This window comes from the organism of the source record quoted next, unplaced genomic scaffold (assembly GCF_019419815.1).
Source record: "Pyrus x bretschneideri cultivar Hongxiangsu unplaced genomic scaffold, Pyrus_bretschneideri_v1 Contig36, whole genome shotgun sequence".
Classification (NCBI taxonomy): Eukaryota; Viridiplantae; Streptophyta; class Magnoliopsida; order Rosales; family Rosaceae; genus Pyrus; species Pyrus x bretschneideri.
The window spans coordinates 508,475-651,986 of NW_025999679.1; the positions used below are offsets into that span (position 1 = coordinate 508,475).

Consider the following 143,512-nt stretch of genomic DNA (forward strand, 5'->3'; position numbering starts at 1 on the left):
ATGAGAAGGACAACACTTTTAATGTCATAATTCTTCAAATACAAATTGTTGTATGAAGAAATAAGAGTTGCTTTGAACAACCCTTAATCAACACAAACTTTAGTGCTTGCCTCTTTGTTACACGAATAAGGAACTTGAGAAGTAAGCACAAGGGCATGGACACTTTATGTGCCATGATTCTTCACTTACAAATTGTTGTATGAAGAAATGAGAGTTGCCTTGAACAACTCTTGAAAGTTTGTTATTATGTTTAGAACATAATGGTTGGTTGACAAAAATAGTCCATTTATATGGACTTATGATGATTTTGAATCATTGAGTGTTGAAGTGTTAAACCACTTAACGAGATGGAAACTAGGCAAGGACTTCACCTTTGTGTCCCTATCCTAATGGTTCACTAAGTTTATTGTAAACTATAGTGAACAATAACTGCACGCTCTCCAAATCGTTTGATGTGTATAACACATTTGAAATAAGTTTCAAGAGAGATAGTGGGAGTTTAGGGACCATGACTATTGTAATCAAAAGGGAAGTCAAATGAAGAAGGCAAAATAACTCCAAGGGAACAAACTTTCTTTATGAAAGGATGGACATTGGAAGGGGTATTTGCAAGAAATGTCTTGCAAGTGTCAAGAACACACCTTTCGAAGGTGTTGTAATATGTTCTTGAAATAGTTCAAAACAGTTGGTTCTTCTACTTGAATGCTTGATTCCGTATTAGTAACTATGTTTTACAATTGTTGTAAAAGTGTGCTAATAAGAAGTAGAAGATTAAATGAGAGAAGAGAAAGTACTTCACATTCGGAAAGTGAATAAAATATAGATCTCTGCGAAAGCGGATTGTACTTACTTTCTCATATGAACTACCAAAGAAATTGGAAAATACTAAAGATTGTCTTTACATTCCAATTTTAAGGAACTTAAATCCGTCACTATAGTAGAGATGGATAAATGTTTTGTTTGACAAAAACATTGTTCTTTATTAATCAATAAATTAGATTATTGTAATTTAATTGGTTGTCTTTATAGTAGAGATGATGTGGTAGTTTAACTGTTTAGAATACGATGATGCTTAAAACCCAAAAGGTTGCAAGGTAGTGACTAATCCCAACTGAGTTGTGATACCTCTAAAACATAAGTTACGAGTTGGTCATAGATGGATGCTTTGGATCGTTAGATCCGGATCCAAGACCTTCTTGTTAAAAATTGCATAGAGGCGAAATGTTCGAATCTTTATTCTTTTGGAAAGAAGAAAGAATCACAAAGTTGTTGAGGTTAATTCACTTAGATGTTAGTGGCACTTGTCCACAACATAATACTACTCATGTTGTATGACATTCACCAAAGATCACTCTCGGTTGGATTATAATTTATTTTGAATAAACACAAGTCCGAATACTTTGCAAAAGGTTTCAAAGAATTCAAGAAATGTAAGTAGATGAGTAAGACGTCTAAAGTATTTACCTCCTTAGATTTGATCCAAGGAAAAAGTAACACTTTAGATTAATTTCCTTGAAAAATATCAAGGAAAGTAGCATCGTAAGATAATGTATTTCTCCATTAGGAGAAGAATGAACATAAATAAGATTTAGTTCGTTGGACATTATCAATTACCCATATATATATATGATATATACTTCTAAGACATGTTAGTTGTAAGAAGATCCATCCATCATGGATCTTAGCAAGCTAGTGGGAGCTATAAGCGTCTTATGAGAAAAGATCAATTGTTTGATTTCTCATAAAGATGTAAATAAATCTTTTGTTTACTAGGTTTACAAAAGATTAGTGGGAGTTGATCATATTCCTAAATTTGAATATATATATATACATGATATATATTAATTTTGAAAATGAAAGGAATTCTTCATCGTTAAAGTTATGACTTTAAACATTCTATAATGATAGAATGTATATGGGAGACATAGTCTATATACATGGGATGGAAATCGATAATGATAGATTTCAAGATATAATTGGATTATATCAATCCCTAAAATAGACAAGAGATGCTAGGAAGTTTCTCATATGATGATAAACTTCAATAAGAATGACAATTCTAGTGAGACTAGGAAGTTGTTCTTCTCAAAGGGAATGTACCCTTTGACTCCCAAAGAAATAATGCGTAAATAGAATCCTTTATGCATACGCAGAAAGGTGATTTATGTATTTCATATTGTATGAAAACATTGATATAAGTCGTACCTAGAACGGTACAAGATGATATCAGTGCAAGCCCAGGATCAGAACCATGGCAACTGTCAAGTGAATCCTTAGGTATTTAAGAAATACTAAGGATGAATTCCTCAAGAATGAGGAAGAATTAGAGTAACGTAATGGAAGCGTAAATGTATTAGATTATGAATCTAATCCATCATAGAATATCTCTTCATTATGAATGAAGTGATAAAGAGATATCTCTTTATTATGACTAAAGAGATATTTGGGTGGAAACGTTAAAAGTAAATGACTTTAATGTGTTCCATCATGTATGCAAAATATATTGCCATATAGAAGCTTACAACATTGTTGTTTGGATGGGAAAGTTCATTCATGAACTCTTCATTCGGTTCCAACCAGAAAGTGTATGACACTAATGGGGCGATAGCTCAAGCCAGGGAATCAAGGTCTCATCAAGGTCCGAACTCAAATGAGAGACTGAACCACATGATTGAGAATCATGTATAATGGTGACGTCGTTATTCTCAAGGTTGCTTCTATGGATAACATATAGATATCCATTGTTTAGGCCTACTACTCAGCCATTTATGAAATGAATTACAGAAGAGGTATCATCAATGATGACTAAGCTGATTGGCTCTAGTGCAAGTGGGAGATTGTTGGAAATGTGCCCTAAAACCAATCATATGATGATACTTTACGGACATTTCAAACTAATGTAGTTCATTTCAAACTCATGTAGTTTAAATGTAAAGGGCAAAGATTATTGTTTGAGCCGTCTAATATAAATGTTATATGCTTAAACGATAAGTCCAAGGAATATGTGATTGGAAGAATGCGATCTAAAGAAGTTAGATTCATGAGACCATTCTTTCGTTGACACATCCTAAACGTTCCTGATCATAGGATTGTCAATTGGGCATTGACAGTCCGTTAAGATCAGTACGTGCTATGTCTTCTCTCAGGGAGAGTGACTAGTCTCGAGTCATTGGTGTGTGTGACATCAAGACAAGTACGTAGGTGCTCAATAGAGAATGAGTTCACTGAACACGATCAACGAAGAGTTCTCATATTCATGTCACATGAGAACTCATGGTTGGGATAATGCAAATTAGTCTTTTGACCTGAGGCATCACAGTTGTCTTGTGGTTAGGTCCTTAATCTTTGATTATGTCAAAGTCACTCTATCAGGGTGTCCACGGCATCGTCGGGGTTAAGCCACTTAGCCATGGAGGCAAGTGAATGCGCAACAAGGGATCTCTAACCTTCAAACTGTTTGAGGGAGAATACTCTATGATATGATTTGGAATCTCTGGCCAGAGTATGAATGAAATGTTGGAATGCGTTCCAGATCACATTCAAGGTAATCATATAAGCACAAGATTCACATTGGATAGTAGACATGAATAAACTATCAAACCAAACAATGTGGTCAAGAGTATTGTATTAGAGAAAGACCGTATTGCATTTGTAATCCTAAACTGAATAGGTTCTCCACCTCTTCTTATTAGCTTGGGTAACCATGATATGCTGCTAGGTGTCACTCATGGTTTGTGGAAGCCCTAAAAGTGTATTATCACTAACGGGAGAATTGAAAGTAAGTTTCAATTCACAATCGATTTGAAAGAGTTTGAATCGCCCACTGCCTCGCTAAAAGGAACCTAATGGATCGTACACCGTGTAAGGTAGAGTTTGAAGATTCAACGGAGATGAGTAAGAATAATTAAATGGTTTAATTATTTATCTAAGGCTAGGATTAATTAATATGTTAATTAATCAAACGAATAAGTTCGTTAAAGACCTTGGGTTAGTTTTGGGCCGCAAGGCCCAATGGGATTTGAATGTCAAGCCCATTAACTCAAGTTGTATGACAACTTGAATAAAACAAAGGGCTTGAAAGCCCAATAAACCTATAGGCTAGCCATGTGTAAAAGAATAGGGCTTTTGGTCCATTAGGTCACTTATTTGAAGGGACTATATAAAGGACTTTATAGCCTAAAATTTACTAAGGGTTATTTTTGGGGAAAGGATGAGAACACAAGCTCTCCTTTCTCTCAAAAATTTTGGCCAATCTAGAGGGGAATAGCTAGCAATCTTACTTCCTCTAGGTCACTCATTTCTTCTACAATATACCTTGGTGTGGAGACTTAGAGGTTCTCAATTTTGGGAACTTGGAGAAACCTTTTCATCCATCCAAATCCATGGATCCAAGATGCAAGGAATGAAGGCCCTCTCTTTGGGTGATTAGCCTTTGCTTATGCAAAGAGGAATCTACAAAGGTATTGATTTCTCAACTCACTTTGTTTTGAGTTGAGTCTTGGTTCACCTATCTACTAGGCTTTGAATTTCATGGGTAAATGTTTTGTTTTAAGTGCATACAAGCATGATTCCGCCTTTAATTGTTAATTGCATGCTATTGATGTTGCTTAAATGAACATGTTTTTCACAAATTTTCCTTCAGATCCGCCTTTGACCTTGGAAAATCATGGTTCCATAATTGCCCCTAACTATGATTTAAGAGGAAACCTATTCCCCTTGATGTGTTTAGTCTTCATTTTCTTGTGCGCTGGTCTGACTCTTGACATTAAAGTTGGGCAGTTGAGTCGTTTCGATTTCCATCACGTATCCTTTAAAATTGTGCAAAAAATCAAACATAATGATGGTAAACACCTCCGTTTTTTAGTGCATGCTCGCATGGTTTTGATCCTCGAACGTGTAGATCTCTAGGTCAATGACTCTTCATTTTCAATTGTGAGATCTTTTAGTGATTTGTCTTTTAATAGGTACTTCTTCTTTGAGATCCTCATAACTGTTTTCATCTCTGCATCATGGAACTTTTGTGCTATAACCAAAGCTTTCTTTCTATACCCCATTTTCTCTCTGATCTTTCAATGCTCAAAATCTTCAAACCAAAAAACTCCTTTGTTTTTGCCAATTTCTGTCAAATAAAGCTAAGTAACACCCAATGTAGCCATAATATGATCCTAATACCTCTAACTTCTTGTGATTTGTTCCATAATATTCATCCCCTTGTAGCACTCTCGATGTAGTGTTTGCATATGAGTCCAATCTCATTGAGGGTTTGAGGTTTTCTCAAAGGTCTTTCGTCACCGCTTTCTTCCTCTTCCTTTATTTGTGAGCGACGACGATGGTGGATGTCCATTAGAATACTCGCCCTCGATGTAGTATGATGTACATCCTTAAAAATCTTTCTTTTGCCAAGGGCGAGGGCTTGTCTCATCCAAACCGTTGTACTCATTTGGTCTTTTTTACTAGGAATTGATAATGAGCATGTGCTTGTGTGACTACTTTACTTGTCTTCATATTTGTGAAAGATTCTTAATTTGATAATTTTTCAAAATAAATGAACTTCAAGAAATATATAAGCAACAGAGCAAAATACGAATAAGTTTGTGGGCCAGACAGAGCTTAAAGACCCCCTCGGTAACGTTGATTCGGAAAAACATTACCTACCATTAGCATCCATAAGGAATTCTCATCACAATTATCGGAGCATCACTTTTCTCCGATACCAGGAATTAAACATTAAACATATAAAGAATCCTCCACTCCATGCTTACACATTTATCGTATTGAAAAAGTCCCAGCTTATACTCGAAATAACTTGCAAGGAGTGAATTAATAACAACTTTATAACCTGCCCTAGCTCTTAGGGCAAGGATTTTAAAACTTGTGATGTAGTCTAGAAAAGGATTCTTCTTCCCAGACTGGATCGCGTGTGTATTTCCAATGAAGTTTAAATGAAAGTTCGTTGAGAACTTGGTCGCCTGCATGTGGATCGGAAACACTTTTTGAATTCTTTTGTCGGATCCTATGCATCAGACATGACGATTTCTGATTGGACCGTTTTGGTTGGCTTGGACAAAGCTTTTTCGCATATTGGAGCTCCATTGAAATAAAATTCTTCTTAAGGAGTGCCTAGTTTGGATGCCCTATTTGGACCTTCTAACATACGATGTTGTAGAACATACTTAACTTAGTATGTTGGTCTGGATTATAAGTAATTGTACTCAGGATCAGAGTTCAAAGCCACATTTGGATGATTTTCATATCGCCATTATGACAATTCCCTTGAATGGCATAGAGCTCGGGTTTGAATGTTATAACCTATAACTTTGCTAGTTGTATAAACTTTTCGGAAACCAGATGGTGCATATGACTTCCGGGACAGGGCACCATTGCCTTTGCCCGTAGCCCTCCAACCATAATCGCGCTTATTGTGGCTCGAATCTCCCAAGCTGCTAACCATTCAAGACTGACTGAGCTAAGAAAGACTCCTTTGACAATGTTGCTTTGAATTTTTAAACCTCCATTTGTGCGAAGTTTTCAAAGTTTATGTGTTTGTGTGAGATGAATAAGGTATTCCCTGCTCACCAAAAAAAAAAAAAAAAGGAACAATTGTTGAAGCTAAGACAAATAAAGCATATTTATTCATGACCAAAATAAGATTGATTGATAGGGGTGTGATCCATGTTTAAAGCTATCCCAGCTAGTGCATTAGTGTGGTTATTTTCTCCTCTTATGATCTGCGTAATTTCGTAGTTTTCGAATCTTTCGCGGAATGTTTTGACCTTGTTTAGGTTGAGCCCCATCATAGGATGATGCGCGGCGTTATCCCCCATGACCTGATTAACTATGAGCATCGAGCCATAATGAATAAGCAATTCTCTTACTTGGAGCAATCCAAGAATAGAGGGCTTTGTATTTGGGTCTATTGATGGGTTATTCCGTGGTACTGATGCTCTCATCAACTTCTTATGTGGATGTGTCGCCTTGTAGCCAATTGACGCTTCCATATTTATTTAGAATTGTTTAATAAAATGTTAACCTATGGTTTCTTGTCAATAAAAAGAGTAGGGATCAACGGCCGTGTCATTTTTACTATGAGCTAGCATGAAAAATATAAGAAAATTATTATTTTCTACTGTAATGCATAATGCATGAATGGATTTATGATTAACAGATACATGTAAATATAATTTGAAAGAACTGTCGTTAAGAGCACTTGATGATTTCGTTGATTGTAAATTCCAAAAATGATTTCAACATGTCCAACCCAGATAAAATAATACAATATTGATGACAGCTTGAATACAATTACATATCTATACAAGACTTATCCTCTTGGGGAAAACAATAAAAAAAAATACAGAAAAATTAAGAGATATAGATGACGCTTGATGTTGCATTAACGAGTAAAATTATGGTGACGCATGATGGCAATGTGTGCCTACCCAAGCGTGCGTGGGGGAAGTGTACATGTTTGAATACACTAAAGACAAAACAAAGGAATGATTGATTGACCAAAATTAGAGCATAATTGTTGTTTTGATTCGTAGAAGGTCAAAAAGTTTTGGTTAGAAAGGTTGATGGGGTCAATGTATAGTAGTTAGCTCGAACTTGAACCCAGCAGCACTCAAATTGTTTTAGTGCTTAATGAAAGATTTGGATAAAGAGAATTAATTAATCTAATATTTTAGGGTTTTGGTGTTACTACTTTTATTGATATCATCTAGGGTTTGAAGTAAAGCCCGACAAGTGCTGGATTAGTCGGCAATGAAGTTGACAGTCTTTTGATTGATCTACGACTAGAAGTTTGGTTAAATAAGCCTTTTTCTTCAAAAGCTTTTGATGTCGATGCATTAAGATAAGAGCTGGCTCCAAATGTGTGTGTGTGTGAGAGAGAGAGAGAGAGAGAGAGAGAGAGAGAGAGTGTGTGTGTGTGTGTGTGGGGAAAACATATGTATTTCGTTTCAGAACTAGCTAGTAGTTTAATTACCCAAGAAAACAGTAAACTTATTTGGGATTTACTATAAGATAAAAGAACACAGTTTGGGATTCAAGTTTCAACAACAGTATAGTATATGAATTATTGTACAATGACAAGCTTTTCATATGTTATGTTTTCCAGGTAGACATATTGTGTGCCTGCGTCGAATTTGAAGTTAAAATCATTAGGGTTAGCCTAGTGATAAGGGTGGGTAGGGTGATAAGTAGAAGTAGCCAAGTAGGCTAGGCGAAGGATTCAAACTTGCTCCAAAGTCAAGGCTAGGATAAAGGTAAAATTGAAAAAACGAAACCGCTCAACAACACGGGAGATTTAAGACATCTTTTGCAGTTTTACTATTGCCACCATTACAAGAAGACCTAGTTCGTCAAGTGCGTAATTAGTTGGTATTTATATTGTTCGTTTATGTTCCTTGAATTGACTCCACTATAACAGCACATCGCTTTCAAAGCTACACTTTAACAGCAAAGTAGAAGTCCCAAACTCTTGCCTTGCCTATTATTGACCTATATATTGTCCACTACGCTATTTATGATGACCACTTTCCTAATGTTAATGGTAAGGTTGTTGATCCAAGTTAAATGTTGGATGTTTCATAAGTGGCCTTATGGGTTTGTTGCCTACCTTGTATAAACGTCAAAGGATTACCCTGTGAATTTGAAGAGTAGTAGAGCAAAAATGAAAAGTCACAATAGTGCGTATATAAGTTTATTAGAACAAAAAACAGAAAGAATTTTTATACCTATAAATTTTTTCAAGGTTGCTTTAAATCAGGGGTGCAAGTTGGATTCAAACGCCGATTCTGACTTGATTGAGAATTTATGTTCTGAATCCAAAAGTTCTGAAATCTGATCATTTTCAACGAAAAAAAAAAAAAAACAAACAAACAAACAATCGAAATTGGAAATTTATCTAGAAGTATAAACTCTATGTGTGTATTTGATGGTAACTGTATATTTTTGAACAAAACAATTCTATTTTCTCTCATATATGTATCTATGGTGAAATGTTTTGAATTTGGAATGAAATTTTGATTCCGAATTTTTGGTTTTTTTTGGTCAAGGAGGAATTTTATAACAAAATTCAAACGGACACAATACAAAGACAACAACCTCATAACTAAGGTAGGTACAAATAAGATGCCACTTATGCATTCATCGCATGAGTAAAGGTTCTCAATTATACCTAAAGCATGAAAAAATTACAAAAGATGTGGCTTGGCCCAAAAGCCAGAGTCCACCCGAAGAGGCTCAAAAGTGACCCCTCTGAAAAATCTAATAACCCTAAAACGAGAATCACTCGCTGGCTCAATTGCCGCATAAAAGATGGATACAACCGGCGAACAGAAAAACTGAGAGATTCCACCTCATAGTGCAATACAAAAACCCATCAATGCTTCAAAGTTGGTGAAAATAAGCCCAACCTGCAGATCAGGAAGAACCAAACCCATTATGAACGCCACAAATCCGGTCCTCAGACGAACACAAACGCAAGCGAATGCCCAGAACCAAGCTGTAACAAAAAGGTCAGGTGGTGTAAACACCATTGTAAAGAGATACCAAACCTTTGTAGGGGTGACAACATATAGTTGTCTCTGACCAGAAGCAGCATACAAGAGATGAGATGAAATCTCCCAAAATTGGAGTGGAAGGCGCAGTATGAGGAACTAGGGAGCAGATTCGAAGTATTGGAGGTGTTTGAGCGTAGAGCCCCAAAATCGACCCCAAGAACCCCAAATCTGATCCCAAAAACCCCAAATCAAAGGATTAGGACCTTGAAACATGGGCACAAAACTCGGAAATAGAGTTCCGTCCATACCACCTGTAGGTTATTCCGAATTTTTGGTTGGAAATTGTGAACCTTGTTTCCAATCTGATCCGTCCGGAATTTACCCCTACTTCAAATCATTTGCACAAGTGAGAAGGCAATTTTCCATGGCTAGTTCATGGGGCTCTCTTAATGTGGCAGGGATAGAGATAGAATTCCCCACCCATGTACGGTTTAAATTTAGAAAGAAAAAAAAGGAGCTGTATTGGCAGTCCAAAAAGATTATTTTGCACTCCCATGTGTATATTTTTGTTCATTGTGTTTTTGCAAAAGAAGAGATTATTTTGCAGTCACACGTGTGTATTTTTATTCATTGTGTTCTTACAAAAGAAGAGTTTGTGGTAACATGTTTGGAATGCCAATAAATCTCCTGTAAAATAGTTGTATTTTGGCATCGGCCTCAATTTGAATGGGAAAAAAAAAAACCTCAGAATTTCTACTTTTCCAACCTTTTTTCCTAGCCTTCACTAACAATTATAAACTGTAAAGAAAAATTTAACAAAATAAAGGGTGTTTTTTTTTTTTTTTTGGAAAAGAATTGGTGATTGTTGAATGATTAAACTGCAGTGGGGAGTTGATCTAAGCATTAATAGAAGTATCATGTTCGGGAGAACTTGCGAGACGGAGCTTGAAAAGAAAATTCACGTAGTCAATAGCTTATATATGAACTCAAATATATCTGGTATAGTATTATATATCTTGTAATTCAAAAGCTTTTTCTTTTTTCTTAGGAAGAAAAACAGTAAGGATTAGGGTTAGGGTTAGGTTAGGGTAAAGGTTGAACTCAAAGTAAATTAGGTCTACTGCTATAGTAACTGCATTATTGCATGAAACACCGAAAGCCATGGTTTGGGGTCGAAATACGAGCTGGATGGCAAATTGAGAATCAGTTTGATCCATGTTGCAGTTGGTGTATAATATCTAAACCTGATTTTTTATTTTTTTATTTTTTATTTTTTTGTCAACAATATCTAAAACTGATTATAATTTCTTTAAGTGCAACTAATTATTTTATTCCGGTTGCTTTTTACCGGCCAAGATAGCTATGGTCAACCCCCGGCCCGTAGACTTGAAGTCAAATATGCAAATCCAGATAGGTTAATGTTTCTGTGGTACAACTAAAAGCTAAATAAACTCAGGATTATATCATCATGCACTAACCTTAACCAAGTTTACCTACCTTCATCAATCTATATCTCAAGTTTCAATGATCAAGTGGCTACTGACCAAAAATAAAAGAAGAAAAATGGCTCTCTAATGATCAACTGCGCCTGCCATGCATACAATATTTGGTATAATACTAAGAGATATGTTATCAAGCTTCTCACTTTTCTCTTTATTTCAACTCTCATTTGTCCTCATGCCACATGTACTTTACGAGCACTCAAGACTAAAATTTTAACTATATTAAAATGGGTAATACTAGGGAGACTAAATTTAGTTTAAAATTTTGGTATCCCTAGCATTATCCTATTAAAATCCCACTACTTTTATTCTTTTGTTAAAAAGATAATGCTAAGGAGATCAACTTTTTAAACTAGACTTTGTAAATCATATGGCGTGACGGTTGATGATTAGATTATTACTTAAGTGTTAATTAACATGTTTATTTCCTATTGGTGACACATCATATGATTTACAAATTTGACTTAAAAAGTTGGTCTCCCTAACATTACACGTGGCATGAGTAGAAGTGAGAATATTGAAATAAAGAGGTAAGTGAGAAGCTAATTGTATTATGAAATTGTTCACCCTAAATATTACTACGTGGCCCACATGCCGATTAACTTATGAGCTAATTACTTCATTCTTGTGATGTGGGAGTCCCAACTAGCAACTGAGCTTGGTCGAGCGTGTAGAATAGAAGTGATGGTGGTGGTGTCGAATGCGCTGTTGACTTCTGCACTTGAGCAATTCTGACTGAGGTGGAACACTTCTCGACGTAGGGTTTTGCCAACTCGAAGACAAGGTTGCTTTTCATTGTGAAGTTCAATAAACATTTGGCTTTCAATGTGCCTAACACAAAGTAAACTGAGTAACACTCCACTTCGTCGAGAAAACTAATGAAGTGACCTCTTTAGGCAAAAAAAAAAAAAATAGAAACTCTTTGCCAGTTGACAGTTGGATAGATAACCAACCGACTAGAAGCAATGTTGTTTACTTGTCCAATCTGAAGGTGCTTCTGAATTGTCTACTTTTACGACTCCAGTGCTGTTTACTTATCCAAACTGAAGATGTTGCCATTACCCATTGATATTTACTTATCCAAATTGAAGGAGTGTTGTCGGGAGGGTAAGGATAGTTAGTGTTTTTCACATAGGTGTGAGAAGGGTTTTGTAACGACCCAAAAATTCTTATTTGGAAGCTAAAATCCAGTGATAAGCCAAAATAAATTCATGACCAATTTCCACGCTATTAACCATAATAATTTCTTTCCTTTAAAGAAATCCAGCACAATAATAAATTTGGATTATTATATGACTGCATCTAACCATCTCGTTAGACTACCTACGTACCCTATAAAGGGATCAAGCCATTTGTAGTTCACAAATTCAATTTTTAACTCATTTCCAAAATCATTTAAGTGACTAACAATCACTAACTAAGCTCAAACAAGCAATTCACACCAATTGCATATCAAATATAGATTCAGAATATTGAAATTAGTTTAGAAAGGCAGCGTTGGCTCACTGTCCACATGCTGATGCACGCGCCGTCGAGCGTGGCAATTTTCGGAGAACGAAAACTCCAAATTCTGACGAACTCTAAAAATTACCAAATTTTACAGGGTTGTAGAGTTCAATGAGAGGAACAACTTTCATACCTAGGCCGTCAGGAAGCGGTCGGAAAATCAGCTGAACCGTCGAAACCCTCAATTTGGGTAGTTGTCGATTTGCCACCAAAATGAACTCCGACGCCTCATCCAAGGCTTGGGCCTTGTCCTTGGGGTTGAGTGGAGTCTTTTAGAGGTGGTCATCAACGACAATCATTGTCAAATTCACCGGAAAAAAAAAAGGATAAAACCACTGAGACACCCGTGAGTTTTGTGGCTTCAATTTGTGAATTTGGGTTAGAAATCTAGAAATCTAACACCACAGAGATGTTGGGATCGACGAGAGCTTTCCATAGACACTTAAACCACCTCAAACAGAGGTTGGATGGAGAAGACAAGATCGGGTTAAGGAACCGAGTCAGGTCGATTACATGGATCCAAAAGGATCCGGTGCCCCCTCACCTCCCTCATTTCTCCTTCTTCCTCTACCAATTGATCTTCTTCCCTCCTCCTTTCTCTTCTGCATCCCCTCTCTCTTGCTGCCACCTGGCAGCTTCCAACCCCATTTCTTTTATTTTTTTAATATATTTTTTTTCAATAACGAAAACATCTTTAATTTCTTCATTATAACTCTGTTTCATGAACGGTTTTTGCCTACACCCTCGTAGGATCGAACTCCATCCATATATGTCAAGAAATATGATAAAATATACGAGGATAAAATACGTCCTCGTAAAATTACGTTTAATCAACGAAGGGCATTTTCGACTTATAGATAAATTTTCTACATTTTCATATATTTTAAAATTTCTAGGGTGTTGAGTTGAGGTCATTTCCACGTTGTAGAACTTCTTGTATTATAAGGATTGGCGTTATGATAAGGCATGCCGAGGTAGAGTCCTGATAGGACTATGCCTACTGGCATTTACCTGAATATTTCCCCATTATCCCTTCCTTAGCTGAACTCAATCAACCCTCGGCTTCTTTGATTTGAACCATGTTGAATTTTGGTTTCAAATATTTTTTGTACATTTCATTGTAAAGATTACAAGAAAATGAAGGCAACTCTTAGAGAGAGCCAAAAAGAAATCTACAAGAAATTGTAGGCTAACTACCCCAACACAATCCCTAAAATATGCCTTAACAAGTGGAAAATCCAAAACCTAATTACAAGGAAAGAAGTTTCCACAAGCAACTAAGAAAGGTTGACAAAAAGAGGTAAGATGAATGACAAGTTATGGGAAGTCATGAAAGTAGGGTTAAGACCATCACTTTAGCTTAAGACTTAGCTAAAGTGAGGATGACAACCCATACATACAACCTATCCCTTGAGATCTTATACAAACCGGTTTCAATACACCCCCTCAAGCTGGATCAATGGGATTGATTTATCCAAGCTTGCACAACAAACGGTGAAACTGAGTAGAGTCTAGTGTTTTTGTGAATAAATCAGCAAGTTAATCGTGGCTGCGTGTGAACACGATGTCTAGCACCTTGGATTGAACTTAAGCACGAATATAATGACAATCAACTTCAATATGTTTGGTTCTTTTATGGAACACTGGATTAGAGGCAATATGCATGGCAGCTTGGTTATCACAATACAAGGACATAGGTATCATGCTTATGAATCCGAGCATGGAAAGAAGACCTTTCAACCATATCAGTTCATAAGTTGTTGCCGTCATGGCCTTATACTCAGCTTCTACAGCAGATTGAGCAATAATATTTTGTTTCTTGCTCTTCCAAGTGACAAGATTCCCTCAAACAAATGTGCAAAACCCTGTTGTGAATTTTCGATCAAAGGCATTTCCAGCCCAGTCAACATCTTTGTAGGCCAAAATGTGATTTGAACCATTGTTCTTCATAATTATCCCCCTACTTACTGAGCCATTGAGATATCGAAGTATTCTCTTGACGATTTCCCAGTGAACTAAAGTAGGAGAGTGCATGAACTGACTAGCTAGGCTAACTAAATATGAGATATCAGGCTTAGTGATGGTGAGAGAAATAAGTTTCCCAACCATTCGCTGATAAACACTAGGGTCCGAAAGAGGTTCACCTATTTCATGCTACTGAAGCTTGTTAGTTAGGGGTGTCCGAGCTGGTTTACACTCCATCATGTTAGCTTCATCTAGAAGATCGAGAACATACTTTCTTTGATTCAAGAACAATCCATTTGAAGAGGTAGCCACCTCAATTCCAAGAAAGTATTTTAAAGGGGCCCAAGTCTTTATGGCAAATTTTTGGTGAAATAACTGCTTAAGCACTTTGATTTCACTCATATTGTCAACTGTACTAATTAGGTCATCAACATATATAAACACAACTAATTTTCCAACAATACCACTTCGAACAAACAAAGAAGAGTCAGCATGACTCATGTTGAATCATGCAGCTTCAACGGCTGAACTAAACTTTGAATACCAAGCTCAAGGGGACTGTTTGAGACCATATATGGCTTTGTGAAGTCTACAGACCTTGTTGGATTCCTTTTCTCTTGGATGACCCGAGATCAACTTCATGTACACTTCTTCTTCAAGATCCCCATGAAGAAATGCATTCTTCACATCCATTTGGAATAAGGGCCATGCATTATTAACTGCCACAAACAATAATACCCTCACAGTGTTCATTTTGGCAACTGGAGCAAAGGTCTCCTTGTAGTCAATGTCATAGGTTTGTGTAAAGCCTTAAGCTACTAACCGTGCCTTGTGTCTCTCAATGCTTTCATTGGAGTTGAATTTGGTCTTATATATCCACCTACTTCCCACTGCCTTTTTGCCATTTGGAAAATCCACCACACTCCATGTTTTGTTGTCATTCAGAGCTTGAAGCTCTTTAGTCATAGCATCTTGCCACTCAAGCATGCAGGTGGTTTCAAGAAAATTCCTTGGTTTGAAAGTGTGAGATAATTTGTTAAGGAAAGAAGCATGAGAAGATGAGAATCTGTGATAAAAAATGGCTGCAAAGATAGGATGCCTTGCAGTGTAAGTAACGTACTCTTGTAACCTTATTGGTGGATGTTTATCTCGCGTAGGATTTCTTCTTGGTGCACTTATAGCTTACTAATTTGGTTGAGCTTCTGATGGTTTAGAGGAGCTCGAGATTGCATCACTTACATTCTTAGTGGGTTGAGAATTCTCAGTGCTGATATGAGCAGGAGTGACTTCATGAACTTCTACTAGAATAGGCAGTGGAAATAGGTCCATAAGATCTTCCCTATTGGAACTAGTCTGCAAACCTTTGTGGAAATAAAGTGAATATTCATTAAATCGCACATCTCTAGAGAATACCAGCTTCTTAGTGTTAGGGTTGTACACTTTGTAACCCTTTTGAGAACTGGAGTATCCCATGAACACACATTTGACAGCTCGAGGGTATAATTTATCACGATGGAGAGCTTGAATGTGCACATAACAAGTACAACCAAAGGTCCTGAGGTGAGACAAGTATATAGATCTACCCTTCATGACTTCAAAAGGAGATTCAGTATTCAACACCCGAGTTGGCAGTCTGTTAATGATGTAAGTGGCAGTGAGTAGGGCTTGAGACCAAAATTTCTTAGGAATATTCATTTGGATCATAAGTGATCGAGTCTTCTCCAATAAGTTTCAATTCTTTCTCTTTGCCACACCATTTTGTTATGGCATACCAACCAACACAGCTAGTTTGATGCAAAATGCCATGATTGCTCAAGTAATTACTCATGTTATTGGAAGTGTACTTGGTGCCATTATCTGATCTTAACATATATAACTTAAATGAAAATTAATTGGTGTTTAGATTGTGAAAGTCTTTAAAAGCATCAAACAAATCACTTTTAAGTTTTAAAAGATATAACCAGGTCACTCTAGAATAGTCATCAACAAATGTTACATAATATCTATACCCATCAAAGGATTGTACACGAGAAGGACCCCAAATATCTGAGTGAACAAGCTCAAAAAGTCTACTGGTTCTAGAATTAGAGGAAACAAAAGGGAGCCTAGTGGCTTTTGACTTTTGACAAGTTTCACACTCAAGTGTGTTTTTACAAAAAAAATGGGAAACAACTTGGTCATCACATGTTTTGCAGGATGGGCAAGGCGTTGGTGCCAAAGTTGGTGTTTCTGAACTTGAATTAAGTTGACACTGAGCCTTTTGACAAAATTGGACTCCTTTGAGAGATAGTAGAGTCCATTTAAGAAGAACCCTTCACCAATCTTCTTCTAAGTAACTCAGTCCTGAAACACAACATTGTGAGTTGAAAATATGGTAAGACAATCTAAAGTTTTTATAATTTTCCCTATTAACAAAAGCTGAAAAGGAAAAAAAGGTAGATAGAGAGCAGTGGAATCAGTATGCTCACTCAGCAATCTAATATTTCATATCCCTATAATAAGCTCCCTTTTCCCATTTGCAACAGACACATGAATTGGATCAGTAGGTTATTGAAATTCATAGAGACTAGAAGGTTTATTAGTTATATGATCAGTGGCACTAGAGTCAATAATCCAAAAATCATGTGTAATATTTGCAGTAAGAGCAATGGAAATGGCCTTGATAATACCTGGAATATTGCCTTTCGATGTGTTCTCCGAGTTAGCCAAGAATCCAACAAATTTCCCTAGCATTGCAGTAGGGTTTTCGGTCATCACTTCATCAGGCTCAATGCTTCCTCACTTCTTTTGAAGAAAAGCAGCAAACTCATTGATCAAGGACATATGATACGTTGAGAAATTGGCCATCCTTTCAACCGAGGAAAAAGCTGAGTGAAGTGCTTTTGGATTGACTCCTCCCTTCCCATGTTTGATCATCCTGCCTTCCCTATCAAACTTAGGCTTTAACTCCGAATGAAGAATCCAACATTTTTCTCTCAAATGTCTCTTCATGTTGCAATAAGAACATTTCCAGTCTGCTTTCTTCCCAAGCACCCTATCACCAGTTACTTTGTGATTTGTCGTGAAAACCCCAGCCTCAGAGGTGGATTTAGGCTCAACTTTCATCACTATTCGTTGAGTTTCCTCTCTCTGGACTGCATGACGCACATTGGTAAAAGTGGGCAGCTCTGCAGTCATTAACAAATGACTACGTAGGTCTTCATACTTAGCTTCCAAGCTTGCCAAGAGTTGAAACACCTTGTCTTCGTCAGCTCTTTTCAGCAGCACAGCAGAATCAGTTATGTGTGAATGGTACATATCGAGTTCATTCCACATAGATTTCATACTTCCAAGGTGTTAAACAAAGGAGTGGTCACCCTACTTTAAACTCGCAACACTCTTCTTTAGTTGAAAGATACGAACTGAGTTGTTTTGGCTGCCATACATGTCTTTGACAGACTCCCATAGGAGAAGGGAAGACTCTGAGTAGCTAAAAAGATCAGACAATTTTGACTTTATGGAGTTAAGTATCTAGGACATGACCAGCTGATCAGTTGCATACCATCCATCATAGGTTGGTGAAGTGGATTATGGGGGCTTAGAGCTTCCATTGATAAACCCTAACTTCAATCTTCCTTCTAGAGCAAGTGACACAGCTCTTGGCCAAGGAAGGTAGTTGAACTCGTTCAGTAGCACCGAACAAAATCGTTGATTTAGGTTGTTCTCACCCCCTTGAGTTAAGATGGGGGATGAGGTTGAGGCATTATTAGCAGTAGATGCATTTTCTTCTGCCATCTTTATTGATGATGAGCAAATGAAGAAGTAAAAAAAAAAAAAAATGGACAGAGTCAGGACCTTATGGTTCCTGCTTTGATACCATGTTGAATTTTGGTTTCAAATATTTGTTGTATATTTCATTGTAAAGATTACAAGAAAATGAAGGCAACTCTTATGGAGAGCCAAAAAGAAAGCTACAAGAAATTGTAGGCTAACTACCCCAACACAATCCCTAAAATCTGCCTTAATAAGTGGAAAAGCCAAAACCTAATTACAAGGAAAGAAGTTTCTACAAGCAACTAAGAAAGGTTGACTAAAAAAGGTAAGGTGAATGACAAGTTATAGGAAATCATGAAAGTAGGGTTACGACAGTCACTTTAGCCTATGACTTAGCTAAAGTGAGGATGACAACCCATACATACAACCCATCCCTTGAGATCTTATACAAACTGGTTTCAATAAACCAGGACTTTGAACCTAGTCCTTTTATGTACTTGATGCATCCTTATCTGATCAAGTACGAATTATAATCCCTATAATGAATGGTATCTTATCAAAATTCATCTTGATCTTTGGTAATTTTAACCCCCTCAGGACTCGACCAAGCCACACTTGAGCTTAATCCTTTAATAGTCCTACTCATAAAAAGAATTGGTCGAATCAGTGCTTTCTTTCGAACCAAAAGCCCACTGAATTGAGGAATCATCACTAGGCTGAGAATTATGGCCTTTCAACTTAGGTTATCATTTCTCTGCCCATATTTTAGGCCTAAATATTGCCCCCTCACTTCTAAAATCCTCAGTCATGTGCACATGACTTGAGGGTTTTGAAGAAGCGAATATTCTTTAAATCCTCTCACTAGCTATCACTTTAATGCTTTGATTTCAGTTTATGTGCCAATTTTGCCTCGACTAACATAATCCGCCTTATTTCTTTCATGTGTCAGATTCTTATAATGACTCTTCAAGTTCGGTTGTCCACGTGCCATACTCTTCAAGACAAATCAACCATCAAGAGGTCTCATCTTAATAACTGCCAATTCTCAAATTGGATTAGGTAAAGTGAAAAATCAGTTCATGTCATTTCGATTCTCCCATATGTGATCATTGAGACACATGCCTCAACATTTTATGTTTTCTTTTAAAATTGAAAAACCTTGAATCTATTTTAATCCCGCCAACATAAAACCAAGATTTGTCTTCTCCTTCTTCAAGCCCTAGAAACTACAAAACTTTAAACTTAAAGAAATCCCTAGTTTCCTTAATCTGCAACTTTTCCTCTTTTTTGAATCATAATAGACCGTGACCAACCTGATTTCAATTTTTGTGAGAAGCTTTCTACCAAACTCAAAATAGCGAAGGACTCCACTGATTGTGTTATCACCAAGCTTCTTAACAATGCATAAATTTTCACTCAAGTTCTAGGTCCATGATTTACATATATGGTTCCTAATGTGATCATCATGTTGATGAAGAAAAATCTTCTCTAGCCACTACTTAAAGGTAATGAATGGTAGAAATGAGAATTTGTCAAACTCCAAGTTGATTGCCCTTTAGTCTCAGCGACATGGACTCCATAGGTTGAAAGAATGGAAGGATTCTTTGGCATTCTCAGAAACATCTAAGTATCTATGACCCTATCAAAATTTCAATATCAAGATTTTTATAGATTGAAAACTCTTGCTAACTGTCCTAAATTTCCGATGTTTGGCTACCAGTATGATGATCTTGCCTCTTGGTCCTATGGCGCCTACAATACTGGGCATTACTGCCCTTCTTGGCACTTCTTCGATTGGTATGCAAATCGATTTACCATTCCCAACGTATAAACATGGAACCACCATAAAAACCATCTTCGATGAGAGAATGTAGGAGATTTTACGACTCAAGGACAAGAACATGAATTGGCTGTAGAAATAGATCACCAAATTTGCCAATAATTTCCTCAACTACAAAACCATACTTACGAGTTTTGCTGGAAAAGACGACGAACCATTAAGGAAAGGCGAACATAAAGCCTTCCTTTTTTGCCGGTTTAACAAGTTCATAGGATTGTGCTTACTCGGCATTTACCTGGATATTCCCCCGTTATCCTTTCCTAAAGCCGAAACCCGAACTTTATCAAGCCTCAACTTCTTTGATTTGAATCAAGACTCTGAACTTAGACCTTTTGTGAACTTGATTCATCCACATCTGATCAATATAATCCCTTGAATGATTGGCCACTTATCAGAACCCATCTTGATCTTTGGCAATTTTACTCCCTTAGAACTTAACCATGCCAAGCCTGAACCTGATCCTTTAATAGTCTTACTCCTATAAGGACTTGGTCAAATCAGTGCTCCCTTTTGGGCTGAAAGCCTACTAGCTTGAGGAGTCATGACTGGGGCGAGAATTATGGCTTTTCAACTCAAAATATGTATTCTTGGCCCAAGCCTGTATTTCAGACCCAAACATAAATGCATGAAATATTGCCTTTTGTTTTATTGTGAGTGATTCACCAAATGTCATGGTATTAAGGGGGCTTCTTATGTTCTACATTCATTTAGAAATATGAAAGGTGTACCCAATCCTAGAAAACAATAATAATTATAAAAATAAAAAAATCATCCTACAACCCCTTAGTGAGTAATTTTAAATGACAGAATATTTCTTTAGGGAGTCTTTTAAAATTGATAATTTGAAAGTGGGAATGACAGTTGCTTTGAAAATAAAAATCTTAAATCCAGTGTAAAAATCTTAAGTTCAAGTTGAGTCATCGATCATGGCTGGCTGATAACTGATCGTGGATTTTCTTTCCTTAAGCTTTGTTTGGAAAATTAAATTAAGTGAAAGTTGAAGCTTTATAATTTTTTACTGCTGGGCCACAGAATAATTTCTTGGTGCATATAATAGAATGCCTCTTGTATAATTTTATACATTATGCATCTAGCCACGTCCATAATTACCAGCTCGTTATAAAGGGAAAATTAAACTACTAGTTGCATAGTAGATTAACTCACGCACCTAAAGCAGGCTTTCTTTCAACAAAAAAGCTTCTGAGTTGTGGCAGCAGCTTCAACAGCCTATACAAAGAGGGTAGTACTATTCACATTCACTTTTATCTTTCATACATCCTTTTTATATTTTTTTCATTGATCTTCTTTAATTTATTCAACCGACGGCCAGAAATTGAGTGAGTGTGTGTGAGAAGTAAAAATAGGTGTGTAAATAGCACCAGCCCGAAAATATTATAAGCTGAGTGGCCGGGTATCATTCATTTGTTCTAAAGGTCATTAACAATGCTTACTTTTACGTAAAGTGTTTTTTTCAACAGCTTATACCAATATTAGGAAAGTTACTTTTATTGATAAGTTCATCCAAATTAGCATCATTCACGCATAATTACCTTTCGTCATGGTGCACTAATACAATACTTTTGACAGGCCACTAGTGATTTTGATTGTAATTTTGGTTTTAAATCGCAGGCTATTAGTGATTAGATTTATGGTTTTCAGTGCTTATTTATTGTTAGGTGAAGAAGCTGTATCGATGCTAAATGTAGAGACTTAAAGATTCATACTTATCAAGTAAAAAATCATCATTGCATTGCGAAAGGTTACAGTTGCAAATTAAGCCGCCTGAAACGTGATTGCTTTCCAAGAGCAAATGACTTCATACAATCAAACAATATTAAGGCTTCATGTCCAGAAGAAGCATGTGTGGAGTTCTTTGTTTATTTTTTATTTATGAATAACATAATAGTTCGTTCGATTTAATAGATGGCATATGTCAAAAAAAAACATATGTCCAGTGTTAAATTTTTTACGTATATATGATCTTTTAAGGAAAATTAACAAAAAGTAGTAAAAAAAAAACTTTAGTTTTAATGAAAAATGACAAATAAAGGTGTAGTGAATAATATCAGAAAAAGGTAAAAATTTAGTTTTTCGTTAAAAATGAACAGTATCAGGAGTATTTCGTTAAAACTCTCTATCTTTTATTAATTGTTTTTCGACTTCAACGTTTGTTAAATGGTAGGTAGGAGAAAGCATTATTTATTTATAGACATTAGTGAGCAACTATCGAAATCAATAAAGCCATTAAACCACGCTCTAGTAAAAACGTCTAATCAGAGTAAACCCTTATTAATATGAGTTCGTACCTGCAAAAGAACTTATCATGAATAAGTTCGTGCTTCAATCTTCTCTTATTTTCTCAATTTCTTATAGTTCTTGCTCTCAATAGTACGAGCGTATATTGAACAACATTAACTTGAGAAAAGAAACCGAAGACATTTGCATATATTAGATGGTAACTGCTCCTCCCGTCATGGAGTCAGTTACCATCAGTTTCCTAGAGGTTTTAACCACCTCTTAATTCAAAACGAGTTCAATTGATTTGTCTCCATAACGTTTAATTGTAGTTAAATATATAAACTCTAATCCTAGTATATTTCCAACTACTTAACATATCAAAACACATATACACCAAATACAGTTTGATCTCACTAACTTTAGGAATAAAACTCTTACAGTAAGAACAACTCAACACAAGTTTTTCTTCATGTACACTCATCTAAAATGTTGATTTTACAGAATTCTATAAGTGGTTGTCAATATATATATGCAACACTAATTTAAGATCAAAGTAGGTTGGCAATGTTTTCAACAAAACCAATCGTAGTTCAAGTCCTTATTAGTTTTAATAAGATTCTTAATTTTTTAATATCTAAATTAGTTTTTGCTTCTTCACATGCCGAGCTCTCCACGTATGGAGAAATTTCAAGCACATGGATAATTTAACTTGGCAACATGAAGCATCATTAAAAAGAAAATTAATGAAAATGACTTCAAAATTTTGAATTTTAACCAAAAGTTATCCTATAACTATATTTTATGATTGGGACAAAATAATGAAAAAAAAAAAAAAACCTAAGTAAAGCGCATGCAATACTTCATCATCGCCTCATTGTTTTTCATCTCCTTCTCCTCCAATTCTGGCCAAATTCTCTGTCAAAATCATTGATTATATGTATCAGGAAGTCCATCTATACGACTCAGATAATTGGTTGCTGGTAAAAGTTTCAGAGATCCTCAACATTTCAATCTCTCCTTTCCACTTCTCAAAAGAGTTTCAAGAGAACCTTACCTTATTCAAATGTTCTTTAGATCTAGAAAGACGACAGTACGTTTACGTTTTAAATGGCCCCTTCCTTACCAGCCCTGGCATCACGTTTATGCCGTTTATCCCGACTACGAAATTGATAACCTGTAGTCGTGTACAAAGATACGTAATGTTTTATCAGTTCCATCTTTGGGTGTCCTGAAATGGTCTAAACCAAACTGCTCAAAATGTGAAGCAGGGGGAAATGGGTGTATACTGAATAACAACGGGAACTAAAGCGACATTCAATGCGTTTAATTGACAAAAGCAAGTAAGATTAACCTTACTTATTTTGCTTGACATGTATTCTGCTAAAAGCAAAAGCATTTTCAAAATAATAATTAATATTCTCTGCTGGGGAACAGGATGAACTGAACCACTACTATTAAATGGGATTTGGATCCCAACCGGATCCAAATTGTGGAGATCCTAGTAAAGGATTCCACATAATATCTCTATATCTTAACTATTCATCTTGCATCGTGTGGTAAAAAATTATTTAACTTTTTTATTTAAAATTAAACATAAATAATACCTGACGAAAACTAATTACATAATGTACGATAAACTAAGAGTGGATCTGGAGAGAATTCTCTTCCTTAAAAATGTGCCAATTTTTTCACAACTTCATATGAACGTGTGCAATGTCTAAGTCTCAGAAAATATTTTAAGGATGCTGTTCAGGCAATATGTCATGACTAACAATATAATTTTTCAAATTATCTTGACAACGCCTCTCCTCTTTCACTCTAACAATTTTATATTTTCCAATATTTTCTTCACATCTATATTAGACTACTGCTTGTGCACGAATTTCAAATTCGTCCCTTGTAGATTATATACACAAAAGTAGGATTATAAAATTTTTATTGTTTTTACACATATATATTATTATATAACTACATATATTATTAATCTTTATATATTATTAAGTTTCATACACAGTATAGTTGACACACCCCGACCGAGATCAGGGCGTGCTGGCCGTCACGTGGAAGTGACGTAGCCATGTGCACAGTGCGGAAGCTAATAAAGTAGTAATGTAAAAGTACGAATAATTAAAAACTAGCATACATAAGGTAGAAGTAGTAAGTGCTAGCGTAAGTGAGACGCTAAGTTCAGAGCTAAACTCCTAGAGCAGTCCAACTAAAATAGCGTTACAACAGTGCACTCGAAGGTGAACATACGCTGGTGATCGTCTGTCAGAAATGCATGAAAAGCCCTCTGGGAAACCACCAAACCAACTGAACAGCTAGAACCTGGAGGGGCGCAAAACAAAAGCGTGAGTGGGCAAAAACAAAGCTTTTCAAAAACCATTTCAAAATAAGTTCTAACCCCTCGCCGTAAAACCTGTATACTTCCCAGAAAATAAACATATGCTCGTATATATAGATATGCCAATCATGCTCCAGAATATGCCATGCCAAATCTCACGATGAAATGCAAGTGCTCAGGTGTAAATCACATCAATAATATATAACTGGCAGCCGGAGTCACCTAACGTGACCTGTACGGCTGCATATATAAATATAGAGCTCAAATCTCAAACTCAATAGCTGAACTTGCCCACGAGTCGGAACCACCTAGAGTGGTCTGTACGACAGGCCTAGGTGTAACATATATATACGCTTTAGTGCTACGATCACGTGAAGGCTGTGCGAATAATCGCGGGTCACCTACGAGTCGGAACCACCTAATGTGGTCTATACGACAGGACTATGCACCTAACTTGGATCCAAGCTGAGCATGTGGTGCGGGAGGTGAACATCACGTGAAGGACTGTGCCCTACTCTGGGCGGGAGCACTAACACCGGGGGTACAGGTTATGAGCTCTCTAAGCATCTCAAACCACTACTGAATATAAACACGAATAACACTTACCTGGCACTTACCTGTGCGTCCATAACACCCAAATATGCATATGTACATGTATGCAACTAATAATGCACGTGATGATGCATAAACAATAATAATATGGTGCATGGCATAAAACAATTAACCCTTTTTAAACAATTTCTGGGAAAATATAAGTATATAGGTATATACGGAAAACCAAAAGCCCACTCACTGATATGTGGAAGGGTCGTAGCCCCCTACCTCGAGTGACCACACTCATCCTCGAGATACGTCTCACCCATATGCAAAAATACTATAAAAACGTTAATTTTAAAGCACATAACCTTCCTTTCGTAATAACTTCTCATACATTGCTCAAAATGGACAATTGAATATATCAACGTGCTCTACACAACCTCAGGATCACACCCATATTTTTAGAAAAATTTTCCACCGCCGCACGCGCCCCCACGCTCCGGCCACGCGCAAGCACGTGCCTGGCACGCTGACGGCGTCAACTGACGCCGTTAGGAATATTCCGTCACCTTCTCCGGCGAGACTCCGGCGCCGTCGCCGGCGCCGAAAAACTGGAAAAACTTCAAACGTTCATATCTCACTCATTTTTCGTCCAATTTTCATGAAATTACTACCAAAATGAAGCTTAGACCTAGGAGAATCACGATATACCACTTTTAAGGGCTAAAATTTACGAAATCTTACCTGTCACCAAACTCCAAATCCGGCCAACTTCGAACATGGTGATCCCGACGTCCAAACTCTTCAAACGAGCTACTCCGAGACTCCTTGGGACCTCACCAAGCTATCTATAAGCTTCATTTCCCCTAAAATGTAAGAATTTACGATTGCATGAATAGTACCCCAAAGCTGCCATTGTGAAATCGACGTGAAAACGTTGTAGTTCTTACCTGAAAATGGTATGGTTGGACTCGTACGAGCCTCATGAGCATGGATATGTATTTTGTTCCTTCGATCTGTGACGATTTGGGTAGTTTGTGTGTGTGTCCGTACGTTATAGGGAAAACGGGAAGGGAAAGGGAGCTCGGGAAATCACAGGGAAAGGGATAGGGAGTGGTGCAGGTGTGGGAGTGTGTGTGTGGCCCCAAGACATGCCAACACAATACAAAAACAACCAACAATGTAACGAAAACAAGCTAGGGGTAAAAATGTCTTTTCACACGTACGTTTTCGATAATTTCGGGACGGGATGTCACAATAGTACCATTAAGTTTCATACATAGTGTAGTACCGTTAAGTTTCATAAACAGTGGAGTACTGTTAAATTTTATAAACAATGTAGTACTGTTAAGTTTCCTAAACAGTATAGTACTATTAAGTTTCATAAACAGTATAGCATCATTAAGTTTCCTAAACGGTATAGCATCATTAAGTTTCATAATGTAGTACCATTAATTTTTATAAACAATGTAATAAGTTTCATAAGCAGTTTGTGTGAGAACGTGCGTATAGTTTTTTTTTTAAGAAACTTTCATAAAAAGGACTTGGGCTAAGTTTATTTTAACCAAAAATCATAGTATAAAGTGGAGTGTGGAATGGAAGGTGGGTACGCACCCAAGCGCAAGTTGGGTTTTTTAGAGGTTTTTTTTATTATTATTTTGTTCTTAGCATTAAATAAAGTTAGTGGGTGATTTTTTATTAAAATGTAAAGATTTGAAACCATTTTCATTAATATTAAAATTATGTCTTTTTCATTAAAATTTAAATTTTTTGATCTTTTTTTATTAAAATTTAAATTTTTTAATTAAAATTTAAATCTTTTTCTTAAAAAAAGTTATAGCTTGATTTTTTATTAAAATAAATTTAGCTTAAACTCTTTTCATAAAAAAGAGCTTCACAAGCGAGCTTACATTCTCTGATACTACAAAGTAAGTTGACATCCCAAAACCAATTAATTGACAACGAGAAAGGACTAATACTCCAATTCCTTAATTATAGGCCCATCCAAGGTTTTCTTTTTTTTTTTCTTCTTTTTTTTGTTTTTTTTGTTTGACGTTGGACAATTCTTATACTCTCACATACTCCAACACACTCTATTTTTAAATAATAAAAAAATAATCTCTATTTTTAAATAATAATAAAAAATTAATCTCTCTCTTTCTTCTTATATTTCAAGGTTCAGCACATCTCACCTTTTTATTTTTAAATTTGTGCCTGTCAATATATATATATATATATATATATATATATATATATATATATATTTAAGGTTAAAATAGTGGAGTCATGTTTTTTTGGTCACTCATGATCAATAACTTATGATCACCTTCGTTAAGATTGACATCAAAAGTTGAGATCAACATATTCAAAATATATTTATTTATCCTACATTTTTGAAATCAAATCTAATAATAATTGACTATATATTTAGTTACGGTGACCAAGAGAACATTTTTGTAAGTACTCTACGTACTAATGAAGATATGGACTGCGCATGTACAAAATATGATTGTCACTAAATATGCATCGTTCATATACCGATCGACTACAGCTTCTTGATCACTTCAACATATTCTTACAATGTGCTGACAAGAAAATTAGATTAACTTATCTTATGTCTTTCATGGATTCCACATCTATGAATATTGCTTTATTGCTGTTGAGCAATTCTTGTATACGCAGATGCTTACATATTTTATAACCTAGGATCTTAATGAAGATTTGTGTAATCATACTAATTTTGGCATATTTTATTGTTTCCCCCATTGGAAAATTAAAAGTAAATCTCATGAGTAATATAGAGCTCGTTTGGATGTACTTTTAAAATGACTGAAACTGAAAGTCCTTTTGAAGGAAATGTTTTTGGGTTCTAAAAGCACTTGAAGTGCTTTCTACAAAAAGCACCAGTTATGTGTTTCTTCCATGAAGCGTTTTAAGTGCTTTTTCAAAATTTACTTGCATTTTTACAAAGAATTATTTTAAAAATTATTTTCACCAAAAACACTTTCAGTTATTTTAAAAGCACATCCAAATAGGTTCATAATTGACTTAACCTTTTCTAGTGAAATTCCAACTCAACAAAAATATCAAGGACCAAAATTAATTTTATAATAAGCAAGGGCAAATAGACTCCATCACGAACTCATTAATCTTGGAAATGTGATTAGATAGTAAATAATGTTTCTAGAAACTAGTGTATGCCATTCCCTTTCCAACAAAGAAAAAGACAAAGCACAATTTGTTAAATAATTAGGGAGTGAAACCCCACATCATGCCCTAAATTTTATCCTAATCTGCTTAGAATTGACACCCGGCCTTAAATAAAAATAAAAGACAAAGCAAAGGTTAGTAGAATGATAATTAAGGAACCCACATGATCAGATCTTTCTAGCTTTAAGCACGTACATTCTTAGCTGTTAAACAAGTGCGAGATGTTTCACATACTTTCTTTGATTATCCGTACTAAACACGGATTAGTGTTGTCTAGAAATGATTAATCATAGAAATCTGATGTGATATACTGACGAAGAAACATATGAATATTTCGTGCACTTGAGGTTGGTGGCTGTGTTATGAATAGTAACAAATAAAAGCAAAGGAGATTCTGTGGTGCCATATTTGATGAATGACATAGATTGGCCTCTTTTGATTGATGTTCGTCTTTGTTTCAAGGAATTAAAAGTCAAGCACGGCCTGCTCAAAGCCACTCCAATTTCCAAACATTACTTGGCAAAAGGGTTTGTAGTGTTTGTATGGTGCTCGAGATCATGTTGTTCTCACTCTTTTTATCAAAGGGGAGGGGAGATTCGAAACAAATTGCTTTGTGTCAAATCATGTTTACTTATTCTCTTTTTATAAAAATAAATAAATAAATAAATAGAGAGAAATCGAATTTGAGAACGTTTCCAACATTAGAGAAAGATGTCAATTAAAGACTAAGAGCTAGTTCTTATTTAAATTTCAAGTTTTGGATGCAATTGAGGATGCAATCAAAACAAGTTGCAATTGGTGAATTTGCCTATAAGGCTCGTGACCGGGAATGCATCTAAGCGAAATTCATACTTTCCTTCGAATAAGAGAATTATATATTTATGAATAAAAATACATAAACAGATGCCTTATGCAGGGTACAATCTATTTGAGAATGCTTTTATAAACATTATAAACACTAAGATAATAATAAAGTATTTTAAATGCTTTCCGGAACAACTCGTATTATATATTTCTTGAGGAAGTAGTTTTTAGTTTTTTTTTTTTTTTTTGAAAGTGCATCATGCAAACGTACTCAAAGGAAGGTTTCAAAGATTTCTTATCTTATGTTATATTTTTTAATGTTCACTAAGATTTTAAAGAAACTAACAAGCAACGAGTAAAGTTGTAAAGAAATTAACAAGAAACAAATCATTGTTACTCTTGGTGTTCCAGTTATATAAAACATTTACCTAGACTTATGTATTCATCGAATATGAGTTATAATTTGAGCATCACTAATCCAAATGGTGAACCAAGCTTACCAACGTCTAGTAGCCTATGAGTTACAATTTGATACTAGATTAATACTATCACATTATATAATAGTACATATGAGTGAATTTGGAACACCATTATTATGGTCAACACAAAACATTTATGCCTGCATGTGTGTCAGTAACGAATTTATTTTACCTACTAAATTTTTTCAAAATACAAAAAACTTGTAGTTTGTTGGCTTAAAAGCCTTAAATCATTCACGTTATGCCGGTAGTTTGGTTTCAATTCTTCCCTCCCACTATCACTTCAGATTGAAGAATAAACAAATAATAATTAAAACTTCCCCAAAATAGTGTTTATTTGTCTCATAATCGATCATCTTTCTTGTGTACAGATCACCTATTTTCACAACATCAGCCTCACCCACAAAGCAATGTTACAAGTTTACAACATAAGAACTCCATGCTGCGTATGGTCTATAAAGCACGAGAAATTTTTTATTGTGATCGGAATACGAGTGGTCTATCACGTGTTTTTATATAAATAGTGAAATATTTTATTTTTTAAGTTATTAACTTTTTAATATACATATCCCACCATTTGTATAGTGACATATGATGTACAATTTCATATTCTGTTTACATTAAAATATCTTTTCATAAAGCACTATCATTCCAAAAATATAATAGAAAATAATAAAAAGTACCACGTGTCCCCTTGGTGACGTTCCAAAGTCATCAATACCTTGAGAATTATAATGCCCACAAAATCCAAAATGGCATCAACAAATTAATATTTAATTCCTGATTTAGAGTGATTACTTGGAACATTCTCCTTAAGAAGTAAGCAATTCCAACACCTGGTCAAACCACATTGGTCCTCTAGTAATTTTCAAGTTTAAAAATTCCACCACCCACTTAATTGTGATTTAATATTTATCAGGCATGTTTTAGTATGCTAATGAGTTACTAATTCTTCTTGTCCAAGTGCATAATCTCTGTGTACGTGGCCTCAATCCATGGAATTCCTATTTCTCTTCTGTCGCACTTTAGCATCCAATAATTTATTAAACTTATCGTTTTAGATCCTTACTAGAATATGTCACCAAATCCGATAGCATAAGAATAGTAGTATTCACATTCATGTTTACTTTGTACACATTTTTGTTATATTTGATTATTGATCTTCTTTAAATCAAAAGATCCTGATAATCAAAAACTGAGAAAGTATTTAAAAAGTAAAATTGAGTATGGATAACACTACACTAACATAGTTCTAGCTTTCTAAAATGCCCTTGTATAAGCTAAATAATTTTGACCTTCTTGATTGAAGCATTTCAACCACTTGATTGGTATATATTTGGGGTTGATCATGATGTTAAATCATACATCAATGGCGAAGACACTTAAATGTAATCCATCCCTCCTCCCTATACGAAATTTCCTATGTAATTTATAAAATTATAGTGCATAATAATCGTATTAGAGTGCCAAATGAAAACTCTTTTATTGTTAGCTTCCTTTATTTTTATTTTTTTTATTTTTTTTTTTTTTTTATCAAGTATTAGATGTCTAAAGTTCAAATCTCTTCTTTTAGTATCCAAGAAAAATAAATGAATAATAAAGATGATATTTCTGTGAGATCAGATGACTCGTACCTCAAATAGTGCAAAGCATAGGGAAGATTTCGAAAACGACAGCAAATTGACTGATGGAATTACAAAGTGAGGGCTTATGTTGCAGACATATAAATACGCAAACAAGCACTACAAAAAATACCACAGCATCTGGAAGACAAAGTCTTTAGATAAAAGCATATCTATTACCTAAGCATAACACAAAAGTTGTGCTAATTAAACTATCACACATGTATTTGGGGATGATGGCAGGTCAACATATGGGTTGGGGTTTAATAGAAGAGGAGGGTTGGAGAAAGGGTCCTTGGACTGCTGAGGAAGATAGGTTGCTTATTGAGTATGTGAGGGTTCATGGTGAAGGCAGATGGAACTCTGTGGCCAGACTTGCAGGTATGTGACTCCACTCTAGTTATAATTAGTGTTTGAGCGCTCATGTGTTTATGTACATATATCCATCGAATAACTGAGAATAATAATAATATAATTTTTTTGGGTTGTATAATTATATAGGACTGAAAAGGAATGGAAAGAGCTGCAGGCTGAGGTGGGTAAATTATTTGAGGCCAGACCTTAAGAGGGGGCAAATTACTCCACATGAAGAGAGAATAATAGTAGACCTACATGCAAGATGGGGGAATAGGTAAATATTTGTTGTACTTTGTTTGCTTTGTTTTTAATATTTTAGCTAGTTTTTTTTTCTTGTGCTACATATATGAAGGCTTAATTTGTTTTTTGAAACAAACTCAGATGGTCAACTATTGCAAGGAGTTTGCCTGGAAGGACTGATAATGAGATCAAGAACTATTGGAGGACCCATTTTAAGAAAAAAGCGGTTAAAGGGGTTTCTGATGCCTCCGAGAAGGTGAAAACTCGCCTTTTAAGGAGGCAACAGTTTTACCAGCAGCAGCAACTCAATCAAGCAGATCTGAAGAAAATCATGGCCTTACTGGATGAAAATGACAACAATAAAATACCATCCTGCTGGCCTCAAGTGAAGCCGGATTCGGAGACTTCTACTACTACTGTATGCCCTCACACAGCTGATCAGGAGCAAGGATTCTTCAGCTCCATGCTGCACGGGAATGTGTATGTGCCTGAACCTGCCTCCACTAATGAGGAAAATTTTCTGTGGGATGGTTTGTGGAACTTGGATGATATCCATGGTAATTTTAACACAACTTCAGCTTGTGCAACAGGAAAAACTAGTTTGCACAGCAACTTGGTGGTTCCTTTTTGTTGAATTTGAGCAGACTTTGATTTTTCAAGTGTAACAAGTGGTGTGAATTTTGGGTTGTAAAATAATCATGCAATCCAAGGCTACCTACTTATTTACCATGCTTTTTGCTTTTATTTTAAAATAATGGCTCACCATTTTAACTATAGGAGAATTGTAATTATTTTGGTTGTTGCTTAACTTGTATTGGTACTTGCTAGACAAGCTATTGGAAATCAAAAACCGTTGCTTCAAGTATGAAGTTGCGTAATTTTCATAGAGGCTTCCCTTTGTCTCTTCCTCTTCTTTTATGTTTTCATCAGATAAAAGCTTCATCTTGTTTTGATCTTATATTCACAATAAGAGTTCGACTACTTCCATCATATTCCGTCATCCATTCCGAAATTCAAACCCCCTTTAGGACAAACAACTAACATTAGTATTTTTTAAATGTGTTGGTAGGATTTAAATTTAAGATCTCTTTCAACGAAATAAAGAGAAATATCGTTAGACTAACAGTTGGTTGGTATGATTCGTAAGTACTTAGAGAAACATGAAAGTACACACATGATTGCTTGAAATACTTCTTGACATTAGTATTTTCTTTTCTTGAACTTTACGGTAGTACTTAGCTTGCTCATATCAAGATTAGCTTAGTACATAGCTTACTCATATCAAGATTAGCTTTTAGTGACATCTTTGTCCTCACATTCTTTATGCCAGTTTAAATAAAGGATTATGGAACCAAATTTGCACACCAACGTGTGTGGAAGAGATGCACAAACTTAACTACCTGTAAAACAACAAATAACCGTAAGGCAACCTTGGGACTGATGGGGTGACAGTCAAAGGCTCTTTGACGATCAAGTTGGTAAGCAGTTTAAAACACAAGCAGTGGGCAAGAGAAAAAAGTATGCATGATTGTGTTATCAGAGATGAACCCAGAAGGGTGTACTTATATACCAATCACAAGAAAAACCTTTTTGGATATAAAATTCATACTAAACCGGCAGAATCCCAGATGATACCTAGAAGTAGATATTACTTCCTCTTAGAAGTGTAATGACCTAGTGCAGGCCCCAGATTGTAAGAATCTCAAGAATATAAGAAATCTAGCTGCTTCCATATTGGATTAGGTTTTCGTATCTTCCGGAATAAGAATGATTAATATCAGCGAAGTCGAACGAACGACTTCGCCCACTACTTATCCGTCAAAGGATGATGGTAAGCAGCTTAAAACTCAAGCAGTGGGCAAGAGAAAAAAGTATGCATGATTGTGTTATTAGAGATGAACCTAGAAGGGTGTACTTATACCAATCACAAGAGAAACCTTTTAGGATATAAAATTCATACTAGACTGGAAGAATCCCAAATGATATCTAGGAGTAGATATTGCTTCCTCTTAGGAGTGTAATTACCTAGCGCAGGCCAAATCCCCAGATTGTAAGAATCTCCAAGAATATAAGAAACCTAGCTGCTTCCATACTGGATCAGGTTTCCGTATCATCCGAAATAACAATGGTCAATCTTAGCGAAGTCGAACGAACTACTTCGCCCACTACTTATCCATCAAAGGATGATGGTAAGCAGTTTAAAACTCAAGCAGTGGGCAAGAGAAAAAAAAATATGCATGATTGTGTTATCAGAGATGAACCTAGAAGGGTGTACTTATATACCAATCACAAGAAAAACCTTTTTGGATATAAAATTCATACTAAACTGGAAAAATCCCAAATGATATCTAGGAGTAGATATTGCTTCCTCTTAGGAGTGTAATTACCTAGCGTAGGCCAAATCCACAGATTGTAAGAATCTCAAGAATATAAGAAACCTAGCTGCTTCTATATTGGATTAGGTTTTCATATCTTCCGGAATAAGAATGATTAATATCAGCGAAGTCGAACGAACGACTTCGCCCACTACTTATCCGTCAAAGGATGATGGTAAGCAGTTTAAAACTCAAGCAATGGGCAAGAGAAAAAAGTATGCATGATTGTGTTATTAGAGATGAACCTAGAAGGGTGTACTTATACCAATCACAAGAGAAACCTTTTAGGATATAAAATTCATACTAAACTGGAAAAATCCCAGATGATATCTAGGAGTAGATATTGCTTCCTCTTAGGAGTGTAATTACCTAGCGCAGGCCAAATCCCCAGATTGTAAGAATCTCCAAGAATATAAGAAACCTAGCTGCTTCCATACTGGATCAGGTTTCCGTATCATCCGGAATAACAATGGTCAATCTTAACGAAGTCGAACGAACGACTTCGCCCACTACTTATCCATCAAAGGATGATGGTAAGCAGTTTAAAACTCAAGCAGTGGGCAAGAGAAAAAAAGTATGCATGATTGTGTTATCAGAGATGAACCTAGAAGGGTGTACTTATATACCAATCACAAGAAAAACCTTTTTGGATATAAAATTCATACTAAACCGGAAAAGTCCCCAATGATATCTAGGAGTAGATATTGCTTCCTCTTAGGAGTCTAGCGTAGGCCAAATCCCCAGATTGTAAGAATCTCCAAGAATATAACAAACCTAGCTGCTTCTATACTGGATTAGGTTTTCGTATCTTCTGGAATAAGAATGGTCAATCTCAGGGAAGTTGAACGAACAACTTCGCCCACTACTTATCTGTCAAAGGATGATGGTAAGATGTTTAAAACTCAAGCGGTGGGCAAGAGAAAAAAGTATGCATGATTGTGTTATTAGAGATGAACCTAGAAGGGTGTACTTATATACCAATCACAAGAAAAACCATTTTGGATATAAAATTCATACTAAATCGGAAGAATCCCAGATGATATCTAGGAGTAGATATTGCTTCCTCTTAGGAGTGTAATTACCTAGCACATGCCAAATCCCTAGATTGTAAGAATCTCCAAGAATAGAAGAAACCTAGCTGCTTCCATACTGGATCAGGTTTCCGTATCTTCCAAAATAAGAATGGTCAATCTTAGCGAAGTCGAACGAATGACTTCGCCCACTACTTATCCATCAAAGGATGATGGTAAGTAGTTTACAACTCAAGCAGTGGGCAAGAGAAAAAAGTATGCATGATTGTGTTATCAGAGATGAACCTAGAAGGGTGTACTTATATACCAATCATAAGAGAAACCTTTTTGGATATAAAATTCATACTAAACCGGAAGAATCCCAGATGATAATCTAGGAGTAGATATTGCTTCCTCTTAGGAGTGTAATTACCTAGCGCAGGCCAAATCCCCAGATTGTAAGAATCTCCAAGAATATAAGAAACCTAGCTGCTTCCATACTGGATCAGGTTTCCGTATCATCCAGAATAACAATGGTCATTCTCAGCGAAGTCAAACGAACGACTTCGCCCACTACTTATCTATCAAAGGATGATGGTAAGCAGTTTAAAACTCAAGCAGTGGGTAAGAGAAAAAAAGTATGCATGATTGTATTATCAAAGATGAACCTAGAAGGGTGTACTTATATACCAATTACAAGAAAAACCTTTTTGGATGTAAAATTCATACTAAACTGGAAAAATCCCAAATGATATCTAGGAGTAGATATTGCTTCCTCTTAGGAGTGTAATTACCTAGCGTAGGCCAAATCCCCAGATTGTAAGAATCTCCAAGAATATAACAAACCTAGCTGCTTCTATACTGGATTAGGGTTTCGTATCTTCTGGAATAAGAATGGTCAATCTCAGGGAAGTCGAACGAACGAGTTCGCCCACTACTTATCTGTCAAAGGATGATGGTAAGAAGTTTAAAACTCAAGCAGTGGGCAAGAGAAAAAAGTGTGCATGATTGTGTTATTAGAGATGAACCTAGAAGGGTGTACTTATATACCAATCACAAGAAAAACCTTTTTGGATATAAAATTCATACTAAATCGGAAGAATCCCAGATGATATCTAGGAGTAGATATTGCTTCCTCTTAGGAGTGTAATTACCTAACACATGCCAAATCCCCAGATTGTAAGAATCTCCAAGAATATAAGAAACCTAGCTGCTTCCATACTGGATCAGGTTTCCGTATCTTCCAAATTAAGAATGGTCAATCTTAGCGAAGTTGAACGAATGACTTCGCCCACTACTTATCCATCAAAGGATGATGGTAAGCAGTTTAAAACTCAACAGTGGGCAAGAGAAAAAAGTATGCATGATTATGTTATCAGAGATGAACCTAGAAGGGTGTACTTATATACAGATCACAAGAGAAACCTTTTAGGATATAAAATTCATACTAAAACGGAAGAATCCCAGATGATATCTAGGAGTATATATTGCTTCCTCTTAGGAGTGTAATTACCTAGCACAGGCCAAATCCCCAGATTGTAAGAATCTCCAAGAATATAAGAAACCTAGCTGCTTCCATACTGGATCAGGTTTCCGTATCTTCCGGAATAAGAATGGTCTATCTTAACGAAGTTGAACGAACGATTTTGCCCACTACTTATCCGTGAAAGGATGAGCAGTTTAAAACTCAAGCAGTGGGCAAGAGAAAAAAGTATGCATGATTGTGTTATCAGAAATGAACCTAGAAGGGTGTACTTATGTACCGATCACAAGAGAAACCTTTTAAGATATAAAATTCATACTAAACCGGAAGAATCCCAGATGATATATAGGAGCAAATATTGCTTCCTCTTAGGAGTGTAATTACCTAGCGTAGGCCAAATCCCCAGATTGTAAGAATCTCCAAGAATATAAGAAACCTAGTTGCTTTCATACTAGATTAGGTTTCCGTATCTTCCAAAATAAGAATGTTCAATCTCAGTGAAGTTGAATGAACGAGTTTGCCCACTATTTATCCGTCAAAGGATGATGGTGGCATCACTGATCCGTCTGTACAGTTCGATAAGTCCATAGATCTTGAGTTCATGACCAGACTTCATAGGCATTAGTATTTCAATCTGCCCTACTCCAACCCTAGAAAATCATGGTCCCAACAATTGCTCGTAATTATGTATTTGAAATGGTTGTTCTGCTTAAAGATGGATAGTTATCCAAAGACCATGACTTATTCATCTATCTTGTTGAATGTATAGCAGCTATGAGCCCTACCATCATACCAGAAGAGCTGGGGGCTCGACCACCTATATTCTACATTTTAAAATCTTTTCCCAATGCTGAAACTAGATACCCAAAAATCAAAAAGTTGATTTTGGTACTAGTTGTTACGGCTCGAAAACCCAAGCTATACTTTTAGGTGCACACAGTTATCATCATGACGCAGTATCTGGCATAATCCAAATGCATGGCAGTAAAGACGCAAACACTGAAAGATGCAAAGTTTACTCCCATTTTGAAGAATGAAGCAACACAACCCGAATGGGTGCCTAGGGAAAACGAGCACCGGAAAGACGCACAGCCCAACCTGCAAAAGAGTTCTTCCAACCATCAATGATCGGTTACAGGTATTGTCCTTAACACCTATAACGGTTTAACACTAGTGCAACAAATTGCCAATAGTCAAGTACCGTGGACCTAATGGCTTAATTCCTCATGCTGTGCACAAACTGGCCCAAATCGGTTCTAGCTTTGTGACTCATGGTTGTGCCTACCTGCTCCGCGGTTTGTTACCACGCCAATCTTGCACCATGACTCTTAGCCATGCCCGTGCTTGCTCCCTATATTCTAGTTACACCTATCTTGCACCACGATTCCTAACCATGCCTATCTTGCACCACAAATCCTTGCCATGCCGATCTTGCACAATGACAATTTAGGCTTCAAGGCAGCGCCCTGACTTATGCTCTACAGCTCCCAGCATCACCTATCAAGCCCCCGACACTCTGAGCTTCAAAGCATTCAACGACGAAACAGAACACGAGGCTTTAACCAACAACCCCTTGGTTAGTAAAAGGCTTAGCGGTGAAAAAGCTTGCAATCCATTTAGATTCCCAATTGAACACCAACCAAGCCGCATGGAGTACATGAGGAAACATCCAAGGATAGAGGAACACTTGGATACCCGGGAGTAGCTCACTGCGTACAACCCGGCCCAAATAAAACAAGTTATGATGTTGTGATGTGCTGGCTGACACTAAATTAGCCATATGACCCCATCCTAAGATGACATCACAAGCCAACTTAATGACGAAACCATAGTAAGATATTTATGATGTGCAAGAATTTGAACCAAAACGTTCATTATTAATAAATCCAAAGCCAATTTCAAAGTTCACTTATCAACCTCCCCACTTAGGGACACAAATTATCTAGGAAATTTAATCCCATTATTACCACATCACATCACATTAAAGCATCTAGAAGTTTCGCACAACAGTAAACACATAAAAGTACAGTGTTGTGCATAATCAAAAGTGCGATCATGCAATTATTACAATAACGATAAAACCACTGTAAATGAACCATCACCCTAAATCCAAATGATGAAAGCCTCACTACCAAGCCCCCTTGTCACTCTGGTACTCTCCTTATTCTCCCTATGTCCTGAAGAGGTCGACAAAACAAAATATGAGTAGACCAGTTTTATCACGTCAAAATCATTCAAATATAATAACCCCATTTTGAAAGCGTATATATATAGTGAAAACTAATACATAATAGTACTAAATAATAGTAGTCAAGATCAACTCAATCTTGTTTGTCATATCAAAGAGAGTAAATCAATCACAAATAATGTAATGTATAGCAAGCAGGTGAAGTGGCGTCTACCTGATTAATATCTCGTGTCTATTAGCACATTCTAGCCTCTACTAGACAAAAAAAAGTACCTGTAATTAATACTATAGCCGTAGCTAGCTATACAATATGTCTGATAACCATGTGGTGAAAATAAATCACCAATGATCTCAAGATATTATCTAAGTTAAGATAAGTATAAGCCTCGTCAAAGACTAACATGAGTAATATGCATCATCATAGGCATCATAAATATTTATATGGTAAAAACATTTAAGTTTTCAAAGGGATCCACTCACAAGTAAGCAGAGCATCCCTCGTCAATAGGCTCTTTACCTAAACTCTTTTTATCCTCTAATAAACCTGTTGTAATAATATAAAGTTAAATTAAGCTTTAATCTACACTCTATGGGAGATCATCCAAAACTACCATTTAGGTAATGAATTTGTGCAATCAGAGGGTGCCACGTGATTCACAGCAGTGAAAAACACAAAGATAGGTCACAAGTCTTGCACGCGCTGCCATGCACCGGCCACATGCCATCGCGGTGAGGATTATAGAGTTTAATAGAATATACCTCTTATATTATGGAATTCTGTTAGGATTAACGGAACAGTGGTCGTCGCCGTCAAATTTAACAGTGACAGCAGCGTCCGTCGTTGACCGTTAGCGGCAAGTCGCCGAAAACGGAAGGAAAAAAAAAATCAAAAAAACGCTCAAGGGCTTCCCGAGCTCAAATTCAAATTAAAAAAACCATGTCAAATTCATAGAATTTAGTCTCACAAGTTCTAGAGACTTACCCAAAACTAAATTAGAAGGAGGAGAGGTCAAATCCACCTCGGATTCAACGAGTTTAGCTTGGAGTAGCTCACCATATTCTGAAAACTAGGTGCACACTTACCACAGAGGTTAAACCTTGAAATTTCAACACAAAACTCACTTGCAACAAAGGAAAATAATACTTGGGATCGGTTCCAAGTGGGTCCGTGCACTACAGTCTCAAACTCACTGGAGTTTTACCGGCGAAAAAAGCCGAAAACTGCATGCAAAGAGTGTATGCAGGGGTTAAAACCCTTGGTTCGAACTAAAAAATAACTACTAGCTCAATCCTAGTGAGATAGAAACAACTACATTGAAGGATTTTCCAATAAATCTCACCTGGGTTAGAGTTTGGAGTCGAAGCTCTCTGATTCAATGGTAGGGTGCACCCTGGTGGACTGATGCTACATGCAAGACCATATTCAGGTTCACTGAGTCTTAGGGATTCCAAATATGTGGTTTTGGGGTTTGATTTGTGGAGGAATCAAAGTGAGAGTATGGGTGAAACTTTCATAGCTTAGAGAGAGAGTTCGTGAGTTAGAAAGGGACGAAGTGGGTATAATTCCACTTAAAAATGATTTTAAGTATAATTATAGATTTGCCCCTCTATTAATTGTAAATTACCAAAAAGCCCTCGAGGCTTCGATTTGTGTCACACTTTCACCTTTAAACTAATGTACGAAAAAAAATTATGAAACATAAGAAAGTATAAGGGTTTTAATCTCGAGTCGAGGCTCAATAATTAATTAAGACATCCACTTAAGGGCAAAATGGACATTTCATATGTTTTGAGAATAAAATACAATATTTTAAGGAACGGATTGTGACACAAAGTCTCAAGCAGATCGCCGAACAAAACCTCACAAACTTCAGATTATTTCAGTTGTTAAATAATTCAGTTTTCCTCAACTGCACTTACAACATCGACTTCTATGATTTCCAGTGATAGAGGATAAACTAATTCCCCAACACCCATTTGGGTATTCTTTCCAACGCGAGATGGTAAAGTAATTCCCCGACGTTCATCTAAGTCTAGTTTGCAAAGGGTGAACTATTTTCCCAACACCCATCTAGGTTTGCTCTCCAGAATGAGAAGGTAAAACAAATTCACTAGCAGCCAGCTACCGACATACTACGCAGCTTATGAGATCGGTTACATAAGGTGCAAAATCTTGCCCACGAATTTCCAATCGACTACACACACTTTTTATGTGATATTCCAGAGACCTTTATCATGTTGTGATGTAGACCATGTAGCTCAAAGGATCGAAGATTCAAAAAGTAGCTAAGCGACACATGGTCAGGGGGCAACAACTCACGACAGGCTCAATAACTCGACACTCCAAGAAGCCAAGACTCATGGCCATAATGGTTCTTCTCTAAAATCAGCATATCCGACCGCTGGCCTTAAAAGTTTTGAAAAGTCCTCAATTAGACCTCATGACCATAATGGCTACAAAAACCCGTTTGCTTCTCTAAAAGCAGCATTCCTTGTTGTTGGTCCTATGGCTAAAAGTTTCACATGACAAAGCCAACATTAGTAGAAAAAATATTTGAGCAAAAGAAATTTTACACGACAAATGAAATCTTGTTGGGCAATCCAAACTAGCGCGACGATTCAGTAAATGGTCGTGCAAAAATAACTTCCCAAACAAGAAAAAAAAAAAGGAAAAAAAACCTGTGTGACGAAGAATTGCGTCGCACAAAGAGTAAGGAAAGAGGCGGGGAAGATGAGTTTTTGGCACCAAAAACTCGCGCGATGAAGATTTTCCTAATATAATCTTGTGCAACAACATCTTGTCGTGCAAAGTGCTCTGAAATGACAAATTGAATGTTTCAGCCAATGTGATTAGTGCGGCCTTAGCGCATTGGTCCACAATGTTGGGCACGTTGTTCAAACATTTTGCCTTATGCAGTGGAAATCTTGGCAAGTTATGCCAGAGTGTTAAAAGGTGGAGGTTCGGGATTGTTTGTCAGTAAGTATTATTAGTTTTCATATTCCATATATATATATATATACTAATAAATTTATGTAATATTTAATATTATGTTTATATTTATTAAATTGTTGACAAACTACAATTTCAACAACATGAACAAGTCAATGGCCGTCTACTTGAACAGGCTTTTCGCTGACTGCTACAAGCAGTGAAAGAGCGACCTTCACAAACGATTTGAGTTGTTTGGTGGTTCGGAGGTTGCTCTCCAAGAAGGTGTCCCGTTGGAGGTGGAAGAGTCCTTGAAGTACTAGGCGTGGCTTTACAGCCATTTTCAAAATGAGACCTATATGGTACGCCTGTTAATAAGTCCATTTTGTTCATTTTGTGTTATATTTTCTTTAAATATTACAACTAATACGTTCATTTTGTGTATTACTAAAGAAGGCAAAGGCCAACAAGATTAACCGAGACAAAAAGACTCTTCACCACCATTCAAGTTTAGGGTCTTTCTCATATAGAATGGAGGCGCGACGGCAGGTAATAAAGCATCTCATATTTTGATTTTGAAATGTGATGAATATTAATTTCTTTTTTGCTCACGAACATTTTTCTTATATTTTTCATATTCCAAGATCGATGTCTTCAAGGACGTTTATGTTCGACCGGAGAATAAGTTACCCAAGCAGCTGCATGTAAGTATAGCTGAATTCCTATTATTCTTTTACGTTTCCAATTATTTTAAAAATTAATTCAATATTAATTATTATTATTATTTTCTTTCTTTTTGTCACATGCAACTGTGGTGGAGAAGAGCCAGTCTGTCCTTTAGAAGACTGCCTCCTAGCCTTCCCAAGACACCATGATCGAGGTCGTGGATCCGTTCGAGGATGCGGAGTTTCTTATTCTGACAGAGAACTTGGATCAAACCCTCGGTCAGAGGCCTGGGAAGTATTGTCGGGGTGAGGAATGCCCGACATCGAGACACTAGGGCCTTTTCATCCACGCAATCAAAGGACGAGGTCACAACATTAATGCAAAAAGTGGTTGACTTGAGGAGTAAGCTCGCGTCCACACAAAGTTAGATGTTGCTGATCATATAAGCCCTCAGCTTGTCCGTCCCATCCATCTCCTACCAAGTGTTGCCTTGTCCTCTTTTGGGGCTCCTCTACCCAGAATAGAGCCATTAACCTGACTTGTCGATCTCCGAACCCCTCCAAAGGCAAGACATCCAACAGCCGTCAACGCCTACCAAGTAGACTTGTTGGAACTTTTTGTGCAAATTTTTCTCCCGCCTACTTTTAAAACTTTCAAAATTGTATGTACATTTTCCTTTATATTGTAAATAAATCATTTTTAGTTAATTATTGTTACAATTTAATTAAAAATAATTAAAAAATATTTTAATTGAAAAATGTAATAAAAAATTTAACTTTACGCAAGGAAAGCTTTCGTCGCTTAACATTATGCAATTAAAAAAATCGTCACGTAAATATTTATACGACAAACCTTTGACAATGAAATAATGTTAAAATTACTCCAATTTTGTTGCATGAAAGTTTACTAGATGAAATATTTCGTTGTGCGAAGTCTTACTAATGTAACTTTTTCATTCCCATAAGTACAATGTAACGACAGGCTTTTGTGTCCTGGTATTTCGCGAGACAAAGTGGTTCGTTCCAATAAGTTTAATGCAACGAACCTTTATTTCATCACACTGTCTTTTGTTGCACGACGAATTTCATAATTTCATCGTGCAATGTCTTTTTTCACGATTACTACACAACAAACATTTCGTCGCCTAATTTCTTATGCGACAGAATTTCTCTTTGCGCGACCAAGTGTCCCTCATCATGAAAACTGTTAATTGTAGTAGTGTGCATTTGTAATTGAATGGCTTAACTGACCTTGGTTATAAAGTCCTACATATGTACATCCATATCTTTGAGTCTTGCGTCATTGATATTGAGTAAACCTTGTATACCTATTAGATACAATTGTATAACTTCATATCTGAATTAAGATTTGTGCAATCATACTAACCATGGTTTCATTTCCTCTTTCACCCAAATAAAAACTCAAAGTAATTAGGCTCATTAATACTAATTAGCTTTCTTCCTAGTGAAATTTCAACCCAACAAAAAATATTAGGGACCCACATGAGTTTTACAAATAGTTGTTGACACATTCTGACCTGGAATGTCCACTAGGACTCTGAATTAAGCTATGTTGTCCGACACCAGGAAGGTGATGAAGCCATAAAGTGTGATAATGTGTAAACTATGAATAAATTTAAATCTAGAAGTGCCTAAATACAAGAGTGCGCGGTGAACGGGTATGGACCCATACACACGTAATACAGAGCATAAGTAGAGTACAGTAAGGTTAGATAGCGATTATACCATCATAAGAAGCCACCTGTATTGGGAAGTGCCATGAATCCTAGTTGATACGGAAACTTTACTACTAGAACCTGGAGGGGTGCAAAATAGAAAATGTGAGTGAACGAAAACAAAGCTTTTCAAAAACCATTCACTTATCAAAAGTAATAACCCCTCATCGTAAAACTTGTATAATTTCCCAGAAAATCATACTACGTATAAGGATGAAATCAATTGTATACTATTAGTAAATCTAGAAGTATACCATGATACAACATCTCATCAACAATACAAATAATCAGGTGCTTAATAATCCATGCTAGCACGTAAGTTGGAGTCACCTATAGTGACCTATACGACTCACCCATATCTCATTAATCAAATCTAGCACATAAGTCGGAGTCACCTATAGTGACCTGTACGACTCACCCATATCTTATCAATCAATGCTAGCACGTAAGTCAAAGTCACCTATAGTGACCTGTATGACTCTCCCATATTTCATTAATCAATCATTTCAAATAAAGTGTAATCACAACCATGCATCTCACATTTCACAACATATACTCACCTGAACTTACTTGTGCGTCTTGCGTTCACCTTCGTACTTCAAAGCATTCACAATAATTATGCACAGTAATATACCTATGGATATGCCATGATGCAATCCAAAACTTAACCATATCGTGGTGCTTTCAAATATATATATATATATATATATATATGTGTGTACATATAATGTGGCGTAAAATGCACAATCTATAACGCCCTACTCCCGAACTATTTAGTTTCGAGAATAATTATCGGTGACAAGCCCAACTAAACACTAGCTTAACTAACTATCAATGCTTACAATTCCTTACTTCAATTTCTATATTCCTCACACACTGTTTTATGACCACATTTAACCAACAAATCATAAAGTTAAAACTCACATTTTCACCAATTCCTTCACATTGCTTAATTTCCCAGACAAGGCTTTTGTCTCAAATATTATATGGTTGCATCTAATGTCTCGTTAGACTGCCTACGTACCTCAAATAGGGATCAAGTCATTCGTAGTTCACATATCCAAAATTCAAACTAAATCCGAATATATTCATTTAATCCAACATATACTACAATCGTATTAATATTCAAACCACAACAATTAGGTCTCAAAAGCATAATTAGATTAACAAGTTTTCATAAAAACGCAATGTCGGCTTCCTGGCCGTGTGCCACCGCGAGGCCATCCAGCTTACTGGAAAACTCAACTATTTCAAAAAATTCTCAAAAATTATAGAAATGAAGATCTCAAAGAGTAGAGCAAACTTTATATCTGTGGCTAAGTCCAATTTGGCCTGGAAAGGCTCCAATTTGCTTCGAACCCGCCGGAAACCCTAGAAATAGGTGTTCTTGATTCATCCTCAATTCGATTCCGATGCTCCAACCAAGGATTGGGCATTCTTATAGGCCTCAAGGGAAATCTATTGGTGGTGTTAATTGCATGAAAACATTTCAGGTTTGGTGGATTGGAGTCACAGTGTCGTTGCCCCCCTATGGTTTGGATTCTATTTTGGGTGTAATAGGTAGAGGGAGCAATGAGGAATGTTTTCCCAATGGTTAGGTGACGTGGTTTGCTGGAAGAATGGCGGAAAATGGTTGGAAAATTGGTGGAACGGGTCGGGTCTGAAGGTTTGCACGGACCAACCCGTGTCTCCCCTCTTCTTTTTCTCTCATTTCCCCTCCTTTCTTTTGTTTCTGAATGGGCCATCCTACCCTCTCTCCTCTCCCTATTCATCCAACTCCCCTCCCTTCTTTTTTTTTCTCATGTTCCCTCTTCTTGTTCCCCCATTTTCTTTCTTTTTGTTTTCCTCCTTTTTTCCCAGCCACACTCACCAATGGCATATAAATCCCCTTTAGTAATAATAACAATAGTGTAAGATAATTAAAATAGTGATTCATTGCAAATACTTTCGGGTTCGTAACTCAATAAAACTTTAACCGTAACTCCAGATTCACTTCTACTTGTGCTTACGCATCCGTAAGATCGAGCTCTATCCGAATATGTCAAGAAACATAACAAAATATACGAGAATCACATACGTCCTCGAAAAATCATGCTTTACCCATAGGGCAATTCCGTAATTTCACATATTAAAATTATAAAAACCATAATTTTTAGGGATGGGCTATCACAATTGTAGTATCAACTCTATTTATAAATAAGTACATAAATGGAGGACAACTAGATACAGATCGTGACGAACTCAAAAGACAACACAATTATATTGTTTCTAAAAACTCTCTTAGGTGAAAAATTAGAGCTTTAGGGCTGGTTTGGTATTGCTGTGCTTTGAAAAAAAGCTGCTTCTGCTGTGCTGTGAGAATAAGCAGCTGTGAAATAAAGCAGCAGAGTGTTTGGTAAACTTTTTTGTAAAAGTGCTTTTGAAAAAAAAAAAGCAGTATTAGAGTGTTTGGTAAACTTTTATGTAAAACAGATGTGAAAAAAAGCTGGTTTTTCAAAGCTAGGTTTTGCAGCTTCTTGTTTTTGGCTTTTTTTCATCCAAAACTGTGAAAAAAAGCTGAAGCTGAGTGTTTACCAAACACAAAAACAGCTCCCAGCTTTTTTTGATAGCAGCTTTTTTCATAATCACCTCAGTACCAAACCAGGTCTTAGTAACCCCACGTCATGCCCTAAACTATATCCCAATCTGCTTTGGATGACACGCTAACAAGAAAAGGGTTAGTGGTCTAGTAGAATAATTAAGAGACGCACATCACATTATTCTAGCTTAAGGTGTTTCACTTTTCTTGATTATCCGTACCAAACGTGGATTAGCATTGTCTAGAAATGTTAATTAATCAAAGAATCTGAGATTTTTATTACTTCTATAGGGTTCACCTGCAACAACATGATACCTCAGATTGCTTAGTGTTTGCTGAGTTTCACAGCTTACAAAGTATCTAATAATTGACTATTACCCAATTGTGTAGACAATTATAAGTAGAAGTTCTTTTAATTCCAAAGTATCTAATTGTCTACACAATTAGATACTTTGTAAGCTGAGAATCTGCTTGATCGTGGCTACGGGTATGGTGAAATTCTCAACTAGCCTCCTCCAGGCTCGAAAGGAGTGGATAACTGTGGTTCGCCGCTACTTGTCCCCTTTTAAAAAACTATTATTATTATTATTATTGTCTTAGTGAACAGTAATTGCCGGAGTGCACTTTCACTGCATAAATGAATTGTCTGGGCAATTGGCATTAAAAATTTATTTTTTGAAAGAACTAATAAAAAGATAATATTATGTTTAATTTCAAATTGGATTTTTAATAAATCTCATCGTGCCACATGTCATTATCCGAAATTACAATTTTGTGGAAGAGTATATGGTTGGGTATTTATAGGAAATATTTATTAAAAAAAAATTTAAAAAATCCATTTTATGTATTTTGTTTTTAATTTTTAACATTTTTTTACCAAATTAATATGGACCGTTGGATTATTTCAATTCAAAGTACTTGATTGTGCCACGTGGGCACAATGATCACTTTCTTCTTTTCTTTTAAAAAAAATTAACCAAAAAAAGGCCGAATTAATAAGGACTTTGGATTATATGACCCTTGGAAATCCAACAGCTCGGATTCTGCCACATGTTTGACAACCTGCAACGCATACCCCACAGCGCTTTTTTGTCTTCTGGTGCACCACAATGCGAGTGTGTATCAAACACGCCTAACGCAAAAAAATCTTGCACATAACCGACATCACACTGACATCGGATCATACTCAAACGTTGTGTCGGGCATAAATTGTCCAACTGCTTCGTCCAACAAGCTTGGGCCCATGTTTTCTCCAACTTCTTTCAATGGATTGGAGCTTCTTTTTTAAGATTTTTGGGGAAAATTGTCCAATTGCCCGAAAAAAGGGTAGGGTGGAACTGTGGCGAATTCTTAAGCACAACTTTTAGTTTAGGGATATTTTTGTTATCAAGATTTGAATATATTTTGGCTTCCCTTGAGCTTTGTTCTATGAACTATGTCTCAATTCCCATGAGCTGGTCTAAGATCTGAACCTTCAAGGCTCTTTCCTGCTCCGGTGCAACTTTTCGTCGCGCGTCCTCAATCTCCGACCTTTGCTACTCGGCCTGTGTGCTTCTTCTCAGGTGTTGGATGGCTATCAAAGTGCTTTTAGGACTATCTGGTAGGATTATGGGAGCGCTCCTATGCGGGTGGCTTGCTCACCCCCATTTTCCGTTGATCCATTTGTTTCGTTGGTTTGTTCTCTTGGTGGTGGTGGCGGCGACCTTGCGATGGAGGCACATCTGGTGGCTGTTGGTTCCGTTCCAATCTTAGGGTTTTTTTGTTGTTGTTCAGCTTGCTACTTTTGGGCCTATCGACTGTATTTTCCTTTTTGCGGTTGGGCTTGTATTTAGGTAGTGGGCTCCCTTAGGGCTCCGTTTTTCCTTGTACTTGCTTTTTTTAATGAAAGGAAATTAGTTTAACCAAAAAAAAAAAAGGCACGTCAGTCATTGTTGCTAGCACAATATTTTAGTGTATTATTGGTATTAAGCTAAATCACAAAAGTGAGGATAGATAAGAATATCAAGTAACAAAAGAAATCAAGGAACAATCTTTACAAATCACAAACGGAAAAGCCTGAGAGAGTGATTTTGTCATGGGGAGGTTTGAAAATGACAGTGAATTGACTGATGGAACAAAGTAGGGGCTAATGCCGCAGTTCTATAAATATACAATGAGCAAAAAGCATAAATTCCATAGGAATTTGAAGACAACACAAACTTCATAGGTTAAAGCACTAAGTTGTGATTTCTTCACAGATGTATTTGGGGATGATGGCAGGAGGGCAACATAAGGGTTGGGGAATGATAAAAGATGAGGGTTGGAGAAAGGGACCTTGGATTGCTGAGGAAGATGGATTTCTCATTGAGTATGTGAGGTTTCATGGTGAAGGCAGATGGAACTCTGTGGCTAGGCTTGCAGGTCTGCAACTTCTTTTTCTGATAGATACATATATCTATATGTATCTGTCTCCCTAAACCCTATATATATATATATCTCTAAACCCTAAATCCTAATACAAATGTTTGTTTGCTCTGTAAATAGCCGAAAGTGTGAAAAATCACATCTTAAGGAGACAAAAATTCCATAATCAGCAGCAACAACAAAAAAATTTGCAAGTGGATGAAAAAGAAGTGAAAAGAATCATGCCCTTGTTGGACGAAAATGAGACTAAAATGCCATTATATTGGCCTCACGCAGCTAATCTTCGTTAGGAGCAAGGCTTCTTCTATTCCATGCTCGACGGCAATATTGTCAATGTGTCTGTGCCTGAAGCTGCCTTCAGCAATGAGGACAATTTTCTACGGGATGGTTTGTGGAACTTAAATGATGTCCAAGTAAACTTTATTAACACCACCAGACAAAACTAGTTTTCACAACTAGGGCTTATCCACTTCTGTCAAATAAGGGTTAAGTTGGTTCACTGCATGCTGCATAAGAAGTTTTATTAATTGGAAGTTGTTTAATTTTTAACTGGGTTTAGCTTTAAGTATAGAGATGTAATTATCCGTAAACCCTGTTCTGTCCTCTCAAAGCATAATCAACTTGCAAAAAAGTCTATGACAACTAGTTTTTTTATGTAATAGTAGTTGTTCTATTGTTTAAAAGAAATTTAAGGTTCGATTCTCATAAATACAATAACGTGATAGGAGCATATTTAGGCGACTTAGCTAGCTTATTCTTGTGCATTTGTGTTATTATTTCTTAGTTAGTGTAGTATTTCAACTCATTTTCGTGTGTTTGTAGGTCCAAAGGGTTAAAGTACCAAGAAAGTGCATTTTGGTGCATTTTGGAGCATTTTGGAGCAGTTTTGGGCACTAAATGGATAGCTTGTATATGGGCCAACATGGATGGACGAATTTGGAGTTCAAAAGGCTAGAAATCTGATAAGAAGATGAAGAAATTAAACTCAAGACAAAGTGGATAAGGAATTAGCTCAAAACAAGAAACATTATCCAAAACCTTATCCAACATTATCCAAAACCTTATCTTATCTTATCCTATCCTAACCTAATCTTGTTCCAACTTAATCCTAGCTACAAGTGGACCTAAAAACATGATTTCTAGAAGCCTTATCTAACCCTAAAAGGGTGTTGCACCCTTCCCCCTTTTATCTCTTCTAGAATACCCAAAATCAGCCACAAAACACCTAGTTTCTAGAAGGCCCAATTTTGGACGAATTTCCTAAACCTTTTTCCTTTTGGATTCTGATTTATAGGGCCTTATTCCTTGTGGAGTTGGGTTACACAAATCCTTTTATGAAACTAATTGGGCCAAACCCTCTCCTAAGTGGATTTAACTCACTTGTGCCGAACCCCAGGGCCCTAATCCAATAAATTTGCTAAGTGTAATCCTAATCTAATTAACCTAGGACTATATAAACATATTTTCAGCCACAAATTCGGATGACCCCCTTATGCTCTTCAGAAACTCCTTGCCGCAAGCCCTAGCCTCCATTCTCCTTCATTCATTCACTCCATACACTTCCATATACAACCTACCATACTCTACCACCATAATCAGCCATCATTCATCATCCCAAGCAAGAATACATCGTTCATAATCCCCAAAACCATCACCCACATCTTGTGCTGCAACAAGGAAGAAGGAGGAGAGCCTTAGACGTGCATGCCATTCGACTTGGAGTTGCTGGAATGTTTTAGGTGTAATCTTTCTTGTGTTTTTCAATGCTTAATTTCAAGAATCTTTGTTTTGCGAGTATGAGGAACTAATACCCTCTTGGCTAGGGGGAATTTCGAAACCATGGCTATATTTGCATTATGATTTGATTACTTCCAGTTGTGATTTCATGAATTGTGAATTCAATTTACTTATCTATTTGAATTAAAACTTGTTTATGTATATGGATTGAGAGTGCACACTTAATTTGCATGCATAAATCTGATGCTAGGATATAAGGAAACTTCACCTAATCATTGGGCACTTATATTCATAAGTAGTAAAGGTTGTTAGTCACAATCATATTAAGTAAATTCTTGGCATAAGTATCATGCGCTTTCATAGTTACGAATGCCTCGTCAACACTTATGATTTTCATAGAATTTAATGATCTTTGATTGTTAATTTTGAGGAATAATTTCATTGCAATGTGCTAATTCCATTCAATTCAATGACTTAAGGAAAATCTGAAGGTTAATTTAAGCGTACCTAATTAACTTGGGGTGTTGAGGTTCATGATTCATTGAAAAAGCAACTGGAGATTGTTTTGTATGCAAGTATGTCATGTGTGGAGAAAGACCTCCTAGCTAGCCCATCATCCATCTAATTTCACCAAATTCGTGCAAATCTGCCTAGTTTAAAGTCTTGTGTTGTTTACTTTATTTTCGTCCAAAACCAAATCCCCCTTTAGTTTAGAGTGTCTAACTTGTTAAAATCTGTTTTAGAGTGTGTTTTCAAGTGTTTTGAGTCAAGTTAGAACCAAAATTCGTCCAAATTTGTGTTTAGAGTCAAATTTGCCCAATTTGTGTTTTTAGGCTGTTTTGAGTGTTTTTAGCTTATTTTGAGTCTTGTGAGCTTGTTTTGAGTCTTTTAAGTGGAGTTAAGTGTTTTAAAGTTTAGTTTTAGTTATTTGAGTCAGTTTAAAGTGTTTAGCAATCCCTCCTAATCTCCGGTTTAAGAACGATATCTACTTACTTATATACTACAATTGTCAAAAGAGGGTTAATTTGTGTGTTAAGTTAATTTTCGCATCATAAGGATTTATATTACGATGAGTTTGATACTTAATTATGATTGAAAAACGAAAATCATACTTCTCAACGAGACAAAGAGAATGGTAGCTTTTTCGACGCTAAATCACCGTGTTTTTGCCAGAAAACAGCTCGAAAGTGGCTAACCATTTTCGAGTTAGCCACTTTCGAGCCGTTTCCCGGCCAAAACACTGTGAATTAGCTGTCAAGAAAGATACCATACTCTTCGTCTCATCGACAAGTATGATTTTCATTTTTGAATCACTCGATTTAGTTGAGTATTATGCACGTTTAAAGTTTACCCAGTTTCAGGCAAGTTTTCCAGTTTTCCCGAGGACCAGTCACCTTTGAGGCTATTTTCCATCCATCTCTGGCAATCATTGGGCTTTCAAATTGGTATAATCTTGTCCTACACTTTCCTATCTTCGTTTTGATATATTATGAGTTGAATTTGGTTAAGAAACGATTGAGTTACGAAGCTTTGAAAATTGTCTAAAGAGTTTTTAACAGAAGGACCAAAATGATGGATGGTGGACAATTTCAAGGACCAATTCTATTGATTTTCAATCTTAGGGACCAAAGTGATGAGTTATGCAAATCTCTAGGACCATTTAAGCTATTGACCCTTATAAAAAAAATAAAAAAAACTGTATAAAAAATTCAAAGAAATAAAAAAAAGTATTAAACGTAATTTAAGTCATTTACTCAATAGAAAACCAATTTGTACTTTGAGAAGCATAAGTAGACATGCCATCCTCAATACTTCTGTGCATTAGTACTAGCTTAGTCATATGAACTTTTCATGACATTTTTGTCTTTATACTCTTTATTGATGTAGACAAATGATCGAGTGGATTGAAAACGAAATGGATCAACGAAAGACAAAAGGACCCCGTGAGAATTTACAAATTTGGCATCTGAGCTCCATTTTAGGCACATAATACCTTCTCGAGACCAACACGACATCCCATTCAAACTCACTATTATGTTGTGATATGTGGTAGATTTTAGACATCCAAGGTTGTTTAGGCATCCAAAATAGCGTTTTAAAGTTTGTAATAAAATCCAGACTCTTTGTTTTCGGTCCGACATGACATTTCAATTTTCCTAAAACCCTAAACTTCTTCAGGGCTGAGTTTAAGTCTAGGATTCCAGAACATTGTACTTCTAGAGTTTATGTTTGTATCCCTTCTTCCCAATCCCAATACCTGATTCTTCCATATTCCCTTTGACAGTTCACCCAATCCCCATCCATAATTCTCTGATTCCTCAAATCTTAAATTCTCAATCCCAATCCCATATTTCAACTTTACCCCAATCTTATACTTCAATTTGTTTCAAAATTATCCACACTACCATAATTTGTTTCAAAATTCAAGTAAGTTTTTTAGTATTCTAATCCCAATTAGGCCTTGATTGCTTGTTTGATTGTTGATTAATTTGTTTCACAAAGTATTATATTATATAAATAATTTGACACACCCCGACCGGAATCAAGACATGCCCACTGGGAAGTTCTCGTGTGAGTTCCCAGAAACAAAATCGTGTGGGCATGGTTGGGGCCCAAAACAGACAATATCATGCTACGGTGGAGTTGAGACCGGGATGTGATGGACCTCGAGCACGGATGTGACATAATTTATATACAATATGTGTTTAAAAATTTAGGTCTTATAAAACCTTGCATCGCGCCTCAAAGTTTTCCTCTAAATGGGTTAACCATAAAACGTCTTGTCACCTTTTAAAACATTGATCCTTACAATAGCCATGAGTGGTGCTCCTAAGGCCATCTCCAACCGAAGGGTCCAGAAGGCCAGAGGGCTAAAAATAGCTCAAAAACCGTCTCCAACCGAGGGCCAGGCCAAAGAACTCGTTGGCCCCACTAGACAAAAAGGGCCAAAAGGCCGGCCAGACTAAAGCAGCCAGCCCCGAGCAGGGCCATATTTTGAATCCCAACGGCTAGCCGACGTCAACATGACACCAGCTAGCAACAACTAGATGACATCAATTCCCATTGGATTTGATTTTTTTTTTTTTTTTGGCCAAAATTTTTTTAAAAAAATTTAAAAAATTCTCATTTTTTCCTATAAATGCCTAAGCCTTCCTACACCATTTCTCACATAATTTTCACCATTCCTACACCATTTCAATTCTCATATTTTCCTTTTCCAATAATGTTTCCTTCAATTTTTTCAATAATTTCAACTTGCCTCATCTGCAATGAAAGGTAGGGATTGGACCCGAAAAGAAGATGAAGCTCTTTGCAAGACTTATAGATGGGTCTCAAAAGATAGTGCGAGGGGGAGTTCTCAAACAAGGGAAGGTGTTTTGGACTCGTGTGTCCAAAAAATACTATGAATTCTATGAAGACACCACTCTACCGAATACCCGAAACCACGAGAGTTGTTCTTCAAGATGGAAGAAACATCTTCATCCAAGTTGAATAAATCGCATCAAGCACTGTTAGCAGCTGCAAGTAGACATGAAAGTGGCTCCAATTACTACGACGAAGTATTCACAATTTTTTTTAATATTTAATTATATTACATTTAATTTCATAAATTAATTTCCTTTACTTTTTGTAATTATATTTAATTATATTACATTTAATTTCATAAATTAATTTCCTTTAATTTTTGTAATTATATTTTCTAGGTACGCCAAGCGGAGGAATTGTATATGGAGGGCAGCTCGAAACCCTTTCAGTTTCACGATTGTTAGGAAATTTGTAAAGGGTGACTGTTATTTGAAGATCCACCTCAACATAAAGTAGGTCCTATGCCGGTGTTTGGAACTCAATCATCAGCTGTAGATGGGGATGAAATGGATCTCCTACCGTTCAACAAACAAGGGTAGCAAATCCTTCTTCGGGTGAAGGTTCCATACCTAAGGGTAGAAAATCCTTCTTCGGGTAAAGGTTCCATACCTAGGGCTATGGGACAAAACAAGGCCCAAAGGTTGAAGGAAAAGGGCAAGGCAAATGATGATTACGCCGCTCAACAGGAAGTGACGGCTTCATTGCGATTAATGGCGAAGCAAAATGTCTTTGCCGCCGAAGAAAGGAATCGTAGGCATGAAGAACGGGCCAAAGAAATATAAGAAGAGATGGATGATAGGAATATGCAAGGGAACACTTCGGATTACAGTCCAATGAGTAAGGCCTATTTTGATTAAAAAAAAAACAAGGGAAATTATGGCCCGGCGGTAGTTGTTTACCTCCAACTATACTCCTACAATGGCAAATGATGAAAATGATGTTGATTATGGACTTTAAATTTAAGTTGCTGTATTTTTAAAATTTAAGTTGGTGTAGTTTTTAAATTTTAGTTGTAGTTTTTAAATATAAGTTGTAGTTTTTAAATTTAAATAATAAATTATGTTTGACCCTATGACCCTTTGGCCCTCGGTTAGAGATGGTTTTTTTTGTGACAGGGCTAAAAGGAGCCTTATGGCTCTCGGTTGGAGATAGTAAAAAATATGACCATGCACTGTTCATTAAAATATTAATTTGTTGGAGGTCCACAAGGCTAAAACGAGCCCTCTGGCCCTTCTCGATTAGAGATGGCCTAAGGTCCTCATTTTAAGGACACGTGAAGTCCAAATGCGTATTAGCCACAAGTTTATATTAATTTAGATCCAAAGACTTGAAATATTCAACTTAATAAAGCAAAATAAGAAAATGGGTCTTATAATGTTTCATAAATTTTAAGTTGGTTTTGTTTTATTAAGTTAGCAAAAATTTTAAATTTTTGAATCTAAACTAATATAATCTTATAGTTAATATGCATTTAGAGCTCACGAATCCTTCAAATCAAGACTAAGCAGAGCAGGACTTCAATAGCCATAAATAGAAGTAAACATGCCCTGACAAAAATTCTAGGGTTTTTCTTTTTCTTTCTGTTTTGTGATGAACGGCTCCCCACAAAATGATTCGGAGAGCATCATTTTCCCTGTGGGAATTGGATACTATCCTAAGATTCTCACATTTTAATCATTCATCGCGTATCATGTGATAAAAATTTATTTAATTTTTTTTATTTAAAATTAAACACAAATAATATCTTACGAAAATTAATCAAAACAATATAGATCAACAGCTGATACGTGGGCATACTTTTGAATCCGGAGAGCATCTCTTTCCCGGTGAATACACAAAAACTGCGCGAATCAACGAAAAATAAAGAACAAAAGCGAGGGCCTCTACCCTTTTCAACTCTTCCCGCCCCGAGTCCCACTGTCCCAGAATCCCCTCCTCTCCTCCATCGGAACCCCTAATTTCCAACCCTTCCCCGACCAACCCCAGTCGCTCACCCAATCCTCTTTTTCCTTCGGTTCTGTGCAAACTAGTTTTTGAATTCAAATTCACAGAGGCTGAAACCACATAGTTTGTTTGATGGTAAGCAGCTCTCTCCAATCTCCATGCTTCTTCCCTTCTTCCTTTACATTTGGAATTTCTTTAATTTAATTGTTTAGCAATTTGTGTGTTTAAAATGGGTTTCTGGTTTGGGTGGAAAATTGGTTTAGTGATAGATTAGAGAAAGACTTTATTTTGCAGTAGTTTCAAGGCTTGAAAGTAGACAAAGTTTGTTACTTTTCGACGAAATTGAGGAGAAGAGTATTAAATGTGTGATACATTATGAGTTTGTTATGACTTGTTTTTGTTAGCTGAAATGGAAAGGAACTCGGCAGCATGTGTGATGCAATGGAGCATCGAGCTAGAGAAAGCCCTGCGCTCCAAGAAACCAGGTCTCTCACTTGAAGCCATTTCGGAAGTCGGTGCAAGGCTCCAACAGTTAAGCAGGGAGCCAGATGCTTCTCCTGCTGTCCACCACCTGTTCGACCTAATTCCTGGTGAGGAAAAGCTCTTCTCCAACGCCATCATTCTTCGCCTTGCCAATGCCTTCCATTGTGGAGACAAGAATATAAGACTCTCCATTGTCAGGGCCTTTCTGTTTGAGTACCGGAAGAGGAACAAGCGGAAGGAGTATGATGGAGTTTTGTCCAAAACTCGGGTTCATGTGAAGGCAGAACTGCTGAGGATAGTTAAGCTTGTGTTTGACAGTGGGGATGTTGAGGATAGGGCATTGGCTTTGGGTCTGTTTGGTTGTTGGGCACATTTTGCTAGAGAGAGTTCAAGCATACGCTACTTGGTGCTTTCTAGTTTGGTTTCTTCTCACGTTATGGAGGTAAAAGCATCGCTGTTTGCAGCAGGATGTTTTGCCGAGTTATCAGAGGACTTTGCATGTGTTGTCTTGGAGATGCTGCCTCATATGATGACTTCACCAGAAACGTCACCTGCTATAAGGTTGGCTGGAGCACGAGTATTTGCCAAACTTCGGTGCTCACATCCCCTTGTGAATAATGCTTACAAGGTTCTTTTGCTATGTTATTTTTGGCCTGAATTTAATTGGAAATTGTTCTTTTAGAGTTTTAGTTATTTGCTTATGAAAAAGATTCGCCTAACATTGCTTTATTCCAGACATGCCTAAAGCTTCTGATTGAGTCCGCAGATGAGGGTTGCCAGGTTGCAATGCTTGTTTCTCTCACCAAACTGTCTTCCAGGTCAACCATTCTTATATCTCAGCAGGTAATTGTTTTTGGTAGCATATGGTGTCAGATTTCTTGATCCGCAATACTTATTGGCATCTGAATGCAGATGGATTTGCTTCTCTTGTTTCTTAGCCAAGAAAAACCTCTTCAGATGCGTGCAATGGCAGTAAGAAGCCTGCATTATATATACAGTCAAGGAATGTGTCATTTTCCTGTAAATGCATATCTTGTGAGAGCATTACTTAACATACTAGATGAACCTCAAGTTCCGTCACTCATGCTGTGTGATGCACTGCAGACATTACGCAAGGTTGTTTCGCAGTCCGACTGATTAACTTTTTATTAACGTTTTTGCAATTTATATTGTCTCACATACGCATTCTGCAGATTATTTCATGTAAGCTAGCAGGTCTACCCCTTGATGTATTTGAATCTTCTAAGCTGTTAAGCGTTGCTGAGAATGCAACTTCATCTCCAATCACGTCTGAGGGCCTGTTAGCTATTTCTGTTTTGGTAGATGTGCCAACGAAACTAAAAGGAAGTACAGAGATGGGGTCTCTTGCACCTTGTTCCTCTCTTCTGCCATCTCGTGTGATCTCACTTATCATTGATCGAATCACCTTGATGGTTAAGCCAGTTTTGGATCTTTGTTGGACTGAGTCTCCAGTGTTTCAACAAATTAATTGCCTGCTCAATCTTCTTTTCCGTCTAATTCGAGAATATCCGGATCTGCATGTCTTAGTGCTGGATCAAATATATGTTTTGGTCAAGTCTCTCTCATATATGCATGACAATCTAGTCATTACAACAGAAGCAGATGCATCTATTCGTGATAATGTAGACTTGAAAGGAGAAAAAAGCAGAACTATCAGATCAAAGCTTTTATTTATTGTCTACAGATTTTTGGTGGCCTTTCTTGAAAATCTCAGTGAAGCTGGTGCCATCTCCACCGAAGTATTTGACAAAGTGAAGCTTCTGGTCGAACTTGTAAGTCAGAGCAACTTGTTTGAATGTTATACATACACTCTCTACTCTTTGTTGTTACATTGTCGAATCATTTGGGTTAACTTGGCGCATGGGAGTGAGGGAAGTTGCAATCTTGATAAGAACTCGGGCGTATCTCACTTAATGGAGCATGAATTTTGTACAATTGAATGTGCGAAGAGGATGCTGACAGAGAACAACAAGTGGCCTGCTTACAGAGTCGGGATTTATGCAGCATGTCAGGGAGCCTGGCTCACTGCCACTTTTACATTCAAGCAATTAGTACCAAAGGTTCATTCTATTTCCTGCTGCTGCTGGATGAGATCATTAGTTCAATTTTCTGATTCTGAGAGGAGACTCAAGTCTCTGCTGTTGACAAAACAAGGTTTAGAGACGAATAAATTTGATCTTATACTTTCTAGTAATGATTTAGGTGAAATCAGCCAAGATTCAGCTAGTAATATCAGGGAGCATATTAACAGTAGGGAGCTCACAGCAGTTTACGATGGTCTTTGTTCTTCTTTGGCAACATTAAATGGTGATTTCAAATTGGGCCAAACTTTTTATTTCCAAAGGTCGTTTTTGTCTTTAAGAGCAAAGGTGCTAGGAGCTGTGGTGGATATAGTTAAAGTTCTTGAAAACATTCAATTTGACCAGCATAGCATTACCAATAATGAACAGGTTGGATACCTCGTATCCTTGAAGAAGTGTATTCAAATATCTGTGCAGTTGAAGAGGCTATCACAAGAATTTGATCTAGTAACAAAATCTTTCATTGACATGGACAGAAAAAGTTCAGGAATCATTTCGGAACTCGCACTATCTTGTTCACTGTTGGCCTTTTGTACTGGTTTTTCTCTTTACATTCCAAGCCTAATCGAATCTGTTTCTATTTTCAGTCTGGGAACAACAGAGAACAACTTAGACTCAATGTTGATACGAAATCTAATTGGGCGTTTGGGGGCCAGTAACCATGAAATCAGTGCAACTCTTTGTCTGCTTTTGAATCCGGGTGGCAAGCCCATTGATTGTTTTCACTTGCAGTCCAGAATCCAAGCATCTAAGGTTGGTTCTGTAGCGAAAGATATTCACAGTGTTTGTAGTTCTGTGGTTTTGGGGATTTTTGGCTTGAAAAGTAAGGCAAACGGAGTGCACAATGTGGAAGGTCTCTCCCAAGCAACCAAGGATGGCTTACAACTTCTGTATAGCATCCTAATGAAATGGATGCAAATCCCCTTCCGGACTCCCAAGTACTTCTTTAAATTTAGGTATGATATATATCTAACTCAAACAATCCTTTTGTTTTGTTGATTTCTCCATTTTGTTCTAAGAATAGATGCATCGAGAAAATCTTACTTTTACTCAATTCTATGAAGCTTTCATATCATATATTGACATGGTTGATTATTTAGGATTAAAATCACCATGTAGAGCTTTTTACTATAGGGTTTTAGTCTTGGATTGGTTAATCGCTTTGATATGATGTTTTAAGTTTAGTTATATAAAAGTTTTGCTTTTCTGTTTTCAACCCCATTCTAATTTTTTCCGTTGACATAAATTTCAGGCCTTGCCTGGGGTCAGAACTCTTCGCTGTCAGTGAAACGAGAAACCCAGATGCAATATATGTATCCTCAGGCTTCAACTTATCATTAAATTTGTGCCTTCAGTTAAGAAATGTGCCACCAGACATCCGAGTCCAGTTGAAAAATTTGTACTGCATAGTCTACAGTGGAGCATCCTTTCAGGAGCCAAGAGAAGGTGGAGAAAACAAGGAGCAAAAACAGGCTTGGGAAGCTGATGACATTGTAGAAATGAACGAGAAGCTGTTACAGTATGTAACAGAGTGCAGTACAAAAAAGAGTAATAAGCGTCGAAGGGGTAAAAATGATGGCGAGTGTGTGAGTTCGTTCGCACGTTTTGAACTGAACGAAAGAGGGCAAGGGTTTTCAAGTTGCTTGCTTGATGTTTCTGCTTTTCCAGTGGGTACTTATAGGGTTAAATGGTATAGCTGCTGTATTGATAGTCAGGGTAATTGTTGGAATTTACCCTCTTTGAATGCTGGTCCTGTATTCACTGTACAGAAGTCATAGATTGAGTTTTTAATAAATTAAAGCTAACCATGTAAATAATGTTGTTCCCGTTCACCCTGCAGCCAAAGGTCTGTGTTCGATTCACACTTTTGTAAAATCAGTTGTATAAGAGGAAGACGTTAATTATAACAATGGTCTCTGAATTATAACTCGATTTCAATTTTGTTCATTGAATTTAATTATTAAATTGCGTTGTCATCAAATTTTGTTGTGCGTAGTCCACATTTGATAATTTGATTATAAATAAATATAAATATAAATTAAGGCTGCTCCAATCCGAATATGATTTATTACTAATTGCAGGTGACGGACGAGTCCCTAAGCAAGCGTAGAGGAGAAAGAAAACCCACACCAATGCTCTTTTGCTTCAACTAAAATGACAGATATAGCCTCTTGCTTCAACTAGTAGAGCTCCAGCCACTTAATATTATCCTGCTTTATTTGTAATTGAGAGGTCTTAGGTTCGATTCTGGCCAATTAGTTTTAATTTTTTTTTGTTTTAGGGACTTTTTGGTCTGCTTGTATTTTTGGTGAAGCCTTAGACACCAAAATTGGCTTCTAGCATTCTGTTAGTCGAGATTTGCAATAAGGCAAATCCAAATTCATAACAAGAAAAGGCATGTGCATCTGTTATGCTTTGGTGTATTGAATTTTTGTCCGTTAAATATTTTGTGCGGTGTGATATTTACGTTCTTTTTTATTTTTTACAGATTTACTTAATTTGCAACCATTAGATCAACTAAATTAAAATATCAAATGACATAAATTAGTAAGGTATGTGTGAGAAGTAAAAAGAATTTGTGAATAGCACATCTCTGTTAATTATTATTATTATTATTATTATTGACCAATAATCTAACGATCAAATAAAATCCCTTGAATTCCATGTCATCCTAATGTGAAGAGGAAGTGGAGGAGGGCCAGTGTCATAGTGAAAATCAAGCACCCTTGTGGCCCTTCTATCGCGGGTTTGAGGCTCTGCCTCACTCCCATGAGAACCTCACCTAACTATTAACAAACAAAAATATGGAGAGGAAGTGACAAGATTTGAATAAATAACGGGTAGTGTTATCCATACATTTATTTTTAACCTTTCTCACACCTCTGTTAATTTTTGTCCTTTGATTTTTTATAATTCATTTGATCCGACAATCGAAAATCAAAATGAGTACGTGAGATGTCACATCCTGGCTCGAGCCCCCACCGTAGCATGATATTGTCCGCTTTGGGCCCCGACCATGCCCTCACGGTTTTGTTTCTGAGAACTCACACGAGAACTTCCTAGTGGGTCGCCCATCCTAGGATTGCTCTCGCGCGAACTCGCTTAACTTCGGAGTTCTGATGAACTCCGAAGCCAGTGGGCTCCCAAAAAGCCTCATGCTAGGTAGAGATGAGAATATACATATAAGGCTTGCATGATCCACTCCCTGGACGATGTGGGATGTTACATGAGAGGCAAAAATGGGTGTGTGGATAGCACCACCCGCTTACCTATTTTGTCAATCCTTTGTTGAAGGAATGAAGACTCAAGAACATCTAGCAGCTCATTAAGGTTAGTTGAGAGAATCTCCAAATGAAATATCATAAATAATATGTCAAAATTTTATTTGATGGCTAATGTGGCAAATTGAATACAAGTGCTAAATCCTCTTCTTTTTCAATAAATGTGTCAAATATGTATTTTATTATTTTATTGGACCCAAAGTTACATTAACTATTAAAAAATAATCAAAATTAATTTTAGTTTTTATTTTATTGGTTGTTAATGCGACTCATGAATTACAAAATTAAATTAAAAATATTTGACTCCTTCTTTGTTTGTTGTAAAAAAAGACAGCTAAAAAGTAAGAAGTGGCTAATGACCACTTGGAACCTTTTTTTCCACCACATTTGATAAAATATGAGCATAAAAGCTCAAATACACAACAAAAAATTCCAATTGACAACTTCAACTCACAGAAAACAAGCAAGAACTTGTCTTCCTCGCGATTTCATTCAACTTGCAACGATACAATTCAATTGAAGTGTGGAGGTTATATGCTTGTGAGCTCAACAAAAAAGCACCTATGATGATCTTAGTAAGCATGCAGAATTCTAAACAATCCAATGACCAGATGCGGTTGAAGGATTGGGAGATGCAAAATGACTGAAATCAGCAGGAAAATGTTACTGACATGCGAAATTTCATGACATCAGAAGAATAAGGATCATGTATTCATTCACACGAGAATTAGGAAAAAAAATTCATTTGCTTCCAAACAAGAATTGCAACAAAGTACATTCCATATATTTTTTCGCCTTTGCAATTAATGCATTATTCCACCTTTCTACTTCATCACAGTGAAAAGGAGAAGAAAAAGGAAAAACAAGGGTTCACCCAATTGATTGGCAATCCAGCTAAACCAGATGATTTGTTAAACTGACACCAATCAAGGCACTGAGCACTTCATCCAAAAAGAATCTATGAAAAGGGTACGATCTAAGACGAAGATTTTAAACAACCTAAGAATGAGGTCATGGTGACTGAGTTGAGTATCGAAAAGAATTTAACCTATGTGTATGAAAAAGCCGAACCCAAGAATGAAGAGTGCTCAGTTCATCCAGTGGGTTGGATAACTGGGATGGATATCTACATGAGCTTGTAGTAGCAGTCGCCTCCACTGAGAAGGAACTGATAGGCTTTGTCACAGTGACACCTGAAGTGAATTACCAAGCAGTCATCCTTCTTCTCCACACTCACAGACTCTGCAAATTCTTTCCCCCCGTCATCCTGTAAATTCTTTATGCATCAAAATTAATTGACATTTTAATCAGAAAAATACCAAATCATACTTGCTTTGACTGGTTAATTAAGAAAATACATGAAACATGGAAAAGAAATCAAATTGTTTAGCTATTAGTGTTAGATTATTCAGACCCAAGACAATAGAATGGCCATATTTTCTTTCTGATCTTGTTTGTTCGAAGAAATCAAAATACCAAATCTTACTATCTATGATTGATTAGTTAAAAAATCATATCAGTTTCAGACCCAATACCTCAGCAGTAGCAGTAGCATTGTCATGAAAATCTTGATCAGTAGCATCAACAGTTTGCACTTGTTCTTCTTCCGCTTCTTCTTCTTCTTCTTCGGCCGCTTGCTCCTCGTGATCTTCATCTTCTTCCATTAAGTCTTCTTCCCGCATCAGTTGCTGGCACCACAGGCTCATCTCTCTCAAGCGGCCCTTCATCCTCTGCAGCCTCTGCAATCATTTTCCCCAAAAACCGATTTCAAAAACAATCGAAACAGAAGAAAGGAATCAAACTTTCGAAGATTAAAGGAAAAATCAACAATTTCCGCAAAACCCTATTTCATCAACAATCCAAAAACAGATAAAGAATTCAGCTTTTCGCAGATTAAAGCATAAAATCAAAAATTCATTTCATCAGCAATCCAAAGCGAGAGAAAGAACTGAGCTTTTATAAAGATTAAAGAATAAATTAATTAAAGAATATGTCGTTACCTTAGAATTGGGGGTGTCAATGTCGGTGGAGAAGTGGAAATCTTGGGAGGAGCTGGAGGAGCGGGTGGAGGTCTTGGCCGGAGAGGGGTTGAGATCCGAGACGGAGCGCCGGAGAGTCTGGGGTGGAGGAAGAGGAGGCAGGACCGCTGCCGGGGAATGGGACGGAGTCCTGGGGAAGTGGAGTCGGTCAGGAGAGTAGGACGGAGTCATGTTGCACAAAGAACTGCCACAGCGAGAAGCAGAGAGAGAATGCTCAAATGCATCGTTGGGGGTGGTCGCAGACGGAGGGTTGTAGGGGTCGGAGATGCAGCGGCGGAGAAGAGGGAGGGAGATCCTGCGGTAGCCAGAAGAAGATGCAGGCAGAGAAGAGTCTTGTTCTGGGTGGTTGGATGGAACCTGGTGGTGGTGGTTCATGGTGGCCCGCGGAGGAGTTGGGTTTTGGGATTTGAGGGATTCTTTGGTTTCTTGGAAGCTGTTTGGAATTTTGGGGAGTTTTGATTGGGAAAACGGAGGGAGTGTGGTTGGTTTTTGTAAAAAGGGAGAAGGAATTTGCAACGGATTAACAACCGCAACACTCATCGAGATTTCAGAGTCAATCAGTCAACAGGTAATCCGTTACGTTTTGGCGCCAGATTCAACCAAGGGTTTTAGCAACCAGACCGTCTCATTTTACCGAATAATTAGCTAGCTGGAAGGGCTCAAGCAGCAAGCCCGTCTAGCTCAGTTGGTAGAGCGCAAGGCTCTTAACCTTGTGGTCGTGGGTTCGAGCCCCACGGTGGGCGATCTATTGTTTTCTTTTTTCTTTTCTTTTTTTAATTTGTACACACCTTTTTTTTCTTTACACACCCCATTTGTTTTTATCTGTTGATTTTCTTTACTTTTTTAGAAATAAGCATTCGGTGTTTGTTTGTCTTTGCTTTTCACCACTAGCAAGAACCTTTTTCAGCCGCAGATCATGAGGAATTCGAACAACTGCTTCAAATACATTTGCTTTTTGACCATTAGCGAGAACTTGTTTCAACTGCAGATCATAAGGAATTCGGACAACTATTTTAAATACAATGTCAGGAAGTACTACTTGTGGAACCTCGACCGGATAATATTTTCAGACGAATTGGCTTTAAAATCCATTGCACTAACGCCTACATACAGTGGGCATTTGATCAATCTCACCCAAAGTATTTTCCAAGTCTGATGCTTGTAATGAGCTTTTACCAGGCCAGTAAGTAGAGTACAATTATAATATAGAAAACTAGATTTTAATCCCTAAAAACGGTTAGATTTTAAGTCTGATACAAGTTGACTAATGAGTCTTCTCTCCCGCCAAACAACGGTTTTCTACAAATTCGTTCCTCTTCATCTTTCGGTTGCAGTTTCTCTGCGTGTATTCCTCTCCAGAAGCAAAGAACAAATTATTAAACAAGCACACCAACAAATACCGTGAAATGTGAAGATTGTCCACAATCGGTTTGAGGATCAGGGTAACAGGTCAAAATGTGCTTCCAATAGCGTGTGAACTTCCCTTAGGGAAGTCACCTTGAAATCTGGTTTGAATTCGACATTGGCATATTCTGGAGAGTCATACCTTCCATTTTCATCGAGCAAGCACGCAACAGCTCCTGCTCGCTTCCCACAAGCCACCTGCAACGTCAGGCAATTGTTTGTAAGCATCTCCAACATCTTAGGGAAGCAAGATTTGACAAAAACTCAGAACTGTAGCACAAAGCAGAAATCCAGCTTCCTTATTTATCTAATCATCATTCTTCTTTTGGAACATCAATAAGTCTACCTAAGGTCCATATGTTGCTTGGTCATCCTATCAAATACAAGGAACTGGTCACAGAACAAAATACTTCAAAAAGAACTAACAAAAACCCAAAGGCTCACATCATCTTTGAGGGAGTCTCCAACCATCATTACTTCACTTGGTTTAACTTCCCAAGCTGAACATATATGCAGTAGTGGAGATGGATCCGGTTTGTAAGGTCGAAATTCCCTGCTCAACGCTGGAGAAAATGACAACTGCAGTAATGACACAGAAAATAAGATATCAGAGTCCACTACAAAGTAGAAAGAACGATAAGAAATGAGATGAATCCCAAACGTACATTACATAAAGTTAGGGGTTCTCCTCAAGTGATAACTCATATATTTCATACATTTAGACCATCCCTTTCTAGTCTCTTTGTCATGTTTTGGAGTTAAACTGGTTGCATTATACCCTATTTAGTGTTAGTGTGCGGTTAATTGTATGTCAGGATCCATTTGAAGTAAAACAATATGGCATTTTTGGAGTTTTAGAGAGAATCAAACGTGGAGAGGTGAGGAATTGTGCTGATTTGAAGTCCAAGGAAGCTTTTCATGAGCGCATAGGAGTTGACTAACTTCAGCTAGTAGCCAGATCAGAGTAAGGCTCATCCAAGAAACTGTAATTTGTTCTTAAGACAAGAGAAACAGTAATACGGAACAGAAATGGAAGAATAGCTTTATGCTATAAGAAATTTTTTTTATACCAACTTGTGTACTTCAATATACTTACACTGAACCGATCACGAAACAAATCTACTGCAGCCTTGACATTACGTGTGATTAATCCCCTCCTGTAAATAATCCAAATAAAAACAATAAGAATATCGCCATCATTCCTGTCTTCATTGGTCGAAAAACTTATGACACGAAGTAGGTAAGAAAAAATCAAAATCTTGCAAGCAAAATAAGATTATGAACTTCGGTAACATGCATATATAAAAGATAAGCCACACTTGAAAGCCCCTGAAGGAGACATGCATATAAGCATGCCGCCATTAGTTATACATACAACAAAAAATGAACGACTATCAGAGAAGATAAAGGCTTAAGTTGAGCATGACCTTATATTCTTAGAATCTAGAAAACCACAAAGTTCTGCTGCACCTGCACCGCAATTAATCCAGATTTTAATGAACATCAGTTATCGGATCTGTCAAGTGATGACGGGAAAAAGAACAAAGCACTCTGAAATCTGATTAAGTTCGTATGAATAGCAAAGTATAAATTAAATTCCCACATTAATAGTACATTAAGCACCCCAAATCTCACTTCGGAGAAAAAGCAACGGGTGGGAAGCAAATAGCATCCTCTTGCTTCACGAATATCGCTTTTAGTTTTCAATTAAACAACTTTCAATATTCAAAGAAAATGTGTTACATTGTTCCAACAGTAACAAGTTTTCACATTTCTTGTTATGTTACATCTACAAGTAGATAATATCACACAATCATTACTCATTAATCATTTATCAAACGAAAACTAGCACGAGATAACGAATTAAGAACGCAACATAATCCCAGTAGCATTTAACGAAAATCATAGACTAAAATCCCAATCATCATTCGTTTTATATATCTCACTTGTAAACAGTAAAATTTTACGTACTTTGGGAAAAGAAATTAAATGGCAGCTATGCAATTAGCACAATAAAGTAAAGTAATTGAAGATAGTGTGTGCTACTGCTACATTACAATATTCCTAATCCAACATTTTCCCGGGAACCAAACAGAATATCCAAAACCAAAGTTGGAAAATTTTCTCACCAGGCATGATCTGAAGGCGATCGCTCCCCTGGCGCTCAAAATCGGCGATAATATCATACGCCTTCCGCTGCTTCTCGGGGCTCCAATTCTCAATGTGGTGCAATATATCGATCCCGGCAGGGTTCTCAGCCTTGATTCTGACGTACTCGTCTTCGCCGAGCACGGCTCTGTACATTGCGGCGAAATCGATGACGGGGACCGTTAGGGTTCCGTCCATGTCGAAGACGACGCCTCTGAGGCGCGCCCTGGGTGGTTGGGCGGTGGTGGTGCCCATTGTGGCCATGGGTCTTTTGGGGATTTTGAGTTTTGGGTACAGGAAGAGGAATGTTCTGGGTAGTAGTAGTAGTGGCATGGGGCAGGATTTGAGTGCATTGGGTATTTGAAAGGGAGGTATTTGGGTTTAAATTGAGAAATTGAAATTTATGGGTGTGTAATTGAGTGGCTTGGAGAGCCTCTTGGGTTGTGGGCAGCGTTTGGTTGGTGAGAAAATGGAGGTCAATATAGTGATTTTACATTTCTTTGGGCACCCGTTTGACAATTTGTGATGACCTTGCGTCCATGACTTGGGCCAATTTAAAGGACTGAAAAGGATGTAAAATTTTTTATTTGGGCAACACTGACGTAAAACATTTTAGTATATCGTAAATTGAGTTTGTAAAATTTTGTTTATAAAATAGTTGTGAGTAAACAGGATTCAAGACTGGCAAATCGTGTCCCTTCAACTACTCAGCCAAAAACATAAGGTCAACTAGTTTTTTTTTTTTTTTTTTTTTTTGTAAGTGGCCCTCTACCATAGTGGTGGAGAAAAATGTTACCTTGCACCACGTCGTGGATTCGAATCTCCTCGGTTTCTAATCTAACAAATCTATTGTTTGACAAAATAAAAACAAGTTTTTTCTTTTCTTTTGATGAGAGTCAACTAGTTTTTTATGAAGCCAAACTCAAACCATAATTTAATCAAACTTGATCATTGTGAAGTTTAATCACCATATTATAGTTAGGTAACTAAGCTTGAGTTATGTTTTCGCGGATTTAAAATTCTGAAAATTTTACACTAATATCATTTGTTCAAAAGAAAAAAAAAGAAACTTGATTATTGTGAAGTTTAATCACCATATTATGCTTAGGTAGCTAAGCTTGAGTTGTGTTTTGGTGGATTTTAAATTCTGAAAATTTTGAAAAAAACTTTACGAAAGGATAGGAGATTGGATTAATCTTTGGCACTGTTTGTTTCTTTGACATCCACCCTTTTTTTTTTTTAATAAAAGAAAACTTCATTAAAGAGAGAAACCGCGAATGCAAAACTCCCATATTGTCTACATCAAAGGCTGCTCTAGCCAAAAAAAAAAGGACACAAAAATCTGTCACAAATGAATATGTTGAATGAGAAGACCCTGATGAGCAAAAGCATATGTCACAAAGTTTGTCCCTCTAAAAATGTGCTTCCACCAAATGTCGGTAAAGTTCAATGCCAACCATAGGAAATCTTCAATTATAGAAATGAGATTTTACCGAAACTCGCAATAGCCTTGGGCGGCCTAAATAATAAGACGAGAGTCACGTTCCACCATGATTTTCTTGAAGCCTTTCGCTTTTGCATAAACCGGACCCTCTTTTAAAGCCCTCGCCTCCGCTTCATTAATTGTAGTCCCATCAAGATTAAACATTTTGAGAACAATTAGTGATGTAAAACTTTTTTTTATTTGGTCAACGCTGATGTCAAAAATTATAGTATATCGTAAATTGAGTTTGTAAAATTTTGTTTATAAAATAGTTGTGAGTAATCAAGATTCAAGACTGACAAATCGTGAACAAATTTGTGTCCCTTGAACTACTCAGCCAAAGGCATAAGGTCACCTAGTTTTTTTTTTTTTTTGTATGCGACCTTCAAATATAGTGGTGGAGAAAAATGTTGTTCTTGCATCACGCCGTGAATTTGAACATCGTCGGTTCCTAATCTAACAAATCTATTGTTTGACAAAAAAAAAACACGTTTTTTCTTTTCTTTTGGTGAGAGTCAACTAGATTTTTATGAGGCCAAACTTAGACCATAATTTAATTCAGCTAATTAATTGTGTGTGTTCTTGACCTTTAATTATATATATACTTTATGTTTTGTCACAAACATTCATCAAAACTTCTTTTTGTTAGTTTAATGACTTATTACAAGACAAAGTTGTCCTTCATTGGTTTAATTAGTTTAATACAGTTTAGTTTATGAACGGTTGACATTTAATGTATATATAGAGACATTCAGTACATACAGATACTAAAAGAAGGAAAAATCGAACCTAGAACTTCAAATACAAGCATCTTGTAAGAAGTTGACGTTTGGCATTACGATTAACTAGCCATGAGCGATCGACCAGCCGTAAACCCCCGCTAGCTGATTCTAAAGATTGATTAATTGGGGTTATGCAAGGTTGACAATCAAATATTATATCTTGTGTAATCATATGACATAACTATGATCTCACTCAACATATTTTCTTTTCTCCAACTTCCATTGAGAGCAACTCCACCGTTGCCTTGGGGATAGGTAACTCAATCCACTCCCTCGTTTCCCCACTTCCCGCAGGGTTGCTTCCCCAAAACACTCCAGCCCACTCGGGCAATTGGGCTCAAGGCGAGCTCGATGGAGAAGTCAGACAAATCTACTAGTCTAACTCCTGGGCTATGTGACGCAAGGCTAACGTCATCGTGACGTCAAACACAAATTTAAATTATTTCAAAAATTATAATTTTATTCTATAAATACCATGTTCTTCCACTTGACATTACTTTTCGATATTTTCAATACTTTCAACTAATCTTTTATTATTATCCAAAATTAAAATAAAGTTATCTTTTATTATTTTATAAAATAAAAAAAATACTAATATTTTAATACAAATTGTCTGGGATATTCAATTTAGGGATGGATATGCACTTGGACAGTAAAGGTGCGTTTATTGCACCAAACTATCTTGAACTGGACTAACTTTAGAGACTAAGTTGGACTGCTTCGCTTGGACTAAGCAAGCTAAGATTAGTGAAGTGTTTGGTATAGTGTTGTTGGCCACAAAAATTACAAAACCTACGTGGCGCGCAGGCTGAGTAACTAATGAGCTAACTACGTCCTTCGGTTGAATGCGGGGCGTGCCAACTCGTCGGCCGAGCTCGGCCGAGGAGTAAAATGTGATGTCGCGTTGGGTGCGCTGTCGACTTTTGTATCTTGCGATTGCGACCGAGGAAGGAACGCTCTCGGTCTCTGGGTTCTATAGCCTGAAGACAAGGTTACTAATTCTACGGAGTTCACAGGTCGTCGGACCCTGATTCGGTCACTGTGATTATATTCGTAAGAGTATAAGCACGCCGAATCGAGACCAAACTATATGGGCACAGGTACTCGAATGTGATGTATGTCTTGATGGTAAACGTAGTTCGGCCGTCGGAATGCCGAACCCTGAAACTTACTTGCGAGTATCCAATCATAAACTCACTCGGCGTCCAATACGCCGATCAATGCAACTCGTAACACCCAACTACGCCGAAAAGGCTTAGTTAGATGACCTCTACCAACAAAGGTTCGAAAACCCTTCTCGGCCGAGACTTAGATAGATAATCGGTCGACCTCGACGCAGTGCTGTTTATCCAAACTGAAGGTGTTCACCGGTTGCTTCCACAGTGCTGTTTATCCAAACTGAAGGTGTGTCGGCAGGAAAAGAAAAGGAAAAATCTCAAGGTGTTTGAGAGGTTTTGCGCAGGGCAATTGTATGCTGATTCTGAGGGCCTTTTCTATTGCGTAATTTCTTGTATTTATAGCACCTCGCTCCTTGAATCCCATTCTGATTTGGATTGGGAGTCCTTGTCCCATCTCACTTTTAACTCGAACAATCCTAGTCCTACTGGGATTCTGAATTCTCCTTTTGAAGCTTTATCCCTTGCCGGTCGAGAATCCTGGTCGCACCAGGATTCCCTCGACCTTTCCTCATTCATCTGGACTACTTAAGATAGGATCTGACCGACCCTGCCAGCTGGTCCGGGTTTCATTATTTGGCCCATAGCATGTGTCATTACCTTGGGCCGAGCACATCTTGCTGCTCGGCCCAATCATAATATTTTGGGCCCAAACAAGTGTCCTGACTAAAGTCTGGACTAAAATATTTTGCTATTTTTTATTCACTTTTACAATTTTTAATCCACTATTGCAATTTTTTTTATTTCATTCTAGTATCATCTAGTCCTTCTTATTTTAATCCACTTTTGCCATTTTTTATTCCATTCCATTATCCTCTGGTCTTCTTTTTCAATGATACAACTACAAGCACTCCATCCACCTCTCTCTCTCTCTCTCTCTCTCTCTCTCTCTCACTCTCTCTCTCTCCCAAGGACCTTGTTTCGGAGTTGGTGCTGAGGTTGATTTGGACAATGATGTTGATTTGGGCAACTTGGTTGATCTTGGTTTGAACTGGGTTTTTGCAATTAATTCGAGCATTTTGGATGTTGAAATCGAAGCTTCTGGGGACAACCTGTAGGAATTTATGAGGTAATCGATGGTGAAAATTTGTTGGTTTTTTGGGATTTTTGAGGTACTTTGGTCGATTAAAGCATTTCCGATGCTGCTGGCATATTTGAGATTAGATTCATGCAGGTTGGTGTTAGGTTGGTTTTTTGGGCATCTTTGAGAGAAGCATGTTAGTTTCAGAGGAGGTGCGAAGCAGACAACAGATGAGGATGAGCGGTCATAGTTAGTCCGCCATTTTTCGGGAGGTCTCACTAAGATCTCCCAATGAAGCATTTAGTCTGAACGAGTGAGACTTGGGGTGTATTCAGTTGGGATTTTGAGGGATTTTAATTCTTTTAATGAATTTAAGGGTATTCAATTAAGATTTTAAGTGATTCTCTAAAATTCAATATGTATTCAATCAGGATTTTAATATAATTTATTAAAATCCTTAAAAATTTGGGTGTATTCAATTAAAATTTTAAAGAAGTTTATAACATTTTAGGTGTATTCAATTAGAATTTGATTTTAAAGAATTTGAAAAAGTTAAGGAATTAGAGGGAATTGGAGAGATTTCGTAGTGTATTTTTAGCATCTACAAATTTCACCTCTCCCCATGAGATTTCGAGGAAATTGAATCAAATTTTTACTAAAATCTCTACAAATCAATTAAGGGGTGTAGTCAATTTGGATTTCACGGAATTTTAATAGACTTTTTTTATGTGACAAATTTCAAAAGATTTTAAAAGATTCTCAATTATATATGAATTTCTTTCGTGGATTTTTTAGGATTTATTAATTGAATCTTATAACATAAAATGAAATAATGCACAAGAAACATAAACGTCATATCAAAGGAGATCCATTAACAATAAATTTGAAGTGTTAGCAAGCACAATCATGAACTCAAATACAGAGAATAATAATGTAATCGTACTAGCTAAGCAATCAGATGAAATTCCAAATTCCAAGTTTCAAACACAACCACAAAACCTTATATTAATCAGAAATTCATCATTACGAGAAATATTTTCTTCTTTCTTTTTTGCTTTCTCAAACGCACCCACAAAACCTAACATTATAAAAGTATCATTAGAAATTCATCATTACCAGACTAGAATTATTTGAGACTCATTATCCTCCATTCACATTGTTACCATTATGGGCATCTCTCCACATGTCCAAAGCTATATTATATCTCCATTCATTAGCAATATTCTGTTGTTGTTCTTGTGTTTGAAAATCTTGGTCAAGATCCCCTTCAGAAACTGACAATGGTGGAGACGAAGAAGATTCATCATTTGGTTCAACAGGAAACTCATCTGATCTACACTCCTTGCAAAGAAAATTGTGCACTGCTGCACAAGCTAATATTACCTTCTCTTGTGTTGCATATGGAAATGGAGGTGCAATCCTTAAAATCGAGAATTGTGATTTTAAAATACCAAATATCCTCTCGACGACATTTCTTAAAGAAGCATGACGAAGATTGAACAACTCTTTTTTGTTTCTAGGCTCACGACCCAAACCACAATTAATCTACACACACACCATAATTAAACCCTAACCATCAAATGATTAACCTATATACACACAGCACCAATTGTAAAATCATAATTTCATAGCTAACTAATCAGTGACAATAAAAATTATACCACAGAAACTCAAACACGCTAAATTCCAATTGGTTTACTTGTTATTGTTGAAATTTATAACCCAGAAAAAGAAAATCAAAGGAGAACGTCAAATTGCACTTAAACAATTCAGAGACACTAATCTCAGATACTTATAACTTGGTAAAACATAAAAATAGAGCATGTTCAACTAGCTCCACGAAGGTGCTAATAATGAACTTAAAAATGTTCTGAAACAAACAAGGTGTGTAAGCATCTTTCAAATCATGAACGCACAGTGAAATCAAACATGGTCAAGTTATGCACAAGGGACCATTAGAAGCTAAAACACTTCAGTGACACAACTGGCCATTAGAAGCCTGACATTCTTATTCCTATGCTGAAGCTAGCTATGCACAAATAGCTTATCTCAAGGGCTCCAACTTCTTCGATGCTTCAACCAAAGAAGCCAATTCTAACTACGACAAAGCGCTCGTACTTTTCTGCGGATGGAAGCATACAAATAACAAAATCAGCACAACCACCACGATAATATGAAATCACTAAGGTCACCGGATTAAGTGATCTCTTCCACCAAGATCATCGGATCAAGTGATTCAGATTCTTGAAATTTTAATATGAAATCACTAAGATATGTCTGTGGAGGGAGGTTTTAAACTGGCAATTGAAGTGTGATTGAAGGGAGAGTCAAAATACCATGGAGAATTCGATCTATTGTTACGGGGATTAGAATCACATCTTTTGGGAATACAAAATCTTACCGATAATAATAATAACATTTTGAAAAAAAGAAAATTTAATACGGAAATTAGATTCTATCTAAACGGACGGGGGCGTGGACGAAGCATTCGGTTCGACTACTTTTCTAAGCTGAATCACGTTAGGCTTCTCCGAGTCCTCATCGTCGTGGTACACGTAAGCAAACCCGCCGTGCCGGGTCAGATCCATACCCGCCATTTCGTCCTCCGCCGAGATCCTCAACAGCTTCAGCTTGTGCAGCACAAAGAACAAGGGCCCCATCGTAGCGCTCACCCACCCAATAATCACCACTATCTGGATCAAGTGGGCCCCCAGCAGCTTCCCTCCGCCCCCCATAAACAACCCGTAAGGCCGCCCCTCTTTTCCCGGATACACCTCGTTCACGTACTTCTCCGTCGCAAACAGCGCCGTAAAAATAATCCCCCACGCGCCGCACCCACCGTGAAGCTGCGCCGCCTCCAGCGGGTCGTCGTATTTCAACTTCTCCGCCAATTTGTTGCACGAGATCAAAACGATAGCGGCGACGAATCCGCATACTATCGCCGCCCACGGTTCGACAACAGAGCATCCCGCCGTTATCGCCGCGAATCCGCCCAGAAGACCGTTACAAACGTCCGTTACGTTCCAGTGACCGGATAGGATTCTTTTTCCGAAGAGAGTGGTGAGAGCGGCGGTGCATCCGGCGAGAGTTGTGGTGACGGCGGTCCGACCCACGGCTGACCACATCCCGTAATAGGATCCGGATGACCCGTAGGGACTCAGGATCTTGGTAAACGAACCCGGGTTGAACCCGTACCATCCGAACCAGAGTAAAAACGTGCCGAGAACAACGAGAGAAGCGCTATGTCCGCGAAGAGCGACGGCACGGCCGGAGTGGTCGAACCGACCCATTCGGGGGCCTTCGATGAAAGCTCCCCAGAGACCGGCGATGCCTCCGACCATATGGACCACACCCGACCCAGCAAAATCGATGACTCCGGTTCCGAATAAGAGGTTTTCGGTATTTCCGGCGCTAGCCCAGCCGTCGACTGACCAGAACCAGTGCGAGACGACCGGGTAGACGAAGCCGGTGAGGAAGGATGAGTAGATAAGGTAGGCGACGAACTGAGTCCTCTCGGCAATGGATCCGCTGGTGATTCCGGCGGCGGCGATGGCAAAGGCCCACTGGTAGAGGAAGTGGCTGTAGTCGAAACCGGTGGCGGAGGGGACTTTGCTGAGGCCGAAGAAGTGGTGGCCGATGAAGCCGTTGGAGGGGCCACCGAAGGCGAACGCGAAGCCGAAGAGGTAGTAGAAGAGGCCGCCGGCGGCAGCGTCGAGGACGTTGGTGAGCATGATGTTCATGGTGTTCTTTGCGCGGACGGAGCCAGCGCAGAGCATGGCGAACCCGAGCTGCATTGAGAAGACAAGGTAAGCGGAGAAGAGGAGGTAGGTGGTGTCGACGGCGTAGGCGGTGTCGGAGAGCTTGGTGGAGACGCCGGCGATTTGGTCGCAGATGAAGTGAGCTGCGCCGGTGGAGTTGGGCCCCAGGAGGTCGGCCAGCTGGGTGGCCGAGCAGTCTAGTGTTGCCCACGTCGCCATTGGAGCAGTAAGCGAGAGAAGGAAGGGAGAGAGAGGTGAAGTTGGAGTAGTCTGCTCCCTGTAGAAGTGTAGTTGGCGTCGGATATTTGTGGTACGGTATAAATATTGGGGGTTTTTTTGGGGGGGGGGGGGGGGGGGTGTGGTGGGGAAGGGGGAGGAGAGAGAGTGTGTTTCGACTTGGAGGTTTCACTTTTCTTGGAGCAGTGTGGGGTGACGTCTAAGACTCTAACTCGTGCGGTGGTCCTACATGATTTGATGACTTTTTGGACTCTGATCCGCCGCAGCTGATTAATGAATCTCTCTTCTGGGTTTTACTGAAATTAATTAGTAGCTGAGCTTAATTTATTTATTTATGTTTTTTTTTTTTGGAGGTAATAATTACTTCATGACGGTTAACTTTTTGTTGTTAATTTAGAAAAGAGCAATGTTATTTTATATCATATTTTTTTACCATAGTAAGTGGTAGATGAGTTAGACAAGTTATATTATTTAATTTCAATCTTTTTGTTAATTAAAATACTTAAATAATCTTAGGTGGAAGAATAAGACTCCTCGTATACCACAATCATCATTTAATTAACAATATTTTTAATAATTATTGATTAAATGCTAATTAATTTAGATGATGTGGTTATCCAACTCATTTGCCATCTAAAATGGTAAAGAAATGTGGTATAAAGTTATGGTAAGAATAACATTATTGTTTAAAAAATGTAAAGCATACGAAGTTAATTGAGACCCGTGTTTTGGTTCTATCGGTTTTCCACATGCTAATCGTATTTTATCAATAGAAAATAAAAAGCATATAAGCTTGATCAACATGATTAATTATTTGGGAGTAGGACGAAATATGCAACGGAATTACTTATGGGTTGGTTTAAGTGACTAGACAAGATGAAAAATGAAGTGCGATACATTCAGAGATATCAGCGTTATAAGTGAAAGCGAAGAAACAAACAATTTTAAAATAAAAACACAACAGATTAACGTGGTTCAGCGTAAAAGCATGTATAATGATGAGGTCAATAATCTCAAGTTGCTTATATTGATAACATGTGAATATGTATCATCATTCTGAACTTAAATTAATCATGAAATGATACGTTACGGACATTTCATATATTAACTAATCTAGTTTAATCTAAGGATAAAAATATTATTTAAAATCATCTCATTAAATCTTATATGCTAAAGCCGTCTCATTAAATGTTGTACACTTAAACAATAAGTCAAATGAATATTTAACTAAGAGAATATAATCTAAAAAAGTTAAATTCATGAGGCATTTCTCATTCATACACATATCTTAAACGTTCCTAATCATTTATTGACTCTCACTGAACAAACGGAGATGAAAAATGAGTGTCTTAACTCTCATCACCCAAATGTCACAAATTACAACCCTAAACCAAACAAGTAGAGAATCCAAACAAACAGAGTATTATCTCCCAAATTGATCTCTAACTCTCGAACTCACAAATTGTCAAACGAATGAGCCATGAATTTGCCATACTCATGACTCCAAATCCTAAACTAATGGAGAGACACACAAAATTAACTAATGACGAGGCACACAAAATAAACTAACCCAGTTGGATCAATGACTCAAAGATGGCATGATTAAACAAATAATTGCTTGCTCAAGTGAGGCATGGTGTGAAAGCTAGAAGTTTATTAGTTTAGCATGAGAGAGAGAGAGAGAGAGAGAGAGAGTTTGCATGGATACATGATGTTCTTAGTTGGGTAATATGGACTTCCTAGGGTAATAACAATGCTTCTAATGGTTGGGATGCTAAGAGGGAGGTTATGGAAAACACTAAGGTTGCAGAGGTGATGCTTCCTGAGTTTTGAGGCTGCTTACACTTAGGGAGAGACTTCCCTAGCTTGGTGCAGTACAATCCTTAATTTTGTGAAATGTTTTATCTCTCTCTGGCCTCCTTATCGAAGGTCCCTAACCTCCCTTTTGTAGGTGAATGATTCTTTTCTAGGCTTCCTAAGGAATCTCTAGTTGTGGCTAAGTCCTCCCCCTTCTTTCTTCTAGTGCAGCTACAACCTTCGCTTTTAGTGTAAAATAGATGAGTGTTGCCAGCCTCGTGATGTCTGTGCTACACCTTCTTCTCAAGGCATTACTTCCCGGTTCAACTTCCACATACGTTACTTATGGTAACTCATCTCTTGGCTTTCTTTCGCCATTCTTTTGTGTGAGTTAGGAAGGAAAAATCAACCTCTCTTCATTAAATGCATGCTTTGTTGGGCTTTCATGTGACTTACTTAGGGTTTGGTGCCTTCCTAACTAGATTGGTTGGTTTGCTAGGGAAAGAAGGAAACTAGGTTTGCACACTCTCAAACCTACCCACGTGGACTTCAAAGCTTATGGGCTTGAATCTTTCAGCCTGCAAGCAGTCCAAAGTCTTCCATAATATTGACTCTGTGTAGGTCTGATAAACTTCCATAACCATCACACTACAATTCACTTGACAAGCTCCAAACATAATGATTAGCATGACAAAACTAGGTGTAACGAATATGCATGGGTCGCATGAGCGTGGGGTAATTTATCAAGGTTCTAAAAGACGCTAGGCGCTAGTCGGGCGGCGGGCTGGGGCCTAGCGCCTAGGCGGCTAGGCGGGGTCTATGCGGGCGCCTAGGCGGACTTAATTAAATCTATTATATTTCGTGTAAATAAGTGTTTGTTTATACTTAAAATATATATGATTTCATCATAAACTACAAAATGGAATGACATATATATTATGAACTATTGGAACATAATGAAAACATGGGGAACAAGTATATAATATGTGTTCTTTTAAGTATTCAACAAGTATCTTACAATTTATTGAAAAAATAAAATGCAAAATGAAAGTTATTTAATTTCTATCTAAGTGAGTTACAACCTAGGCAAGAGTCTAGGCGGGTCTGGGCAGGATAGGCGGGTGCCTTAATACGTCTAGGCGTCATTTCTTAATTTTCAAACGCCTAAGCATTAATTGGGACGATGACCAACCGTCTAGGGCCGTGCCTAGGCAGCCCTAGACGGAGATTTTTAGAACAGTGGAATTTATGCAAATGCACGGCTTAAAATAGAGGGTTTGGTACTGAGTGAATTGTCAGGGCGCCATATTTTGTTCCACATTTACTTTTTGAAATTATTTTCCTTTGGTTCCTTGTTTGGAATATGAGTTTCGCGAAAGGATAAGGCTTGTGCCCCGAGATTTATTTGTCGCTCACTTATAATTAACGAATCTTTATCTTCATAATCCAAACAGTTTATTTTATTTATCATGGTCTGAAGAGAATTAGAATCAGATAAAGTTGTAAATCGGGTCCAGACTCTCCATTCATGGATGTCCTCGCTAGCTCTGCAACTGCTTCTTCTTCATGCCCTCATTTACTAATTTCAAACTTCTACAAGAACCACTGTAGCTCCGCCTCCATGGCCGCCGCTCGTCCACCTCAGGTACTCCTCATTGATTCCTATCTAATTCATGCCTCATTTTAGCTTTCTTTCACCGGGCATAACCCACAATTACGAATTTAGAGAACAACATAGTTGCCAAATTACGTTCTAATCATAAAATTCTAAAGCTTTTCGCTTTTCCTCTGTTGGGTCAATCAAATTGTGGTGAATGCTGAAAACTTTGTACTCAAAGATTGCGCTTTGTTTCAATTATTATTATTTGTGTAACACAAAAAAAGAGTTGTAATTCTTTATTTGTAGAAGGAAATATATAAAAAAGATAACTGGAGGACACGTGTCGACACCATAAAGAACTGTATCTTATTTTACTTTTGATAAGGAACCATTTTCGCTTGCCATCAACCATCACATTGATTGCCGTTGGATGAATTTAAATTGCCATTACAACTTTTTATGTGTAAGCTACTGATTTTTGTTTGCATACTCTAACTCATTTTACCAAGAAAGATGTCTGATTCTCTGATCGTTTCTATAATTATTTTTACGACATTATGGTTGTTATTATATCCATTCCGGTGGTTTAGTAATATCTTGTAACTTTCTCAGAGTCTTAATGTCGGAATTTGATCCTAAAAAGGCCTTCTGGCTCCTGAAAGATACTGCTCTATAATGTATGCCGGGCGTTATGTAGTTGTAATGGGAACTCCCAAAGTTATTGTTTTCAATTGGAATCCTTGCAGTTGCTGCAGTGGAAGTATCTGCCAGTAAGGATCGTAGAAGCTCGAGCAAAGTCTCCCTTAATGTGTATAATGACTATGTCGCTTAAGAGATCAATAAATTATGGTAACAGCAATGGGTACTTTTAACAGTTTCTTGAATCCATCAGTGTTGAGTTCAACCAGATTTTTATTTGTCAGTGTGGTTTGTTTTCAGCAAATTATTGTAAGATCAAGAAAAAACTTCGATTGAAGAAATATGCTGGCAGTCTCCATGAAGTGATAAAATGTTCAGAAAAAATCAGACGACATATTTTTGTTTTTGTTGCTGGGCTGATGGTTGTCATGTCAGCTTCCCTTTCTGTTAGCGGTACTCCATCCTGTAAGTTTACTTTATACGGTAATATAGTAATGACAACCCAAAATCGTGCAGTGGTAAGAGAATTTACTCTAATTTGTTGTCCTTTATTAACTTTCCCAGGGGCTCTCACAGAAGAGAATCTTCTCTTCTTAGAGGCATGGAAGATGATTGACCGTGCATATGTTGACAAAAGTTTCAATGGACAAAGTTGGTTTCGGTACAGAGAAAATGCACTGCGCAATGAACCAATGAATGCGCGAGAAGAGACATGTATGAATTCCTTCCTGCAGTCGGTGATATTGTATTGTGTGAAAATTACCATACTAAAAGTAGCTTGAAATATTCCAAGGCTGGCCTTTTGAAAGTACACCTCTACAATGGTTCGCTGGACTTAGAAATATTTTTGTACTATAAACTTTTGTATATGATACCCTATTTAACTCGATAGTTGGTTCTTCAGCCTTAATTGCAGAAACTGTTTGAGACTTTGAGATATCTAAAGTCCACAGTCACCTTAGTTTACTACTTATAATTTCTTTTTCCTGCTTGAAAGTTTTCAAGATTTACTGATCCTAGCATGCCAAAGTCTCCCTTCACTTGATAAACCATTATTTTACTCAGCTATTTTGGTTTTGTATAAAATTGAGCAAGAGCTTCATGCCAGCTGGATCTCTTCATTTAATACTATACATATCTTTCCAGTTTCCAGTTCCTGCCTTTCTAAATCCTAGTGTTGTATGTTCATTTAGATATGGCAATTAGGAAGATGCTTGCCACATTGGAGGATCCTTTCACTCGGTTTCTGGAGCCTGAAAGGTTAAAGAGTCTACGGGTACAATGATTTTTCTTCTTATACTGTTAGTGTAGTTCATTTTAGCTGTTTATTTCTTCAGTTGAATTTGAATATAGTTATTGTTCCTGAAATCTGTTCATATCTTCTTCAAAGGCAGTCTGGAACTCGAGGTGCTCTTACAGGCATAGGGCTGTCAATTGGCTACCCTACACAACTTGATGGATCAGCTGCTGGTCTTGTTGTTATTTCAGCTTCCACAGGAGGTCCGGCAAACAGGGCTGGCATCTTGTCTGGGGATGTTATTCTGGCGATTGATGATACAAGTACAGAAACAATGGGCATATATGATGCAGCAGAGCGGCTACAGTGAGTTTCATACACTTACTCCCATGTAACTTGTCATTGTTTTTTCATCTAAATGTTTATGCTCTAATACTGTAATGAGGAAATGCAATAATAATATAACTTACAATATTATGTATTTCTTAGCTGGAATTTTCATTGAAATTCTGTTCTTAAGATTAATCTAATATTGACATACACATAGACAAATTGCAGTTTTCTAGTCGAGTCCTTTCTGATATCTAAATGACTATAGTAGTAACTATCCATTAGTGCTAGGATATTCTAGGGATTGTTCACAAAATTTCTAGTTGGAAGCCATATCATTTAAAAGCCTGGAGTAGCTCTCTATCTTGGGCCCTTTGAATTTGTGAGTGGGCTGTTGAATTGTAACAGGTGTTTCAGAATCATGATTCGTTTTTTCCCAGTAAAATTTTATTTATTTTCATTTATACCGTTTTTCCTAATTGTTACAGGGGATCTGAACGAAGTTCAGTGAAACTAACCATTCGGAGTGGACCTGAAATAAAGCACCTGGATCTAATGTAGGTTCAGTTCTTCATTCATTCCTGCAGAAATACTGTAATATCAGTCTAAGGAATTATTCATTCTATTCCCAAAAGTGTTTGAAGATTATTGATTTGATAATATGTTGGTTTTAACTTTGTCATGGCATGCATTTGATAATTAGTTGGAATTAATTTTATCATGTCATTTTAAGAAAGCTTTTGGTCTAAGTTCTCATTTTATTTGGTGGCTTGCAATTGAGCTCCGTGTTTAACCACAGTCATCCCATTTGCTAAGACATTGAGCTACCGTTAAGTGGGGGATAGCACTTAGGACTGGGGTTAATGGTGATTTTACTTTTACTCAATTCAGAGTCCTTTTTCCATTTTAAAATTATTTAAATGTCTTCTTGGTGTATTCTAGGCGGGAGAAAGTTTCACTGAATCCTGTGAAGTCCAGACTATGTGCGGTGCCTGCTTCGGGAAAGGATTCCCCTAGGATTGGATATATCAAATTACCAACGTTCAATCAAAATGCATCTGGTAAGAAAAACTAGTAGTTGCAGAACTGATATAAGTTTTATGTATGATGGTATGGTGTTTTGATCTTCTCAAGCCCACTCTCACTGAGAAATGAATTCAGTTCTCTTGTGCTTCATTTTGAAGAAAACATTGCTCATTTTGTTTAAAACTTCATTTACTCAATGCTTCATAATCTAGTTAAGTACTTCATTCGTTTGAACTTGTTTGGATATGTACATAGTGTGTGTGTGTGTGTGTATATATATATATATATATATATATATATAGAGAGAGAGAGAGAGAGAGAGAGAGAGAGAGAGAGAGAGAGAGAGAGAGAGAGAGAGAGAGCTCATATTTTGACTGTCAATTTCCGCAATTTGGTCTAAGAACTTTGCATCCCATGTAGGTGCTGTCAAGGAAGCAATTAATACCTTAAGGAGTAATAATGTTAATGCCTTTGTATTGGATCTTCGAGACAATAGGTAATCATTATATCTCAACGTGGGTCTAGGTTATCATTAGCCTTCAACCAGGCTCATGTAAATTTTGCCCTTTTGGAAGGCTTTCTGAAAGCTTAATATTCGCTTAATTTTGGTGCAGTGGTGGTCTTTTCCCAGAAGGAATTGAGATTGCCAAGATTTGGTAAGTTGCCGCGGACAACCGTGGGAAACTAAACTGTTTATAATTATTGCTTTTCACTTACCGAGTCGATTTGGAGTTATTTTTAAGACGGGGAATAACAAAGTTTTTGCTGCATATTTAATTATGGAACTAAGATAACCAATGTTTGCCCTTAGTCATAGCCATACGATACAGATTTTGATACTCTGACCTTATTCCTATATATCATGTCCCAAATATCAAATTTATATATATCAGCACGCGTTTTTTTTACAGATGAAAGTTTTGGACTCATATTACATATACGGAAATGCTAGCCAGCAATCCTTTACAACGCACTGTATTGATTGCAATGTATCCATGTATTTGGGCTTAAAAGGGATTCATGCGATCTGCTGAAAGTGTGGGAGGCATGCTTCTTTCATGTGTCTCTTAATTCAACCCAGCAAGGTTTAAGAAGACAATCCCTCGAAAGCCACTGGATTACTAGATCGCAATCATGCTGCTTGAGTGGTCTTTTCATTCATATTCAAAACCGTTATGTTTGACCTTTTATGCAGCACAAATTCTTACAATTCAACTTTGTAGCAAAAATAAAAAACATCGTTTGTCTTTCAAGTATTAAGCTTGCACTTCCTTATATCAGATCCAAATTTTGTAAATTCATGATTAGATGTTTTTTTCCAGGTTGGACAAAGGTGTGATTGTATATATTTGTGATAGTCGTGGTGTTCGAGATATATATGACACCGATGGAAGCAAAGCAGTAGCGACTTCAGAACCCCTAGTTGTGCTGGTACGTGTTTATTTAGTAATACGATTTAGTAGATTTGGTCAGTGATATTCCTCAATGCTCGGGCAAACATTTGCATATGCTCATCATTTAGATTATCTGTTGTCAAGCTCCGGTCTGTCTCGCTGTGCTGTTTAATGCTGGAATCAGTTTTTCGTTTCTGATATTTTGTCTTATTAAAAAGGAACCTTTCTGTAGCGTGTTCCTGTGCGTTCCTATGAAACATTATGTTTGAAGAATTGCTTGGTGAGATTTGGTGTGTGTATCAACTGAGATTTCTTCAGGTGAACAAGGGAACTGCTAGCGCAAGTGAAATCTTAGCTGGGGCGTTGAAGGACAATAAACGTGCTGTGTTATTTGGAGAACCCACATTTGGGAAAGGGTAATCTCTTTTGCTCCTACACAGCTCCCATGAATAAAATCGTATATTCCTGACATAAGTCATCCATCCGACTATGCAGCAAGATTCAGTCGGTTTTTGAGCTGTCCGATGGCTCTGGCTTGGTTATTACAGTCGCTCGTTATGAGACACCTGCGCACACAGACATTGATAAGGTCTGATGCGGTCTCTTGTTCTCCCCATATACTGTATTCGTGTTGCTCTCGGTTAACTTTGTTCCCATTACTTACAGGTCGGTGTGATTCCAGACCATCCCCTGCCTACCTCATTCCCCAAAGACGAGGAGGCTTTTTGTAACTGCCTCCAGGACCCTGCATCTGCTTGCAACAAGGTCGAGCTATTTGCACGATGACCGCAGTTTTTGTGTACATTCGCATTGTTTACAGTACAGGAAATCACAATTTTTTACAGATGCAGTTTAACATTCTTTCAAGGTTTCATTTGAATTTGTAAACAAATAGCAATATTTGATTAATGGTATTCGATTCAAGAAATTTACCATGTGAATATTTCAGTATTCAACCAAATTCCATAAGACAAATACCAAATTCCACCGTATGGAATGAAATGTCAAGTGTACCGTGAAATTGTATTTGGAATATATACTATATACGATGGCGTACAAAATAATAATTTCTTGAAGAACGCCAGCATCCGGGTCAGGTGTATACAAAAAATGGCTAAATTATGCCATCAGAATATCATTGATCTAAGCTTCAACCGATTCCTTCATCTTAGACTCAGCTGATTTATTGTGGATTCCTGAAGGCCGTGTAACAGCAGACGGAAAAATCTTGTAGTAGTTGATCCGAATACTTTCAGGCAAACCAATTGGAATACTACAGGTTTGAGACTAGTGGTTTACATTCTCTATTCACCAAAACATCTTTGTCCATGTACCCAAAAATGGGAAAACAGCAATCAACAATCTTAACAGGAGAGGTGTGTCAGTATTACTTTCTCTCCGACTCAACTTACCCTTCCCCATCGGCTTTCTTCGAGATTGCCTCCGTGCAGATTCCATTCTTTCAAGATCATCCCATCCGCCTAAACTCGATGCATCTCGATCACTACTATCATCTGAAGCATCATTTCCAACTACCCAGGATTGATAACCCATTCTTTTGTCACTAGTTTCCTGCTCTTCATCATATTTTTCTTTTTCTTTGGTTCTAGCATTACCTACAGTGCTGGCAAAAGGTTTCCTTCTCCTCTTGGTCCTGGACTTGCGTTTCGGCCTACTTTGTGTCCCTCCCCATACCTTCTCAAATACCAGTGAAAATGCTGACTGAACAAGGGGGAGTGCTAACGCCATTAGGAAAGCTTTCGGACCCGTAGACAGCAGCAAAGATATGATAATAGCTGGAAATGCCCAACCATACGATTTGAACACCTGCACCAACCAAAAAAGCGAATACATTGGACATTTTACACCTATAAGAACAGATTCTAAAATAGGAATAAACCAGTACAAGTATACTAAGAAAAATTAGACCCCTCTGGATATCAAATTTTGACTCAGGCGATTTTTCATCTTCAGCCTCGGGATTATGGTGTTCCTATTTTGGTAATCACTTTATCAAAATGCTTATATATTCAGGAACTCAATGGTATCAGATATCTAATTGACCATTTACGTCATGTGATCAACAAATGGGAAGCAGAGGAACCGAGCTTAACTAGTTGCAGAAGAGCATGTACAGGACAAAACCAGTGTCAGTTTTGGTCTGGATGTCGTTAATGTAAGGGATCAACCGTGCTCAACCAGACGGCATAATTGTTTGTCTTGGGAGCAAGGCATTGTTCATTATAACAGTTATACAAAGCACAAACTATTCGAGCAGTTTTCTCATTGTTTCTTTTGAAACCAAGTACCAAGTGTCAATCTGACCATCCAGAACAACCCCAAGCAAATATATTCATTCCCTCCAATTACTGCAGCCGTTCATTGCTATGAAAGCACATTAAGGTATTCATCTTTTACGCTTCGATGTTACGCTTTGCTCACTCAGACTAAGGCTCTCCAGTGATTGTCTCTTACCTTAAGGTGCCTTCCCATAGCTGCAATAATGGCCCATCGCGATACCTTTCATAACTTTCATTAGATGTTTCTCAGGAAGTGCCACATTATGCTTAACATCAGTTCTCATCCAATTTTTTTTTTTTTTTTTTCTTTTTTTGGCATATAACACATTGACCTCAAACTTATTAGGAGACTTACACGTGCAGAAAATGTTAGGATAAAAGGCCCAATTCAGCTGTAGAAAGCACTTAGGGACTAGGCTAACAAAATAGGATGTGAGAGAAGTTTCAGAACAGAAAGGAAAAGAAATCTGCTATGTAGTCGAAGACCGAGGTGATGAAACATTACTCTATAGGACTTTCCTACTTAAATGTCAACAGGTTGTTGAAATGTTACATCTATAACTTGATCTTAAGCAAATTATGTTTGAAGATGGAACTGGTTAACTTCAAAACTCTTGATACAACACAAATCAAGAAGCCAATAGTAGACAAAGATACACACAATATCGATTTCACTGTCTTCACATTGGTTTCTGATTCTATCTTTTGCATATGAACCTTATAAGGGGGGAATTCAGCACTTACATGAATGCAAGTAAAGCTATCTATCATGATCCTTATTGAATTAATCAAACTATTGATGCATTTTAATTCTTAAACATCTGTTTCTTAATAATTTTTGTTCCTGGACGAGTCAAACATGTTTACAGGAAGCTCTCCAAGTAGACTAGGGGGTAGTCAAATTAGCTAGAGCAGCGTGCTCTCCTCTACACCCAAGTTTGAATCCCCTCCTCCACAATTTAGACTAGAGTCATTAGACTGATTAGAATATTGCTCGAATATTGGTGCGTTCTAATACTACAGCATGGGTGAGAAGAACTAAAGTAATCTCCCAATTAGAGCTGGGCATAGCTAAGTCGGTTAGAACAGTGTGTTTTTTTACTGCATTTTAAGTTTAAATCCCTCATCGGCAGTTTAGATTAGACTAATTAAAATATCGCTTGAATAAAAAAATTAAGCTCTCCAAACTTGAAGCACTCCCAAATCCAAACTTCACATAAATAACCAAAAATGAAGTGAAAGTTAGTACCTTAAGAATCCAGACACTATCAATGGCATCCTCCAAGATTCCACCCGAGCCTTCCTCCTCCATCTCCGACGACTCGTCCGACCACCACCGCCTTTTCTTCTTCCCTTCCCTTCTACTGTACTCGTAATCTTCTTCGTCTTCTTCATCGTCGTCGTCTTTTTCTCCGTTGCCTTTGTCTCTGAAATTGAAACCGAATCTTTGGGAACGAATGGTTTCGGCATTGGAGTCCCAGCGACGGTAGCTAGGAGCGTAGGAGCGACTTAAATGGGAGGAAGGAAGTGGGTTTTGACAGATAAAGTGAAAGGAATATTTGTGTCGCCATGGATGAGGCTGTGCTGTAAGGAGGACACTGCTCTCCATGCGTAGTGTGAGCTTCCATCTGCCACGTTCTCGTTATCTTTTCTTCAATTAAAACTCTTCCACCTAATACTACTTTCTAATATTATTTGTCTTTATATATGAGTAAGATATTTTAAATTCGATTTTTATTAAAAATGAATTTGAACTATAGTATTATTACTCCATTGTGAGACGCCTAAACACTCTCCAACTTTATTACAAAAAATAAAGGTTAAATACATTACTATATTCTCAAACTCACGAATTTTATTTAACCTTGGAGAAACCAAATAATATTTTGATAATCAACTCGTCTTTCACTTTATTTTCAACTACAAAACTATTTATGTGGCTCAAGTGTGACCCATTGTTGTTGAGATGTGTGCTGTCATGCGGCTAAAATGCTTAGAAAATCATATTTTTGAATTTAAAAGTCTCTTTTTTAAAATAGAAAAGTAAAATTTTAACAATTTTGTTTCCAGACGTGGCAGACATCTCAACAACAATGGTATTTATTTGTGCCGCGTAAATTGTTTAGTAGATTTATTCACAAATTTTGACAATAGTTGACAAGTATGAAACGGTTCAATTTTAGTGGATTAAGTGGCAAAAGTTGAATTTCAAAAAATTTAGTGATACGCGAGTTGAATTTCAAAAATATACTGAAGTAAATAAGCAAAAAATAAATTCTTTTGTAGTTTGAAATTTTAATGAAAGGAGAAACTTACTAATTCTTGGTCTAGTAGCTGTGCTAGCTTCTCAATGAGTCATTGTTAAAAATGTCTCAAAGCCTGAAATTTTCCGTCTAACAAAAACGTATGAATACTAATTAGTTTAGTAGGCGTTGATCTCTCCATTCGTTTTTGTATGTAGGGGTAGACATACAATTACTAGTACACCTATTGTGATTCCCATTACAAGAGTCAAAATAGGAACAAGAACTTAGAGAATTTCATAAACTTCTTTTAAAAATTCTAATCTAGAAAAAGAATCAATATTTTGTACTTCCTGTGTATCAATTATCATTTCAACGATCAACTTCTTGCAAACAACTTCTTGGTGACGGTACATGTTTGGAATGAAATAGACGAAACATGGTCAAACACGATGAAATGTGAATTTCAAAGGAGTTCAGTTATGACCTTTTTACTTTCAAGGGACAAAATAACACTCGTGTTTTCTTTTGGGGCCAACGGGTCATTAAACCTTGAATTTTTGGAGGGTAAATAGGCTTGGAAAGTTTAAGTTAATGTTATGATACGTTTTACCAATTCCATTCCCTATATATTCCATGATTGTAGGCTTTTGACTCTCATGGTTGGCCTGTACTTTTTACCCTCCTCCCTCTTTTGTTTTCATATTCCTTCGGCTTTAGCCTCAAGAGATCAAGAGAATAAGAAGAACAATTTTGACAAGAGAGGAGGCTCCATCAAGGATATATAATTCCATGCATATTTCGCAGGTTTGATACCTTTTATTACTAATTGTTTTCTAATAAACACATTGTGTTTTGGTCACTTGTATTTTTTTGATATATTAGGGTTAAAGATGGTTGTTTAGCATATCATCATAATCACATACTTTGCTATTCACCTTCCATTCCAAAGTTTTTTTTTTCTTGGTTTGTGTTTCAATCCGTTTTGAAGTAAAATTTTCATTCTATGTGATTGTGACAATACGTGACTTGTTAACACGATCAATTCACTCAAATTACAAATTGTGGTGGCTGACAAATCTTTATGCTTAAGAGAGGATTTAATTGTTTCCATTCTTAAGAGATAATCCATCATTTACGGTCACTATGGCCGAATATTTTCGAGATGTAATTAGTCACGTATCATAATTTCAATGGATCAATAAATCATATATTGTCTAGTTATTCTTGCATGATTTTTGTTTAATTTTTATCATTGGGAATGGTAGGATACAGAATTGGGGGACCTCTTCAAACAATGAAAAAAAGATATCACTTAGCTGGTCTTGCACATGATTTTATGCTTTTTTTTTTTAATTTTTTTAATTTTTTAATTTTTTAATTTTGAATTTATTTTAAAGGATAAGTACGAATAACTACTCTACCTTTTAGGGTGATTTTAGGTTTCAAGCTTTTAAAAAATTCCAACTAACTACATAATACTTTGAAAGTTGGACATACGTTAGGTCATTAGCTGTAAATGATGAAGTCACTAGCTCGTCATTTATGGAGTCTTAAATCTCCAAATCAACACCTTTGAACCCATATTTTTTTTGCTAAAATGAGTTGATTGGGGAACTCATAGCTCCAATAGATGACTGAGAGTTAAAATTCACTTCAATATTTTTGCACGTCGTTACTTGATGATCTAACAAATATCCGATCATCAAAACATTAGGCAGTTTTTTTTGTAATATTTTGAAAAGTTGAGACCCATTTAGAGCCTATATTAGTTAATCCCATTTTCAGAGGAAACTAATATTAACTGAAAGAAATAAACACAAATGGGATTCCAGCAAGGCTTGTCATATTTTTTAGTATATCGATATTTTACGCTAAAGAGAGAGGGAGTTCGGCTAAACCACACAATGGACAACTTAATTTGGTATCAAATTTGTCATCCACGAGATTCGAACTTAAGACTTCTCACTTCCAAGTGAAAAGAAATGCCACCAGATTGTAGTACTGAATGACTATTATATTAACACCTCACATATTATTCAATATTATGTGGGGTGCTTATGGAAGACAATTCAACTGGTTAAACCCAATGACTGTAAATAACCGCCCGGATGGGCAGATTTGAAGATGAAAATTTGGCTATTTTTCGACTATTGGGAGAAACAATGAATATAATTCGGTTACGGTTTCATATATGATTATAGGGTTCCACTATCCATATCCGTCTCCAAATCCTCCTCTTGTAATATAACACAACTTAAGATTAAGTACCTAAAGTCCCCGAACCTTTTAGTGTCATTTCAAATTGGTCTTAACCTTCTTAAACATTCCAAACAAGTACCCAACCTATTAACAATGTCACATCTGTTAAGCCCTAGTTAATATTTCAAACATAGATTATATTCAAAACCCACCAATTGGCTATATCATGGTCAACATTAATATTAGTTGGCTCAAAATCTAAATTTCAAACATAGATTACATAATATAGAACCCCATGATCAAATAAGTATTGATTGAATTAAAAATGAACCCAAATTGAAATTACATTAGGAGGGCAATCTTCTAACAAATAAGAGGGTTAATAATTCAGTTAGGGTTTCAAGAAGCTTATTTCTTCTCATTTGATTCCTTCATTTACCGATTCTTGGCTCGTAAAGCTTCTAGTTCTTCTCTGTGGGTGATGACGATGGTGGTGGCCGCATCATGATAGTCCATACCATTTCATCAACCTCCATAACATTTTTCTCGATGTTGGTGGCTTGAGTTGTAGGATGGAATTGGTGGTGGAGTTGGTGGTTTTGTGTTGGGTTTGGAGGTGATGGCATGATGAAGTGGTTTTGTATTGAAATTATTTGATAATTTGGGTCATCTTTCTCCGATAATGATTGCTTATTTGCTTTTGTCATCCCTCTTCTTTTTTTCATGAGACTAATTTGCCTAATTTGCTGCCATATTTAGCTTATCATGAACACCTCTATAAAGTATTGTTATGTTTTTGATGATATGGATGTAGATATTTAAGGATGGAATTAGAAACTATTAAATTATAAAGTGTTAATTGAACAAATAATTTTTTTTCATTGACGAAGATGTATATAATTGTTAACCATTGGAGAATCAGTTACTCCGTGGGTATGATTATAGATAATTTCTGATGGTTAATTTGTGATTATGGATATGATTAATTTCGTAGTTATAAGGATGAATATGACATTTCGGTCCCTAAACCCAGCCGGTTGCCAGCAAAAAAGCATTCCAACAAAGTCTTAAATTGATTAGAAAAAGTAAAGTCCTAAAATACTGAGTTAGTGATCACTTAATACTATTGTCTAGTGGTATAAAGGTCTTATATTCGATTCTCACCAAAGATAACCATTGTTAGCTCATTATAAAACTCAGCCCATTCTCCCATTCCTCTTTTGTTATTTTTTTTGTTATTATTATTATTTTTTTGTTAAATTAGATATTAGATTAGGAAGCCGATGGAATTTGAACCCATACCGACATACCGTGGTGTAAGGGTTATACTCATTTTTACCAATGGTAGATGACCACTTACACCTCGCCACCTCTCTTAGGATAGATAATATGGTTGGTTATATTAAAAAAAAAAAAATATACTGAGTCGGTAATAATTTCTACAAAAACAGAATTAAAGAAAGGACATGTCGTCGTCAAGAGCAAGACAAAATAAAAAAGCGAGCACTCCGGCGGAAAGCCAAAACGTGAGACGCTCCATAGCCATAGCTTCCGCAAGGCAGAGGCAATTTGAAGTGATGAGGCCAACGGCCATGGACTTCTTCAGCGACATGGACGATCAGGGCTCCACCATGGCCATGGACGTTGACGACGTCGACCCAATCGAGGCGTTCGGCGAGGGCATCAGCGAGAGCAAGCTGGCCGACGCCGATTTCTTCAACTCCTTCCAGGACGATTTCGACGACACCGACATCAACTGAACCAGCTAGCCAGATCGTCTTCTTCTCCTTCGTAGCCATGCAGTTATTGATCTGATTTGCTCAATTTTCTAGGGTTTGGAATTTGAAGATTAGGGTTTAGAATTTGATTAGGCGAAAAAGGCATTTCCAGCATTAATGGTTGGATGGTTATTGTGAAAAATTGGATATATACAGATATCGATTGTAGTGTGTGTTTTTGCAATCTGTGATTGTTCTGTGAATGATTGATGTGTTTTCTTCTATTTCAATCTCTCTGTGATTTGCTGATAAATTAATCTAAATCCGATTATGTTAATCGGTTGCTTATATCTGTTAATGCGAATTCTCTGTTTAGATTTTGTTAGTTTTCTTCGCATTATTGGGGCTTTTGCAAATGGTGTATGCTGTTTAGTATTTACCTTTATTTGTGTTGCTTGGAATTGTGAGGAAAAGGAAAAGAGAAGTAGTTGTGTAGGTTTCCATCGAATTGATGGGAACGATTTAGCGATTCATAGCATTTGGAACGTTACGTTTCCACGCTAATTCTTGCTTTGTATGAAGTAGTCGCGTGGAATTATGGTTTTACTCTGCAGCTTTGTTAAATGTGCCTTGTTCATTTTGTCTATGGTAACTGGGTATCATCCGTTTAATTTCCTGCATATATGCATTTGACCCGGGCGGATCTGCTTCGGCATATTTGTTGGCTCTGTGTATGTTTATTCATGGTGGTTATGTCGTTTATCCTAATTTCCCCTCTCGTGCTCTTTTTCAAATTCTAGGTGCTTATGAATTGAGGGTGAAACCAGTTGGGGTCTTGGTTATCATTTTTGCCTTTTGAGGAGTATCTAGTTGGAAACTTGAGATGATGAGTTACGGTGTTGTCTGGGACAGAGAGTTGAATTACAGCGGTCTGGAGTATGGTGATATTTGAAATGTGGATTAAGCGGATGGTGTTTCTTGCATTCTATAATATGAGCCGAGGATGAGCGATATTTGAAATGAATGACAAGTATATTGGAAAGTGGCAGGAGTGGGAGCTGGTTCAAAGAGAAGGGATTCAACAGCATCAACTCGAACCGCGTGGCTAAGAAAAGCAGTCATCCATAACCGTAACAGGATCAGAGGCAACCACCATGGCCATGACTCAATTCCATGGGCATGTTCGAACCCGAATTTATCCGGAACCGGAGGAAGAAGCAGCAGCCATGGCAATGGCGATGTACACAATGTTCGACCGCCGTGGACCTAGAACGACAGACTGCTCTGAATCGCACTATGTCTTTGCGGTGCTAAACTGCGCCTGCTTGATTGATGGAGGTTGGAGAAGAAAAAGCAAAAAAATGTATTGAAATCCAAAATTCCGACCTGCTGGATTACTATGGGTTCACCCGACTACAGTCCTCTGCTAAGGTTGGATTGATAAGAGCAGTTCCCCCCCCCCCCCCCCCCCCCCCCCCACAACACACAACACAAAAACAACCAAAAGGCTATTCACTATTTAAGCTACTTAGTGAATAGTAATTACCTTTTGCATCTTTATCCTTACATTGAATAACCTTAGCAATAGACAATAAAATATTAGTATTTTATTTATTTATAAAATAATACAAAATCATTTAATTTATAATTTTGGATAAGATTTTTAATCGTTTTCATTGCGTCACGTGTTATTATCCGAAAAGACAATTATTGGTGATGGATTTCGATAAGATTTTTATCCAATGCTATCGTGCCACGTGTCGTTATCTTTTTAGAATCGTTGAGGATAGATTTTTGATAAAACTTTTAACTAATTACGTCGCGTCACATGTCATAATATGTTTACAATATGTGAGGATATATTTCAATCATATTTTTAATGAATGACGGCATGCCACGTGACATTATCTACAACTTAATCCTTTCTGAATCTTCTATATAATCCACCATTTATTCTCAGAAATCTCACATCAATTTTCTGAAGATCTCTATTATTATTCATAGTTTATGTTTCATTTTTCATCAAAATCAAAATTTGTATCACTATTCATAGTTTCTGCTTCCTTCTTACAATGCCTTATTCTTCAAGGATGATGTGGGAAATCAATCAGTAAGAGGAAGAATTGTTTAACCAATCAGAAGGAATATTCAATCTCCAGGTGGCCCAAAATGAGAGGGAAGATGATGAGTAGCGTAGAAAGAGAGATGACGAAGCAAGAAACCAAATAGCCTCACATTCCTATCGAGTCATCCAAGCTGTGGCTCAGATCTCCAGGCCCAGCCGTTCTGCAAACCTTGATAGAAGCAGACAATGACGAGGTATGAATCTCTTGGACGATTATTTTGTATGTAACAGTGCATTCCTTGATACGTACTTTAGACGTCGTTTTAGAATGGAACGACATTTGTTCAACAAAATCATGATTGCTGTTTGTAACCATGATTCTTACTTTGTGCAAAAGAAGGATGCATTTGGTGCTATGGATCTCCTTCTTGAGCAAAAAATTACTGCTGCCTTGCGAATGCTTGCATATGGAGCATCTGCAGACTAAGTGGATGAGATAGCGAGGATGGGGGAATCAACCATTTTTAAGTCCTTGATGAGGTTTTGCGGAGCAATTGAATCTATGTACACTACAGAGTACCTCCGAAAACCTACTGACATGGACTTGTAAAGGCTTCTGAAGAAGGGTGAGATGCGAGGTTTTTCTGGGATGATTGGAAGCATCAATTGTATGCATTGGACCTGGAAAAACAGTCCAAGTACATGGCAAGTTGCTTATGAGGACATAAAAGGAGCAAAGAGTATTATTTTGGAGGCGGTTGCATCTTTTGATACATGGATTTGGCACACATTTTTTGGGGTTCTGGGAGCTCAAAATGACCTCAGTGTCCTTACCCAATCCCCAGTGTTCAACGATGTCCTGCAAGGAAAGGCACCAAAAGTCATGTACTAGGTCAATGGACGTAAGTATGACGGGCCATACTACCTAGCAGACGACATTTGCCTAAGATAGTCAACGTTTGTCAAGTAATCATTCTTGAAAGCACTCCCTTTTCTCTTTAAAGCCTTCTTAGCTTGAGGCTTAATTGGATAATGGGTCGACCCCGACGCTTGTTCAAGGGGGTGTTTCGGGCACTTCTTCAGCGTCATCTTCATGAACATGTCCACCGGTTGAATGATCAGGTGTAGAGTGTAGAGGGGTGCTGTTCATGAAAACTTCTAGACGGATAGGCACAACTCTAAATTTAGGACAATCTTTGACAATATTCCAATATTCCCACCAATTGAATAATTTGTTTTTGTTTTTGCTTTTGACATTATACCAAGCTTGTGCTTGAAGTTCCTACACAATGCGGGAGAAGTAATAATTACAATGAAAGTAGGTAACAAATAAATAATACAAACAAATAATTATAATGAAAGTAGGTAACAAATAAATAATACAAACAAATAATTATAATCAAAGTAGCTAACAAAAAAATAAGACAAAAAAAAAAATAATATATTGTTACCCGATCCGCTAAATTTTCCCCACTTTGAAGATTACTACTAGCTTGTGCCAATGCGTCTTTCCACGTACTAAACGATTGGCTAAGTAATTTCTAACGACTGGACATTGATTCTTTGGTTCTTTTTCTACCCATTTTCTTAAGATAATTGGTATGAATAAGACTCCACATTTCTCGCAACTGCATCTCATTACCTGTAAGCGAATCATAAGTAACTTCAACCTAGCTAGTACACAAAGCAACATCTTCAAGAAGTGTTCAATTCGTATGTGCATCATGAGTCATTTTGTTGGAAAAAAAATTGGATTGAACTTTGAGAGAAAGATAGGAATGTGGTTGAAAGTAGTTGAGAAAATATGAAATTGTGGTGTAAGTTAGAAGATAATGAGAAGGTATTTATAGAAAAGTAAAATCAATTTTTTTTTAAATTTTTTCTAATTTTTATTTTCTGATTTTTATCAATTTTTTACATTTTTTAAAATTTTTATTCACCTAATTAATCTCTGGCGTTGGATTAAAAAAAATTTGAATTCCAACACTCCAAATTGTGCCCCATGGCACAACGATAAGATTTCTGAATTTTAAACAATTTTTTCTTTTTTTAATTTATAAAGGTGAATAACGTGGACCATTGACTCATATCCAAAGGTTGCAATTAAATAAGATTTTAAAATTATTATTACTGTTGAAAATCCAACGATATAAAACAGATAACCATTGAGATCCAACTGACGCTAAGGTGCCATGTGGCCTCCAACGGTCACTGACGCAGCTGTGCATGCGGGCCCCAACGATTGAAGCAAAACAGAAGAAAAAACGTGGCTGATGTTAGGGCGACGTTAGCCTTGCATCAAACCCACTCCGGGCTCTCGGGTTGGCAACTTTCCACGGACCTCTCCCTAGGGCTTGCTCAGGCTCCTTCGCCAGCACACGCTGGGCTTGATTGCTCGGACTCTCTGGCTCTGTTCCCTTGCCTGTCCCTCGAGCTCCAACACACACTGGAGCTACTATAACAAATTAGCCCAACATGAGAAATTACGTTATTTTTCATTAAATATGCTGGAGCTGCTATATAACAAATTAGCCCAACATGAGAAATTACCTTATTTTTTCATTAATGTTTATTACTCAACAGGATAATTAGCTACCTTTGTTAATATGTACATGCACTTCTAATTTTGGTGTAGCCTTGCCTCCCGTTACGATTATTCCACGTGATTTAAAACTTTACTATGATTAGTTATGCATATGGCTGACACATTTTATTGTTAGCTCAATCACACATTTTCTTATGGATAATGATATGAATAAAATCGCATGATTGTTCTTGAGGGGCTTATATTGATTGGGTCAGATAGTTCTAGACCATGGAACACCCTTTCTATTTTATTGAAGCATTCATTTTACTGATTGAAATAATCTGTATTGATGTGGTATAATCATCTAAGCGAGTATATGATTAGTCAGGGATATGACGAACTATGCCTTTGCGGGTTTATAAAGAAGTTTAGTTTCAAATTTGCAATCGTTGTAGCCTATGTTGATGACATAAATCTCACTGGAGCTCCTATAGAGCTTGACAATACTGTTGCACACCCTAAATCAGAATTTGAGATGAAGGATCTTGGGAAAACTCGACATTGCCTTGGTCTTGAGATCGAGCATTGTTCTAACAGTATTTTGGTCCAATAGTTGAACTAGACCACTAAGGTGTTACACTGCTTTAATGAGGATAAAGTGCTAACTTCGAGTACATCCACAGTCATTTGAACGCTTGATGCACAAGAAGGCTCATCCGAAGGAGGATGATGAAGAGGTTTTATAACCCGACGTTCAGTAGCTAGTGCATTTAGCACTTTGTTGTACTTAGCTCAATGTACAAGACCATACATCTCCATTGTTGTGAATTCTTTAACAAGATAGATACAGCCACACACTGATATGCAAACACTAAAAAGGTGTTAAAGAAATTCTACAATACCTTATAGGTATTGTGGATTTGAGTTTATTCTATCCCTACTTATTCTCGAGTGAAGTCGCCACCGCCTTGGTCTTCGCTTTGAATCTTGCCTTGTCAGTTATGCTAATGATGAGTACTTATCAAACCCACTCATGGTAAGATCCGCAATAGGTTATGTCTTTACCATTCTTGGGACCACGAAATCTTAGAGGTCTACTAAGAAAACTCTAGTTGCTACGTCTTCGAACCATGTCGAGATACTCACCCTCTATGAGGCCGCTCATGAATGTATATGGCCGAGAGTTGTGGTCGAGCATATTCAAAGTGCATGTGGATTGTTGTCTATCTTTGACGTCCCAACAACAATCTTGGGAGATAACTGTACATGTATAGACTAGATTCGAAAATGATACATCAAAGGAGACTATACCAAGCACATTGCGCTGAAGTTCTTCTTCTCTCATCAACAACAAGAGCATTAGAAGATCAAAATCAAGTGAATTTGTTCCGTAGACAATCTTGTTGATCTCTCACCAAGTCATAGCCGAGTCCTATTTTTAGAATCTTGTCTGAGGAATTGGTATGTGTAAACTGCCTGATTTACACCATTTGCAGTCTAATTAGGAAGTTTTGTTGAACTCAAGGGGAGTATTTAGTAGATACTAAATTGAACCTAGTGTACACTTTTTTTCTTTGTTCATGAGCACTTTTCCCATTGAATTTTACTAACCTAAGAAGGTTTTAATGAGACACTTATACTGGGGTGGTCATACCCTGATGTGAGCGTTAATCGCCACTTGACTACCACAAGCATAGACTTTGCACTTCTCCACTTTTTCTTTGAGACTTTGGGATTTGTCCCATTGTGTTTGCTATCGCCAGGTTTTTGTTAGTTTATGTTTCCCTACATGCAATCCTAACTCAAATTCATGTGTGTACTGCCTGTGAGGATTGAAGACTTCAATAATCCTCCATGAAGACCTAATGCTACTTCTTCTTAAGCTTTACACGCTCAAGGGGGAGTGTTGTAGCTAATATTATTTAGGAACATGATTGTGCAAATCTAGAAGTAGATTCCAATAGGATTTGGGAGATCAAATCCCTTTATGACTTATATTACTTGTAGGGCAACTAATTAAAGCTAATGTTCTAAAAATTGGCCTAGGCGGCGCCTAGGCGCTAGGTGGTGAAGGCACGCCGCGATTTAATACAAATCATTTCAAAAAATCAGTCTGGAGCTAGGTGGCCGCCTAGGCGGCACCTAGATGGCTCCTAGGTAGTCCTAGGCAGTTTGGTTTATTTATTTATTAATTGTGGGTTTTTTCCTTTTTTAGTTTCATGGTGGTATATTTATAGAAATGGTGTACCTAATTTGCAAAGGATGGATTGACTACAAGTTTATCTAATTATGAAATGAATTGGAGCAGTTTTGAGGGGTACATACAAAGAAAAGAAATAAACTAGAAGAATTTAGTCTATCATCCAAGAATACTCCTCATTATTGTGGAGCCAAAAAAAAAAAAAATTATGAAGGTGACACGTGGGCTTTTGGGTTAAAAGGACAAAATTACCCTCGAGGTACACCGGGATTCCCATGCTCATGCAACAGACAATAACGGCTCAATCAAGGAAGAGTCAAAGATGATCAAAATGGTGTTTATTCAAATCCCTCTCATCACTCCTCATCAAATCCTTATTCTAAAGGTAACTCCCAATTTTTCTATTTAATTTAAGTTTAATTGCCATGTTCATTGCAAGATATTATTTCACATAATACCTTGCAATTATTCTCCAATTACACCATATATGGCCGGCCACTATTCTCCAAATAGGGCTGGCCACTCCCCTATAAACAGCTGTATTATCCCACTAAAAAGTTAAGCCATTTACTACCCCCACAAACTCCAAAACACATTCTTTTCAAAATTCTAACTTTGGCATAAGAGATTCTTCGACAAAAGCCCCCCATTCATCGTGGGCGCTTGAGGCTTTTGGCCTTAATCTTAGGTGTTATTATTTTGCAGGTGCACTTTCGTCAAAGGAGAAGACGATGGAAATTTGCATGCACAAATTGGTGCTTTCATTGAGAGTTTGATTCATAAGCTCGAAGAAAACTCTTGTATTCAAAGTTTCTCATTTCTCATTCATTGGTAGATTTTTCGTACATTTTTATTCCTAGAATTTTTATAAAGTTCTTTGAATAAACGAAAAAGAAAAGTACAATGACTAGAAATTCGGAAACCACAACGAACGAAACTTCCTATGTTCAAGGATTTGGACCAAACGATGGAGATCGAGGCATAGCCCCACCACGACGATCCACGAGGCTCAATGCGACGACAATTAGAGCGGCACCACCCCCATGGGGCCGAGCAGGAGGAGTGACTCTCTCATGGTTTTCTCTGAGCTTACGAGTCCGCTTGAAATTGAGGATCCTCGTTAAGAACTCGTAAGGAGGTGTACAATCCGAGCAAGTCCCACCTAAGGTCATTAAACCTAATCCTGGTGCAGACCAAACAAGGGACTACAGTTCAATCCAGTCCAGTCCTCCCTAATCCTGTCAAACAAACAGGCCCTAAAAGGACTACTAGTGCAATTTGATCTTGTATTTAACGATTTGTTGAATGCATGTGGGGTTATGTTATTCGAGTATCATATGGCTCATGCTATCTGTAGAAAGATGAGAGAATAATTCAGGCCAAGCATTACAAAAATGAAATTTTCTAGTATGCATTGGCGAAAAGTGTACATCAGAATCCTGGTCCATTGAATTTTTAGCCGAATATCTTGACTTTTTATTTGTCTGATGCGTACTAGAAAATTCCAATTTTTTTGTTTTATATCAGGACAATGAGATCCTGGCAAAAGAGTGACTTGCCAACATATAAAACACATCATTTGTGAGAGTGGTGCATACACATACATACGCAGAAATATTGAAAGATAAGATGGGTTCCAAGGAAGTAGCCAATGATAAGCCTCATATCGTTTGCATTCCCCTTCCAGTTCAAAGCCACATAAAGGGAATGCTCAAATTTGCTAAACTCCTCCACCGTAGAGGCGTTCACATAACCTTTGTCAACACTGAGTTCAATCACAACCGTTTCCTCAAGTCTCTAGGACCCAACTCCCTCGACGGCTTGCCCGATTTTCGGTTTGAAACCATACCAGATGGCCTTCAAAGTTCAGATGAAGATACCACTCAAAATGTGGCTTTGCTTGGTGAGGCCGTCAGAACAAATTTCTTGGCTCCATTTCGTGACCTCCTAAAAAAACTGACTCAATCATCAACTTCCCACAATGATATTGTTCCAGCGAGTCACATTGTTTCGGATGGTTGGATGGCTTTCACCGTCACGGCGGCTGAAGAAATGGGAATCCCTGTCGTACTCTTCTTCACTATTTCTGCAAGCAGCTTGATGGGTTTCTATCAATTTCCTACTTTGGTGGAGAAGGGACTTACCCCTCTCAAAGGTGAAAGAAATAAATATTTTGCATTGAAGTAACTAATTATTTAGTCCTTTGTCTAATTTTAATTTCTCGTTTCTGATCAAATGGTTTTCATTTTTTATCTTGTATTTCTGAAAGAAACAAATACATAGATTTGTCAAGTTGGCTAGAGCCATGTGCCACCCGCTATACATCCAAGTTTGAATTGATCTTTTGTATTGTACAAGTACAGTGTAAACTATTGCTTGGATAAAAACAATAATTCTATTCGGTACTTCATTGACACACAAAATCAATTTAATCTTTTCATGTGTATATGCAGATGAGAGCTGGCTAACAAATGGCTTTCTGGACCAGGTCATAGATTGGGTTCCAGGATTTAAAGGTATAAGGTTAAGGGATCTCCCAAACAACTTTATCACAACAAATCCTAATGAATCACTAGACTTCTTCTTTGACGCAATTGAAAGACTTGGTAAAGGATCAGCAATTGTTCTTCATACTTTTGATGAATTGGAGCAAGAAGTTTTGGATGCTCTCTCATCCATGTTTCCACGTGTTTATGCAATTGGTCCTCAACAGTTACTTCTTAATCAGATACCGCAGCACCCTCTGAAGGCCATGGGATATAGTCTATGGAAAGAAGAAACGGAGTGCCTTCAATGGCTAAACTCCAAGGCACCAAGTTCTGTCGTTTATGTGAATTTTGGAAGTTTAGCAGTCGTGACAACTGAACAACTTGTTGAGTTTGGTTGGGGACTAGCAAATAGTAAGCTTCCCTTCTTTTGGGTAATTAGACCCGATCTTGTTGCTGGTGAATCGACAATTTTTCAACTTGAGTTTTTCGTGGAGACGAAGGAAAGAGGTCTAATAGCAAGTTGGTGTCCACAAGAGCAAGTGCTTGAGCACCCATCAGTCGGAGGGTTTTTAACGCATTGCGGTTGGAATTCAACGATCGAGAGTCTATCTGCAGGTGTGCCTATGCTATGTTTTCCATGCTTTACTGACCAGCAAACCAACTGTTATTGTATTTGTAATAAATGGGGTATCGGCATGGAGATAAGTAATGGTGCCAAGAGAGATGAAGTAGAGAAGCTTGTTATAGAATTAATGGAAGGAGAGAAAGGCAAGCAACTGAAAATTAAGGCCATGGAGTGGAAGAAACTGGCGGAAGAAGCCACTACTCCACATGGTTCATCATCCACAAACTTGGACAATTTTGTGAATCAAGTGCTTCGAAGAAAAAGCGAAGATGTCATATGTCTATGATAGTTTTGTCAAGTCTCTAGTGGACGCTACATTGTTTTTCTTCTTATAAGTGTAAACGCAATAAAGATGAAAAGAAAAACGTATAGAAAGTAATGTTATATTTGTGGGGTACGTAAAATCTCTGTGTCCTCTTTTAAATAGAAATTCTTCGGTTTCGATCGCCAAGCTTGAGTTAGATTATTTTGAACTGAATATGGACTTCTGTGAAATATCATCAAGGCTAGACCTTGAGCAAAAGCCATGGGAACATGAAGAGTGTGATGTTGTGTACGTTTCTTACGCTTTAGTTGATGAAAGGAACGATCTGCTTGCACTTGTATATCGTATACATAGGAAATTTCCACATCTTATTGAAGAACTCTGGACGTGCTTTAGTATTTGCGTACTTGCCCTTGCGTGGTTGAATGGCACACGTGGTAGCTCCGTTAGGTCTCGTTTCGAATTGCTTCTCAAAAAAAACACTTATATTGATAAGCGCTTTTTTTTAGAAGTGCTTTTATTAACACAATGAAGAAGCATTTGGGATTAGCCCAGTGGTAAATGTGGGTAGAGTGATAAGTAAGAGTAGATTAGGTACAAAGTTCGAAACCTGATGCAACAAAAAAAAGCACCTAATTAGAAAACAATTACAAGAGTTGGAAGTATTCAATGTTTTTCAGCTAAATGAAGTAAAAAACGATTTATTTTGTTTGGTGTTTTGGTCATCACGTAGCAGTCTTAAACGTAGCCTAAAAGCCAGTAGGTCGTATTGCAACTAAAACTTGGAAAATGAAAACAACTTAAAAATAAAGGTGATGCACTGCGTAAGGGGAATAACACACATTCCTCTACACAACCCTACAAACACGTCTCTTTCTATATACTCTTTGTGCCACCGGCCCCCTTCCCCTGTCAGTTAAATATAGACCACAACACATTATCAGCATGCTCGTATCACTGCTTAAGAATCTAACATGGATGCTTTCTTCTGCTCATGCATCAAATTATTTTATGAATATGCATTGAATTAATATGGAAATGAAAAAAAATATTATAAAGTTTTTTTAAGGGTTTCATTGAAAAGCTATCCATGTCAATGGGCTTCTTTTCCCCTGAGCCGAGAACCTGAACCTGGAGCCATGGCTCCAGGCCCAAACCCTAAACCCGATGCCCAAACGGTGTTGCCTCCCTTGAATCGTCGAGTAGCAAGGCCTGCAGCCACGCCCAGCCACCTCTGGCTACCTCCTTAACGATATGCAGTCGTCACAGACGAGTCTTTGCCTAAAATTAGTTGTTTTTCTTTGGAATTCAAATCACAAATTTCTAGGGTTTTACAATGTTGAGAGTTTTTCTCTCTCCATTCAATTTTATGGGTTGTCGTTGCACCCACAGCCTTCGCCGTGAATTTTGCACCACGACACGATTGCTTGAAGTGGTGGTGTCACATCCCAGTCTCAGCTCCACCGTAGCACGATATTATCCCTTTGGGTCTCGACCACGCCCTCACGGTTTTGTTTCTAGGAACTCACAAGCAACTTCCCAATGGGTCACCCATCCTGGGATTGCTCTAACCCAAACTTGCATAACTTCGGAGTTCCAATGGAATCCGAAGCCAGTGAGTTCCTAAAAGGCCTCGTGCAATAGGAGGTGGGCATGTACATATAAGGCACATCACCCTGTTTTCATTGGTCAATGTGGGATGTTACAATCCACCCGGGCTCCACCTCATCCCTGGCACGACTTCGCCGTAGCACGATATTGTCCGCTTTAGGCCTCAACCACGCCCTCACAATTTTGTTTCTAGGAACTCATGCGAGAACGTCCCAGTGGGTTACCCATCCTGGGATTGCTCTCGTGCGAATTTGCTTAACTTCGGAGTTCCGATGGAATTCGAATCCAATGAATTCCTAAAAGGCCTCGTGCTATATGGAGGTGGGCATGTACATATACGGCACATCACCCCATCTCCGTTGGTCGATGTGGGATGTTATAATCCACCCGCTTAAGGGCCCGACGTCCTCATCGACACACTCGCACAACACGGCAGAGTGGCTCTGATACCAAATTGTCACATCCCGAATCGGGCTCCACCACATCCCTAGCACAACTTCGCCGTAGCACGATATTGTCCATTTGGGGCCTCGACCACACCCTCACGGTTTTGTTTATGGGAACTCATGCGAGAACTTCTCAGTGGGTCACATATCCTGGGATTGCTCTCACACAAACTCGCTTAACTTCGGAGTTTCAATGGAATCCGAAGCCAGTAAGTTCCCATAAGGCCTCGTGTTATATGGAGGTGAGCATGTACATATAAGGCACATCACCCCCTTTCCGTTGGTTGATGTGGGATGTTACAGGTGGCACTGGTCTTCTTCTCCAACAAGTTCACCCAGCTTGAGCTGGGGTGTCTGGATTAAAAACCCAAGCCCACTTAGGCTTAGCCTATTTCTCGACAAAGTTTCAGCCCTTTAGGCTTGGACACTTTTCTCGGCCTACATCACAGAGCCTAATTGAGCCTTTGTTGGACTCAGCCCGCGACACCAGCCTGTGGCTTTGGTGTCCCCGTGTCCTCACTGCAACAAAACCAAACCCCCAAGGGGAACATATACGTTACGAAGCAGCAGATCCGTGCCTATCTGTCTTGGGCCTACAGCCCAGCTAAGCCCAACCTAGCCCAATTTTTAGGTGTGGGCCGCATGTTTCAAGCTACTCAGCCCACCCGTGGGCTTTAGCCCATTATTTTGGGCCCCGAGGTTTAATCACCTATTTTTTACGCACGTTGGGTTTTATTTTTTTTTTTTTTTCACCCACACTTTAAATTTGGCCCAAAATCCAAATAATTAATTCAATTATAATTATAGACTTGAAGTTCTATTTGCATATTTTATTGTTGCATATTTCTGTATATATATTTGTATTTGTCTGCAGAAACATATGAACCTGAAGTTCATAATTATTTCGAAACCTGAAGTTTCTAGAAACATGCCATGTTTGAAAACTAGAAGTTTTCCTTAAAAACATCACCCATGAAAACCCGAAGTTTTTTTCATGTAAATTTAAACCAATACATGTCTATTAGAACCAGAGTGTTCTACCCCTATGTGAATGGATTGATATTCTTCTCCATTACACTAATCACTTCTTGTCCATTTATTTTGTGATAGGAACATGTCTAATTTGAACAAATTCGACTTCACTGCCTTAGAGGTCTCTGGAAGGAACTACCTCAAGTGGGTCCAAGATGTGAAGCTCCACCTCACTGCAAAAAATTTGCGTCCCGTCATTGAAGATGAGACGGACAATTCGGTTGGCGAAGCTTAGAAAGCCATTGCCATAATCTTCATCCAAAGACATATTCATGACACATTGCAAAGCGAGTGCCTTGCTGACGAGGATCCATGAGCACTATGGGTCACTTTGGTTGATCGTTTTGATCACCAAAAGGATATCTTCTTTCCTGAAGCAAGAGATGACTGGCAGCTTTTGCACTTCCAAGACTTTAAGTCTGTGAATGAGTATAATTCTAAAGTTTGTCGAATCTGATCAGTTCTCAAGTTCCGTAACGTGACCTTGACCAAAGAGGATCTCCTCAAGAAGACCTAGTCGACCTTCTTGATGCGAGATTTATACGCACACAAATTAAACCCTCTTTTTGTCAATTGTAGTATAAGTATAAGTAGGGATCGTTCTAGACCGGGGATTAGGAGGGCTTGCTAAAACCTTCTAAATTGACTTAAAAACATAAAAACACAATATAAAACACTATTTAATGCTCGAAGAAAGCAAAACTAAAAATAAGAAAGATTAAGACTAAGACTTCAACGAAATAGGGGGGAATTGGATTTGGACGAATTTAAACTAAAACGTAAAAACAATATAAAACGTTAAACTAGACTCAAAGAATGTGAAACTAAACGTTAAAACACTAAGACAAACCAAAAGAATCAAAATGCTTTAAAAACACAAACTAAATTGATTTCTAACTATATTGCACATTAAAGCAAAAGGGGGATTGAGGTTTGATGAAAATTGAAATAACGAAACAAGAATGTAATTGATGAAATAAGATGGTTGGTGAATTAGCTAGAGGTTCTTTCTCCACACATGATATTTATGCATATGAATCAATTTCCAGTTATTCCTTCATTGAATTATGAACGACAATGCCCCAAATTAACCGTGACATCACTAGTTAACCCTCAGATTTTCCTTATATTATTGGATTGGATGGCATCATTCGACAACCCAAAACATTCTCAAAAGTTCCCTACATGTCATCATAATAGAGATACAATCGAAGATCATTAAGAATAATGAAAACCATAAGCATTGACAAAGCACTTGCAACTATGACATCATGTTACTCATGCTAAGAATTAAACTTAACGCGATCGTGACAAGCGACCTTCACTACTTTCAAGTATAAGTTAGTAACGATTATGTGAAACCTTCTTAAACTTTAGCCACATATTCATGCATGATAATTAAGTGTCGACCCTTAATCAACAAACACAAATAAGTTAATCATCAAATAGTTAAGCCAATTGCATTCACGAATCAAGAGTTCATAACCGGAATTCATCAATTCATATTACATAAATAATCATGGTATTGAAATCACCCCTAGCCAAAAAGGGTTTAGTTCCTCATAACTTTGAAATCAAAGAAACACCTAAACATTCCAACAACTCAAACTTGAATTGTATGAACGTTTAGGCACTCTTCTCTTCCTCTTCTCATATTACAAAACAAAGAGAATTGAATTTAAACATTGAAATCAAAGAAACGCGTAAACATTCCAACAACTCAAACGTGAATTGTATGAACGTTTAGGCCCTCTTCTCTTCCTCTTCGTTGTAGCACAAGGACTAAGGGATGTTGTTGGTGTGTTGAATGGATTGGGGGATTATGGAAATGGAAGAAATGGAGGAGAAAGGGAAGGGAAGAAATGGAAGTGTTTGAGGGGTGTTGTGTTGTGAAATGAGATGAGATGACCCTTTGTGTATGAATGCATGGGTTTTTATAGGGGGAATGGGAGAATATGTGGATGATTGTTTAAGAGTGAATGTGGTTGTTATGATGAAGAGTGAATAAATAATGCATGTAGGGTTAGGAAATAAAATCATAAATTAAAGGGGGGATGATTAAAGGGTGTGGCTAGGTTGGAAAGGTGTGGAAGATGGATGGAATCATGGGTAGTGTTGTTTGATTTGTTTTGTGGTTAATGGGAATGTGGTTGAATGATTAAATGGACATGTGGGGTGTAATTGCAAAGGGAATGCAAAGTGAATGAATAATGAATGCATGTGAGTTAAAGAGGGAGAATGTGGTGAAATGATGAAGTGGGAAGGTGGAAATGCATGTGAGATGTTGGAAAGGAAATGGGAATATGAGTAGGCCATGGCATGGGAGTTGTTTTGTTGGTGTAAATGTGCCATGGTTGCAATGATGAAGAATAAAGGGTGCATGTGGGGTGGAATTGAATGAATGCAAAGTGAATGAATAATGAAATGAGTTAAAGAGGGAGAATGTGGTGAAATGATGAAGTAGGAAGGTGGAAATGCATGTGACTTGTTTGTGGAATAAAGAATGAATGGTGGAATGATGAAGAGTTGCATAAAGAATGCATGTAGGGTTAGCTAGGTTGGCTTTGTTTGGGTGCATGTGTGTTAATGGTGGTTTTGCATGTGAATTGATGGATTGTTTTTTTATGGAATGGATGGTTCTTTGCATGGCTTTTGAAGTGATTGTGGGCTTTGGAATTGGAAGGAAATGCATGGCCTTGGGGTTGGTTTAAGAGAGAATGGGCTAGGCCCTTTGTTTTATGTCCAAAATGAATACAAGGCCTTCAAATTCGTCCAACACTTTGGCTCCAATCATATGCTATCCATTCCAAGCCCAATTTTGCTCCAAAATGCTCCAAAATGCATCTTTTTGCTTCCTTAGCCATATGAACCTAAAAACACACGAAAATGGCTTAAACTACTAAAACAACTATGAATTAACAACATAGATGCACGAAAACAAGCTAAGTAAGTTGCCTAAATATGCTCCTATCAAACTCCCCCACACTTATCTTTTGCTAGTCCTCGAGCAAAACAGAATAAAAACAAATAAACAAAACGACACTAAACACGTAAAACACATCCTACACCTTCCAACAATCGTTTCAGGGATTTCCAATGCACATGACAAGTTAAAAATTATTATTCCCACAGAATTTAGTCATCTTCACACTTAAGTACATTCTTAATCATAGTCACCACATACTAGTTCACAATTAAGCATTTAAAACCATGTTTTGAATGTAGTAACATGCCTTTAGAGAATTTGCTCAATTCCTTACAAGATATGCACTCGATTTTCACTCAGATTTTCTAACTACACACCCTAATCTAGTCATATGTGAGAAGATTGATGTAAACATGAAAACGAACACTCACATATATGTATCACAAAGAACGCAATTTCTGGAGTTAATAAGCATGTTTAGATATGATCTCATGAATGGAATGCTACTACTTAGACGCGAGAACCAGTGACACCATATGCTCATACCAAGTTCAAACTCCACAAATTGAAATACATAACACTCAAGATAGAAGTCAAAGGGTTGTAACGGGGCTAGGGTATTGGCTAACAATGAAAGGTGAAGGGTAAACAAACATTCTTAAAGCAATAGTGAGCAAAGTATTGAATCAGGCACTTAGAATTCCCTTAAGAACGCAGAAGTCAACTTTGAACACCCAAGGGAAAGTCACACAAAACTTTAGGGCCATATTCACTTTTTGGACCCTTTCTTCAACCATCAACGCTCGTGAGTTCATTCTTACTTATTTTCACTTTTTTTTTTTTTTTTTTTTTTTTTTTTTTTTTTTTTTGAATCTCAAAATATACATATAAACGTAAGAACAAGCATTCCTTCCCCCAAACTCATTTTCTTGCAATACCTTAATCAAAAGGAATTCATTGCTTACTATGCTTCAAGAACAAGGGTAAGGACGGTCATATTCTAGGTTAGGTGAGGATAAAGTGGGTTAACAAAGAACATGGGCTAACACGGCTCAATGGGGTTAAACTTAAACACAAAATGAGTTAAGGGCACATGGCTTTTTGGCTTTGATGGTGGTCACTACACAACTTCATCTTGAATATGTGTTATGCAAATCAATAATATGCTTTGAATGAAATGGGCATGAGTTCTAGCATTTGGAACTATATGATGAAACGCCTTCTAAGTAGTAACCAAGCAAAGAATAATGAGATCATGCAACGACTTTAGAAAACAAGAAATCACAGATTATACTCTCCAAAGAACGTTATAGGCTCAAGTCTCTCAGGGTTGTAGCGTTTGTTTGAGTTCCTTCCTTCAAGCATGTTACAAAAACGAATTTTTCTTTTATGATTGCATGTGAAGTCATACATTATAACCATAACCAAGCATATACCAAGAGTAAATCAAACTTTTCTCTATGTTTATAACTCTTTTTAACAGTCATGCACTTAGAAACCAAATCCTTATCATTGTGTTGGAAGGTGACCTACGACACAAAAACGACTCAAAACACTCTTTTTAGGCTTTTCAAAACATGTTTTTCAAATTTTTTATGTGATTTTCGAATTTTTAAGTCAAAACACACTAAACACACTTAAAAACAAACGATCCCTCACTTATCCATTCTACTACAATTGTCAAACGAGGGTTTAATTTGAGTGTCAAGTAATTCTCGCATCAAATTTTGGCGCCGTTGCCGGGGATTAGCAACTTTGCTAGTCCCTTGTCTTTATTTATTTATTTATTTTTTTTTTGTTGTTGTTTTTTCATGCATTCTTATTTCAGATTCTTAGTTTGTTTGTTTTCTTGTTTTTCAGGTACTGTGTATGACTCGAAGCTCTCGGCCTATTATAGAGAACATCTCCAACTTTGACGGTGATTTTGAACGCACTTTGAGGAGAACGAGGAGTCAACAAGAGCCACCACAACCTCCACCACAACCTGGGCTTGAAGAAGACGAAGAAGGTGTAGAAGAAAAGCCCACGGATCAGATTTTTGAAGAAGAACAAACCATGGCAGCAGATAATAGAACCATCAAGGAGCTTTCGGCCTCGGGTTTGGATAATGCATTGCCTCTTTGTATCCAATACCCCACGGCTGCAGAGGGGAAGACTGAGGTGTTTGAACTCAAATCCAGTTTGTTACACCATATTCCGAAGTTCCATGGCTTGTCTATGGAAGACCCCAACAAACACTTGAAGGAGTTCGAGGTGGTTTGTTCGAGCATGACCCCCGTCACTGTGGATGGGAGTATAATGATGATGAAGGCCTTTCCATTTTCACTTATGGACAAGGTCAAAGATTGGCTCTACGAACTAGCCCCGGGAACTGTGACTTCGTGGGAGAGTATGAAGCGTGCTTTCTTGGAGAAATTCTTCCCTACTTCGAGAGTGATTCTCCTACGGAAGAAAATTAGTGGTATTCTACAGAATCATGGTGAGACATTCCCGGCTTATTATGAGCGTTTCAAGGGCCTTGTAGCTTCATGTCCTCAACATCAAATGAAGGAGGAACTTCTCCTTCAATATTTCTATGAGGGCCTCCTTCCTATCGAACGTCAAATGCTTGATGCATCAGCGGGAGGAGCATTGGTGGACAAAACACCAAGGGATGCCAAGATTCTCATAGCCAACCGAGCGCTCAACGCTCAACAATATGAAGGAGTGGGCCAAAGGGAAGCCCCACGGCAACAAAGTGTAAATGAGGTTAGTGCTATTTCTGAAATTCAATCACAACTTGCTAATCTTACTTCTCTTGTTTCTCAGGTTGTGATTGGTCCAAAAGCACAAGAACATGAAGTTTGTGGCGTGTGCTCAATTCAAGGGCATTCATCCGACAAGTGCCCTCAACTAATCGAGAATGGTGGGTGGGAATCTGCCAATGCAATTGGTTTCCAAGGACAAAATCAAAACAACCCATACTCGAACACTTACAATGCCGGATGGAGGGACCATCCAAACTTCAAATGGAGGGAACCACAACAAGCTGCCCAACAAGGAGGATTTAGGCCAAACCCCCCTGGTTTTTATTCCAAGCCGTATGCACCCCAACAATCCCAACAACCTTCGGCATCATCTCATTCAGGTACGTCTTTAGAAAGTAATCAAGCTATGCAATTACTAACCTCTATTTCGCAGGGGTTGCAAAATCAAAACAACCGGATAGAAAATAACGAGAAGGAGATGATGGATATGAAGAAACAAATAGGGCAGATTTCTGAGTTCCTTGGACAGATTAGAGAGCAAGGAAAGCTTCCTAGCTCAACCACAGTCAATCCAAAGGGAGGATTCGAATCCGCCAAGGCCATCACCCTAAGGGATGGAAAAGAAGTTGGGACCGAGCCAAACAATCCCAAATCTGCCCAGAAAGTAGATGAAGAGACGACACAACCTGAGGAAGTGTCTAGCTCACCCACAGAAAGAGTGAAAAACCCAATGTCGCAGGCCCCCAATCACCCTAACTCGGCCAAATCAGGTAATTTAAAATCAAATTCATGTACTTCACATCCTAATCTTCCCAATGTACCTTTTCCTCGCAGGTTCATGCAAGAAAAAAAGGAAGAAAGCGAGAAGGACATTCTTGAAACGTTCCGGAAGGTGCAAGTGAACATACCGCTTCTCGATGCAATCAAACAGGTTCCAAAGTATGCTAAATTCCTCAAGGACCTATGCAATACAAGGAGAAGAAGGGCAAACAAAGAGGTAGTGAAGGTAAGCGAGAATGTGTCCGCTGTTTTGCAACGTAAACTGCCTACCAAGTGCAAAGACCCCGGTAGTTTCACGATTCCTTGTGTGATTGGACATAATCGTTTTGAACATGCCATGCTTGATTTAGGTGCATCCATAAATGTCATGCCTTATTCTATTTATGCATCTATGAATTTGGGTGAATTAAAACAAGATGGTGTAATTATACAACTGGCCGATCGTTCTAACGCGTATCCAAAAGGAGTTTTGGAAGATGTGCTTGTGCAGGTGAACCATTTAATTTTTTCCGGCTGATTTCTACGTCCTAGACATGGAGGATTCAGCCCATTCTACATCTTTGCCGATTCTCCTTGGTAGGCCATTCATGAAGACGGCCCGAACGAAGATTGATGTATACAAAGGCACCTTGACAATGGAATTCGATGGGGAAGTGATTGATTTTAATATTTCTGAAACTATGAGATATCCCGTTGATGACCATTCTTGTTTTTCCATTGATGTTATCGATTCTTTGGCACAGGTATACCTTGAAGAATTGAACGAGGACGCCCTGGAAACAACCATCACTAAGGCCATAGAGTGCAAAAATGACGGATTTGGGCCAATGCAAGGCCACGGCAAGGAGGAAGAATTCTTTGCCATGGGTTCTAGTGAAGAAATAATTGAGGTTGTGGCAGCCTTTGAGTCATTGCCACAACAATATGGTAAGGTTCCACTCTCACTTTCAAATTCAGTTTCCACTAAGATGCTACCTTCTGTTGTTCAGGCACCATCGCTTGAACTTAAGCCGTTGCCGGACCATTTGAAATATGTGTTTTTGGGAGAAGGCGAAACATTGCCCGTCATCATTTCATCAAGTCTCACGGCAATGGAGGAGGAGAAGCTTGTGAGGGTGCTGCGAGAACACAAAACGGCCATAGGGTGGACTTTGGCCGACATTAAAGGAATAAGCCCTACCACATGCATGCACCGTATACTTCTTGAGGAGGGGACTAAGCCATCCCGAGAGGCTCAACGCCGTCTCAACCCGCCGATGATGGAAGTAGTGAAGAAGGAAATAATCAAGCTTTTGGATTGCGGAGTGATCTACCCTATCTCCGATAGCCGTTGGGTCTCTCCAGTTCAAGTCGTTCCCAAGAAGTCCGGAGTAACTGTTATCAAGAATGATGAGAATGAGCTCGTGCCTACACGCATTCAGACTGGATGGCGAGTATGTATCGATTACCGGAAGCTAAATGCCATGACTAGGAAAGATCACTTTCCTCTGCCATTCATCGACCAGATGCTCGAAAGGTTAGCCGGTCATGCTTTTTACTGTTTTCTTGATGGATACTCTGGATATAACCAAATTGTGATAGCCCCGGATGATCAAGAGAAGACCACATTCACATGTCCCTTTGGAACATTTGCTTATCGTCGCATGCCATTTGGCTTATGCAACGCACCGGCCACTTTCCAAAGGTGTATGGTAAGTATATTTTCCGATTTTGTTGAAAAGATCATTGAGGTTTTCATGGATGATTTCAGTGTGTTTGGGAATTCATTTGATAATTGCTTGGATAATCTGACCTTAATTTTGAAACGATGTGTTGAATCTAACCTTGTCTTGAATTGGGAGAAATGTCACTTTATGGTGAAACAAGGTATAGTTTTAGGACATATTGTTTCAGAAAAAGGAATTGAAGTAGATAAATCGAAAATAGACCTTATACGTCACTTACCCTCTCCTACTTCGGTTAGAGAGGTACGTTCGTTTCTTGGCCATGCAGGGTTCTATAGGCGTTTTATCAAGGACTTCTCCAAGATGTCCAACCCGCTTTGCCGATTGCTTCAAAAAGATGTGCCATTCAAGTTTGATGAAGAGTGTAATTCGGCATTTAACCAACTCAAGGAGAAGCTAGTCTCGGCCCCCATTATTGTACCTCCAGATTGGAGCCTTCCGTTCGAGCTCATGTGCGATGCATCTGACTATGCATTAGGAGCTGTTCTAGGACAAAGAAGAGACAAGCGGCCGCATGCCATATATTATGCCTCTCGGACTCTCGATGATGCCCAATTGAACTACTCCACGACGGAAAAAGAACTTCTAGCTGTGGTTTTTGCTTTAGATAAATTCCGTTCATATTTAATTGGTACTAAAGTAATCGTTTATTCTGATCATGCAGCTTTGAGGTACTTGCTCACGAAAAAGGAAGCAAAGCCGAGGCTTATCCGTTGGATTCTTCTTCTTCAAGAATTTGATATTGAAATCCGGGATAAGAAAGGAAGCGAGAATGTAGTGGCTGACCATTTAAGCCGAATGATCCACGAGGAGCATGAACATGCCGTACCTATCCCTGAAACTTTTCCCGATGAGCAGCTGCTATCCATTGAGGTAAGTGAACCATGGTATGCAGATTTAGTGAATTACTTGGTGGTTAAACAATTTCCAAATGAACTAAACAAGCACCAACGTGATAAGCTTAAAAATGATGCACGTTTCTATGTTTGGGATGACCCTTATTTGTGGAAGTATTGCTCAGATCAAATTGTACGTAGATGTGTGCATGATTCTGAATTTCACTCAATTCTAAGCTTTTGTCACACATATGCATGTGGTGGTCATTTTGGCACACAACGCACTGCCCTCAAGGTTCTAGAGTGTGGTTTTTATTGGCCGACTATATTTTGGGATGCTAGAACCTTTTGTATGTCTTGTGATCGTTGCCAACGAATGGGTAACATAGGTACCAAGGACCAAATGCCACAAACCCCTGTCTTTAATGTTGAAATTTTTGATGTTTGGGGCATTGATTTCATGGGCCCTTTCCCTCCATCTTATGGTTTCACTTATATCTTGCTAGCCGTTGATTATGTTTCTAAATGGGTGGAAGCAAAAGCCACCCGTACTAACGATTCTAAGGTGGTTGCAGATTTCGTGAAAACTAACATTTTTGCTAGGTTTGGAATGCCGAGAGTAATCATAAGTGATGGAGGGTCTCACTTTTGCAATCGGACCATTGAGGCATTGCTAAGAAAGTACCATGTCAACCACAAGGTCTCCACACCTTACCATCCTCAAACAAATGGCCAAGCCGAGGTGTCTAACCGAGAAATCAAACAAATTTTGGAGAAGACCGTTGGACCAACAAGGAGGGATTGGAGCTTACGTTTAGATGATGCACTGTGGGCATATCGTACAGCGTACAAAACACCCATTGGGATGTCACCTTTTCGGCTCGTCTATGGTAAGCCATGTCATTTGCCCGTAAAGTTAGAGCACAAGGCACATTGGGCCGTGAAGACTTTCAACATGGACATAGATGCAGCGGGAGTTCATAGGAAGCTCCAATTGAATGAACTTGAGGAGATTCGGAATGAAGCCTATGAGAATGCCCGGATGTACAAAGCCAAGACCAAAGCATTCCATGATAAAATGATTCGAACCAAGACCTTCACAGTTGGGCAGAAAGTGTTGCTTTTCAACTCTCGCCTACGTTTGTTTCCTGGTAAGTTGCGTTCTAAATGGATTGGCCCGTTTGTTGTTACTAACGTTTTACCTTATGGTACAGTCCACATAAAAAGCTTAAGGAATGGCGTAGAATTCAAGGTGAACGGGCATCGGTTGAAGCCATATTACGAGCATGATGTGGGGCAAGTGGTGGAAGACATTCCTTTCCATTCCGTGGGCTCAAATAAAGATTGAAGAGAGTATTCGTCCGGCTGCAAGACGTAAAAGAAAGCGCTACGTGGGAGGCAACCCATGCATCCGAATAGAGAAGAACTTGGAAACCCCTTTAAGAGATTTATTTTTATTCCTTTCCTTTTCTTTACTGCCTTTACTTTGCTTTCTTTATCGTATTTGTTTATTTGCTTGCTCTTTTGTGACTTTATGCTTAAAACATTGAGGACAATGTTTGATTTAAGTGTGGGGGGGTAAACAATTTGTTTTTGCATGAATTTCGTGGGATTTATTCACCTATCACTTAGAATGTTGTTTCTTGCTGTTTTAAACGTTTTTAGAGTGTTTTAGTGTGTTTTATAGTGTCTTGGCATAAAACTCCGAAAATTTGATAAAAATTTGAAAAAAAAAAAAAAAAAATTCTTTTGAAAAACCCAAAAAGATGTGTTTTTAGAGTCATTTGAGTCATTTTGGTGTTTGTTTGTGTCTTAGCGCTACTTGGGAGGCAACCCAATACAGTAAATAAAACTTTTGCTTGTTCATTGATTTTTTTTCGATAAATTACAATTGTGTCTAAACATGGCAGAAAGATGGAGCCTTTACAAAGGTTGTGTACGTGAGGCCCCACTACGTGGCAACACTCTCGGAGCAAGAGGTCTCGGAGCAGGAGGCATCGGAGCATGAGGCATAGGAGCAGGAGGCATCGGAGCAGGAGGCATAGGAGCGGGAGGCACCGAGGATAGATCATTCAAGGCCCCAAACCTTGGTGGAACGCTGGATGACCCAGGAAAGAGGTGCCTCTGGAAGAAAGCTGCAAACCGTTGACGGTCATCAAGCTCATCAAGCTTCCTCTTCATGCCTGATGAATAATTATTTGCAAGCACGTGCAAAGTTCTATTCTCGTGCTTAAGTTGTTTTATCTCTTGCTTCAGGTTCTCCACCTCCGCCATCAATGATTCAACCTGACGGGAGCGAGCAAGGAGGCGTTGGCCCATGTTTGACACAGAACCAGCGCACTGAACGCTGAGAGCCAGGGACTCTTGAACGGCCAACTCATCGGACCGTCCTGAAAGCAGCTGACTATCTCTGGGAGTGAGGAGGTTCCGAGCTACTATCGTAGCTGTTGTGGCGTCCTGCATCACGGAATCTTCACCTGTAAGAGGACCGTTAGAAGATAAGAAAGAAGGGCGCCATACGTTACCTTGAAGCGGCACGCCCGTATCACTGCGGAGACTCAATTCTAAGCTAAGGTTTGATGGGTTTGCCATTTTTTTAAAAAAAGTGTTCAAAGAGAAGGGGTGGACGGAGTAAATTTTCAAAGGGCCGGAAACGAGTTTCAAGAATGGGAAATCTTCAGAGTGTGTAAGTTGGCGGTGATCGATAGCTCTATAAAAAGCCAAGGCAACGCGTCCACCGATTCAAAAAGCCGGAATTTGAGGCGTAAAGTTCGGCGACGCTCCCTCAGCTTTTCAGAAAACGCGTTCAACACGTGGAGGCCATCATCGCAGCTACACGTCTTTAGCCGACAAGCGCAAAGTTCGGCGACGCTTTCTCTGCTTTTCAGAAAGCGCCTGCTCAGAAATCGAAGAGGCGTCTTCAAATATCGAAGAGTCGTCACTATTTCAAAAGGCCGGATTTGCGGGATCAAAACGTTTGTCGACAAGGGTAAGAGAACAGTACCACCACTTGCTATCCCTATATTTGTCGACTTTCATCTTTTATAGCAAGGCAAACCTGAAGAAAATGCCCAACTCTTTCTCACCTCTGAGGGCGCACTCCCAGCAAAGCCTTTCGAAACACTCACTTCTTTCTTCTTCCCCAAAGATGATACCAGATGCCTGGAGTACAGATGACCCAGGAGGAAGCAGCACAACAAATACATGTGCTGATTCATTCACCGCTTCTTCAAAAGCAAAGGTATCTCATATCATCAAGGTCAAAAGCAAAAGTATCCCATATCATGCTCTTTCCCTGTCTTTTCCTTTGTCTTTGTTATTAATCGCATAGCAAAGTGAAAGAAGCAATCAGCCGGCACTTGGAGTCTATCTAGACTCTATTCCCTGGTTGCTTACCTAGCTTTGCTGAGCTATCCTCTAACCCTCTTCAATACGAATTGGAGAGATTGAACAAAGAAACAGATAAGAGAAGGAAGCTCAGACCTACGGGGGAGACCAAAGGAAGCCTGCTGCCCAGTTCAAGAGTAGCACAAAGGAAAATCAACGATGGGAGCAGCGCAGTTCAAGAGTAAGCCTGTGGAATCACAAAGATCCAAGCCTCACTGCAATCACCAAGGAGAAGATGGAACGAAAACTCCATAACCAGATTTGCATCTCTAAACTCTTCTCTTTGTTAGATACATTCTGCCATGTTTAGTATGTTTAATTGCTGTTTATATGTTTGTTTGTGTTTAGTGTGGTTTTTAACATTGAGGACAATGTTTGATTTAAGTGTGGGGGAGATACTAAAGTGTTTTGATGCAAATTCGTAGGGTTTTATCCACCATAACTTCAAATGTTGTTTCTTGCTGTTTTTAAGTGTGTTTAGTGTGTTTTGACTTAAAAATTCGAAAATCACATAAAAAATTTGAAAAACATGTTTTGAAAAGCCTAAAAAGTGTGTTTTGAGTCGTTTTTGTGTCGTAGGTCACCTTCCAACACAATGATAAGGATTTGGTTTCTAAGTGCATGACTGTTAAAAAGAGTTATAAACATAGAGAAAAGTTTGATTTACTCTTGGTATATGCTTGGTTATGGTTATAATGTATGACTTCACATGCAATCATAAAAGAAAAATTCGTTTTTGTAACATGCTTGAAGGAAGGAACTCAAACAAACGCTACAACCCTGAGAGACTTGAGCCTATAACGTTCTTTGGAGAGTATAATCTGTGATTTCTTGTTTTCTAAAGTCGTTGCATGATCTCATTATTCTTTGCTTGGTTACTACTTAGAAGGCGTTTCATCATATAGTTCCAAATGCTAGAACTCATGCCCATTTCATTCAAAGCATATTATTGATTTGCATAACACATATTCAAGATGAAGTTGTGTAGTGACCACCATCAAAGCCAAAAAGCCATGTGCCCTTAACTCATTTTGTGTTTAAGTTTAACCCCATTGAGCCGTGTTAGCCCATGTTCTTTGTTAACCCACTTTATCCTCACCTAACCTAGAATATGACCGTCCTTACCCTTGTTCTTGAAGCATAGTAAGCAATGAATTCCTTTTGATTAAGGTATTGCAAGAAAATGAGTTTGGGGGAAGGAATGCTTGTTCTTACGTTTATATGTATGTTTTGAGATTCAAAAAAAAAAAAAAAAAAAAAAAAAAAAAAAAAAAAGTGAAAATAAGTAAGAATGAACTCACGAGCGTTGATGGTTGAAGAAAGGGTCCAAAAAGTGAATATGGCCCTAAAGTTTTGTGTGACTTTCCCTTGGGTGTTCAAAGTTGACTTCTGCGTTCTTAAGGGAATTCTAAGTGCCTGATTCAATACTTTGCTCACTATTGCTTTAAGAATGTTTGTTTACCCTTCACCTTTCATTGTTAGCCAATACCCTAGCCCCGTTACAACCCTTTGACTTCTATCTTGAGTGTTATGTATTTCAATTTGTGGAGTTTGAACTTGGTATGAGCATATGGTGTCACTGGTTCTCGCGTCTAAGTAGTAGCATTCCATTCATGAGATCATATCTAAACATGCTTATTAACTCCAGAAATTGCGTTCTTTGTGATACATATATGTGAGTGTTCGTTTTCATGTTTACATCAATCTTCTCACATATGACTAGATTAGGGTGTGTAGTTAGAAAATCTGAGTGAAAATCGAGTGCATATCTTGTAAGGAATTGAGCAAATTCTCTAAAGGCATGTTACTACATTCAAAACATGGTTTTAAATGCTTAATTGTGAACTAGTATGTGGTGACTATGATTAAGAATGTACTTAAGTGTGAAGATGACTAAATTCTGTGGGAATAATAATTTTTAACTTGTCATGTGCATTGGAAATCCCTGAAACGATTGTTGGAAGGTGTAGGATGTGTTTTACGTGTTTAGTGTCGTTTTGTTTATTTGTTTTTATTCTGTTTTGCTCGAGGACTAGCAAAAGATAAGTGTGGGGGAGTTTGATAGGAGCATATTTAGGCGACTTACTTAGCTTGTTTTCGTGCATCTATGTTGTTAATTCATAGTTGTTTTAGTAGTTTAAGCCATTTTCGTGTGTTTTTAGGTTCATATGGCTAAGGAAGCAAAAAGATGCATTTTGGAGCATTTTGGAGCAAAATTGGGCTTGGAATGGATAGCATATGATTGGAGCCAAAGTGTTGGACGAATTTGAAGGCCTTGTATTCATTTTGGACATAAAACAAAGGGCCTAGCCCATTCTCTCTTAAACCAACCCCAAGGCCATGCATTTCCTTCCAATTCCAAAGCCCACAATCACTTCAAAAGCCATGCAAAGAACCATCCATTCCATAAAAAAACAATCCATCAATTCACATGCAAAACCACCATTAACACACATGCACCCAAACAAAGCCAACCTAGCTAACCCTACATGCATTCTTTATGCAACTCTTCATCATTCCACCATTCATTCTTTATTCCACAAACAAGTCACATGCATTTCCACCTTCCTACTTCATCATTTCACCACATTCTCCCTCTTTAACTCATTTCATTATTCATTCACTTTGCATTCATTCAATTCCACCCCACATGCACCCTTTATTCTTCATCATTGCAACCATGGCACATTTACACCAACAAAACAACTCCCATGCCATGGCCTACTCATATTCCCATTTCCTTTCCAACATCTCACATGCATTTCCATCTTCCCACTTCATCATTTCACCACATTCTCCCTCTTTAACTCACATGCATTCATTATTCATTCACTTTGCATTCCCTTTGCAATTACACCCCACATGTCCATTTAATCATTCAACCACATTCCCATTAACCACAAAACAAATCAAACAACACTACCCATGATTCCATCCATCTTCCACACCTTTCCAACCTAGCCACACCCTTTAATCATCCCCCCTTTAATTTATGATTTTATTTCCTAACCCTACATGCATTATTTATTCACTCTTCATCATAACAACCACATTCACTCTTAAACAATCATCCACATATTCTCCCATTCCCCCTATAAAAACCCATGCATTCATACACAAAGGGTCATCTCATCTCATTTCACAACACAACACCCCTCAAACACTTCCATTTCTTCCCTTCCCTTTCTCCTCCATTTCTTCCATTTCCATAATCCCCCAATCCATTCAACACACCAACAACATCCCTTAGTCCTTGTGCTACAACGAAGAGGAAGAGAAGAGGGCCTAAACGTTCATACAATTCACGTTTGAGTTGTTGGAATGTTTACGCGTTTCTTTGATTTCAATGTTTAAATTCAATTCTCTTTGTTTTGTAATATGAGAAGAGGAAGAGAAGAGTGCCTAAACGTTCATACAATTCAAGTTTGAGTTGTTGGAATGTTTAGGTGTTTCTTTGATTTCAAAGTTATGAGGAACTAAACCCTTTTTGGCTAGGGGTGATTTCAATACCATGATTATTTATGTAATATGAATTGATGAATTCCGGTTATGAACTCTTGATTCGTGAATGCAATTGGCTTAACTATTTGATGATTAACTTATTTGTGTTTGTTGATTAAGGGTCGACACTTAATTATCATGCATGAATATGTGGCTAAAGTTTAAGAAGGTTTCACATAATCGTTACTAACTTATACTTGAAAGTAGTGAAGGTCGCTTGTCACGATCGCGTTAAGTTTAATTCTTAGCATGAGTAACATGATGTCATAGTTGCAAGTGCTTTGTCAATGCTTATGGTTTTCATTATTCTTAATGATCTTCGATTGTATCTCTATTATGATGACATGTAGGGAACTTTTGAGAATGTTTTGGGTTGTCGAATGATGCCATCCAATCCAATAATATAAGGAAAATCTGAGGGTTAACTAGTGATGTCACGGTTAATTTGGGGCATTGTCGTTCATAATTCAATGAAGGAATAACTGGAAATTGATTCATATGCATAAATATCATGTGTGGAGAAAGAACCTCTAGCTAATTCACCAACCATCTTATTTCATCAATTACATTCTTGTTTCGTTATTTCAATTTTCATCAAACCTCAATCCCCCTTTTGCTTTAATGTGCAATATAGTTAGAAATCAATTTAGTTTGTGTTTTTAAAGCATTTTGATTCTTTTGGTTTGTCTTAGTGTTTTAACGTTTAGTTTCACATTCTTTGAGTCTAGTTTAACGTTTTATATTGTTTTTACGTTTTAGTTTAAATTCGTCCAAATCCAATTCCCCCCTATTTCGTTGAAGTCTTAGTCTTAATCTTTCTTATTTTTAGTTTTGCTTTCTTCGAGCATTAAATAGTGTTTTATATTGTGTTTTTATGTTTTTAAGTCAATTTAGAAGGTTTTAGCAAGCCCTCCTAATCCCCGGTCTAGAACGATCCCTACTTATACTTATACTACAATTGACAAAAAGAGGGTTTAATTTGTGTGCGTATAAATCTCGCATCAAATTTTGGCGCCCATCCCTACTTATACTTATACTACAATTGACAAAAAGAGGGTTTAATTTGTGTGCGTATAAATCTCGCATCAAATTTTGGCGCCGTTGCCGGGGATTAGGAGGGCTTGCTAAAACCTTCTAAATTGACTTAAAAACATAAAAACACAATATAAAACACTATTTAATGCTCGAAGAAAGCAAAACTAAAAATAAGAAAGATTAAGACTAAGACTTCAACGAAATAGGGGGGAATTGGATTTGGACGAATTTAAACTAAAACGTAAAAACAATATAAAACGTTAAACTAGACTCAAAGAATGTGAAACTAAACGTTAAAACACTAAGACAAACCAAAAGAATCAAAATGCTTTAAAAACACAAACTAAATTGATTTCTAACTATATTGCACATTAAAGCAAAAGGGGGATTGAGGTTTGATGAAAATTGAAATAACGAAACAAGAATGTAATTGATGAAATAAGATGGTTGGTGAATTAGCTAGAGGTTCTTTCTCCACACATGATATTTATGCATATGAATCAATTTCCAGTTATTCCTTCATTGAATTATGAACGACAATGCCCCAAATTAACCGTGACATCACTAGTTAACCCTCAGATTTTCCTTATATTATTGGATTGGATGGCATCATTCGACAACCCAAAACATTCTCAAAAGTTCCCTACATGTCATCATAATAGAGATACAATCGAAGATCATTAAGAATAATGAAAACCATAAGCATTGACAAAGCACTTGCAACTATGACATCATGTTACTCATGCTAAGAATTAAACTTAACGCGATCGTGACAAGCGACCTTCACTACTTTCAAGTATAAGTTAGTAACGATTATGTGAAACCTTCTTAAACTTTAGCCACATATTCATGCATGATAATTAAGTGTCGACCCTTAATCAACAAACACAAATAAGTTAATCATCAAATAGTTAAGCCAATTGCATTCACGAATCAAGAGTTCATAACCGGAATTCATCAATTCATATTACATAAATAATCATGGTATTGAAATCACCCCTAGCCAAAAAGGGTTTAGTTCCTCATAACTTTGAAATCAAAGAAACACCTAAACATTCCAACAACTCAAACTTGAATTGTATGAACGTTTAGGCACTCTTCTCTTCCTCTTCTCATATTACAAAACAAAGAGAATTGAATTTAAACATTGAAATCAAAGAAACGCGTAAACATTCCAACAACTCAAACGTGAATTGTATGAACGTTTAGGCCCTCTTCTCTTCCTCTTCGTTGTAGCACAAGGACTAAGGGATGTTGTTGGTGTGTTGAATGGATTGGGGGATTATGGAAATGGAAGAAATGGAGGAGAAAGGGAAGGGAAGAAATGGAAGTGTTTGAGGGGTGTTGTGTTGTGAAATGAGATGAGATGACCCTTTGTGTATGAATGCATGGGTTTTTATAGGGGGAATGGGAGAATATGTGGATGATTGTTTAAGAGTGAATGTGGTTGTTATGATGAAGAGTGAATAAATAATGCATGTAGGGTTAGGAAATAAAATCATAAATTAAAGGGGGGATGATTAAAGGGTGTGGCTAGGTTGGAAAGGTGTGGAAGATGGATGGAATCATGGGTAGTGTTGTTTGATTTGTTTTGTGGTTAATGGGAATGTGGTTGAATGATTAAATGGACATGTGGGGTGTAATTGCAAAGGGAATGCAAAGTGAATGAATAATGAATGCATGTGAGTTAAAGAGGGAGAATGTGGTGAAATGATGAAGTGGGAAGGTGGAAATGCATGTGAGATGTTGGAAAGGAAATGGGAATATGAGTAGGCCATGGCATGGGAGTTGTTTTGTTGGTGTAAATGTGCCATGGTTGCAATGATGAAGAATAAAGGGTGCATGTGGGGTGGAATTGAATGAATGCAAAGTGAATGAATAATGAAATGAGTTAAAGAGGGAGAATGTGGTGAAATGATGAAGTAGGAAGGTGGAAATGCATGTGACTTGTTTGTGGAATAAAGAATGAATGGTGGAATGATGAAGAGTTGCATAAAGAATGCATGTAGGGTTAGCTAGGTTGGCTTTGTTTGGGTGCATGTGTGTTAATGGTGGTTTTGCATGTGAATTGATGGATTGTTTTTTTATGGAATGGATGGTTCTTTGCATGGCTTTTGAAGTGATTGTGGGCTTTGGAATTGGAAGGAAATGCATGGCCTTGGGGTTGGTTTAAGAGAGAATGGGCTAGGCCCTTTGTTTTATGTCCAAAATGAATACAAGGCCTTCAAATTCGTCCAACACTTTGGCTCCAATCATATGCTATCCATTCCAAGCCCAATTTTGCTCCAAAATGCTCCAAAATGCATCTTTTTGCTTCCTTAGCCATATGAACCTAAAAACACACGAAAATGGCTTAAACTACTAAAACAACTATGAATTAACAACATAGATGCACGAAAACAAGCTAAGTAAGTCGCCTAAATATGCTCCTATCACTTCTCTGCTACTAATATTGTACTGCAGTAATAATATAGGGCTCAGAATTTCACTACATTCTCGAATTTAATCTCTGTTTTACTTCTCACTGAAAAGCAAAATCAGCTGTTGATCAAGAATCATCAAGCTCGACCTGCTAGGGCGACTGCTATGCCTGAAGCACACTATAGCATAAACAAACACCCAAAATGTCAAAATAGGTGTGGTAGAGGCAACCAGAAGCCAAGATGGAGGTTTAAATCAAACTTTATGCAAGTGGATGAACCAGAGAGTACCAAGATGGAGGTTTCTGACTTTCAAGAGGCTATTACCCTATGGAAGATTAGAATCTTAGACATAAACTATTTTTCTAGTTGAATTTAGACAATGGGGCCGAATTCCACCTAGTGGACGAACCCCCTTGTGTTTTTTGTTTAATTTTGAACAATTTTTTTTTTATTTGGATTATTTGTTAGTGATTTGTTTTTTGGATGTTAAGGTTTAATAAATTACCATCCTTGAATACTTAAAATTATTTTGAATGGATATTTTTTTTTAGAACTTTTATGCATGTGACCGATTCAAATTAATTTTCATTCTAGGTATGACTATGGGAAAGTTAGTTGTCTGGCAGATAGTGCAACAACGCACACCGTTTTGCATGAACGCATCTATTTTACTAACTTCATACCTAAGAATGCACCTCTGACAACCCTCTCAAACCCATCCAACATGATCGAATGATACGGTAAGGCACGTATAATGTTGTCTAATGGTACAATTTTGACCATTGATGAGGCACTTTATTCTTCGTGTTCCACATGAACGTTGTTGAGTTTTAAGGACATTAGAGATAATAATTACCACTCTGAAACCTATGTAGAAAATGGAGTTGAATTTTTGTGCATAATTTCCTATGAATATGGCTAGAAACGTATTCTATAGAAGATGGAGCATATCCCGAGTGATCTGTATACTACGACCATACGCCTTATAGAAAGCCACTATGTGGCTGGCCCTACCTCTAAGACCACGCACAAAATTACACATTGGCATGATCGTTTATGAAACCCTGGATGAACAACGATACGTCGTATCCTCAAATCATCACACGGGCATCCATTAACCTGAAGTTTAGGTTCGATTCAAGGAATCGCATGTTAAACCTGTTCTATGAGAAAGCTTATTATTAAACCTTCTTATGACAAGATTCATTCAAATCCTCCTATTTTTTCTACAAATGATTCAGGGGGATATTTGTGGACCGATTCACCATTTAGATATTTTATGGTTTTGGTTGATGTTTCCACACGTTGGTCACACATGTGCTTGTTGTCCACAAGGAACGCTACATTCTCCAAACTGTTGGCTTAGGTTATCAAGCTCAGGGCTCACCACCTTGATTATCTGATCAAATGTATTCGATTGGATAATGCTGGAGAATTCACATCTAAAACTTTTGATGCTATTGCATGCCAGTTGGGGTTGAACTTGAACATGCAGTACCCCATGTTCACACCCAGAATGGCCTGGCAGAGGCATTCATTAGGCGCTTACAAATGATTGCTCGATCGTTAGTCATACGTACCAAGTTCCCGATCGCTACTTGGGGCCATGCAATATTGCAGGAAGCCATGTTGGTCCGCCTGAAGCTTGTTGCAATTGATAGTAGCTTATTTATGCGACTTTTTTTAGTTTAATTCCTTGCATTTACTTAGTTAGTTTCTATTTATTTTAGCATTTTAAGCTATTTTCATGTGTTTGTAGGTCCAATTGGATAAAATGGCAAGAAAAGGCAATTTGGAGCATCTTTGGCTTGGAATGGATAACACATGCTTGGAGCAAGGTGGATGGATGAAATTGAAGTTCAAGAAAGGCTAAGAATCAGCTAAAGAGATGGAAAAAATTAATTCAAGACTTGGAAGAAAAGGAATCAGCTACAAAGAAGAAAACATGAGTTAAACTTCCTTATTTTGACTTAGTCAATCCTAATCTTTTCCTACTTAATTTCCAGCTGTTAAGGGGGATTCCTAAATATATTGGGACACTTAAATATATGTTCTAGAAGCCTAAATCCCATTCCTACCTTGGTGTCGCACCTTTCCCCTTCTTCTCCTTCTTTCCTTGCCGTGCAAGTTCTTTTCCCTTTCCCTTTGGATGCTGCCATAAATCCCTTCTCTTTTCCTCTTGGATTCTGACTTTAATTATCCTTTTTCCTTGAGGATTTGGGGTCCAAATCTTTCCCAAAACATTTAATTAATGCCATGCTTTTCTCTCCTAAATTATATATAATCTGCCGCACAAAACCATGGGGGGATTCCATTCACCACAATCCCTGACCATTCACTCCACCATCCAACCTATCAGTCCATCCATCCTTCACCATATTTACACACCATACATTCATCCATCACTCAAACCTTCACCCACACCTTGTGCCGCAGCAAAGAAGAAGAAGAAGGACCCTGGGACGTGCTTGCCATTCAAGCTTGGATTGTTGGAGCGTTTCTAGGTGTATTCAATCTTTTGTTTTCAATGTTTAAGTTTAATTATCTTTGTTTTGCGAACATGAGGAGCTAAACTTGTTTTAGCTAGAGGAGACTTTGAAACCATGATTATATTTGCAATATAAATTGATTACCTCCAGTTGTGATTTCATAAATTGTGAATGCAATTTACTTAACTGCTTGATTGATAACTTATTCTTGTGTGTTGATTAAGGAGGCCTACTTAGTTTGCATGCATGGATTTGATGCTAGAATATAAGGGAGTTTCACAAATTCATTATGAACTTATATTCACAAGTAGTGGAGGTTGTTGGTCACGATCGTGTTAAGTAAATTCCTGGCAGAAGTATCATGATGTTCATAGTTACGAATGCCTTGTCAATGCTTATGATTTTCACAAAGCTTAATGATCTTTGATTGTATCTCTATTATGTTGTTCATGTAAGGAACTATTGAAGAATAATTTGGTTACCGATGTGTATCCCATCCAATTCAATGACTTAAGGAAAATCTGAGGGTTATCACCCATTAATTCACCAAATTCGTATTCCTTTAGTTTATTATTCAAATCTGTTTGTTTAAACTTTAAATTTGTCAAAAACCCAATCCCCTTTACTTTGTTGTGTCAAATTAGTTAGAATCTGTCCAAATTTGTGTTTTTAAGTGTTTTGAGTCAAGTTAAAGTTAGAATTCGTTCAAATCACTCTTTAGTTTCTATTTTGAGTCAATTTGCTTGTTTTGTGCTGTTTTGAGTCTTTTTAGTTTGTTTTTGAGTTCTTTGAGTCTAGTTAAGTGTTTTCAAGCCTAGTTTTACGTTTTTAAGTTTAGATTTGTGTTTTTAAATCAGTTTAGAGTAGATTAGCAATCCCTCCTAATCCACAGCCTAAAACGATCCTTTCTTACATCTTTACTACAATTATCAATAAGAGGGTTTAATTTAAGTGCTAGTTTATAACACATTAAATTTTTGTTGGTCTGCCTGAAGCCTGTTGCAATCCAATTATATAGCGCCCTTCAGTTGTTTACCAGATACGACACGACATATCGCATCTGCGCATTTTTTGTTCTATGATCTATATGCCGGTTTCACCGCCCTTGGGTACAAAAATGAGGCCTCAGCAAAGGATGGAAATTTATGTCAGATATGATTCTCCTTCGATTATTCGTTATTTAGAACCTTTGACAGATGATCTATTTACCGCTCGTTTCGCAAATTGTCACTTCTATAAGAGAGTCTTCCCGTCGTTAGGGAAAGATAAGAACGTCAACGTTCCTGAAGAACGACGTGAATTATCAGGGACGACTCCCACTTTGTCCCATTTAGATCCCCACACTGCTCAGTCTAAAATTAAAGTGCAGCGCATATTAGATCTTTAGAGCATAGCTCAAAGCATGCCATATGCTTTCACCGATCTAGCACGAGTGACAAGATCACATATTCCAGCTGCGAATATGCCTACAAAGATTGATGTACTAAATGTACAATAGACTTCCCTCCTGGAGGCTCGGGATGCTAATTTTGGCGATCCACGTACATTAGCAGCTAGCTAATCATTTGCCACTACACAAAAACGTGGCAAACCTCTTAGTTTAAAGGATTCACACCCTCAGAAGAGGAAACCCACGTCACAGACACCTGAAGAACCTATCGTGAATCCGACTATCTCTTACTCATTCTATCCAACTCATGAGGAAATTCTAGATTACGGACCCGTCCTTGAAGAGACGAAGCCACCTCCTGAGAATCGTGAGATTTTGTTCTATTATGCTAGCTTAGATGATATTTGATGTAGAAATGAGATGGTCGTCGACGATGCAATAGCATATGCAGTAGCTACTGAGATCATGTTGAGTGATGACATTGAACCTCGTTCCATTGATGAATGTCGACGTAGAACCGATTGGTCAAACTAGAAACAAGCAATCCAAGTCGAACTCAATTTGCTTGTGAAATGTAAGATGTTTGGACCTGCAGCTCCTACTCCTCCACATGCGAAGCTCGTTGGCTACAAGTGGGTTTTCGTTTGGAAGCGTAATGAGAAGAACAAAATTGTGCATTACAAAACTCACCATGTTGCGCAAGGCTTCTCACAACGCCCTAGGATTGACTATGATGAAACTTATTCACAATTTATAGATGTGATTACTTTTCGCTACCTTATCAATTTGGTAGTTTTCCAAAAACTGAGTATGTAGCGATGGACATAGTAACTGCGTATCTCTATGGGGATCTTGATACAGAAATTTATATGAAAGTTCCTGAAGAACTTACATTGACTAGATCAAATATTTCCAAACCCTGGAACACGTTTTCAATTCGGCTGAGGAGTTCACTCTATGGTTTGAAGCAATCAGGAAAAATGTGGTATAACCATATGAGTGAGTATTTGACTAGTCAAGGATATGTGGACATGAACTATGCCCTTGTGTGTTCATTAAGAAGTCACATTTTGGTTTTGCGATTGTTACAGTATATGTCGATGACATGAACCTCATCGGAACTCCTGAAGATCTCGCAAGTACTATTGTGCACCTAAAGTAGGAATTTGAGATAAAAGATCTGGGAAAAACTCGATATTGTCTCGGTCTTGAGATGGAGCACTGTTTGGATGGAATCTTAGTACAACAAACGAACTACACCCAGAAGGTGTTTCACCGCTTTAACGAGGATAAAGTGAAGCCTTCGAGTACTCATATGATCAGTTGATCACTAGATGCAAAACGAGATCCCTTCCATCTGAATGAGGATGATGAAATGATTTTGGAGCCTGAAGTTCCTTATCTAAGTGCGATAGGCGCTTTATTGTACTTAGCTCAATGCACTAGACCCGACATCTCATTCGCTATTAATCTTTTAGCAAGATACAATAATGCACCAACACGTATACACTGGACTAGTATTAAAGACATTTTACGTTACCTTAAGGGTACTACGGATTTGGGCTTGTTCTATCCCTACGAATCCTCGAGTGATGCCGCACCCCCTTATCTCGAGTTGATTCTCACCTTGTTGGTTTTGCCGACGCATGATACTTATCTGATCCGCACAAGGCACGCTCTCAAATGGGTTATGTCTTTACCGTTGAAGGCACCACAATCTCTTGGAGGTCAACTAAATAGAATTTAGTTGCCACTTCGTTTAAACATGCTAAAATTATCACCTTACATAAAGCAACTCGAGAATGCATTTGGTTGAGAGCAGTTGTGGGCGATATTCGAAGCTCCTACGATCTTTACCGCGTCGTTGATGTCCTGACGACGATCTATGAAGACAATGCAGCATGCATCAAACAACTCAAGAAGGGTTACATCAATGGAGATAACACCAAGCATATTGCGCCGAAATTCTTCTTCTCACATCAACAACAAGAGCATCAGAAGATTGAAGTCACGCAAATCCGTTCATAAGACAATATGGCCGACCTCTTCACCAAATCATTACCAAAGGCAATTCAAGGAATTAGTATGCATAAACTTTCTGAGTTGTAACATTGCTAGTTCTCTTTGGAATTGTGTTAAACTCAGGGGGAGTATCCTGAAGTATACTTGCTTGATCTTAATGTACTATTTTTCCCTACAATTAGGAGCATTTTTCCCATTGGGTTTTTGCTACCTATCTAGGTTTTAATGAGGCACCCACCTTGGGTTGATCATATCCCTGATGACGTCCCATAGACATTTCATTTGATTTTGCATTACTCACGCATTTTTCCTTAGACTATGGATTTTGTCCCTACTCGGGTTTTTACCATAGCCTTAGGTTTTTTGTGAGACTTACTTCCTTATGCAAGTTCCTACCTTATTGAGAATAGCATGTTCCCACAATCAGTGCCAATGAGTTGACTTCCTCAACCTCTACATGATGCCTAACCTACTTGAGTATTTACACACTCAAGGGGGAGTGTTATAAACTTCTAGTTTAAGTGTGATTGTGTAAATCCTAGATTTGATTTGATTCTAGTTATTCTTTCCTATATGGACTTGTATTCCTTGGAGGAGAAGGATTTCTTCTCTCTTATTACTATAAATAAAGGCATTGCGTAGGGGGAATAACACACATTCCTCTATACAACCCTACAAACATATCTCTCTCTATATTCTCTTTGTGCCGCCAGCCTCTTTCCCTTGTCAGTTAAATATAGGACACATGGTTTTTTGTTTTCATTTTCGTTTTATTTTTGTTTATTTTTTAGAAAGTTTTATATTGTATACTATTTCATACACATCTACATCACTCCCATCATCCTTCTTACCCTCTTCATTGTCTCATATATTTTCTCTATATTAGTATTGAGTACATACTTTGAGCTTCATGCTCTTCAATTGAAATATTTGAAGAAGAATTTCATGGAATTCTCTATTTATTAAGAAATTGCTTCTAGAGATACATTAAAACTCAAAAATCTAAAGTAGTATGCAATATCCACATGCCATAAGTCTCAAATTTAATATAACAATATACTTCTAGAAACATGGTTGAGCCTAAAATAGGAGACTATGTCTCTGCCAAGAAGTCTTATCCCAATAGCGATTTTATTTCACTTTAGTAAAAACACCAAAGAAAACCCTTTGGGATTCAAACTATAGGTTCACTAATATCACATTTTTCAACGGCACAAAAATGAAATGTGCCTCTTTCTAATTTGGTTGACCCTTTTACTTTGTCAACATCAATGAGAAAACATGATTGTATAGCCCTTGAAGATATGAATAGCTACTATAATAACTAAAAAATATCAGTGATCATCAATTCGTGATCCAATCATTCTCATTTGCATGCCCATGCTTAAATCATAGGTATACGACTGCTCGGATATGCCTCTTCATAAATCCCACTGTCACTCCTAAGACAACCATCTTAAGACGAATTATTTGGAAAAATTAGATCATAACTTCTTATGGGGTGGCTCATACTGAAAACCTCACAAGCGTATTGCATTGTCTTGCCCTGTAACAGATAGAGTGCAAAATTCATCTTTTACTTCAAAAATAAATCTGAAACAAAGAGAATATAAGACATACCATGGAATGAAGGATAAATGATCAATATTACTAGTGCAGAAGTTTTAACAAGAATTATAGAGAGCATAATCCTCCAAAGCATATTTGCTTGTTTGCGCTCCTTCGATCTTGCAGTTTGTGTGCGATTCTCTTATCTCTGATTCTCCAAAAGCAGAATTCAAGAGCACATTCTTGCTGATAACGCATTGGAAATAAAATATAGAATGAGAGAGAATAGAGCGAGACAGGGGTGCTGCTAACGTCGGAGTCTTGGTACTGCAGAAAATTGGACTAGTACTGGTCTGAAAATGATTTGTGTAATCGTCTTGCCTTCCGTAAAACTCCAGAGCAAAGTAAGTGGACGAAACTTGATGAGCACGGCTGGTAAATTGATATTTTCCGGTACGATGCGTCAAGATTGCACCGTTGAGGTACGGGACTACACGAATTCTTCGTTTCCTGTTAAAGAGATGGACATCCAACGTGATGCATCGTCCCTACTTGACGTGTATGACATGTACGGAGCTTACATAATCAAAACTAGGGAAGATCTATTCCTTGTCGCAAGGATTTCTTATTGCAACATTTGCCGTGTTTATAAGCTCTGTTATTCGACGGAAGATGGTAGATGTGGACGGATAAAGGGGAAATTGATTGGAAATCTTGCTCTCTTTTGGGTGTGAGCCAGTCCAGAGTACAGTGCTCTCTCCTGGATGGGAACTCGATTCACTTCACGGAGATCGACTTCCATGTCCAGAAGAAGAAAGACACTTCCGACAGAGCCATTTTCTTCTTTGTTTAGGTGCGTACAGTTTGACAAGCAAACGAGCGGAACAAGTTTGTGCTCTTCCAACGGTGGGTAAAGCTGGTAAAACAAAGGGAAGTGATTCACCTACACCCATTTTCTCCTTTCCGGCACGTGCGAAAACGAGAAAACAGGAGTGCGGAGATCAATCCCAATAGAAAAGTACGTTCCCGCAACAAAAATCGAGTAAAAATAAAACGAAAGGAAAGGAAAACAATAACTTAGAGAAACTTTGCTCTGCTTTTTTTCCCTTTTTTTACAGTGAAGGCCAACATACAAGGGCCTAAAAACACAATGCCTTGTTCAAGATAAAGAAAAAGAGAATCAATTACATTGCTAACAATGTCCAATGGAACCAAACACGCATATACAACACGGTTTTTCGCTCCCAACTTATCTGTTCCCTTGTTAAATTAAATTCCCTAGTAATTTGAACAACATATACTCTAAAAATACAATAAAGAAAAATTACAAAGCTGTATTTTTCGATTCTGAATAGAGCGTTTCACAGGCATTTGACTGAAGAAGAAACAGTCAGGCACAATATTCAGCTTCACGGATACACCGTGATTTCATCCTGAAAGCAAAACATAGGGCCATTATAAGTTTCTTCCCCCCAAGAAACCGGAGCCATCGGAATGTAAACTAATATCTTAGACCTTATTTCTTAAAGATGTAGCTTATAAACCTACGAGTGTATTCAATCCATGCCCGTCCTATTCAATCCATGGGCTTCCTATAATTTTTATTTACAACAAAAAAGGAGGAATCCATACTCAAGAAAAACCTCAACCCATCACCAAAACCTCTAGAAAATAAGTGTAATATTAAAGGCGTCATACTCTGAACGTTCTCCATCCTACACGTTGGTGCTGGAAGTAAAATTAATTTGACAAAATCTAAAAGCAATAGATCTTCAAAAAGAGAAACAGACCGGCTAGGCTGAGTGGTTCGTCCCACAAGTGGAAAATGATGGCTAGTTCCTAGCATTCCAAGGCATATGTTGGGACCTACAAAAATAGACACTGGTAATATCAGGAGAATGAACAGCTAAGAAAAGTAATTAAACACTTAAAGGATGAACACTTTGATTTTGCAGCAATTTATAAACCAAACATGAAGGAAAGGCATAATTGCATCCAAAAATAAAGAACAATGAACAAATAAACCCTCCAATTGGGTCATGTTGTACCTCAAGCATGTTTTCATCAAGAAAAGCAGTTGTTGTCTGATTCATGCAATAAGAACTATCATATTGGAGGATCCTTAACTTCCCTTCCTGCATTTCACAACATGAAAACACTGAGTTATGGGAATTGGGGGAGGAACCAAACAAGCAAAAGAAGCTCACAGAAACAGAATTGATTACCTTGGTTCCATAGACAAGGCCACCTCCAACTGAAGGATGAAAGCAAGCTACGTTGACCTCATCCTCTGCACTAGGAAGAACTCTCACAAGCTCCATATCAGAAACTCTGTAGACCTGAATAACAACTAAGAATGTTACATGAACACTCATAATAGAGGACAACCAAAAGCAACTGGTAACACATGAAAGTTATATCATGCACAGTTGAACCACAGGCCACAACTATGGTCAACTTTATAAGAAAGTTGACATAAAATCTATTTCATACACGAGTTCAGTTACAAATGACTTTTAGTTTGCACCAAATTCAATTATTCCACTCTAAGACTAGTTTAATCCAACTTAGGTTGCATACATTAGTCTCAACCAAAATTCATAAAAATTTCATATCCTTGTCATTACTTATTAGAAGCAGATTAAATATTACATAAGTTTCTAGATGTTACTTTACAGATTGATTGAAACACCCAATGTTAATAAGACACAGATTTGAAACAAAAATAAAAGATACTTTAATATTTAAAAATTAAAACTAAAATGAAGAGGGAGGGACGGAAGAGAACTAAAAAATCCTACCTCCAGAATGGTGTAAATAGGCACTGTTGTCTCTCCATCAATGACAACACTCTTCAGAAGTGAACTGTGACGACGGCCATAGGCAAGTAATATATGCTCTGACGTAGGAGAGAACTGCCACAGTAAATCAAGGAATAACAAAACGGAATAAGTGTGTGATGAAAGTACAAAATCTTTGCTTGATCTAGAAGAAATATAAAGGAAAAAATATTATTAGGTTGTGAATCTTTTGCTTATAAATGAGACAACTATTAGAGTTCGGAGATCTATTCAACCTAAGGACTATTGACAGGTGAAACTGAGAATACTTCGGCAACAAAGGCAGTCACTTAATAGAATGTTCATAACCAGATGGCATGCATGAAAAAGTTACATATAAGGGACTATATGTAACTCAGACGTATGTGTGTGTCTGTGTGTGTGAGTTACTGTTACAAACAGGTAAACACAACTAGAGAACCCCAGAGATTCATGTGGAATAGAACAAAGCTAAGTACCAGAAGCCCGCTAAAATACAATATACACATCTTTTAATTTGTGTAGTTGAGCAGTCAGGTGGGTATGTGCTGAGGATGCGTAACTTAAAATATTATCTAAATAATAAAAACCTAATGTCTTAATGATCTGCCACTAAGTCCACCCATAGACCGCTGCCATAATGATAGTTCATACAGAGTCCAAGTCTTCACTCATTTATATACCTTCTTCTATATCAGTTTATTGATTATTTGTTTTAATCATAACAGCGGTGCATTGGACATCTAGGTCATATACCAATCAGCTGTTGGATTGAATATTGAAACAACATGATCACGCATCAACAATATAAGGCAATCCTAACAGATTCTCCCTACATAAAACATACCTATATATGTATGTGTTTACATACCGCTACATAACAAGACTGCTTCAACTTTAGATTTTCTGGTGGCAAATGCCTTATAAAAAATATGCGTAACTGTAATTCATTACATTCTACGAACATAAAAGATATATCCTTATCATAACTCCAGAGTATCTAACTCAAACTAAAGCTAGGCTGAGCATTGACATGAATCGTTGAGCTCTTATGATGAGATTTCAAGGGATGCACTCCATACAGGGCTGCTAATCATAGTTTTCAGTTAAAATGAAGCATTTTCCGTTAAAGATTTGCTGTAGTCTTAGGGAAAAAAGTTAAATAAGTAAAGAATTGTCTGAAAACCAATGAGAAACTAATGATCAAGATGACCCAATAAGTCATACATGTTCAAAATTTAGCTGACCTGAATAGATGTTAAGCAGTGGGCAGCTCTTATTGCCCGGGATGCAAGAACCATTCCAAATCTAGATAGATAAAAGAAAATCAGGTTGTAGAAAGAAGGAAAATGCAAATGGAAAGCTAAAAGAGAGGTATGAAAGTGCAACACAGATTATAGGGAGTTAAAGCTTTACGTTGCTTCCTCAAGGGAATATATCCGGAGCTCATACATGACATGGTGTGCTGAAATTGGATGTCGAGTTGGGGAAGTTGATGCCCCTGTCGCATCATGGTTGACCTGGCTCTGCAATCCAGGATCAGCTTCCATATGGGGCAACATACATGCAACACAAGCAGCTAAAAACCTTCCGCAAGGGGAAAAATGGGCACCCATCTCACTGCAACAAATTATTAAGTAAAAATCCAAAAAGATACAGCCAGTAATACCATTAAAGTTCAAACAATCATGCAATGCTGAAAGAGAATAAAAGAAAAAAAAGCCAACATTTCATAATCATCTACTAATCAAATATTTCTTTGCAAAAGGTGTAAATCCAGTAAAAACAAACTACCTTTGACAAAAAAACCAAACGTAAAAACAAACTACCAACTGATGTTGCATCCTTTATCAATGTACTGGTTTTGCAAGACTTACGAATAAGCTAAAGGCAATGTCAAATTGTATAGAACAACAAAGTACCATGAACGTTGAAAACAGAAAGAAATTTACCTACAAAGTACAGCATGTGGAATGGTTAAGCGACATCTTTCTGCATCAAGGGGAGAACAAGGATTTTTCAAATCGTGTGGCCAAATTCTGAGCTTTACAGTGCAAGGCAACTCTGCAGCTGCTGCTGCAGCAAGTGAGTTGGCAAGTTCCGATTGGATTCTACTTGCAACTGGTTGAGGCTCACTTTCAGCATGCGCAAAACTATTGAATCCAGCACCTTCATTAGATCCAATCGTCGACACCATATGAGTTCGTGAAGTACGATGCCGGGAACTAGATCTTCCAGTAAGCCTGGATTGGCTCACACTGGTTGGTATTACCGAGGAAGTTATGGCTGGATTCATCTCACCACGTGCAGATGGATTATCTTGTGTAGCATCACCTACCAGCCGCATATTCCGTTGGCTAGCTTGGGTCTGACCAATTAACCACCCTTGCAAAAAAGGAAGTTCCCAATATGTTGAGTCACCAAATGGGAAAATATGATTGCTCCTCCCTTCAGGTTGCACTTCCAAAGCCTCTAAACTGTCCATTGCAGGTTGAGAAACTTCAGTTTCCATTTCACTCAAGAAAGTATTAGTTTCTGTCTCTTCTGGTGCTGGAGAAGAGCTACTAGGTTCAATTGGGGACAGCAGAAGTTCATACTGCCCTGAAGGAGTTGAATATGTTAGCAACCGCACTGAAGCAGAAGGATCAACTCTCTGTTGCACACTACTTGAACCAATGTCCGTGTCACTACGCTGCATAGATATTCTCCCATTATCTCTAGCAAATGAAGGCCATATCAGAAATGGTAAAGACATAAGAGGTAGTCCATCTGCCAAACTGGAACGATCACTAGATTGACCATCTGCCAAATATACGGTAGGTGGAGGATAGCGCAAATAACCCGGAGAAGTTGCAAGTGTCATCGAGGAATCTGAGGAGTCCATGTCATTGACCTACAAATAAGAAAAATACATGAATCAAATATATTTAATCAAAGAAAACGATTAATATTTCTACCAAAACGACTACCCAAAAATTTACCTCAGCAGTTAAAAGGAAAGGAGCTCCATGTGGGTGAAAATGCACCGCCCGGAGTGAACGTCGTGTCTTCAGTACTATGCTTGGTGAGGATGTCTCCCCTCTCCTATTGTAGTGCCATATGTACAACTAATGCAAGATTTAAAGGTTAAGGCCATTAATAAGAGATAAGCATGATTAGTTAAAATTTCCTAATAAAAAATCTTACCTTGTGACCTGACGCAACAGCGAGCAGCTCACCTTGGGCATGGAAAGCTATGGATGCAATGGGACGCACTGTGTGGAGAAAAAAGCACTAACAATCATATCCATGACACAAACTTAAATGAAAAAAAGAATAAATTGTTTGTTTTAATGATTGATAATCAACGCAAAAACTTACAAAAATCACGAGATCCTATACATTCTGCCGTGTTTGCATCCCACAAGCGAACTTCATGATCCAAACTTCCACTAGCCAATATGTCTGGATACACAGGATGAAATCTAACCTGCAAAAGCACAACCAGCTAGTGAGAAATGCACAGGAAGCTAATGAGATGTACCGAGTAGCTATGCTGAAGTGTCAGATCTGGTAACCAGTAATTTTGTTGATGAATAAAACAACTAGATTAAAGTGGCAACATCCACTAAAAAAGATTAGGATAAAGCAACCCAAAGACTTTTGACGAGAGCATAAAACTTCTTGCAGAGAGAATTTTAGCATTATAAGCATAGATGGCATCCTATATTTCTTAGCAAAAGAATATGGATGAAAAAGAAGCTTTAATGTTTCACCAAATCTCAAGCTGTTCTGTTTAAAAAATTGTTCACAACATCTTGCAGCAAGCTGAAGCAAGAAGCTAACATTCAACTTCAAGTATTTGAACAAAAACAAAAGAAATTCAGAATCAAATATCCAGTGCTGTAGACTTACCACCCACGGTGTCCTACGGTGACCACTCAAGACCTTTAAGCAGATCCCAGTTCGGCAATCAATAATCTTTACAGTATGGTCTCCGCTGCAATTACAGTTGCAATTGAAAGTTAATAAATGATACACTTCTTAGAATAAATATAACTCAACACTAAGCTTTAGGCAAACCCCATACCAGGCCGAGATATATATATATATATGCATAGCAGGACTTACTGAGTTGAAGCTAGTGTCGTTCCATCGGGGCTAAAGGCTGCTGCAATAGTTGAACGTGGAGGAGGCACAAGCGGACAATATTTGGAAGACAAATGCTGGAGTGACTCTGCCTCCACCCTGAAGTCGATCCAATTTCAAGACAGACCATGAATTGAAAGATCAAACTAAATGCAAAATAATTCAAACAACTAGAAAAAACAAAGCAGTATGCTTTTTTTTGTTGCAAGAAAATTATGAGAGAGCGACTAAATGAATTGGCAGTTTACCATGAGACAAGGCTGTGCCTAGCATCTCTAGCTGTTTCAAACTTTGGGCCAACAGAATCGGAATTAGACTTCGGAGGTTCCCCCCATAACTTCTTTGACCAATGTTTCGTTTGCGGAGAAACCTCTCTCCGTGCTAACAATCTAAGGACATTGCTAACACTGCCAGTTAACATCAGATACATGCAAATCAGTTTGAAATCAAGAATTAGTGCCAATTAATATTCCAATCCGATTTTACAAAATCAACACCGAAACCATTTCTCAAGCACGGAAAGTACTTGAAACAACAACAAAAACAAAAACTCGGTACCTCCTCAATCTCCAAAATTGTCTTCCTAAATTCTAACCAATTTCGATAAAAGCTAATCAATCGAAAAACCAAATTCGGGTTGGAACTAATTCAATTAGGATCACCATGCAAAACCACAAAATTAAAGCATGAATAGATATAATTTGCAAAAGCATTAATCCACAATACACCATTTTGGTAATTGAATTACATAAAAACTCATGAATTCCTACCAAAATTCAATAAAAAAGTCCAAGATTCACCTGTGCTTGCACGGATTGGGCTGAGGAACGCGCGGCACAGAGGTGGAAGGAGAATTGGGCTCGTCGGAAGAACCTGCCCTCATAATTTTCACGGGAAAATGTCATAATCTCAGCTTTTCCGGCATTCTAGGGAAATTTCAAATTGATATCTTGAAAATCCAATCGAAATTTACATGAAAATCATCACGCCGTGGAAAGAGTAAACTGAATAGAAGGGGGGCTTGAATTGAATTGAGCTGGGGTGCGAATTTGGTGTCGGAGAGGGCGGCGTGGGGTACGGTTGGGGAGGGAGGCGGCGAGATCTCCAGTCGGCGGGGAGGGAAAATTGGGAGGGGTAAGTGTCCGAGTGTCTGTGCGTGCGGCCGTGGAATTTGGATTTGGAAAATTCCGTCTTGGGTTTTTTGTGATGGGGCATTGGACAGATGGGGGAGAGGAGGGGGGCGCTAGGTGGCTTCGGGACCCTAGGGAGGTGTTTGTTGGACGACAATGCCCTTGTTGTCAACGGCACGCGTTTTGATCATAAAAGGGACAAATACAAGATTTAATGTAAATGACCAACATTATCTCAATAAAAGCGTATTTGCTATATTCCGTTTAGAAATTTAGGGCTTGTTTGATATCCTATTTGAAAATTTTTATAATTTCTTAAAATATTTCTTAAAAGTTTTTTTGATAATAATTTTCTTTAAAACTCAAAAACTTGTTTGGTATACGATTTAAAAATTTTAAATCTTACAACTTAAAGTTGACAAATAGATTCAAAAAGAGGGATTCGAAGGTCTTATCATAAACCCTAAATTGGCTAAACTGCAACCGACGCCACCTCCTAAGTTATGTAGCTCATCATCCTAAGAGTAGAACCCGACCAACCCTAACCTCATTGAATCACAGTATGCAAAAATTCTACACCGTGAAGATTACAGCACTCGCAACCTTTACCTGAGAAATTGCCTGCCTTCCATCCACTTTGGACTTCGTGGCAAGTATAAAAGTTGTTCTTCGTGTTGAGATATACATGCCTGTGAAGCACAATGACTTGATTTTGGGCAAAAAAATGTTCTTAATCTCCTGAGCCTATATCTAAGATTTGTTTGTTGAGATTTGATGCAATGATTTGGTTATTTGATTTTTGAGTTAATTGTATCGCCGCTCGATTTTTGTAATTAATGACAATCTAACCATTGGATCATCGTGAAATTTGAATAAGATGTTGAGAGCTTGATGGATCTTAGTTGGTTGATCCAAGGTTCTAAAAAATGATAGACGCTAGTCGGGCGACGTACTAGGGCCTAACGCCTAAGCTGCTAGGTAGGGCTTAAGCGGACTAGGCGGATTTACGTAAAATAATATAAATAAGTGTCTATTTATACTTAAAAAATACATAATTATACTGAAATACAAAAATTGAAAAATAAAATTACACATACTTAAGTAAATTTATTATATTTTAAGCAAAAATAAAATTACATGCACACATACACACATATATATATGTGTTTGGACCCAAAATTACACCATCGGCCCGAGTAATCAAGGTCATTGGGTAAGCATACTTCCAACCGTCGGATGAAAAGTGAAGGTAATTTTGCTGTTATTGAAAGATATATTGTGGTTTTAATCATGGCATTATCTTTTAATATGTTTTAGCCCTTCTCTGCATGGGATAATATTAAGTAGAAGAATTGCAATTCATTTGCAATTCTTTAAGTCAGCACATGCATATACGTGGAAGGTTGGGAGACTATTTCCTAGGTAATTATACACCACAAGTTTGTGATGGTTATCTCCAAAAAGCAACCAACCACATCGGTGTACATGGATTGGTGGTTATTTTGATGGGCATTATTTGATCAAATCCAAGCATCCAAGCTATCTTGGGATTTGATGTGATAGGGCTGCATAAGGATTGAATTAGGTTGCAATTTTGACTAAATTCAGAGTTTTGGGAATAGGAAGGCTTATATGACGCAATCAGTGGAAGAGTTCTAATGCATGGCGGAAGCCTATATCAGCTTATCAACCAACACGCATATGTCCCTATAGATACAGAGGTAGTGGCAATGTAAAAAGGACCTCCAATTCAACACACAAATGCCCTGCGCAAAACCTCTCAAACATCTTGAGATTTTTTTATTTTCTTTTTTCCGCCGACACATCTTCAGTTTGGATAAACAGCACTGTTGCAGTAGAATCAGCCGTTCCCGAAGCACCTTCAGTTTGGATAAACAGCACTGCGTCGAGGCCGACTGGTTATCTATCCAAGTCTCGGTCGAGAAGGATTTTCAAATCCTTATTGGCAGAGGTCATCTCATTAGCCTTCTCGGCGAAGTGAGGTGTTACCAGGTTACTACATTCGGCACCTTGAGAGCCGAATTTGATATTGAACTTCGTAGAACTAGCAGCCTTGTCTTCAGGCTCGAGAATCCAAAGGCCGAGATTTGTTCCTTCCTCGGCCGCAGTCGCAAGATAAAGAAGTCAGCAACGCGCTCAACGCAACATCAACAAATTTTACTCCTCGGCCGAACTCGGCCGACGAGTTGGCACGCCCCGCATTCAACCGAAGGACATAGTTAGCTTATTAGTTACTTGGCCTGCGCGCCACGTAGGCTTTGTAATTTTTAGGTTCAACAATATGTTTAAGGATACTCTTGGTTTTGTAACGTTTTTTCTAAGCCTAATATGTTTTAATCATTGTTGCACCTTACTTTCAATTGTCATTAAAAAATGGTTGGGCCTTTGCTTTCACATTAAACAAAATAAAATAAATAAATAACTTATTCCCTAATTTTAAAAGAACTATCAGCCAACTTTAAAATCTTTAACACTAACTCTAGCTAACACAGCAGCGTCGCACTTCTTCTTCTCTGCAATTGCAAATTTACAAAGCTCTCTCTCTCTCTTTATCTCTCATCAAATCTTTGATGCTGACTCTTCTTCTACGCACGCAGACAGGGGACAAGGTGCAGCAACGCGATGAAATTGCAGTG

At 37.7% G+C, this 143,512-nt stretch overlaps 10 protein-coding genes and 1 non-coding gene across 16 annotated transcripts; 6 read left to right on the forward strand and 5 right to left on the reverse strand.

Annotated features, from left to right (window-relative positions):
* The first annotated feature begins 31,225 nt into the window (after positions 1-31,225).
* Positions 31,226-32,754, forward strand: LOC103948711 (MYB-like transcription factor EOBI). Its single transcript, XM_009359771.3, has 3 exons — positions 31,226-31,681; positions 31,802-31,931; positions 32,039-32,754. The coding sequence occupies exons 1-3, from the start codon at positions 31,522-31,524 to the stop codon at positions 32,529-32,531; spliced, it is 783 nt and encodes a 260-aa protein (XP_009358046.2). The 5' UTR covers positions 31,226-31,521; the 3' UTR covers positions 32,532-32,754.
* Positions 32,755-56,164: 23,410 nt separating this feature from the next.
* LOC103948638 lies at positions 56,165-60,848 on the forward strand. 3 transcript variants are annotated; one of them, XM_009359675.3, is made up of 6 exons: positions 56,165-56,446; positions 56,716-57,422; positions 57,530-57,637; positions 57,707-57,910; positions 57,988-59,852; positions 60,149-60,848. In XM_009359675.3, the coding sequence occupies exons 2-6, from the start codon at positions 56,721-56,723 to the stop codon at positions 60,672-60,674; spliced, it is 3,405 nt and encodes a 1,134-aa protein (XP_009357950.2). In that variant the 5' UTR covers positions 56,165-56,446; positions 56,716-56,720; the 3' UTR covers positions 60,675-60,848. The 3 variants fall into 3 exon arrangements, with proteins under 3 accessions (XP_009357950.2, XP_009357951.2, XP_048447953.1); XM_009359676.3 differs by having other exon boundaries at positions 56,729-57,422; XM_048591996.1 differs by lacking the exon at positions 56,165-56,446 and having other exon boundaries at positions 56,760-56,901; positions 56,993-57,422.
* Positions 60,849-62,917: 2,069 nt separating this feature from the next.
* Positions 62,918-64,811, reverse strand: LOC103933646 (APC membrane recruitment protein 1). Of its 2 annotated transcripts, none has more exons than XM_048592047.1 (3): positions 64,178-64,811; positions 63,713-63,916; positions 62,918-63,453 (listed from the first exon to the last, which is right to left on the reverse strand). In XM_048592047.1, the coding sequence occupies exons 1-3, from the start codon at positions 64,754-64,756 to the stop codon at positions 63,304-63,306; spliced, it is 933 nt and encodes a 310-aa protein (XP_048448004.1). In that variant the 5' UTR covers positions 64,757-64,811; the 3' UTR covers positions 62,918-63,303. The 2 variants fall into 2 exon arrangements, with proteins under 2 accessions (XP_048448004.1, XP_009341611.2); XM_009343336.3 differs by having other exon boundaries at positions 62,918-63,444; positions 64,178-64,809.
* Positions 64,812-64,886: 75 nt separating this feature from the next.
* Positions 64,887-64,959, forward strand: TRNAK-CUU. Its single transcript has one exon. It is a non-coding gene; the product is annotated as a tRNA-Lys (tRNA).
* A 295-nt stretch (positions 64,960-65,254) lies between these two features.
* On the reverse strand, positions 65,255-68,116 carry LOC125480844 (haloacid dehalogenase-like hydrolase domain-containing protein At2g33255). The gene is made up of 5 exons (XM_048592048.1): positions 67,750-68,116; positions 67,048-67,090; positions 66,717-66,777; positions 66,065-66,199; positions 65,255-65,818 (listed from the first exon to the last, which is right to left on the reverse strand). Exons 1-5 carry the CDS (start codon positions 68,099-68,101, stop codon positions 65,654-65,656), a joined length of 756 nt encoding a protein of 251 aa, XP_048448005.1. The 5' UTR covers positions 68,102-68,116; the 3' UTR covers positions 65,255-65,653.
* Positions 68,117-74,562: 6,446 nt separating this feature from the next.
* LOC103933639 (ammonium transporter 1 member 1) lies at positions 74,563-76,599 on the reverse strand. Its single transcript, XM_048592054.1, has 2 exons — positions 76,354-76,599; positions 74,563-76,317 (listed from the first exon to the last, which is right to left on the reverse strand). Exon 2 carries the CDS (start codon positions 76,204-76,206, stop codon positions 74,689-74,691), a length of 1,518 nt encoding a protein of 505 aa, XP_048448011.1. The 5' UTR covers positions 76,207-76,317; positions 76,354-76,599; the 3' UTR covers positions 74,563-74,688.
* Positions 76,600-79,314: 2,715 nt separating this feature from the next.
* Positions 79,315-85,188, forward strand: LOC125480825 (carboxyl-terminal-processing peptidase 2, chloroplastic-like). 2 transcript variants are annotated; one of them, XM_048592005.1, is made up of 14 exons: positions 79,316-79,666; positions 80,368-80,470; positions 80,561-80,725; positions 80,825-80,974; positions 81,454-81,536; positions 81,655-81,863; positions 82,316-82,384; positions 82,770-82,888; positions 83,274-83,349; positions 83,468-83,509; positions 84,176-84,284; positions 84,566-84,663; positions 84,743-84,836; positions 84,914-85,188. In XM_048592005.1, the coding sequence occupies exons 1-14, from the start codon at positions 79,550-79,552 to the stop codon at positions 85,031-85,033; spliced, it is 1,554 nt and encodes a 517-aa protein (XP_048447962.1). In that variant the 5' UTR covers positions 79,316-79,549; the 3' UTR covers positions 85,034-85,188. The 2 variants fall into 2 exon arrangements, 1 of the variants encoding a protein (XP_048447962.1); XR_007261082.1 differs by lacking the exon at positions 84,914-85,188 and having other exon boundaries at positions 79,315-79,666; positions 84,466-84,663; positions 84,743-84,820.
* A 56-nt stretch (positions 85,189-85,244) lies between these two features.
* On the reverse strand, positions 85,245-88,197 carry LOC103933642. Its single transcript, XM_048592006.1, has 2 exons — positions 87,797-88,197; positions 85,245-86,074 (listed from the first exon to the last, which is right to left on the reverse strand). Exons 1-2 carry the CDS (start codon positions 88,154-88,156, stop codon positions 85,556-85,558), a joined length of 879 nt encoding a protein of 292 aa, XP_048447963.1. The 5' UTR covers positions 88,157-88,197; the 3' UTR covers positions 85,245-85,555.
* Positions 88,198-92,432: 4,235 nt separating this feature from the next.
* Positions 92,433-94,110, forward strand: LOC125480846 (small acidic protein 1-like). Of its 2 annotated transcripts, none has more exons than XM_048592050.1 (2): positions 92,433-92,799; positions 93,490-94,110. In XM_048592050.1, exon 1 carries the CDS (start codon positions 92,459-92,461, stop codon positions 92,750-92,752), a length of 294 nt encoding a protein of 97 aa, XP_048448007.1. In that variant the 5' UTR covers positions 92,433-92,458; the 3' UTR covers positions 92,753-92,799; positions 93,490-94,110. The 2 variants fall into 2 exon arrangements, with proteins under 2 accessions (XP_048448007.1, XP_048448006.1); XM_048592049.1 differs by having other exon boundaries at positions 92,433-92,794; positions 93,511-94,110.
* Positions 94,111-101,081: 6,971 nt separating this feature from the next.
* Positions 101,082-103,067, forward strand: LOC125480787 (7-deoxyloganetin glucosyltransferase-like). Its single transcript, XM_048591894.1, has 2 exons — positions 101,082-101,657; positions 101,956-103,067. Exons 1-2 carry the CDS (start codon positions 101,132-101,134, stop codon positions 102,900-102,902), a joined length of 1,473 nt encoding a protein of 490 aa, XP_048447851.1. The 5' UTR covers positions 101,082-101,131; the 3' UTR covers positions 102,903-103,067.
* Positions 103,068-133,855: 30,788 nt separating this feature from the next.
* Positions 133,856-140,956, reverse strand: LOC125480816. The gene is made up of 15 exons (XM_048591948.1): positions 140,526-140,956; positions 139,974-140,132; positions 139,708-139,824; positions 139,492-139,576; positions 138,958-139,066; positions 138,784-138,851; positions 138,579-138,704; positions 137,550-138,490; positions 137,014-137,217; positions 136,845-136,905; positions 135,580-135,693; positions 135,004-135,117; positions 134,827-134,913; positions 134,569-134,644; positions 133,856-134,211 (listed from the first exon to the last, which is right to left on the reverse strand). Exons 1-14 carry the CDS (start codon positions 140,606-140,608, stop codon positions 134,618-134,620), a joined length of 2,295 nt encoding a protein of 764 aa, XP_048447905.1. The 5' UTR covers positions 140,609-140,956; the 3' UTR covers positions 133,856-134,211; positions 134,569-134,617.
* Positions 140,957-143,512: the final 2,556 nt, after the last annotated feature.

What these genes read in the sequence shown, in the direction of transcription:
- LOC103933642 (XM_048592006.1), bottom strand. Translation starts at nt 88,156, where the DNA reads ATGGAGAGCAGTGTCCTCCTTACAGCACAGCCTCATCCATGGCGACAC. An exon ending in ATAGTGTCTGGATTCTTAAG is followed by an intron (nt 86,075 to 87,796) that starts GTACTAACTTTC and finishes TGGTTGGTGCAG; the next exon opens with GTGTTCAAATCGTATGGTTG.
- LOC103933639 (XM_048592054.1), bottom strand. Translation starts at nt 76,206, where the DNA reads ATGGCGACGTGGGCAACACTAGACTGCTCGGCCACCCAGCTGGCCGAC.
- LOC125480787 (XM_048591894.1), top strand. Translation starts at nt 101,132, where the DNA reads ATGGGTTCCAAGGAAGTAGCCAATGATAAGCCTCATATCGTTTGCATT. An exon ending in GGGACTTACCCCTCTCAAAG is followed by an intron (nt 101,658 to 101,955) that starts GTGAAAGAAATA and finishes GTGTATATGCAG; the next exon opens with ATGAGAGCTGGCTAACAAAT.
- LOC103933646 (XM_048592047.1), bottom strand. Translation starts at nt 64,756, where the DNA reads ATGAGTGTTGCGGTTGTTAATCCGTTGCAAATTCCTTCTCCCTTTTTA. An exon ending in TTGACACCCCCAATTCTAAG is followed by an intron (nt 63,917 to 64,177) that starts GTAACGACATAT and finishes AAATGATTGCAG; the next exon opens with AGGCTGCAGAGGATGAAGGG. An exon ending in ATGCTACTGCTACTGCTGAG is followed by an intron (nt 63,454 to 63,712) that starts GTATTGGGTCTG and finishes TGATGCATAAAG; the next exon opens with AATTTACAGGATGACGGGGG.
- LOC103948638 (XM_009359675.3), top strand. Translation starts at nt 56,721, where the DNA reads ATGGAAAGGAACTCGGCAGCATGTGTGATGCAATGGAGCATCGAGCTA. An exon ending in TTGTGAATAATGCTTACAAG is followed by an intron (nt 57,423 to 57,529) that starts GTTCTTTTGCTA and finishes GCTTTATTCCAG; the next exon opens with ACATGCCTAAAGCTTCTGAT. An exon ending in CACTGCAGACATTACGCAAG is followed by an intron (nt 57,911 to 57,987) that starts GTTGTTTCGCAG and finishes CGCATTCTGCAG; the next exon opens with ATTATTTCATGTAAGCTAGC.
- LOC125480825 (XM_048592005.1), top strand. Translation starts at nt 79,550, where the DNA reads ATGGATGTCCTCGCTAGCTCTGCAACTGCTTCTTCTTCATGCCCTCAT. An exon ending in TAAGAGATCAATAAATTATG is followed by an intron (nt 80,471 to 80,560) that starts GTAACAGCAATG and finishes GTTTGTTTTCAG; the next exon opens with CAAATTATTGTAAGATCAAG. An exon ending in AAAGGTTAAAGAGTCTACGG is followed by an intron (nt 81,537 to 81,654) that starts GTACAATGATTT and finishes CTTCAAAGGCAG; the next exon opens with TCTGGAACTCGAGGTGCTCT.
- LOC125480844 (XM_048592048.1), bottom strand. Translation starts at nt 68,101, where the DNA reads ATGCCACTACTACTACTACCCAGAACATTCCTCTTCCTGTACCCAAAA. An exon ending in TGTTTCGTGATCGGTTCAGT is followed by an intron (nt 66,200 to 66,716) that starts GTAAGTATATTG and finishes TCATTACTGCAG; the next exon opens with TTGTCATTTTCTCCAGCGTT. An exon ending in GAGACTCCCTCAAAGATGAT is followed by an intron (nt 65,819 to 66,064) that starts GTGAGCCTTTGG and finishes CTGACGTTGCAG; the next exon opens with GTGGCTTGTGGGAAGCGAGC.
- LOC125480846 (XM_048592050.1), top strand. Translation starts at nt 92,459, where the DNA reads ATGTCGTCGTCAAGAGCAAGACAAAATAAAAAAGCGAGCACTCCGGCG.
- LOC125480816 (XM_048591948.1), bottom strand. Translation starts at nt 140,608, where the DNA reads ATGAGGGCAGGTTCTTCCGACGAGCCCAATTCTCCTTCCACCTCTGTG. An exon ending in CCCAATCCGTGCAAGCACAG is followed by an intron (nt 140,133 to 140,525) that starts GTGAATCTTGGA and finishes GTTAACTGGCAG; the next exon opens with TGTTAGCAATGTCCTTAGAT. An exon ending in AGGCACAGCCTTGTCTCATG is followed by an intron (nt 139,825 to 139,973) that starts GTAAACTGCCAA and finishes GATCGACTTCAG; the next exon opens with GGTGGAGGCAGAGTCACTCC.
- LOC103948711 (XM_009359771.3), top strand. Translation starts at nt 31,522, where the DNA reads ATGTATTTGGGGATGATGGCAGGTCAACATATGGGTTGGGGTTTAATA. An exon ending in CTCTGTGGCCAGACTTGCAG is followed by an intron (nt 31,682 to 31,801) that starts GTATGTGACTCC and finishes ATAATTATATAG; the next exon opens with GACTGAAAAGGAATGGAAAG. An exon ending in CATGCAAGATGGGGGAATAG is followed by an intron (nt 31,932 to 32,038) that starts GTAAATATTTGT and finishes AAACAAACTCAG; the next exon opens with ATGGTCAACTATTGCAAGGA.